The 140617-nt window shown below is 37.7% G+C and overlaps 12 protein-coding genes across 22 annotated transcripts; 5 read left to right on the top strand and 7 right to left on the bottom strand.

Moving 5' to 3' along the window:
• Positions 1-1735: 1735 nt before the first annotated feature.
• Positions 1736-10488, bottom strand: fam161b (FAM161 centrosomal protein B). 3 transcript variants are annotated; one of them, XM_053510005.1, is made up of 9 exons: positions 10384-10488; positions 6382-6704; positions 5428-5900; positions 4843-5180; positions 4400-4521; positions 4030-4197; positions 2843-2942; positions 2541-2716; positions 1736-2179 (listed from the first exon to the last, which is right to left on the bottom strand). In XM_053510005.1, the coding sequence occupies exons 2-9, from the start codon at positions 6645-6647 to the stop codon at positions 2095-2097; spliced, it is 1728 nt and encodes a 575-aa protein (XP_053365980.1). In that variant the 5' UTR covers positions 6648-6704; positions 10384-10488; the 3' UTR covers positions 1736-2094. The 3 variants fall into 3 exon arrangements, with proteins under 3 accessions (XP_053365980.1, XP_053365979.1, XP_053365978.1); XM_053510004.1 differs by lacking the exon at positions 10384-10488 and adding an exon at positions 8901-9104; XM_053510003.1 differs by lacking the exon at positions 10384-10488 and adding an exon at positions 7100-7540.
• coq6 (coenzyme Q6 monooxygenase) lies at positions 9099-23329 on the top strand. The gene is made up of 12 exons (XM_053510006.1): positions 9099-9614; positions 11061-11195; positions 14191-14249; positions 16858-16984; positions 18517-18647; positions 18734-18841; positions 18979-19041; positions 19187-19294; positions 19982-20184; positions 20436-20551; positions 22350-22516; positions 23200-23329. The coding sequence occupies exons 1-12, from the start codon at positions 9419-9421 to the stop codon at positions 23227-23229; spliced, it is 1443 nt and encodes a 480-aa protein (XP_053365981.1). The 5' UTR covers positions 9099-9418; the 3' UTR covers positions 23230-23329.
• A 2842-nt stretch (positions 23330-26171) lies between these two features.
• Positions 26172-34305, bottom strand: entpd5a (ectonucleoside triphosphate diphosphohydrolase 5a). The gene is made up of 13 exons (XM_053509913.1): positions 33795-34305; positions 32904-32983; positions 32332-32475; positions 31798-31873; positions 30988-31023; positions 30550-30638; positions 30284-30363; positions 30132-30193; positions 29925-30026; positions 29030-29173; positions 28889-28945; positions 27858-27973; positions 26172-27646 (listed from the first exon to the last, which is right to left on the bottom strand). Exons 1-13 carry the CDS (start codon positions 34048-34050, stop codon positions 27563-27565), a joined length of 1326 nt encoding a protein of 441 aa, XP_053365888.1. The 5' UTR covers positions 34051-34305; the 3' UTR covers positions 26172-27562.
• A 5802-nt stretch (positions 34306-40107) lies between these two features.
• On the top strand, positions 40108-57164 carry si:ch211-163l21.10 (basal body-orientation factor 1). The gene is made up of 12 exons (XM_053509809.1): positions 40108-40151; positions 40275-40524; positions 44722-44787; positions 47259-47402; positions 48357-48437; positions 48563-48633; positions 49472-49616; positions 53525-53877; positions 54231-54371; positions 55237-55341; positions 56369-56434; positions 56886-57164. The coding sequence occupies exons 1-12, from the start codon at positions 40108-40110 to the stop codon at positions 56965-56967; spliced, it is 1548 nt and encodes a 515-aa protein (XP_053365784.1). The 3' UTR covers positions 56968-57164.
• A 94-nt stretch (positions 57165-57258) lies between these two features.
• Positions 57259-68570, bottom strand: aldh6a1 (aldehyde dehydrogenase 6 family, member A1). The gene is made up of 12 exons (XM_053510524.1): positions 68434-68570; positions 67600-67641; positions 66655-66729; positions 64910-65071; positions 64081-64159; positions 63561-63863; positions 63051-63172; positions 61725-61914; positions 60631-60812; positions 60353-60532; positions 58266-58364; positions 57259-57763 (listed from the first exon to the last, which is right to left on the bottom strand). The coding sequence occupies exons 1-12, from the start codon at positions 68470-68472 to the stop codon at positions 57659-57661; spliced, it is 1578 nt and encodes a 525-aa protein (XP_053366499.1). The 5' UTR covers positions 68473-68570; the 3' UTR covers positions 57259-57658.
• Positions 68571-68802: 232 nt separating this feature from the next.
• Positions 68803-75551, top strand: gstz1 (glutathione S-transferase zeta 1). 3 transcript variants are annotated; one of them, XM_053510534.1, is made up of 10 exons: positions 68803-68992; positions 69084-69205; positions 69568-69619; positions 69737-69804; positions 69917-69997; positions 70435-70560; positions 73099-73174; positions 73320-73372; positions 75192-75241; positions 75352-75551. In XM_053510534.1, the coding sequence occupies exons 2-10, from the start codon at positions 69176-69178 to the stop codon at positions 75476-75478; spliced, it is 663 nt and encodes a 220-aa protein (XP_053366509.1). In that variant the 5' UTR covers positions 68803-68992; positions 69084-69175; the 3' UTR covers positions 75479-75551. The 3 variants fall into 3 exon arrangements, with proteins under 3 accessions (XP_053366509.1, XP_053366508.1, XP_053366510.1); XM_053510533.1 differs by having other exon boundaries at positions 68803-69205; XM_053510535.1 differs by lacking the exons at positions 68803-68992; positions 69084-69205 and adding an exon at positions 69370-69470.
• A 196-nt stretch (positions 75552-75747) lies between these two features.
• Positions 75748-82370, bottom strand: zgc:163014 (uncharacterized protein LOC100038766 homolog). Of its 2 annotated transcripts, XM_053510531.1 has the most exons (13): positions 82258-82370; positions 81998-82174; positions 80971-81076; positions 80056-80169; positions 79745-79861; positions 78991-79165; positions 77589-77711; positions 77305-77492; positions 76998-77194; positions 76784-76875; positions 76645-76699; positions 76422-76519; positions 75748-76293 (listed from the first exon to the last, which is right to left on the bottom strand). In XM_053510531.1, exons 1-13 carry the CDS (start codon positions 82317-82319, stop codon positions 76007-76009), a joined length of 1791 nt encoding a protein of 596 aa, XP_053366506.1. In that variant the 5' UTR covers positions 82320-82370; the 3' UTR covers positions 75748-76006. The 2 variants fall into 2 exon arrangements, with proteins under 2 accessions (XP_053366506.1, XP_053366507.1); XM_053510532.1 differs by lacking the exon at positions 80056-80169.
• A 1203-nt stretch (positions 82371-83573) lies between these two features.
• tmed8 (transmembrane p24 trafficking protein 8) lies at positions 83574-94482 on the bottom strand. Its single transcript, XM_053510613.1, has 6 exons — positions 94384-94482; positions 93834-93943; positions 89331-89430; positions 89177-89246; positions 87939-88229; positions 83574-85182 (listed from the first exon to the last, which is right to left on the bottom strand). The coding sequence occupies exons 2-6, from the start codon at positions 93941-93943 to the stop codon at positions 84962-84964; spliced, it is 792 nt and encodes a 263-aa protein (XP_053366588.1). The 5' UTR covers positions 94384-94482; the 3' UTR covers positions 83574-84961.
• Positions 94483-96298: 1816 nt separating this feature from the next.
• Positions 96299-100564, bottom strand: noxred1 (NADP-dependent oxidoreductase domain containing 1). The gene is made up of 6 exons (XM_053510297.1): positions 100404-100564; positions 98840-99003; positions 98443-98623; positions 97403-97557; positions 96733-96925; positions 96299-96592 (listed from the first exon to the last, which is right to left on the bottom strand). Exons 1-6 carry the CDS (start codon positions 100556-100558, stop codon positions 96466-96468), a joined length of 975 nt encoding a protein of 324 aa, XP_053366272.1. The 5' UTR covers positions 100559-100564; the 3' UTR covers positions 96299-96465.
• Positions 100565-101483: 919 nt separating this feature from the next.
• On the bottom strand, positions 101484-121331 carry ttbk2a (tau tubulin kinase 2a). 2 transcript variants are annotated; one of them, XM_053510482.1, is made up of 16 exons: positions 121114-121331; positions 118218-118371; positions 116748-116895; positions 115584-115657; positions 113933-114073; positions 113619-113723; positions 113392-113457; positions 113188-113280; positions 112981-113106; positions 111384-111541; positions 111022-111229; positions 110718-110929; positions 110131-110635; positions 108102-108389; positions 105671-106533; positions 101484-105322 (listed from the first exon to the last, which is right to left on the bottom strand). In XM_053510482.1, exons 2-16 carry the CDS (start codon positions 118284-118286, stop codon positions 104899-104901), a joined length of 3480 nt encoding a protein of 1159 aa, XP_053366457.1. In that variant the 5' UTR covers positions 118287-118371; positions 121114-121331; the 3' UTR covers positions 101484-104898. The 2 variants fall into 2 exon arrangements, with proteins under 2 accessions (XP_053366457.1, XP_053366458.1); XM_053510483.1 differs by lacking the exon at positions 108102-108389.
• A 1671-nt stretch (positions 121332-123002) lies between these two features.
• si:ch73-130a3.4 (uncharacterized protein LOC664763 homolog) lies at positions 123003-129082 on the top strand. Of its 2 annotated transcripts, none has more exons than XM_053509428.1 (4): positions 123003-123094; positions 127220-127412; positions 127552-127671; positions 127767-129082. In XM_053509428.1, the coding sequence occupies exons 1-4, from the start codon at positions 123015-123017 to the stop codon at positions 127983-127985; spliced, it is 612 nt and encodes a 203-aa protein (XP_053365403.1). In that variant the 5' UTR covers positions 123003-123014; the 3' UTR covers positions 127986-129082. The 2 variants fall into 2 exon arrangements, with proteins under 2 accessions (XP_053365403.1, XP_053365402.1); XM_053509427.1 differs by lacking the exon at positions 123003-123094 and adding an exon at positions 125573-125733 and having other exon boundaries at positions 127767-129079.
• Positions 129083-130554: 1472 nt separating this feature from the next.
• ganc (glucosidase, alpha; neutral C) lies at positions 130555-139938 on the top strand. 4 transcript variants are annotated; one of them, XM_053509423.1, is made up of 24 exons: positions 130555-130744; positions 132052-132114; positions 132202-132304; positions 132529-132656; positions 132803-132979; positions 133077-133098; positions 133186-133252; positions 133344-133440; positions 133613-133796; positions 134134-134281; positions 134823-135058; positions 135151-135277; positions 135428-135507; positions 135649-135792; positions 135868-135964; positions 137249-137350; positions 137480-137723; positions 138100-138164; positions 138272-138348; positions 138449-138523; positions 138662-138775; positions 139198-139310; positions 139422-139522; positions 139705-139938. In XM_053509423.1, the coding sequence occupies exons 1-24, from the start codon at positions 130695-130697 to the stop codon at positions 139809-139811; spliced, it is 2721 nt and encodes a 906-aa protein (XP_053365398.1). In that variant the 5' UTR covers positions 130555-130694; the 3' UTR covers positions 139812-139938. The 4 variants fall into 4 exon arrangements, with proteins under 4 accessions (XP_053365398.1, XP_053365399.1, XP_053365400.1 ...); XM_053509425.1 differs by lacking the exon at positions 130555-130744 and having other exon boundaries at positions 132071-132114; positions 132898-132979; XM_053509424.1 differs by lacking the exon at positions 132529-132656 and having other exon boundaries at positions 132898-132979; positions 133186-133440.
• The last annotated feature ends 679 nt before the right edge of the window (positions 139939-140617 follow it).

The following is a 140617-nucleotide window of genomic DNA, read 5'->3' as shown; positions in this document are numbered from 1 at the left end:
TATAAAAGGAAAAACTTATTGAAAATACATTGAAGCACAATGACTTAATTTATTATCTAATATTAATGCAAGGTCAAAGGTATACAGAGCATTCAGCGTACTTATTATTGCCAAATAACATTTTTGAGCCTAGAACTGACCAACGGGAGCAGTTGGGGCTGCTTCAGTTGGTCAGTTGTGGTTCCGACTGCTACTGTTGGTCAGTTGTGGGACAGAGGCTTTTATATGGGGCTGCCTTTGGTCAGTTGGGCTGCTTCAGTTGGCCTAGAACTGACCACCTGAAGCAGCTCCATATCCAAGTAAAAGGCCTCTGCTCCACAACTGACAACTTCAACCTTCACTAAAGTTTGTAGGTGGCCCTACAGACAAAAAAAGTTTTGAAAATAAAAAAATACACTTCCTGTTTAAAGTAGATTATTACATTCTGCACATGACTGTTCATTACGACGGAGTATAAAGGCCAATATTGAATGAAAAAAAAAGAAGAGAGGGGGACACGCAGAAAGTTAAAAACTTGAAATTTTCAAGAAAAAAAAAATCAAGAAAAAAATGGAAATTTCTTAGAAAAAAGCTAAAAAAATTCAATAAAAGTTTTTTTAAAGTTTAAGTCAAATATCTGTAGGGTTTTTCTATCAATGAAAGTATCTGCATATATACTTTGCAAGGTTGAGCAGACATCAATTGCTTTGCATTATGCCTGGAGTGGAAGATCTAATCAAACTTTACTTTTCATTTGGATTAGGTAAAAAGGAAATACCTGTTATTTTAGCCCAGAAAGAGCAAGTTCTGGCCAATGTACAGGCGAAACCTTGTCAGTTGAATTTTGGTAAATTTGAACTTTTGAGGAAATTAATATACTTTTAGAAAAATAAACCGCTCTAAAAATGTTTTCCCATAAATTCCTTAAATTCCTTAAGATTCTTAGCTCCCAAAAGGGGGTTTTACTTGGTCCCCTTCTAAAAAGAGAATGCTCTATTTTAACACTCTAAAATACCATATTTGAATGTTCTGAGCAAAAAGGAAACATTTAGTTTGATAGATGGAACTTTTTTTAAATTATATGGAAAATATATGCTACAAAAGATTTATAAGACTTGTTGAAATGGGCTAGACCTTTTATGCTTTTAATTCTTGAAACATATATCATCATGGCATTCAGAAATAAGTTAAAAGGAGTGTCACTGTAAATCTGGACAAAATATAAGCTCTTGATGTGGCAAGCAGCTGGGGCAGCACAGTGACATGAGGTTTTTTTTTTTTTTTTTTACTATGATAAATAAATATCCAACATTGACTTTAGTGGTGCTGTGGGTCTCAAAATAGCCAGATCTCATCCCCTAGATTTATATCCAAGTGATGTGAATTTCAGATGTGCCTTGTCCTAAAGGGAACTTTTGTGTCATATTGTGTCTTTTTCCTGTATATTTAAATTAAGCTCAGAGAAGAATGCTTTCCTCTGTAACATTTATAGTTAATAATTACAGTATAGTCATACAGTGTTATACTTGTCCATCATCATCACCTTAACTTTGCAGATGTCAGAAGGAAAGCGTGAAAATGTGTTTACTGAATCCCCAGGTAAACTTTCCCTTGTTTACTGTTTGTTAATATTCCACAGTTCAAACCCTCCAGCCCCATTACCACAGGTTGTAAAACATGTCCTGGCATCTGTGTGGCCTCAAATATTATTTAATGTTCAATAAGCAGAAGACAAGTAAATGCAAAACCTTTATTATTCATTTTCTTTTTGCGAAGATTTTTCCACTTGAAAGAGTCTCTCTGTAGCACCCAACAAATTTAGATCCACAAGTCCCAAATTGCCTTTGACATTTTCATCTTAATAAGCATGTTGCACAGCCAGAATCCATCTTGTCAAAGTAGAATCATATTCATCCCCTAAACATCACTTACAAACACGACATGTAAACATTTAAACAGAAGCCATGAAAAAGTAAAATTACATCTCTGAGCTCTACATGGCTTACCACATTTTCAACAAGACTTGAAAGCTCAACTGATTTTAGAATTGTGCCAGGGTTCTTATATATGACTATGGCACTCTGTGTTAACCAAATACCAACTGCTTGCTCACTGTCAGCTAATTCCTTTCCCTTTGGGTTTCGCACTTTCATCTTCTGTTCCATTCTCACTTCGGACGCTGTTGTCCATGCTTCCATCCCTGCAGCAGGAGCAGTTAATCAAACTCTATTTTCATACAGGATTAATATAGTTATAAATATTGTGTGTATGCTTACAGTCACTAAAAGTAAAACATAAATCAAGATACAAGTACAGCATATATATTGCATATACTGTATATAGACATACATATTGCTATGTTCCCAGACAAAGATTTAATGGTAAACTTGAAATATATTTATCAAGAAAAGAACTAAAATTTAAGAATTTACATATACAGTACAGTACACATACACCGTAAGCAATTGAAATACAAGTCTCCCGGTCAGCAGCATTCCAATTATGGCTATGGACTAGGAGACCTGATTATACTCCAAACATGTAATATTTAGTGTGTATACCTGTGCTGGATGTCATCTTCAAAGTCATCAGCACAATTACTGTTGCCATCAGCTTCTGTAGTTTCTGATGACTGACTTTCATTATTTTCTCCAGTTGTTCTTATAAAATTTTCATCCAGGCCCTCGTGCTCTAAAGTATTCCTGTATCTGCGCTCAGCATCACTTTTAGCCTTTCTCTACAAAAAAATGGATTGAAAAATCACCAACGTAAATACAATCTATTTTAGCATGACTGCAGGTGTTTGGTTGACTGCACGCACAAAGATTAAACATGCATTATTTAGTTATGGCTTTTAGCGTACCTGTGACACCTGTTCAAAGAGGTAAGGACGTGCCAAGACCCGAGATTTCATCTCCCTCAGTTCTTTTTTATAATCTTTCACCCTTTCTTGATCAGCTTGTCTGGTGTTAGAAGGCAAAATAGGTATTGTGATGTAATTTGTTAATTGTACCATTAAAGAAGATATTAAAAAACTGTGTTTGATTTCTACTGGAACCAGTGTTCAGACAATGTCAGACCAAAATCAATGTTACATGTATACTACAGTGAGACTGCTTTTAACTACACTACATAAGTCCAATTCCAGTTGTCTTCTGATTGTTGTAAGTTGGCCAGGTTTGTTTAACATATTTCAATTTCCCTTTTTAAATTTTTTTTGTTTTGCTTATCAAAGCTGTATGGATTAATGGGTTTGTGATGTAAAAGTGATGTAGGCTGTTATTTCTCATCAGGTGGAATTAGTTTTACAATTAATAGCAGTATATACAGACTCAAACTGGGAACTAAGGTACAATGCAACCTCAGATTGCGAGTTTCCCACAAAACGAGCAAAGATTTTTAATAAATTTTGACTTAAAAAATGAGCAAGTCTTGGTTTACGAGTACCGAGTATCATTTATCACGCATGCGTTTCTTGTTTTGATGCAGAGTGTCAGGTGATCGATCACAACTGAGCCAATGGTTTTTCTCTTTCTTGCGCTGCGGAATTGTGGATAATCGTCTCCCCTGCTGGGTCTTAGTGCTTGTCTCTCACTGGTATAATCAATATCCATGCATGCGTGTACTGTTTACTATAACACACGTGTGCGCACACGTTATTTGACCCTTACTTCACACACATACACAAACACATACACACACACATACACACACACAGCGCCTGCGCGCATAAACGGTAACACTTATCTGTCTGGATTTATTTTTACGTTTTTTAAAAGGTAAAGTGCAGGTTAATTTGTTTTATTTTTACTTTATATTTTGTATTAATTATATTCATGTATTTATTTTTTTGGGCTGTGGAACGAATAATTAGAGTTTCCATTATTTCTTATGACTTCTTTGATTTACGAGTGTTTTGGAATACAAGCCCACTTTCGGAATGAATTATGCTTGTAATCCAAGGTTCCACTGTATGGAATGGACACGTACGAAAGCCATCTTCTGTATGACCATCCTGATAAAAAAGAAGTGCACAAAGAACACACTTGCCTGTGCTGCTTAAGTTTCTCCTGAAAGACCTCTTTGAGACTTTGGTGGGGGTCCATGGCCTTGGCACGTGCTGCAACACCTTTGCACATGGCTTGAGAGTTCAATCTGTGTTGTCTCATCCATCCTGCATTTTGTTGCTCCATACTTTCTCTCAGCTCCAAAGACTTTCTGCATTGTTTGATAAAAAAAAATAATGCTAAGTAAAGTAATCAGATAGTAAATCCGATAGTTCAAACAGTAAAAACAAAAGAGACTACAGATGCATTTATACTGTGCACAAGGTATGGTCTACAATAAAAAAAAATAAAAAAATTTAGGGCTGCTGTAAAGTTATTTTATAACTTTCCAACCACACCCATATTCTGCTCACCGTATGGCCATAGACCTTTTCCTGGCAGCATCAGTTATGTAAGTTGGAAGAGTATCTCTGGATAATGATGTTAAGCCGCTAAAGGAATTGCTCCTCTTCAAAATGTTCATATCAGTATTTTTCTAATAGGAAATGAAAAACATTTCTCCATAAAAATAATACAACATTTTTAAATTTGTGACATGTAACTTCACACCATTAAAAAAAAAAAATCTATGTAGACTAATATTTTACCTGCAAGAAACAACAACTGTCCTAGTAGCATCTCAAGCTAGTTAGCTAACTGCCTGTACATTAGCTCAAATTTATTACAGGTACAGTGAAGTTCTCTTTGGGGTCTTGATTAGCACTGTCAATTTCATAAAGATTTATTTCATAGTAGCCAACCTATTGAAATATAAAATTAAATGCTAAATAATAAATAAAAAAAAGATTAAACCAACTGGTGATTCTTCTGCGCTGCTTCTGCTAAGACGTGGTTGAAGAGCTGATGTTCGTAGATGGAATGGCTGGCAGTGGGTGACCTCTCTTCTTTCTGTTCTCTCCATTGCCTTTTTCTGGAAGGCCTGGTGCAACTTATTAAAGTCTGGCACCTTAGCATTAGTCTTTGGTCGGAAAGACGGACTTTGCTCTAAAAATCCAAGCGCTTTGGTCTTGGTTCTCTGTGCGCTGCGAGTCTGGTTCTCGGCTGCGCTACTTAGGCTCTGGATGGGAGCAGATGACGCCCTAAGAGTCTCCTGGGCTCTGGCCTGGATGCGAATTGTCCTCTGTTGTTCCTTCTCTAAAGCGACATTAGTAGAATTTACAATAAAGACCTGAATATTTATATCACATTATGCAATCAGGCTTTTAACCCAATCATTTAAAGTAAGATATATAATGATTAGTAATTCCATCATTATACAATTAGGCATGTGGCCAAGAGTTATGGAAATTCCTATAAATTATAAGCTAAGCATATCTAAAGTGATGTCTCACTATACCTACTGTATACTGTATATATATGGCAGGACAAAAAGAAAAATTACCTTTCAACTGTTCAGAGATTGCTGGGTCTGTGGCAGGTTTGGGTACGCGTTTCCTACTTCTATCATCCTTTTTGGTTTCACTCAGTTTTTCAGCGCTGGTCTCTGACTTTAGTCTGTCCCTTCTTCTCTCCTCTCTATGTTGAAACGTAAAAGGTCTCTGAATAGATAAAAGGAACTCTTTTCTCCTCTGCCGTCCCACCTCCCTCACACGTTCCTGTTCCTTTACAATGTCGTCATAAAGGAGCTTACAGACATGACCCGGTACAGGCGATACGTGAAACTGCTTGTGACATTCAGCCCAGTCCAGTTCTTCTCTGTCAGTTGTGACTTGTTTGAACCCTTTGGCACGGAGATGTGTTTTATTTCGAAGATCTTCTGAATGGGTCATTGTAGATCTCTGGGTTCCAAAGTTAAGAAGCTTGTGCATGGAGCTCAGGTCAGGTGTGGAGGATGATCTCTGTGGTCTATTATACCTGAGCATGAAGTATTTTTTTTAACTATCTCACGAAATCTTAATTATAATAAGTTCAGAGGTTATTTTCAGATATTATGTTCATTTCTACTAGATAGTAACAAGGAAAAATATGTGTTTCAAGCATGTGAACAAGTATTGTTGGTCTATTTTAAAAAGCACTGTGTGGTTACACTTATAATAATTGGAATTAAGGTGCAACGTACTTGTAACATCAGCATGTTATACAGGTGTCTTCCATTAAAATCAAGAGATGATCTGGCATAGGGGATATTACTGGGTTAACTAATGAACAGATTGTGAGTAATCTCTTGGCTGTGGTGAAACCCTGACACTGAGTGGAATAACTGCTAAGGTCTGCTGTTGATTAGAGCATGTAAATGTGACTGTTGATGGGTATAAACAAAGAAATGATCCAGCACTGATACTGTCTGACTAGCTAGCAATAAGCTAGTTGTATATTCAGAAGAGCATTAACTTACCAGTTAAAACTTCCTTTGTTTTTGGTGTTGCTTTCATCACAATGGGGATCTCTCTGTTTACTGTTGGTTTTTTGTTGAGTGTTAAAGCCTTTCGAGAGCAAGTAGTTCTGTAGGGTCCGGCTCTCTAGACCAGCCTGGTGTTGCAGCTTGATTTTCTCAAGCTGTTTTCGATGTGAAGCTTTCAGGGCCTCTAATCGGAGATCCAGAAGGATGTCAGGCTTCGGCCTGTCCTTTAGAAAGGGCTCCAGGTTCTCTGAAGTTCTCATCCTGACTTTCTCATCAACTATCTCTTCACATTCAAAATTCTCTAAAGGGGGAAACGTCTGAGAAGAGAAAGAGGATAGCTACAGCAGCTTTTTATAACTGAAAGCCTTTTCTAACTATGACTGAAAAACTATATGCAGGTGCATATATAAAGATGTATATACTGTAAATAAATGTATGAGCTGTCACTGTATTCACTGTTACAGTCTGATTCAGGGTTTTAGTAGCTACAGTATGAGCTTGGGCTGACGCACCCGTTTTTACTAGTTACAAATCCCGTGACATGATCATAGATTGACATGGAAGTTGATGACGATGCTGCCTCCTGCTACATCAAAGAATGGCATAAGTGCTGATAATGATGCTGCTTATCTATTACAGTCAGTGAGGAACACATAAATGATATGCCTTTGATGGAACCATCTGTGCAAACACACAATCAACGCCTACCTACCTTCTTCTTTTTCTTTCGGCTGTTCCCTTTCAGAGGTCGCCACAGCGAATCATCTGCCTCCATCTAATCCTTTCCTCTGCATCCTCTTCTCTCACACCAACTAACGTCAAGTCCTCTCTCACTGCATCCATAAATCTCCTCTTTGGCCTTCCTCTAGACCTCCTGCCTGCCAGTTTGAACCTTATCCTTTGAGCATCCTCCTACTGATATATTCAACATCTCTCCTCTGAACATGTCCAAACCACCTCAATCTGGCCTCTCTGACTTTATCTCCAAAACATGTAACGTGGGTTGTCCCCCTGATGAACTCATTCTTGATCCTATCCATCCTTATCACTCCAAAAGAGAACCTCAACATCTTCATCTATGCTACCTTTAGCTCTGCCTCCTGTCTTTTCCTCAGTGCCACTGTCTCTAAGCCGTAGAGATCAACGTTTAACAATCAAAGCCTCCCACCGCAAAATTCAAGTTTTTTCAATAAACAACAGTGCCTACTATTGCCTACAAAACACCCGTGACATGCTCACATTATGACATAAGTTTTTAAGTTAAGCTTTTATTTGTCAAATATATATTACAGCAGAGTGAAATTCCTTCTTCGCATATGCCAGCATAACTGGTCAGCCATTATACAGCACCCCTGGAGCAGGGGCCTTGCTAAAGGACCCAACAGTGGCAACCTGGTGGAGCTGGGGATCGAAACACAGATCTTCCGATTGGTAACTCTGTGCCTTAGCCCTTGGGGCTACCCAAATTATTGTAATCAAATTACAATCAAATTGGATTACAATCAAGTTGGATCAAATTACCAACCACCCAAATGAAACAAGACAGAAAGATGACGTAGAGTGTATCAACAGTCAGGAGAGCTGGTTCGGTGGTTGGTCTGGAGCTGGCCTCTCTTGGGGAAGTGGTAAAGAAGAGGACACTTAACAAAATGCTGTCCATCATGGCCAACACCGACCACCCACTTCACTTAGTTTTCTGCAGCCAGAAGAGTGTCGCAAAAGACTTCTGTAGCAAAGCTGCTCAACGGACAGATCATACATACAGATTTACATACAGACTAAATTCCCTAAATTCACTTTCATGCTGCTCTTTGCACAATTAGGTTTTTGCACAGTTAATACTGTTTGCACTGTTGTCACTTATAAAATTGCACATCATGACTGAACTGCAATTAACCTTTTGATTTTTGATTTATATGCTTCATTATATACTCCTTATAAATCTTGCAGTGTCTCTTCTTAGATCTTTATTGGACTAGTAACTTCAGTTCTCACATTACGCTGTGTGTACTGACTATATGTAAGATAGACAGTGTTTAATCTAAAACCTGTCTTTGTGTTACTGTCTCTATGGCTGCTGAATAGCTGGAATATCCTTAGGGATCAATCTATCTATCTATCTATCTATCTATTTAACAGATGGAAATATGGTAGGTAGTATCTTATATATAGTATCTAATTTTATAAGATAACATTATCTGAATTATTGGGTAAGAGGCTAAATTGTAAGATTTCACCAGATAATATAAGACGCTGATACTTCCTGAATTACAAGTGAGCGACACCGCGCGCGCTGCAAGGTTACTATGGCAACCGCAACGCTAAAACACAACACACCATTATTTTTTGGCGGAAATCTTGTAGAAACAAGCAATACACGCATCCATCCATAGGACGTGTATTCTAAACAGCTATCCTTACAAACACATTACATAACAAACATTAATTTTATTAAAGCTGTAGAGAGATTTTATAACCGCTTAAGTCAACGCAGTTTATTTCATTCTTCTTACCGGCGACATCTTAGTCGAATCGGTGGACGCAGTTACAGACTGCGCACACAAAACAAGTGATCTTATATTTCACATCTCATTTCTTCGAAAATACCCCTCGCTGCTTGCGATGACTCTGGAATCTCCTCCACGTTCTGAGCTGCAATTTTCCTCCAGACCGCATGATGGCGCTAAACATAATAAGTACTTTAGCGCACATGGAGAATATTTCCCACCAGCACAAGCGTTGATATTATATTCTAATACGTTTGATTGTTCACACAATAGCCGTTTATAATTTTTAATCTGTCGGCTGAAAATACTTTTAAATTTTCTTTGGCTTTTAAAATGATAGGCTGGTTAAACAGGAAGTGCTAGACTGTTACGTGAGCGGTCATATCAACATGGCTCTTTGAATAGGAAAAGTTATTGCGTTGTCAATAACAGGACAAACTGAAGGAGATTTGTTTTGTTTTTTTAGGGTTGCGCTTTAAACCGACCAGGCAGAGTGGTTTAACACGCCCTCTCCGCTCCTCGAAATGTTTGCTTTGGCGAAAGTGAAGCAGGCTGCAGTTGGAGTGATACGCCAGTGTTTCAGGGTGAAGAGTCTGAACAGATTGAGGGCGTTTAGCACAGGAGACTTGTCCTCTGAACATGGAGAGGAGGGAAACGACGTGTACGACATCATCATATCGGGTGGAGGAATGGTGGGGACTGCTATGGCATGCTCACTAGGTGAGTTACTTAAAACGACAAAACAGACCGTTTACGCTCCTGTAAAGTTTACGCTGTGTGAAGGATCCCTACACTCAGTGTGGCCAGAACGCATCACTTTTTTTTTTTTCTTACCCCAGCCTGTCTCACCTTCAAGTGCTCATTCAGCAGGATGGAAGTTTTTAGTTTAGGCAGCGAATGAGTGCCCTCGCATCTTAAAGCTGCAATTGCGGTTGCAGTGAAACCACACGCCGGGGTCCCGGGTTCCAACGTGGCCAAGGGGCCACTTACCCTCCAGATCTGATGAAAAGCCCAGTCCTCTCCTGCAAAATGTCCCTCTTCTGGATAAACTCGTTCACCAGAAGCATCCTTCTCTTTCCAACCCCGCATAAATCTCTGCACATTTTGGTATTTTAATAAAAGTGCTGATTTTGTTTTTCATCCAAATATAGGCAAGTAAAAATATAGGCAAACAAATTCTTGCTTTTTACAGTATATAACCTAAGCACGGTTTCATCCCCATGTGTATCACCTTGATAGCTCACAGTGGAACAAGGCTATGCCTTGTGGCTCTAAGTGTCCTAAGCCATGCCTCAGTGGCTCTGCTTCTTCTTGTGCATCTTCACTCAGTTTCAGAGAATATCAATTAATCCCTGATTGGACACTCCAATCAGTAGTCCAATGTAATAACCACTGTGTGGCCTTTTATTCTTTTAACCTTGCGGTTAATATTAATTTCCTCAATTTGCAAGAATTAACCCAGAATTAAATATTGATGATTAGAGGGTACCTGCGGCTTCACCCTCGTGCAGATCCTGATGCTTGCATGCTAGGACATTGCTGCTCCAATGTTTCGGCAGCCCTTCTGCCTGTTGTATGCGCTATCGTTGTAGTCTGATCAGAGGTTCATTCATTCGTCATATGCACAGTCGCTGTAGACACTCTGCAGTCTGATCTGGGCTTTCAGTAGGTCTGTGACATGTTCACAGTATGACCTAAAAGTCTATGACATTGACACCTGCAGGTACATTTAGTGAGTAACGCCTGTGACACGTCTGGTTTCCAGTCAACCCGCTGCCACTCCACATGCTGCGCCAATGTTTCAGCAGCCCCTACTTTTGCTGGTCGTATGTGCTGCCGCTGTAGGTGCTCTGAAGTTTGATCCAGGGTTTCAGTAGCTATTGGGTGATAGTATGTAAACGATAATTACAACGACACCTACTTCCTATCTGCACAAACCCTGCCTTTCCATACCAACAAACAGTTTCGGTTTTATATATAGATAGAGAGATAGTTGGGCTTCCATCTGTTATACCTTTCGCTAATTCACTTCTTTAGTTAATCCTTCAAAAGCACAGAGATGGGTGGAAAGTGTTTAAATTAGTTAGTAAATCTATGAATAATAGAATCTAAGTGGGGAAATTATTAGTTTAGAGATGATCTTCATTGATTTTATTCTTTCCTCAGGTTTTGAGCCGAATTTGCAAGGCAGAAAGATTCTTTTGCTGGAAGCAGGTCACAAGAAAGAGCTGGACAAGGTGCCAGAGGTTTACAGCACACGGGTCAGCTCCATCAGCCCGGGCTCAGCAACACTCCTTAGTGGTATATTGTGCAATAATACACCTGGTTTTAAATTGTTGCAAAATCTCACCTGTTTTATACCTTAGCCTTATTCCAGAGCTTCACACTTGAATTGAACATGAGTAATTATAGCCCATTGCTTATAACATTAGTTTTATCACTTAAAAACCAAAGCCAGCATTTAAACAATACAAAATAACTTAAAATATTTAACAATTAGTTAAATTTTATAGAGCAGCACATTTCTGCCATTTGTTATAATCATTATTGCAACAATTTTGTCAAGTAATTCGCTTCTACCACACAGGTGACATTTTAAATGCCTCCAAAATTTTGAACGAGTGTTAGGCAGTTGTGAGCATGCGGGTGCTTGCAGCTTTTAACACATGCGTTTCGAGGATAATTAGCACTTGCGGTGTTTTGAGACTGGTGTAAGTGTGTGTAATGAGCGGGTTTGAGACTAATTTGCTCGCAAAGTTTGGAGAAAAAAGGCTGATCGGAGGCTTTAATGCACACAACTTTTCAAAATGTGACGGCAAAAAAAAAATTTTTCTTGCACCTACTCGGAAGCTGGTGCCCTCGGTACAGAATTGGTTATGTCCAACATGATCGGTCATAGCTGATAAAGTCACTGGTTGATCGACTGATGCATCTAAATGTGATAAATCATTTAAAAACTAATTTTACATTTAAATCACATTTAAACATTTAAATGTTATTCTACAATATTGTCTACAATAGCTAAAAAACTACTTTAACGTCCACTCCTTAGCAAAGAGCAGGAACCTGAGCCTACAGCCAGCGAAGGTTTACAAAAAACGCATAGTGGATGATTGAAGGTGGTCTCCTGATGTTTTTTTTTTTTTCTTTTTTATTCAGCAATCCAGCTTCAATCAAACTTACTGTATCATAGACATAATATTGTTGTGGTGTGTGTATTAGTACGCTTAAGAGTTGTTCTGTTCCTGGCAGTGTACTGGAACTTGCAGTATGTCAAGTGTGGATCAGATTTCTCTGAATAAATCTCACTCGGGGTGAGTGTGTGTGACAGGGAGAACAAGAGTGAGAGGGAGACAGACAACAGATTGGAGTCAAGCACAAATCTGTCTTTGAGAGTCTTGTGAACTCTCATACCAAGGTACAAGGAGTTTAATTTTACATTGCTTAATTACTGATTTCTTTAAATGAAGTGCTAATTGAGGTATGTGAGAGTAAAACTAGAGTGCTAAATAAACCTTTATCATAATATAATCGGCATAGCCAAAATTATTCGGACACATGCATTTCCGGTATTGCTTAAAATCAAGCTCATAACAATCAGCCTCTATACAAACTTTGGATCTTTAGCATGGCACTGTCAAAAAATGACACCTTTTCCTTGAGTCTAGTTAAGGAGATTTATGCCCATCTAGATCTGCCTTGGTCAACTGTGACTGCTCTTATTGAGAAATACTGTAGCAAAGCAACAACAGTTCAGCCATAAAGCAGTAGGCTGCACACTCTGAGTGAGCCCATGGAGTAATGAAGTGTATAGTGTTGTGTCTATTGTTAAAAGTCAGTGCAGCTTGTATGGCTTTTTTTTTTTTTTTTAAAGAGTTAACAGATGCTATAGGAGATGACCCCTTGATGGCGCTAAACAAGGCCTCTTGACCAAATCATGCGTCCAGCTTAAGACAAACAATACTGGATGCTGATCACTACATTAAAGGAGATTAAATTTATAGTAACCAAGACTATCAGCTAATTAAATTTTATACAGTCAGTAGATAGGGATAAATAATTTAAGAAATGGATTGGCATTAAGCAAGTTGTCAGAAAAGTTTTACCCACTACTGTTTTACAGCTGTAACTGTACGCATAATGGCTTGCTCAACCGAGTGACATACTGTAGCAGATGGAGACAGAATAACTCAAATTTGTACGCAACTCATAAGTGTCTAAGCATCATAGTTATATATATAAAATAAACATCCAGACGAATCGCCATAAAATGATGGAAAGTGCAACTTAAGACTAGTCTTCTGCTGTGTTTCAGATTTGAATGATGTAATCCTTGTTAATTTTTTTTTGTTTGCAGAAAATGAACTCATGTTTTCCGTTGGTGTTTTTGAGCTGTTTTGTTGCTGTGCTGTGTAGGTTTTAGCTTGTTAGCAAACCTCAGAAAAACTAACTACCTAATGTTTGTTGTCTTTACGTATCCTGACATTATGTATACCTTTTATTTATTTACTCTTAAAAAAATATATATATATATATATATATATATATTTTTTTTTAATTATTATTTTTATTTTTTTTTGCCATAGCGGCAACCCATAAATTAAATTGTTCCTTACCACAACATAACTAGCCGTGTGTATTTTTTAGCGCATGATGAGCCATGTAAGGGTTCATTTAGAGGCAGAGCTCTGGTTAATTGAGGGGCATTATACAGTGAAAGGGCTCCCAGCAGGAAGAAATTACGTCTGCTCCAATCATAGCAAAGCTCATAGAGAGGACGCTGTCATTAAGCCTATTTGCAGCAATGCTTCTGGATAGAAGATTCAATAGAAAGTAGGTCAAAGGATGAAGGAGGCTTGCACACGGCTCATGCAGAAATTTGGTTATCCGTTAATGTGGCTTGTTTGGGGCAATTTGAGAGAAGGTGTGGTACTGCATATATGCGAACAATAATGTTTGGCTGTTTTAGTCAGAGGCATTTTAAAACTATGAACATGGCATATTACAAATGCAAGTACAGATTAAATTTGTTGAGACAAGTAATGAGTGCTTTTCTGCTTTACATTTTGACCAAAAAAAAAACAGGCTCATTGTGTTTAATCCTTCTTGCTTGCTACAACTCAGATTTGTCATCTCATTTTAAAGTTGTGGCTTAACTGCAATGCATGGAAAAGTCATTTACCAGATTAAGTCACATGTGTAGGTGTGATCGAGTACCTTTTTTTTGTTTTTTTTTGCTAATCCACGTGAATTCCAACTCACGCAGTGACTCATCTTATGTCTTTTTATATAACAGGTCTTGGAGCTTGGGATCATATAGTCAATCTGAGATGCAAACCCTATCAAAAAATGCAGGTGTGTATAATATTTGATCGAATTATTGTGAACCAAATGAGTGAGTTTATAAAGTGTTAATAAAAATGTAATGTGATTTTTTTTAATTATTATTATTTTTTTTAAATACACGTACAGACAGACAGTACCAGTCAGAAGTTTGGACACACCTTTGTATTCATTTTCTACATTTTAGACCAATTATTTCTATTAATTTGTTTATATATTTATTTTTAAATTTCAAAGTATTTTCTTCAAAGCTGTGGAATATGGCATTAGGTAATTAAGTAGCAAAAACATGTTATTTTAAGACAGAGGCCACCTGTTCTGGAATAGTCAATGCAAGAGTAATTTTGTCAAGTGCATTAGCAAAACCCATCAATCATCATGATGAAACTGGCTCTCGTGTAGTCCATCCCAGAAAAGCAAGATCAAAACTTACCTGTGCTGCAGAGAAGTTGTTTATTTAGCAGCCTTAAAAATATCACCAATTTACAACACTTTAGATTACAGTCGTTATGAAGGCTTTATAAAGCATAAGTAAAAGACACTCAAAGAGATCTCGGTATCATAATCAAGGGAAATACAGACACGCACATACACAGGAGCCCAAAAATTGTATACACACAGGTTTATATCATCAATGTTTAGTATTATGTCAGGAGTTGCAGCATTGTTGGTGCCATCATGTGACTGTCAAGAAAAGAGCCAATGTAAATGGCAGAGGCACGCTGTGATTTCGAGTAATGCAAAATACTTTTGAAGTGCTATTAAAAATCTGTGTGAAGTTCAACAACGGTGACGTGTGTATGAAACACAACCACCAACACGGCTAACAGTCGCACAAATTCATGATGAGTACTAAAACGATGGCAAAAAATTAAAGCATTATGAGGGGCATTCCCTGCGAACAGTCTTGTCTGTGCTGTTCATACAGTATAGTAGGTTTTGGAAATTAAAAGTTTCTGGCAGGTAAACGTATAATGTATAATGTGTATCTGTGTGTGTCTGTATAAAACTATCTGGGTTCTGTAAGCAGTTCATACAGTTATAAGAAACCCTTTTCTTTGGGTGGAGTGTTTTTTCCTGTCCAACTTTGAAATGAGCCGCTTGAGAAAGTAGTGAACCAGCATTATGTGACTAACTATAAATATGCTTTTACTGTACTTATAACAATAAGAGTTATAATTGAAAGGGCATGACATATTTCCAGGAGATGTAATTAAAATAATGGGAGAAACTTAAATAAGCATAATTATTTTGCATTTATGCTTTTCACATGAAATTATGGTACAAGTATTTGATAAATTCGACAACGTTTGTATTGCCATAATGCCGCAGGCCTTATACCTTATTTAGTGCTGTCACAATAAATCATGGATGATTAAACTAGTGGCTAGTTCCATATCTACTAATTAGGGAACTTCATTGGGAAAACAGGGCCTGGAGGGGGAAAAATGGCACTAGACAGCCCAGAGGTCAATGGCAAAGCACCCTTGGTTTCTGCACTTCTTTAGAAATGCGGGTCCAACTCGTAAGATGTGGCCATACTCCAGGCAAAAAGAAATTCTATGGTTTCTGGGCAAGTGGAAGGATGTCATAAGAGGCCACTTTATGGTATCCTTCATTTGCTGTACCTTTTCTGCACCCTGCAACCTCTCTCGTTTTTGTCTTGTGTATGTGTTTATGTTCAAACAAGAGAATGGATCGCAATGGACTGAGGTCAACCTAACAAGATTCCCTTTCCCTCCAATTCACCCTCCAATTAAGACTAAGTGGTTAGAGGAAAAAGACCAAAATGGGTTTGGGAAATGCCAGCTACCAAAAAGTTTCTTTTAAAGCTTTGGAGGATCCCTACAGAGTTATCAGAAAACTGGAATGGCTTGTACCTTTTCTAGTATCTCTGAAGTAAAAATAGCTGTATGAAAATTCTCTTTGTGAATGATGGGAGAGACTAAATGTACATAGCAACACACATCAGCATGAGAGTTATCAACAGCAGTGTTTTTCCAATGTGTAAAATCTGTGTAATTCTGGGTTTGGTCACGTTTTAAATCATCCACCCAACTGTGTTTGAAAAAGTGCAAACCCAACACTGTTAGCGGTTTTAGTATGGGCATATCCCTAGTGCTTTATGACTAAAAAGACAATCCTTTTTTTTTTTTTTTTTTTTGCATTCTGTTTCTTGTCACCGTAGTAACAAGTTAGTTAAAGTCTTAAAAGAGCAACTGTTTCAACACCTAAATTGTTTGTGTGTGTAAAAGCAAAAAAATATTTTACAACCTAAAAAGCACAGAATCTTAAAACACTGCAGCAAATGGAAAAGTCAGCCTAAACGCTGTGTTTATATATTTATTATGTACTATTTGCTTTACTATAAATGCAGGTGTAAACACATAAAAGATGTTTGATATTTCTTTGCCCTGGAGTGCGTCCTAGGTTAACCAAGTAACTCTGGGTGTTGATAGTTTTAACTTGGATTCCCATTTGCGTGGTGTTTTTGGTCAGATTTTAGGCTGAAATTGAACAAATTTGATGTGCTTTAGTTTAGTGTAGCTTATGCTTTTGGAATTCCAGAAATAAAACCTGAGTGATATTTAGGATAACAGTTATTCGCCCTTTGTTTTAGGTTTGGGATGCTTGTTCTGATGCCCTGATCACATTTGATAAGGAGAATCTTCAGGACGAGATGGCATATGTTATAGAAAATGATGTCATTGTGGCCGCTTTAACCAAGCAGCTTCAGACACTCTCTGGTAACCAATTACATTTTTAAGCTTTGATTCATTTGGACAAAACACAGTACAGGTGCTGATTTTACATATTTATTATGTTTTATTTGTATTTGGCAAGTTTATCCAAAATATAAGTGCTTTATTCTGTCTCACTTCAAACAATAATTAATATTAAATGCTTATTATTCATATTTCTTTGAGTATTGATACTAGAATTGGCGTAAGCTTCTAGAAGCATATAACCTGTAAAAATTGTTGCTTAAATTAAAGCATCCTATGCAAAAAAATAAAAAAATAAATAAATATTTGAATTTTAAAAAAGTTATGGACACTACACCTAGGTGAGATACTTTTTATCACCAATATTTTGGTCAATTGTGTTGGTTTTGTGAATTTTGTTGATGTGTTGATTGAGTGCAGCTTCAGGTTATTAAAAATAAGCTTGTGCATTTTCTGCAATTCTGCACACATTTGTGAATTTTGAATTTTATTAGGCATGTAAAATGCTCTGGATTGATATTGGTGTCCTGTCAACAGCAGTTACAAATTAATGGTGTAAATATTGTTTTTGATTTGTTGCTGCTGTTACTGTGTAGCCTTCAGTTTTCCACTGACTGCATGGTGGAGCTTGCTGTTTATTGCCGTTTTTTCTTCTGCTCTTTGGAGCTTCCAGTGGTGCTTAACTTAACAGGGCCTGTGAACTACAGCCTGGAGTGCAACCAGTTGGTTCTACAGCTACTCTGGCACATGGCGTCACCACAAACTGTTCCTTCCTGCCCGGTGCTTTTGTTTATTTGTACTTTTTCCTTTTGGATTTTTTTTTTAAAGACTCCAAGCTCTTTGATGGGCTCATGTTTTCTCTGCTATTGCAATCATGTAGCACATGATTGGAGTTATAGTTTCCATGAGAAATAGCGTTTCCACGAGACATGCAGACACGTGCAGTAGTCGACTGACCCATTCACAAACCACATTTCACACTGGAGCATCTCACCAGCTTAGAGTGCAGAGAATATTCAGTTGCAACAAATTGTTACAATTAGTCAAGCTGCTCTCAGCCTCTGCAAATAAAATTTTCTCCCTGTTTTTTACCCTTAATATAGTATGTAGTACTCATTAGATGGGGCATCACGTGTCTGGTCATGTGCAAGTGGATCTTTCTTTCTCTTTTTCAGTGTTTTGACCTCTTTTTTGAGTTTTAAGCTGCCTCTGTTGGCTACCACAGGCTTTGGATAACTTTTCTCTGTAATCACTATAAGCAACCAATATTTGCCTCTTTAGTTAAATTAAGCGGACAGGATAGTCTCCAAATGCAACTAGTCATCAGCTCTTCTTTTCTCTGCTTTAGTTTTCCTGTGTTTGCCTTGTATTTTGCATGATGCTGTATGTTTTGGTGAATGCATTCTCGTTTTTATTTTATTTTTTACTTTTTACACAGACTATAATTTATACAAGTAAATCATCATTTACAATCTTTGATCTTAGAAATGGTTTATTAATTCCAATATATTTATTTAATATTTTATGTGTGTAATATCCTTTTTCTTGCCTAGATCAAGTTGAAGTACAGTACAGAACAAAGGTGGTGAAGTACACTTGGCCCAGGCCTTTCCAGGTTGCTGATTCTATCCCCTGGGTCCAGGTGACATTAGCCAATGGACGCACCTTGCAGACCAAGTTGCTTGTGAGGAGAATGTAGTGATCTTCTCAGTGTTAGTCTTATAAGAGAGGTCTTATGAAGATAATATCTTTTTTTCCTATCTCTGACAGATTGGGGCAGATGGACCCAACTCCATGGTACGGAGAGAGGCTGGGATTCCCACCGTCAAGTGGAATTATGACCAGTCTGCCGTAGTGGCCGTTTTACATTTGGCCGAGGTATGTGGAGAGCAGGAATGTAAACTCCATTGTATGTGCGTGGTTCTTCATTTGTAATCAGAGTGCCTTAGTTTGTTTTAAAATATTTCAGTTCACCCGAGTTGACTCTATCATCTTGTGTTTTCCCATATGTGCAGCCTACTGAAAACAATGTGGCATGGCAGAGGTTCCTCCCAACCGGGCCAATTGCAATGTTGCCGGTAAGCTGCTACTGACTGAGATGAATTGATATTCACGGTCAGGCAGTTGGAGCTGGATTATAGTTCTAGCTGCATTATATGCTTGCTAAATAGAAAATTATGTATTTATTTAAGGGATTTCTTTGTTTGTGTGTGTGATATGTAGTTGTCAGACACACAGAGCTCTCTGGTTTGGTCCACCAGTCATCAACATGCAATGGAGCTCCTTCAGATGGATGAAGAGAGTTTTGTGGATGCCATTAACAACGCATTTGTGAGTTCATAATCACTCATCCCAAAGTTCATCTGAGAATACCGTGGACCCTTTGCTGAGGAGATTTTTTACGTGTTATAGCAAACAAAGTTGTTTCATTATACTGTTGTCTTGCCTACAGTACGAGTCAATTTTTATATGGATATAGAATGTCCCCTCAAAAAAAATATTAAAGAGAACTCATGTCTTCATGATTTCTAATGGCTGGATGTCTTCATCCCGGCCCTCATGCATATGCGCACCTTATAGTTTAAATTCAGAAACACATCCCTGTTCCCAAGCTGGCTATTTTTGCTGAGCCTGCTGGTTACAGGACTGTGAGCTTGAGCCATGCCTGCTCTTATGACTGGTTTTGCTAATTAAACCTGTAGCTTGCCAGTGTTGTTTATTATTGTGTTTCTTCAGACCAAATGTACAAAAATTTGTGGTCTGCTTAGCGTCCTTCCTTTAATTACGTTGCTCGAGTGTTGGCTCACAAAAAGGCTGATGAATTGTTATGCAAAAGAATACATTCTTACATTCATACATTCCGTTTTCCATCCAAGTTTTTACAGTATGAAGAACTGGGAGGGTTTGAAAGTAAATATACCACCTTTGTGTTGCTGTCCTTGCTTAAGTTTAAACCTTTGTCATACAGTACTTCTTGTTTTTTTTTGTTTTGTTTTTCTTCTCTTCCACTGTCTACAGTGGAGTAATGACAACCAGTCTGACCTGGTGGAGGCTGCCGGCTCTTTGTTCCGCCATGCCCTGTCCATTCTCATGCCCAATGGCGCCTCAACCCGCCAGCTTCCACCCAGCGTGGCGGCTATTGGCCCTAAAAGCCGGGTCAGGTTCCCTTTGGGAATGGGACATGCCTCAGAGTACATCCGCCACAGAGTAGCCTTAATTGGGTACGTGCATCCGAGACCTTTGTAAAAACCTAGTTAGTGGGTTTTTTTGCAGACCACATGGATTTGTCTCATTCCTTTTACTGAGCTCTGTGTACAAATATATTTATTTTTCTATTGTAGCCCTTTAGAGATATGTACATGTCAAAATGAGTTTATGATTTATGTGTTTGTTTGTTTAGATTTAGATGTTAGAAGGTTCCATTACTGAGTCTTGGATTTACGCAATGGTTTATTTATTTCACATCCCTTAGAGATGCTGCACATAGAGTACATCCTCTGGCAGGCCAAGGTGCCAATCTAGGATTTGGGGATGTGGTCTGTTTGACACAGGTGCTAAGCCAAGCAGCATTCAATGGCAACGACCTTGGTAAGTGATCCAAAATAAATAGCTGGAATAGATGTCAGTTTGTGTACCTTAATTTTTAAGATGCCACATATTCATAGGTTCAAATATATAGTGTTTTCATTTAATAAGCATAAACAAATAATACCATGTCTCAGGCTAAAAATGTGCTTGTGAATTGAAAGCACATAAGGCAAAATCCAAGAATACTATTCCCGATCTTGCGTTCACATGGCATAAGGAATAACCATTTAAATTCATAGGAAAGTATTAAGACATTTGATGGTTTGTGGTTGGAAATTCTACCCCTATCATAGTGGATAGCCTTGATATTAAACTTCATACCTTAGACCTCAGACTTGAGATCAGCATGTCTGTAGACATAATTCTCAATGCATGGTTTCCAAAACAATCCAAATGCATGGTCTCTTTTCCATTTCTCAATCAAGGAAAAACGCATCATAGTTTTATTATATATTTAACCAGTTGATTTTATGTTATTTCCCATTGCTGCCAGGAAATCTTAAGGAAATAGCCACAAATTGTAGAGAAGCTTTGTTTTGTTAGCTATCTTTCTTTGGGATTCACTACCTTATTCAGGTAGTGAGGTACCTTATTCATTAAAAGGGTTATTTAACTCCAAATGTGAAACTCGTATTCTAGACTCATACGTGTAAAGTCATCTTTTCTTTTCTTTTTTATGATTATGGCTTATAGCTCATGCAAAAATCCAGTATCTCAATGTTTGAATATTATGTTATATAATGTTGGAAAAGCCCCAGAAGGTCATTTCTGAAAGTGCTGGCTGTTTGCAGAGTGGAGAGCATATTAATGGAATGTTGACTGGAAAGTGTGGTAGGAAAATGTACACAAGCAAAAGAGATGACTGTAGCCTGAAGAAGTTTGTTGAGTCAAGGCGATTTAAGAACTTGCGAGAGCTTCACAGGGAGTGGAGTGGAAGTAAGAGCCACCATGCACAGATGCTTTCAGGAAATGGGTTACAATCACTGTGTTCCTATTCTCAAGCCACTCCTGAACCAGAGACACCAGCAGAAGATCCATACCTGGACTTAAGAGAAAAATAACTGGACTGATGTTCTTTTCCCTTTTTAGATGAAAGTAAATTTTACATTTCACTTGGAAATCAAGGCCCCAGAATCTGGGAGTAGAGTGAAGAGGCACAGAATCCAAGTTGCTTCAAATCCAGTTTTAAAGTTTTCAGTAAATAATGATTTGTTCATGATAATTGCTACTACCTCATCTGCTTGTGTCTAAAGTCAACTCGGTCGTCTACCAGGAGATTTTAGAACATAAAATCTTTCTCATGCTTCCATCTTATGACCACCTTTATGTAGATACCGGTTTCCTTTTCCAGAAGGACTCCGCACCTGTCCAAAACTACCACTGACAGATTTGCTGACCTATCCAGCCAACTCACCTGACCTAAAGCCTAAAAAGAATCTATGTGAGATTGTCAAGAGGAAGATAAACAACCAAACGAATAACACAGACAAGCTGAATGCTGCTATCAAAGCAGCCTGGTCTTTTTTAAGGCCTTCAGCAGTGCCACAGGCTGATCACCTCTATTTCTAGATTTTAAATCCTTTTTTTCTTGATCTTAAAAAATATTTTAATATTTTTAGTTGCAAGCCATTTTCATTAAAATTAAAACAAAAAAAGGCTTTAAATATTTCATTTGATATACATGTTTCGCTTTTTAAATTAAAATACAGAAAAGAAATTCCCAATATTTAAATTTTTTGAGATGCACTGTATATGTAAAAAAGACTAGCTCATAAGAATTTTGTGCTCTGGCTTCCAGGTGACATGCAGCACCTGCTTAAGTATGAAACTGAGCGCCAGCGGCACAATTTGCCCATGATGGCAGCTGTTGACATCATGAAGAGACTTTACTCTACTAACGCTGCCCCACTGGTGCTGCTAAGAACCTTTGGCCTCCAGGCAACTAACTCGTTGCCACCTCTCAAAGTAAGAACCCAGTGCACAGCTGTTTGTGTTCTTCCATTCACCTTATTTTCTACTGCACTTGTTACTTGCTTTTAAAATGAATATTTTTAGGGTTTTTGTCCTCATTTACCATCTATGACTTCTGTCACACTCTAACTACAGTACATTCTACTTCATATCACTTTAGCTTTGCCTTCTTTGAGATCTCTTTCTCTTCTAACCCTATCCCATCCTGTCCTCTGATTACATGCTTTTATACACTGAACTCTGTCTGTAATTTACATGGTCAGAAGCTGCTACTACTACAGCTAAGTTTAGCATCAAATTTACTGTTCCTCAAAGTGTGGGTGTGGTTGCAAGCCTGTGCACAAGCGGCATTGGCTTGTGATTTCACACTATTTATTACAGGCCGGTCATATGAAACAGCCTAATTCCTTGAATCTACAAGAATCTACCAACAGTATATTTTTGTAAAGGCTTATGCTGTGATTCTTTGTGGTGATCAGACACATTGTAGGAGAAGCTTAAGGTTTTTTTTCTACCTATGATTTTCTGTCAGGAAAAACAGGAAACAAAAGCATATTTTTGTAAATCGTGGAACTGTACTGACTAACTATACTAACCAACTGTGACTGACCAGTGATTTATTTTTATAATGACTGTATATTCTTATTAATATATTCTTTTTTTTTTTCTGTTTACAGGAGCAGATTATTGCATATGCAAGCAAGTAAATGACCATTTGCTCACAAAGGCTTGTGAGTCAAGATGGCATGGACTGTTTGTCAAAGAATTTATGTAAAAGTATAAATTAATAAATCATATGCATCTTTATGTCAGAGGTTCACTTTTTCCTTAAGTCTGGAAGTGCTATTAATTTTAGGACAATTCATATTTTAGCCTTTATACCTATATTACAAAACAAGTGGTGCTTTTGTTTCACCATAACAGCAAGCCAAACTACAAATGTACAGCTTGGGCTGATGAAGCAGTTTATCCTGTAAAATTAGACACTATTTGACAAATAACTTAAAAAAAAAAAAAAAAAACTTTCACAAACATTTAGCCGCACAATACCAAAAGTGGTATTGAATAATTTCCTTTCCACACTAGGTTAAATGAAGGCATAAAACTTGGATCCCAATCTAAAATCCTTAAGAAAACTGGTTTCATCAAGCCTATATAATATTTTAACAGAATATTTTTTAATTAACGTATTTGTCAAATATTATTTTATATATTTCATTTATGTATTTATATAATCATGGTTTCATATTTGGCTGCCATGACCTGCAACTTACACAACAGAGGGGGACGTAGAAGATTTGCTGCCAAGGACCCCAAAGTCTTGCACCTTACTTTTAAATATGAAGCAAAAAAAATACTTTTTAAATAAAAAAGACAGACAGGCAGGAGAGTAGATAGTTATACAGTGAACATTAAGCAGAATTGTAACATAAAACAAGCCTGGAAGTTAAGTCCAACATCCAACGAACTAGCTTATTTACTATCATATTTTCATATACTCACATTACTATCATACTTTAGATAACTTCATATCTAAAGTTATTGCAGGAAAAGCATGACACCCTACTCTTCGACTGTATTATATTAATTTTAAGTTCCTGTTGTGTGCAGAAGACTTAGTACCGCTCCATCCCACAGCACAGCTTAATTACTGTACATCCTACATAAACACTACCAGACATGGTTTTCAGAATAGAAGTAAAAAAAAGAAAAAGAATCACTTTGCCCTGTGTAGCCGAATTGATCTAAAAACACAAACTCCATTGGATACCATTAAGGTAGAAAGTTTTCGTAGGCTTGAGGTCAGGACTGTATGAAGATACCGCAATAACTCCTAGCCAAATTTCTTTAATGTGCAAGTGATGATGGTCAACGATTGTGTGTACAGTTCCCACAGACAGATTTGTATCTTCTACAGGATGGCAACACGATATCTATACATTTTTTTTAAACTCGGGCAATATACACACTTAATGTTTGCCGGAGCAACTGCAGTGGCACTTGAATGCCCCTTATACAATGTTAAGCAAAATTTCACTACCATGATTTAACAAATATTGGTTTGTTCTGGTTACCTGAGAAATCTTTCAGGGCTCTGTACTTGCTCCCTTCTTTTTCTCAATTTAAATCACTTCTCCAGTATGTTTTATCATATTGTTTTAAGGTAGTCCTACATTTTAAACATCTGAGCATTCATACCCATGTCTTCACTGGGTTATTGTCTTCTTAAGCTTGACCTTTAAATACTTGATCTTACGCTAAGATTTTTGCAGTACTGCAAGAATAAAGCTTACAAATTTACAACCCCTAAATTTTTATGATTGCAGTAATTTATTTAATTATAGGTCTTCATGCCAAAATATAACTGATATATATCCCAAATTCAGCTCCTGGATATAATTGTCCCATATTTCAGCCAGCATTGGCCCATCTGTGGCCAGTTTTAGCTACCTTGCTTTGCTCTGTGGGACTGTCATTTGTTTACCCATCTCTCAATGTATTAAATATACAGTAACATCACCTTTCACACCTCCATATTCCTAAATGCATACGCTCCAGATTGACTTCAGTACTGGCATTATGTCCATTAACCTGTTAGTAAGGATCATCTGATGCAAGTGAATGTTTACTAGATATGATGTTCTTTTATTTGTGGCCAATCCTCCAGTGCAGGGATGACAAATCTAAGATATGAAATGTATCTTATAGTGGTAAGTGACTACCTGCTCTCATCTTTATTTACCAATCCATTTCGTTTCAACCACTTCTAGATCCATTCTCTCATCACACTGCTTTTAAGACTCTTAGGTCTACTTGTGAAAGGTGATTGCATGAACATTTTTCTTTGTTGCAACTGACCATGAGGTTGAGATTTTGCGCTGTATAGAACACCTTATAAATAAATGTTTAATTAATTATACAGTAAGTAAGAATGAAATACTTTCTTGTAATGTTTCCTAAATTACATCTTACAAAAATTTTGAAATGTTCAAAAGAAATGTATTTTGAGACTAAGCAGAAAATTTTCTAAATTATAATTCTGAGAATATTAAGGTGGTTCATAATTGCCAGCATAGTTTGTAAAAATTAACCATGGTTTTATTATTATTTAGTTTAAGAATCTTTTCACCTTTGCTCTGTGCTTTTTCAAAATGTTAATTTCATAGTTGCTGATAAGACACACAAGCCCTTGCAAATCTCTGTTGTTTTATAGTTGTAAATAAACTTAAAACCCAGTGATTTCATCTAAATTACAAACCATGTATCTATGTATATTGTATGTATAAACAGAAATTAGTTTGAGCTGCTGCTGATGTTTTTTTTTAGTTATAAATTGTTTGTGTGGCTCAAAAAAAAACATACATTTTATAGACAAAGCTTACTTAGCTCATTATGAGCTCTTAAATGAAAATATTTGTAGAATCCCTGCACAATACAAGTGGACCGAGAATAAAACCTTGGGGCACTCCTTATGGACCATAGCTAGTATAAAGATGTTTTTGACTGTGGTGATGTTTTGATTTACTAGATGATGCCCCAGAAAACTATTAAATATGGATCAAATATGATCTTTTCAGAACAATCCACAAGTATATCATGCCTTGTAACTTAAAGGTCCAAAGTTTAGAAGTCTTATACAATTAGTGTTTATTTTTTTAATTCACAGGGTACATAATCAACAGTGACTGAAACAGGTTGAAGCATATTAATAGCATTTGCTGTGTTTGTCAGTAAGCATAAAGCTAATCATTAACCTTTTTTAATATAATCACACTTATTTCTGCCACATAAAACATGAATAATAATACTATTGATGATTAGTTGATCTTTACAGTCTTGAGTAATGTGTATATACATATAGGCATAATAAAATATTAATGTAATACATACAAATAAAGTAACAATGTTGAATATGCACGGTTATGCATTCAGGTAACCACACATAATAAATATTTATACAATAATTCACAAATGACACGTTGCATATTAAGTGCATTAAGCCAAACACCTTTTGTCTTTAACACATTCCAACAAAAGTGTTCAACTCATATGCCAGGGTATCTGTAATGTGGCAAATGCAAACAGTGTACTAACATCACTAGATGATTGGGTAATTTAGGTAGAAACCTGAGTTCATATGAATAGACAAATCAGTAATGCTTTCACAATTTGGCTCTCTCAATTTTGTAGTTACATGTCCAAAATATCTAAAAGATTTCTGTTGTAGCACTAGACGGTCCAGTCCAACATGAAGGTAAAGCTTCTCAACATACAAGCAGACATACATAAATACACTCGTACATAAATTCATACAACAGCATTCATGCACTTGACCAAAATCAGTGATGTTTTTCATCTATACCCATCTGGACCTGTTTTCCACCAATAATTACAAGCACGACCAACAGTAAACTGCTACAAATATATTGTATAATGAGAGAGTTTAGTATTTTTAGTTGTTGTTTTTTAGAACTGCAATATAATTTTAAGAAGTTTTACAATTTAAATAAATTTATGTTTAATAATGTATGATAGTTACCGCACAGAAACTGATCTGAAGCAATTCTTGCTAGGAGTTCCAATTTATCTCCAAAATGTGTCCATCCCACACACCCACCCCTTCCCATTGCATAAAGTTTTTGCACACAGCATAAGGCAAGGTCCTTAAAAAGCTGTGAATGGTTGTATTAAATCTCACTACCCATCACAAACTCAAAGACTGCCAAAGTAGACAGGCAACGCCTCAAGTGAAACGAAAGCAGGAAAAAAAAGTAAACCCCCAAGTTACAAAAATAAACTAATCCTTAATTAAGCATACAGTAGGAACATGAGGAGTCTGAGGTTGGCCTGGCCATTTTTACAGAAATACAGGTCATTTTGTTGCAGAAAGAACTCCAGGTGTTTGAATGGTAGGGAGTTAGAAGAGTGTGACTACAGTGCAGGGCCGCTTAAACTCAGTGAGGAGTGTGAGGCGTAGGCGAGGTTCCTCACTCTGACCCTGTGTTTACCCACCCAGTGGCACCAAGAAGTCTGCAGGCTTTAGTGAATGTTCAGGTTGTGAAAGTAATCGAAAGTGGCCCCTAAGGCCCAGCTGGTTTCAAAATTGTTCACCTTTTTAGCAAGCTGTAGGAGATATGCACACACAAAACACAGGATTATCATTTTTTTTAATTGCTTAACTGCCTTATTTTACTGCCATTCACGAACCATAAATAGAAATATACTGTATTCATTTCTGCCAACTCACAAATTCACATTAATTTACTTGTGTTTTTTTTTTCATGTAATAATACATTTGCTGTGTCACATAAACACCCAACGTTGAAAAACCCACCTGTAAAACAGTGTTGTCCTTAAAGCCAAATCCCTCTTTTAGAAGGACGGTGATGTAGGTCATGTCCATGCATAAGAAAGGGTTGATAGGACGGTATTTAGTCATCTTGTTGCAAACTTAAAAAAAGAAGGAAAAGGATAGGTTTTATTGTAATCTACAGTTTATTAATTAAAATATTAATAGATTAATTATAAGAAACAAAACCAGCAGGATGTTTTTTTTTTTCATTACAATCAGAAAACAGCCTCCAATCAGCTTAACTTATTGGTAAGAATTACACAACCCACCAAAATATTAATGTAAGTCATGTTTGCCTGTCTGTCACAATACTGCGAAATAGAGACACATTACAGCGTTGACCATTTTTTCTCGAGTCGAGGTGTAAAATAGATTGTTTCATGGCTTAGGTTGCGCAAGCAACAAGGTGTAAGCTGTGACAGTGTTCTTGTATGTGATTAAGTCACAGTTCTCTTGTTAGACATCTGGCAACGAGTGCGCAACTGTCAAAGAGGTAAAGGAGAAGGAGGAGGTCCACCACGTGCCAAAAGTGTCTCATCGAGACAATGTAGCAGTGTGCGCACTACATAAATAAAAGCCTTATATATAATAGACAACTCATTTGCACTCAGGATAAATCTGGCACTTGAGTAATATTTATTATCTGACAGAATCTGGGTAATAAGCCAAAGGCTATAAATCAATGTCAGTCGTCAAGCGCTTATTTGGAAGACTGACCTTCATGCAATAGTCAACATGCCAGACCATTATTCAGATGGCACTAAAAAGTTTCAAGGTAGTAGACTGGGCAGATACAGAGGTAACAGAACACACAGGGTCAGGTATTTGTGTGGGAGAGGGACAGAGTGTGTTTATGTGGTAGCGAAGCTGTCATTTTGTGAAGGTTGTGCGATTGTCGGAAGTCTCGAATGCAAATAAGCACTGAGAGTTTATATTTGTACAGTGTGTACGGTAGGGCTTTGACCTGAATGTGCCTGGGAGAGAAGAAAAACTTCCAAAGGCTGGTGTCTTACCTTCTTTGGCTCTCTTTTTGAAATCTCTGACCTCCACAGAACCACCTCTGGAGCCATCTAAGAAAATTAATACAGTAAGTCAGCCTCAGAATTTTTTCTAAATTAGCAGAAAAAAGAAGAACAAAAGCAACAATCTATTACCAATAAGACCAGACTCCACAGCTCTGTCAAAGTAATAGGAGAAGGCATAGAAGACACTGTTTCCCTTGACTTCATATGGCTGGTGTATGATCCCTTTCACCACACGCAACACTTCATGATAGCACAATTTATATCCAGCATAACCTGTGGATGCAAGATTTAATAAAAAGTGATGCACTTGTAAACTTACCCATTTTTCTCATGCAGACTGTTGAGTGGGAAAAGTTTATGTTATTAAATGTAAAAAGAAAGTACAGAACATAAGGCAAATACAATCATCAAGTATGACCTTGGATTTAAGAGGTCCTACCTCAGAAGCTTAAAATAGACTTGCTACATACTTAGTTAAGCTAGGTGTAAAGGCATATTGAGCGGGAATGCTGACACAGGCTACACTTAGAGCAGATGCCAAGTTTGTTAACGATTTCAAATTATGAAATGGGAGTGGTCATGATAAAGCTGCAAGCTATGTGAAATGGAAAATGCCAAGCATGTGACCCAACCAGTATCTCTTGGCACCATGACTGCGGTAAGGGAGTGTTATATCATTTGAGGACTCAACTAACAATTTTCTCTTCACTTAAATACAATGTTTGCAGAATTATTATTGTTCAAATGCCTGAGAGGTGGACAATTACATGGAACTGGCAAAACCCTGAATGTGCTGTTTGGCTCCACAGTTTCCCAATTACACCCTCACTAAAGTACCGTAAAATTAATGTCTTGAACTCAATTTTGCTCAACCTTGTGTAATGGGTTACTCATATCAAGGATATTTTGGAACTGAGTAATAACTCTTAGAATCATTGTCTCCTGTGAGACCTGGGATTAACGTTGATCCTTTTTTCTGTTGTGGAAAGGGGAGGGGTGGGATGGTTGCTTGTTAAGCTCTTACCATCTGGAATTCCACTGACTTTGTAGGTGATTCCACCAAAGGTCCAATCTTCTCTGAACTTCTTAGGTAGGCAAGAACTTGTGAAAACCTTGTAGTCAAGACCTAGAGGATGCACAAGTTGGTACAGTCTTTTAATCACCAATGGACCCTATAAAGATAATTGGTTAAATGCGTATAACTGTGCTGATTATTTAAAGGAACACCTACCATCTGCCCCAAGTGCACCAAGAGTGGCCAGTCGGGCTGCAAAAACTCCATTTCCAAGGTAACTACAAAAGAAAAAAGGTTGGTATACAGATCAATTTTGAAATACATTTGTATGAGAGCAATATAGAAAAAGTTTTTCTACAAAAAAATACCTGTGGGTGTAAAGCTTGTAAGTGGTGTTGAAGATGTCAAATTGTGCAATGTAATCATGAGGAGCACTCTCCACTGTTTTCTGCAGAAAATACCGATATGACATTATATATCTTTGCCACAGTCAGATTGTTTTGAACCATTTTAATTATTTCATTAAGGATGTCCTGATTTATTGGCCATCAGGGTTCATGTCTGTCATGTCTGACATGTCTGTCACCCAGGGAGTGTAGAGATCTCTTTCATAATCTGTTAATCAAAGACAAACCTTGGATTTTGGGAGAAATGTGATCTGGGTTGAACCTCCACCTAGATCCAGGATTCCTACAGTTCTCCTGGTATTGGCATACAAATGACCTATAACACAGGAATATGGCAAATTATATATAGGATAAAATTTTAATTGAGTTGTGTATAGAGATTCATCATGACTTTTAATACTGTTTAGTTATATCAATATTTTTTTTTATAAAAGAACACCAGAGCTTATTCTGTCTAAGCTAGACCATTAGGAATGTCATACGGGAGTTTCCCCAAAGTGAAAACTGGATGTCAGGGGCAGATGGATGGAGCTGAGTCATGGCCAGTGAGGAGACACAATTATTTTATCACTCTAAAAACTTCAGTGAGACTCCAGACCAACCACAGGCCACCATCCACCATCTACCGCTGACACCACTTTAGCAAAACATGAGCATTACTTTACCTGTCAGGAAATTCACTGTAACCCAGGCCAGCACTCCTGTAGATAATTAGAGACAATAAATAAGATCATAATATTTTTCCACATTTAATACACTTAACCATATGCATCTGTTCCTTTTATCATGACTTTCATGCTGGAATAGGTTTTTAAGTATAAACTGCATTGAACAATCTTTATAAGTATCAATTTCAAAACAACAGTACCAGTTTCTTACATGAATTTGAAGTTACCAAGGTGTGATTTCTTTTTTCTGGCAGCCTACGCCCTACTTTGGGATACCGGCCCACCATTGAGTCATTGCCATAACTTTGCCACCTGCTATTAGTGGTTTTAAGCTCTGCCAGATAGCTTTGAAGGATTTTAAGTATACATGCACTGCATGTTTCTTCATTAAGAACAACTCTTATTTCATAAAGTGTGTCCTGATTTCTTGGCCACCAGGGTTCAGCCCAGGTAATTAGACATGTCTGAAATTGTGATATTACTCACAACTCATAAAAGCAGGTAATGACTTGTACATCTGAGCTTGCATTAACAAAGAAAAATGTGTAAAGCTAAATTCTTTTAAAATGTATAATAAATATAAATATATTTAACAATACACGTGGTATTATGAAATACTGTATAACATACTAATGTTTTATAGTGTGTTATACAGTATTTCATGTTTTATGTACACCATATTTCTATAATGTGCTTTTCATATTATAGTATAATTGCATCATGGTATGTAGATAACTATAAAAGGCAGCATTATTTCCAAGAAATTACAGTAGTGCCTAAATGGTGTGCGCACACTCAAAGACATACCTTCATTTGTGCCATTCATGAGGGTCACACTGTTGCTTGGCACATAGAAAGGAGATTCATCAAATACTTGTTTAACCTGCAAACACAATAATTAGTTTTTTTGTGCTTTGTGTTTTTTTGAACCAATATGCAATGTCTATCTTAAATGGTTTAAAATGTATTAAGCTACACAATGAAAGAAGAACCTAAACCTAATGCAAAATCTTTTTATCTGCAGGAAATGCACTGAATCAGTTGAAATTGTCTGGAACCAAGGCCATTTGAAACCATGTCTGTGGTTGCTGTGTTGGTAGAAAAATTCAAAAGCCAGTTTAGCCCAATGTTCCAGACAGCCTCAAAACAGCTGTTTTTATGCCATAGCAGCCTCTAGACCTTTTTTCCTTGCCTTTTCTCTCAATCACACACACAGTGTGGTTAACATCTCCCTGTCTTTGGCGGAATAGTTGGTTTCTCCACCAAACTGTCTAAAGAGAGGACAGATGTGGGGGGGAGGGGGGGGGGGATCAGGGCAGTGAAAATGAGAGCTTGCCTCACCTCGTCCAGCAGAGCCCGGGCTTTCTCCTCGGGCATCATCCGCAGGCCAGCAGTAGCTTTCAGTAACACAGGGGTCTGCCACCATTCCTCTTTTGGGATGGTCTTTTTAGCCACCTTCAGAAGCTGTCTGATGGTCTCTCCGCCCTGAAATAAGCCATTTTTACAAAGTTGAATCAACTGTACGTGAAGCAAATAATAAAAATTCTAACAATTTTTTTAATGAGATATTTTATGGACAGTATGCTAATAGGAAATCTTGTGAACAACCCTTTACAGATCTAGTTAAAAATAGAGGAAAATTTAATTGGTAACATAATGCAAATCAGCCTGTCCCATGTGTGGTTGACACCAAATAAAAAAATCACAAATGTCACTATGACAACAGCTACACTGTCAAAGAGTTAAGTGATCCTTTGGTGAACTGTCTAGAAGCCATATTCCACTATTAACATTACTAACAAAATTTTATTGTCAAATGATCCATCAGTGAAAAAACAAAAATGTGGTATGTCATCTGGATTTTGAGTTAACTATGGTGAAAAAAAACGTTTATAGTAATGTGATGGGCTTACCTCTTCAGGATTATCTCTATATGCTGACAATCCAGGCTTCACAGCATTATACATTTCATTGTCAAGTACCGGGAGCCCAGCTGTCAAAGATACACAGAGACAGATGAATGATGAAACAGTTGGCTTAGAAGACACACATCAGGAATGAACTGTAGTGAACCTCTACAACTCATATATACCAATGGTGCTTGTGCTTAGACTTTTGGCTATTGTGTACTTGGTAAAAGGCTATTGTAACCATAAAATTGTGACCACGACATATTTTCCAGACAGACAAATTACCAGTTCCTACGGACTCAAAGTTTACATCATCGTGGGTGATGCTATGTCTCAACACGAAGAACTTTTTTAAAAATGACTACTAATGCAGACTTTCTAAATTTGATTATTGAAACTGCCTCAGTGGCAAAATTGCAAACTCTTACACTTCCTACACTTATGCTCTCTCTCTCTCTCTCTTTCTCTCTCACACACACACACGTTTTCTCCGCCCGCACATCTCTTTCTTCCCACACAAATGTTTCTGTTTGCCTTAGCACCTCACAGCGAATAATCTTGCAGTACACTCAGACTGCAGGGAGACAGCACTCGGTTCGCAGGTGCAGAACAGAGAACTCAAGAAAGAAACAGTGAGAGAGGCAAAAGGAAAAAGAGAGAGAGAGACAGACAGAAGTCAACTGAGTTTACAAGGCAGGACTACACAGGATCATTTGGAGTTCATATTGAAATGTTTTGCCCTGAAAATAGAGGTAACTATGGACTGGAGCAATGATTTAGAAAATACTGAGACACCTACAAGACTGACAAAGGCACTTACCTGCTGCTAGGTTTAGATGTTCTGTCTGGAATTATTAATAGAGATGAAAGGGAATAGAGAGAGTTAAAACTCACTTCTGTCCTTCTGAATGAACTTGTAGATGTGGATGCGGGTGCCGGAGCTGCCGGCATCAAACATGATCCCATGAAAGATGCGGGGCTTTGGTGGTACCTCTGGAGGCAGAAGATTGTCCATGTTGAATATGCGGTTGCGGTAATTGTAAAAATGGCGATTGTACGAGGGGTGGTTGTAGTATGTTGCTTCAGCTAGGAAGTACCCAGACAAAAGCCACATGGAGACCACCGGCAGAAGAAACAGCTGCTGTGGCATGGTTTTGCTCTCAAGTTGCAGTGCTATCAACAAACGGAGATGTGTAATTTTGCTCTAATATTTTTTGCACTGCTTTTTAAAGAGGGAAATGTTTTGAAAATGTGACTTGCTCTTGTGGAGAAGAAGGCTGAGAAGCATGCAAATGCAGATGGAGGTCAGCAGATGAGGTGAGGAGCTGGAGAGATGAGGAGAGCAGTAGCAGAGTTAAAGAAAAGGAGGGAGGTGAAGACAGAGACACACTCAGGACTGGATGGTCTTCTGTTAACAGTATATAAAGACATAAGGGCCTGGCAGGGGGCCATGCCAAGCAAATCCATCCACCAATCCTGAGGCTCGCCATCTCAAGTCCTCTAGGAGCCATCCCCCACCATCCTCTTCCCCTCCCTAAAAAAAAAAAAAACTCTTGTGGAATACCTGCTACACAGCACAATTTCTTTGTAACCCATAGCATCCTCTACTGAAGTGGCTTAAATACAGATAGAAGTGTTCCTATAAAGCTAAAAGGAGTATATATTAGGACTTTAAAACTGGGTAGACTATTAAGAGGAGGAGTGGTCTTAAAATACACTTTTATGAGTTTACTTAATTAAGACCTATGGTCTTTCTTACTACTTGTGTCAGCTTTGTTACTTAACTGCTATCTCTGTTGACAACAATTTTACCCTTTACTTGCAAACTTCCAAAGTCAGTTTACTTCTTTTAAATTTAACTTTACTTTTTTTTATTATTATTATTATTATAAGAGATATCATACATCTGCTAGTAAAGAATAACAGATGACTAGGCCATTTTTAGGAGGGCTTTAGCCTCCCTAACATTTGTACTCAGCCCCCCTAAAAATTCTCCATAAACTTCACACACACGTCCCCTTTAAATTTCATATAAAAAAAGGCGGCAGACTTCGGCTCCTTCGGCTCCTCCCCGTCTTTTAGCGCGGTCTTCAATTCGCTATCACAGAGTGGGTGATAAGGCAAGGTGTGTGTTTTTCGATAAATTGTTATATCTGCATCAGTGCAGTGCTTTCTCATAAATACAGATTACAAAATGTCATGAGGGATTAATCAGTTAAATCTTCGCTGAGTTCACCCTCATCACACCAGCTGTTTCCTCTAGTGAAAAGCCCTTAACACATCCTCTATGAACCTATAGTCTACTTTATAAAACTATCATGCTGTTGCTGTTTTAATTGGAAAACCTAACTGTCCATATAAAACATTGCACAGTGCATATGGCATTAACTACCAGAGTTATGCAGATAAATCATTAAAAATAGCGACAGCATTTAGTGCACTCCTTTTAGAAAAATATAGATAAAAGGATAGAAAAATCCTTTTTTTGTAATAAATATTATATTGTATTAAATAATGTCCCAAATCGTTAAATACATTTATTAGCGGTAGAGTAGGGTTTTTGTCACTTTGATTTAGAAAAAGTTTCTATTTTAATGAATAGAAACAAACAAAAAAAAGAATGATATTAAAAAAATATGCTTTTTTAAATTAAATTAAAACAATGATGGTCTATATTAATGAATTTGAATAAATAGCCTAGTAGCTATGAAATTTTAAGGGGTTGAATAGAGAACCTACTGTACTGTCTTATTTATGTAACTAAAACACTAAATTAAAATAGATAACATGATGATCAAAGTTTAAATATTTATATTTAACTGTAGATGGAAGGTTTCTCAAGTCACCTTAAAAAAAAAGATGTTCTATTCTTACCTGCTGCTCCCATGTGACTTGAAAAACCTTCCATCTACAGTTCTCTGTTCAGTTCTACAGTTCAGTTCTCTGAAAGGGCAGCCTCTCAGGCACATTAACACTGTGTTCCCAACATTGATTGAAGTCATTGCATCAGAAACTATTTTTCACATTTTTATGTCTGCCATTTTCCAACAAAGGAGCAGTATTGAGGAGCAGTCTGCAGTTACTGCAACAAAACAGCAGTATTGTCAAAGAATTAACAGATACATGTTTGACATTATTGGCACCCACACAGTTTATTCCATTGTCCAGCCTCATAGGTGTGTTGTTTATATTGCTAATCAATGTAAGTTTAAAGTTGTATGCTGTTTTTTGGTTATATTTTTCTGATTGTACCTGTACATAGAAAAAGGTTTATACGGTAAACAGCGTGTGTGATCAAGAAGACTCATTTGAGTACTGATTCTGAACAACTCAAATATGTGTTAAACATCTATAGGGGCTAAACCCCCCTTATCTGAAAATACTATCTCCTGATATTTTGCAGACTGTGCCATTTGGTTCACTTCTAAACTGAAGATGAAGTGTAAAAAGTTAAAAAGTAAAAAAAAAAAAAAAACTTAAAAACTTAATTCTTAACTAAAATGCATAAAGTGAATTTCACAAAGAGGATCAGTGTGTGAACATAACCTAAGCAATAAAATGTTATAAGCAGTAACAAGCATGTGAAAAATCATTTAACTCCCACTCATTGCTTCAATGACCACAGGATTTTCAGCAAGAGGAGAAAATATCTAAAGGCTTGCTTAAAAAGAAGTATGAGAACTATGAGTGGTTAGAATCTCCTCTTTAGGTGGGTGTTTTGCTGGAAAAACAGTTTTAACCATCCTTGCAGTTCTCATAAGATTTTTCTTAATTTGCACTGAACATGTGAGGGAAAGAGACATTTGCAGGCGATTGTTGCTTTGCAGTGAAGGCAGAAGCAGCTATGGATGAGAACTCATTTGAACCGTGTTTTTTTTCCCCACCCTGTTAACATGAAATTTCACTGCCGGGGCAGGAGCCGCATGCACTGCGAAAGGAATTGTTTTGTGGATCTTGTACATAATTTAGCTCTAAAGAAGCTGGGCCACCGCGAGCTTCCTCTTTTCTTCCTTGCTACAAATGAACGTGGTTCACCGCACAGTGCGGCTTCTGATCGGTTCTCATCACTACTGTGATGTGAGCACCGACTGAGGAGAGGCAAAGGAACTGGAATGGACTGCGGAGAATCCCATGCTGGTGTTTTAACATTTTGAGGTGGGAGGAGGGCCATGAAAAGGGCAGAAATGGGAGAGAAAGAGGGGGGAGCAAAGGTGGAGTTTGGCACTGTTTGCACTCCCATCATGCCATTCCTGTCCTGAGCCACTCAGCTTGAGCATGGCAACTGTTCCAACGCTGTAATTTGGAACTAAAAATATAACATTTTCTTTCCTCTTTCAGTTCTTTTTTCAAATTCTGTGGTACCCCATTATGGTTTTTTCTCCTTTGCCAAGCATGCATGTGCTGGACCTCTCATTGACTTCTGACAATTTAAAAGGACACTCCTGGTTATGCCATAGTAACAACGCTGTGTCCTATGAGCTAATTTCATAAGTGGCTGACTAACACTTGAGTGTCATGAAAATGTACTTGGACTTAAACAAAGCCATTATGTCCTGTCCATACTGCCTGATCCAAAAAGAATCCAGTGCAGTCCTCAGGGGTATGAGAATTATGTAAGCATTAAACTTTACAATGGGATACTAGACTGTATGCTCAGCTTGTTTTCTGACACAGACTTACTAAGAAGCATAGTCGTAATTATGTGTACACATAACTGCAGACAATTACTGACAAAGCATTTTGTGGATTCTCACATTTTAAAATTGTGTTTACAGAGTGAAGCAAGGGAATTACTACATATTATCTAACTGATGTGATGAAAAACAAGCTAGAATGATATGGACAAAGCTTGACAAGTTTAACAACTCATTTGGGCATTACAGACTGACAAATATTTTGCTATGAAGAATGAATGATAATTTAAAAACAAAACATTGTTGCTCTGACAGAAGCATCCTGTAATCTACACTTCAGTAAAAAAGTGGAACACTTTTGATACTGAAAATATTTAACAGAAGTATGATGCTTGGGGGGAAAAATCCGCAAACCAGTGTGCAAAACCTGCAAAGCCGCTGGCTTGAAAATGCATTTGTCATGTTTCAGTGTGACTGAACTGAAGATGTGCTGGAACTATTGTAGTTGGTAAATCATAACCTTAATGTTTTATTATCTACACAAATTACAGATTGTGTATATTACTCAGCCACATCACTGCTGTCACAAAAGAATTATAGGGGACTGTAACCTTTAAAGAATCAAATTACAAACTCAATGTTCGTTTAACCTCACAAGAGAAAAAATTTAAGTCTATGTAATTGCTCACATCGTCATAAAGCTCTGCTACATTATGGGTCACATTGTATGGGTCACATTACTGTACATCCCTGATTTAAATCGAGCAAAATCCTTAAAACATAAAGTAAATCCTCCCTTCATCCTTCGTAAACCAGAATCTACAGTATTATAAATATACTACAGTACGTAGGCGGCCACAGAAATGCCAAGTTTGTGGGTGTCCTGCCCAAGAACTCTTACTATAAAGACTAAAACCTTGCAATTACAATTTTGGTGATAATGACAGATTGAAAATGTTCACAGATATTTCTAAAGGGAGAAGGGTCTGGGGATGGAGGGATTTTTTGCTACTGTATCATAGTAATTAGCATTGCATTTAGTTGCCTACCGGCATGCATGTTGCTAAGGCTACTGCTCCAATACAAGTGTTCCTCCTGAACACTTTGCCACATGATCATTTAGCTTTTTCTGTTTGTGGAATGTTGTATGGACACCTTCCAGTTACGTCAGAAATGAACATAAGCACAGACTATCGAGTAGTCTGGAGGCTGGACAGTCTGAATGTAGGCATGTGAGGCCTGGCAGGTACTGCTGGATGGATTCAAATAAATGTTCAGCCCTAAATATATATTGTATGTTAGATGGCTTGGCTTTCAGAGAATGCTAAATCAACTGCAATGTTGTTTTAACTTCTGCGGCTAGTCGCCTCAATCACTCGCCTGAGCAGAGTTCCTCTCAGGACATAGATGGGAGACCCAACTTGCTTGTATAACCTTCTTATCTACCAATCTGTTTTGAATAAAACTTTAGTTTTTACTGTCCTTTTACTTTTAAAGTTCTTTTTTAGTTTTAAAATCATGCCTGAAGAAGAATTAAATAAATATTTTAGTAAGACATGCTGAGTATTTATTCATTCTTCTATTTCGTCTACTAAAATGTTCTTAATAAGCACATGCCATAAACTTCCTGTACAGTGTACCTTAGTTAACTGACTGATGTAGCGGTCATAACCTACCAAATGTGGCACACAGAATAAAAATAAAAAAAAACAGTCAACCGGCAACACGGTCATGGGCTGCCAAGGCTCACTGATTCACATGGGGAGTTAAGGCTGGCTTGTACAGTCCGATCCAATAGAAGACTTACCGTAGCTCAAATTGCTGAACAAATTAAAATGCTGGACTGGTCAGAGTGACAATGCTGACCAGTGGCCACCTTCAATAATGTGTTTGAGGTATTAATCTCCAAATTCTCCACGTCTCAATCCAATGAAGTATTTGTAAGATGTGCTGGAAAAACAAGTCTGGTCCATGGAGGCCCCACCTTGCAACTTATCAGACTAAGGATCTACCATATGATATCTTCTGAGGTGTGGTGGAATTCATGGCTCGATAGGTAACAGCAAAAGAGGATCTACTTAATATTGATATTATAAGGGTATCCATACAATATTTGCAGGTGGTCATAATGTTATAGCTGACCAGTGACTAAGCTTAAAAAAATAGTCTAACCAAAACCAAACACACACAGATCTGGGGAGGCATTTCAATTGATATTTTTCCTCCTGAGTAATTCTCCATGACATTTCATGTGGTTTTAATTATAAGTTTATAGAATGTAGATATTTATTTCTTTAACGTCAGTAACAGCTTTATCCTGGTCAGGGTCACGGTGCATCTAAAGTCTGTTCTAGGAAGACTGGGGTGACATGGGAAGAAACCCTAGATGAGACACTAACCCATCTCAAAACCATAGTAGCTGATCATGAAACCTGCAGGAGGAAGAGAGATCAGGTTAATGGCACTAGCCCTGACCGTCTCTATGGTAACAGTTTTAAACAAGGCACGGGGGCTGAGTGTTGTGTAGCCTGCAGTGTGTACTGTTAGAACTAACGCTGCAATTTAGAAGAAGTATGCCGAAGAAAAAAGCCAAGAAGGGAGGGAAAAAGGGGAAGGGGTGAGAAGCGATGCAAAGTCCATTAAAAAATATGTAGTTACAAATGATGTAAACAGCTAATTTGAATATTAATTTCTTTTTCATGAGCTTACATTTTCTAGTATGACTATCTTATTTGTTTAGAAAGGTAAAGGAGAACAAATCGAATTCCAACACGGATAAGGAATGTGACACGGAGAGGGCAAAGGCTAACGCGGCTCTGTGGGAGGCCCGGCTGGAGGTGACGGAGAACTCGCGTGTGGAATATCGCGAAGCTGCTCGCAGACTGGCCCGGGCAAATGAAGAGCTCACAAACCAGCAGTACAGAGCCGAAAAAGACACTACGGACATTATTGCTTTTCTGAAAAAGAAAGAACTCGAGAAAGAAACGCAGGTTAGTTTCTGAAAGCTGCTCGCGACACAAACACCGCGTGCTATATTGTGTACAGGTGTATGAGTAGGCCGTGCTCCATGCTGAAGTGATTCTCACTGTGCCCTACTCCCTCTGTAGTGTCCTGAGGACGCTCCCCTCTGTAGAGGTCGAAATGAAAAGAAATGTCAGACACGAATTTGAACATAAATATATATAATATAATGCATTCACACACCCATTAATCCGTTAATTCGATTCAGAATGAAATTTTTGGTTCATTTGTTTTCGTTTAAGACTGTGTGAATACATCACAGAGTAAAATCTTGGCCAAAGTCTATAACAGACTGAGTGATAGCGTGTGTTCTTCATGTCAGATTATACGATGAAGGTCCTCTAACCTGCCATTAAAGTGCAATCTTGGCTCATGCATGAAATGGGGTTACAGTCCTTAAAGTAAACTTGAGGCAATAAAGAGTGTGCGTATATATATATATATATATATATATATATATATATATATATAGCCTATATATATATATATATATATAAAAAAAAAAAAAATTTCCACCCGGGGCCTGGAGCCTATCGCCTTACGGCGATGTAGGGCGTAAGGCGGGGTACACAGGGATTGGCATACACATTAGGGCTGTGCGATTAATCGAAATCGTATCGAAATCGCGATGTAAATATGCACGATTTCTAAATCGCCTTATAGCACGATTTTTTGCGCGCTCCCGACTTTTCCCCGCAGTATGCTATTTGAACCAATCACAATGTAGCGCGCCTAAACAGAGAGCGAGAACAGGAGACTGAGCTTAACGACAAACAGGCTGCAGAAACAGGGACACACACACACGAGGGCTGAAACGATTCCTCGAGTAACTCGATTACAAAAAATGATGTAGGCAAAATCTTCTGCCTCGAAGCTTCTTTTAATTAATTTTAAAAGCTTGCATTATGTTTTTTGCACAATTTTTTGCTTGGCTTGACACAAGCGTGTTTCCGGATGTAAGCCGCTACTAAACACCGACGAAGAAGCGCTTACGTCATCCACAAAGCAGAAGGAGACGCAAACAGTTAGCTGTGTATCGATTTGATGGAGCGTTTTGTTGTAGGCTGCAAAATGGAATGGAGCGATAAAATTAACAGCGAGCCAATAGAAGAAATTGTCAGTAAAGGCTTTTGTAAATTGTAAAACTTTTAGTCCTGAATGTTAAATTGCACAACATAGTGTTTTTGCATAATTATTTATTTTAATGTGTGTGTTATGCAATAAAATGCCCCCCCCCGCCACGGATTGCCCATCCTCCATAATCTTTTCCAAACATATTAGGACACCACAATCAAAAATTCATATTATTATTAGCAAATATATTATTACTATTATAATTAACCCTAGGCACGTGACAAATTAATACAAAATTAATTAATAGAAAATTAAGACACGTAATACAAATTCTCATATAATGTTTATTTTGTGGCACAAATTTTGTTTTTACTCTAAATAAATATTATTTATGATGAAAAATTACACAAAACTATTTTATTATAAAATAAGCAATATAAAAATATACATGTATATGAAAAAGATATATAATTTATATATTTTTTCCCTATACAACACATCTTTTTTATATTGTTTATTTGATACTTTTTTATATTGTTTATTTTGTGTCAAAATCGTGATTAAAATCGGAATCGCAATATTGCTCAAGAAAATCGTGATAGGTTTCTTTTGTACATATCGCACAGCCCACATATACGCTCACACGCTCGTTCACACACTGCATATCTGCATATATTTGGACTGTGGGAGGAAACTGGAATACCCGGGGAGGAGACCCATCAAGCACCAGGGGGAACATACAAATTACATGCACATAGACCTGAGGTGAGAATCAAACCTAGACGCTGGATTTTTACAAAAAAATTGTGTCCAAGTGTAGTCACTGTTCTGTAATAACTGCACTGCAACAATGCCCCCTGTGTTTTTTTTTAAAGGCTGTAGTGTGGAAGATGCATCTGTTTAAGACAATGCAAAGGCACATTTCCCCGCAAAATTCTCAAAGGAAGGCAAAAGCAAGTGTCATTGAAAAGGTTCCTTGTAAAAGATTTGTGTTTGTCAACAGAGACTCTCTCTAAATGTGGTTACACTTACTATTTTGAAAGTAAAAATACTGTCACTGCCAACACTTTGTCATTGAATGACTTTGGTTGCTGTCTTTGGTTTTGTTTTTTTGTCGACTGTAAACTAAACTACAAATAATAATAATAATAATAATAATAATAATAATAATGTACACTTTTTATTACCTAGTAAAAATAGTGACAAAATGTAGGCAAACCTTTCACAAAACAAACATTAAAAAAGCAGTGCATTGAATAATTATTAGAAACTACTTATAAACACTTTGTTTATCACATCCAGTTTTAATTTTCTCGTCTTTAATGGCTGGTCTAACTTTCCACATGGCCTTTAATTACACATTGCATTTCTACAGCTCTGTCCTTTGGCTCAGTTTACCTCACAGGTCAGTAGAAGAGGTCAACTTGCAATTGCTTTCTTGACAAAAATGAACTTCATCACTACTCAGACATTTTTTTAATAGCTTTGGCCTGCATTTGACTGCAGTTGCCTTTTTCTTCCTAAATTAACTTCACTGAGAGGAAAATGCACCAAGTTGTGATGCAATAACAGTAAACAACGCATATAGCATCTTGGCAGCTGCAAATCACTGTTTGATTTTTTAGATTTTTATCCAATAAAATAAAATATAGATTAAACCACCATAAAAAACATAATTTGCAACAGTTTGCGAAATACCTTTAAATGTGGTATAATGCAGTTCAATAATTACTTACATAATGAACACTTAGTTAGCTTATCGGTTAGTATTTGGGTCCTAGTTAGCTAGCTAATATGGCTAACCAAAGCTATTTTAGCTTGTGGTTAATATTATTTATTAATTGTTTATCAATTATTATAGTTTATTAATTATTACATTGACTTCAGTTTTGTGTGTTTTTTCTTTTCAATTCATAAAATGTAACGTTTTGTTTGCACTGTAAGGACTTCTCTAACTTTGCTGTACTTAGTATAGTGACAATAAAGAATCTTGAATTTTGAATCTTGAAATTAATAGCCGGGTTAAGCAGTGGTTGATGTAAGTTATACTAAGATTGCTAATTGTATCCCTTAAGCAAATTATTCATGTTTTACCCTGGATAATAAGGATTAGAACCATTATTTCCAAAACATGATCATTTCTTAGCAACTCTGATTTAAAAACCACTTTTTCCCCAACTCCAGAAACTATGGAAACAATGTTTACTATAATAGCTTTTAAGATTTTAAACCCTTTATTTCAAAACCACGGTTACAACACAGTTACCATGTTAATTTGATTGACCATAAATTTTTACCTTCTGGCTTATTTGCTTTTTGTTTTTGACTGTGTGAATACATTAGTCATTTACATTGTGTCATGTGATCTGGCACAACCAAGACCTACTCCTCTATCCTGCAAAATCAGTAACAATACATACCTCAGCCAGCTTTCTGATTCTAGTGAACTTCTATTAACTTGCTTAACAGAATCTCTTTCACACCTTTTAAAAAACTGCAATTATACCAGCTTACACTGAATACACAAACTACCACACAGCACTTTAACAAAAAAGGTACAAACAGAGCGTGTCTGCACTTGCACAATGCCAATATGTTTTTAAGCAAGAAAATCACATTAAACACATTAACTGTTTAAATATGGAAATTTACTCACAACATTTCATAGTACCAGTGCATATGTGCCATATTAAAACCATAGTATTGTCACAGTTGATGTGACGTACTATTGGAAAACCTATAATCGTGCCATTATTTACCATAAAGTGCTATAGCAAACCCATGCCAAACCATAAAAAATATACCTAAAGTTATGATAAATGGCTGGGGCTTAATGTTAACTAAATACATAAAATAGCTAATTAAGCTGTTGGCTATTGTTAGTTGGAAATTTAATTATGGATGCAGCTAAGTACTACTGGTCTATAACTAAAGTCCAAAAGTGTATACTGCCTTGCAAAATATTAGGTTATTGATTCCAAACTGACATACATACTACTTTTTATATAATAAAAGGTTGTGAATGCAGATACATTTACAAAATGTTTTACCAGATGTCACATTACTTATCTCTAACCTGTTTTTTCCTACAGATTGCTTTTTTGGAAGAACAGCTAAAAGATGAGAAATCAAAAGCCCTCCAAGACAAAGAGTTTTTAGTAAGTATCTACTGGTTGAACAACAACACCAAGCTTTTATTCCCACAAAGAATAGAGGTTTGTTTAAGCCTTTAGATGTAGAAAAAATCCCCAGTATAAGAACAAGAAGCAACAAGCATTTTTACCTGACCAGCAATTCCAGCTCCAGGAAGTTTAAGTGGACAGGGTCATGCCAGTCATAATATATAATTTATCATAACCTATTAATTACATAGCCTGTGGAGGGGCTGCCCTGTGCCCACAGAAAAACAAAGACTGTGAGAAAATGTGTTGCTCCCAACAAATATTTTTCATTTCTAAATATAAATGCTTACTTGGTCATTTGTAGTAGAAAAAACATTGCAAGCATAAAACTTTATAACTGAGTCCCAACATTTGCAGTCATGTAATCCCTATTCTATGGTATCATGGAGCTTGTAATTAAAATGTGCACTGGAATGCATCAGCCAATTTAAGACATATGCCAAGCTAGTTATCCCTCATATGTCTTATGGCTTGTTGGAAGCAAATTACAAATGTCAATTTCAACATTATTATTATGTTGATGAAAGCTTTTTTTATAAGCCCAATCCCAGAATGTGAATACATTGCAAGGATTTTTTTTTCACATAATTTCAAGTAGTAGCTAACCACTTACACCAGCGTTTAGAGTTAGAAATGCACTACTTTGGTCAACAGCTGTTTTCCATTTAACATCTTTTACTTCATGCGTGTAAAAATGGGTCCCAATATGTGTTAGGCAAAAAAATCTTGGTCTGGAAGAACTTAAAACATGCTCCTTTTTAGACAGTTATGGTAATGTCACATTTGCCTGTGCAGTATTGTTCTGGGAAACACATTGTTGTGGTGGAGTTAGATGTGCTTTCAGTGTCAAACAACTGGGACTCTGGAATATGATAAAACACTTCAGGCTGAAAATGGACTTAGCTAATGGAAACTTTCTAAATCAGTCACAGCGATTAAAAAATTTGGCCAATTGCTTTTTCATGTCACTGAGCTCAGGAGAAAAAGCCTATTTTTTGTTTCATCAATGCAGGTTTTAGCTTTGTGCTTCTGCTACCTGATAACAAAAATAAACTAAAAACTGTGTAAGTAAGGGTACTTTGCTTTTCATTCATTATTTGTAACAAGTTTATCCATGTCAGGGTCATTGTGGATTTGGAGCCTATCCCAGGAACAGTGGGTGTGAGGTGGGAATACACTCTGAATGGGATGCCAGTCCATCATTCACACATTCACATGCTCATTCACACATAAGGGCAATTTAATATAGCCAATCAACGTATTGTTATGTTTTTGGGATGTAGGGGAAAAACAGAAAAAACTAAGGAAACCCACAAAGACACAGGGTGAACACTGACAGAAACAATAACCCAACCTCAAGATTGAACCAGAGACCCTGGAGTTGTACCAGCATTGTTTGTTGAACTAACCTTCTATTTAAATGAATATTCTAAATCTTTAAAATTCTGTGATTCTGATTAATGTTTTCAACATAAAGTAGATGCTTCAGTATATGAATAGTCTGTCACACCTTTCCTGTTCTTGCATGGAGCAAATAATATTAACAAAGCTGGCATACTGGTAGAGGAAATAGGGTTATACTAAAGCACGTTATTTGCCATACAGTACAGGTTCCAAGAAATTAAGCTGTTTTTATTCAGGCACTCACTAGTCAAATCATAAACCACACTTGCTCTGGACTATTGTGTGCATTTTTAAGTTTTCGAGGCATAAAAACTAGCTTATATACGGCTTATCAGGACTGAGAAGTTGTAAGAACAAGTTTCAAGAACAAAACTGCATCTATATTATGAAACCAAAATACTCCAAAAATAAGTAAGGAATCCCTTTGATTGAATTGGACCTTAGATAGTAAATAAGTCACTATTGTCCATGAGTCTTTAATATCATGGACAATAGTGGTGTATACTATTTTTGGCAAAGTCCAAGTTTTTATGATCAGTAAAAGGTAACATTGTTGCCATAACACCTGTCCATTTTAGTTTTCCCACACTGTCATTGTCCCTGCAGTAAGTTATAAATGCTTAACTACACATGTCTGGCGGGGTTATTGTTGAGCAATGCTGAAATCGAAGCCGTTTTTTAACCAGCGTGCGGTCAATCCAAGACAAAAGGCAAAAGGTCAGACTGCTGATTTGAAACCATTGGCTCTGCCCGGAAGCAGTGGTTCCTAAATAGCTCCAGTTGCTGCCTTTTTTCCAGTGGGCAGGTTAGAATGTTCTTCTCTGGTCTACATGGGATGGCCATAGGCCATCCAAACATTCTAATTCTTACTCCAGTGGTTGTAGGCCCTCCCAGAGTGATACTGTTCATACAGTGTTTCTCAGAAAACCGACCATCCCTCTATTCCTAGCTCTGCAACTGCCTTTTTTAAGACAAGAAGGCCATTCCTGTTATCATGATCACTAGGTTGTTAACCACTTGTTCATTTTGATTGGCTGTTGCAGGTTGCAGAGTATACAGCAAAGATTAATGAGCTGGAAGAGAGGTTTAAGAAGAGATCCAGAGATTTTTCCATGATTCAAGGGGAACTCAAGACCATCAAGGAGTTCCACAAAAAAAAAGCCCATATGGAACAAGAGTTAATCGATGTACTGTAATACAATGTATAGGAACTACATACTGTATATACATTTCTGTCCAAGTATAGTATTAAACTAAAGGTTAACCAAATACATGAATACACAATATTAGGAATATCTCTAGAGAAGGAAGAATGTCAAATACACTGTGTGTCATTCACACAGTGTGTCATTCACACTGAACATATAGAGATTACACTTAGAGATTCTGGTGCTATTTTGTACATTGATGCTGTTTATTTACTTTTTGTATGAGAAGTTATCTGATTTGTTAGCTTCTAAAAACAGAAGCACTCTTTTTCTCACCTAATATTTGTCAGAATCATTCTATGTCATGTAAATAATATCCAGAGTAGAAATAGTAGGGATGAGAAAAAAAAAGAGCATACACAACCCTGAGTTATGGCAGAAACTTTATTTGCCAAGTGTCGATTAAAGGACAAGTGAAATGACATTGCCAGTGTTATTAGTGTAAAAGTTTAAGCAGAGCTTACAGATGTTCAGTAGGTGAGGGCCACTGGCCAGACTAAAGAAATAAATCACTGCTTCATTATGCAAAGATAAAGCAGTGATTAATTTTCATTGATGGCCTTTTAATGGGTAGTCAGTTTGCATTGTGGGTACTGCAGGAAACCATTAACCCAAGAGAAAATAGACCAACATGTACATGAAAGAAGTTTACACTATGAAAAGTCAACCAAGAATTTAATTAGAAAAGAAATCTTGGATGTTATTGAAGATCACATGTTAAATATAAAGATTAATATTGGTTCAGGGTGGATTTTTCCTTTAAGTGGTTTTGTCAAAAATAAAAACATGCTCATGTCTGTTTTCTTGCTTTAGACCGACCCCATTTTGAAATCTTTCTAGCTTCTGGTTTTGAAAACATTAGCGTTAAAAGGAGTTTATGCCAATATTTGTAAGACTCATTTAATAGCTTAATACATCATTAATATTTTCCAGATGAAAGAAAGCATGTTCATTGCTGACCGTGAACACAAGGAGAATATTGCAAGAATGGAGCATAAATTTTTCATTGAAAAGGTATGCATTCAAGAAATTTTGAAAAAGTCATTGTCTATTTTTAAAAAATTCGACAAGGAAAAACTAAGCATTTAGGAATAGAACAAAGAATTAGAACAATCACTTCTTTATCTTTTTTCATCTAGGTCTGTTTAGAAAAGGAAGCGGAGAAGAGAATTTCCCAGCTTGCAGAAAAAGCCCACAATGAAGCAATTGTGTGAGTGTTTTCGCTCTTCATCTTCCCCTTGTCCAATTACTGGAAAGTTTACTCTTCAGACAGCAGCATAATACAGCGAGAGAAAATAAATAGCTTTTGTAGAAAAACAAGGTTATTATCATGACCACACCAAACTTCTTCTTCTAGAGATAGTATATATCACCTAAGCCAGTGATTATATCCTTTGTTCTGCAAACTGTATGAATAAATGTGTTCATGTCAGAACATGTGTGTATATGTACAAGTGCAATTCTTTTGGCCGCAGCAAAAGCTATGTGTTAGTTTTGTTTGATTAGTTTACTATGGTCATGGCTGCAAACCTTCTAATATCTTCTAGATGTGGCATTGTGGGCATGAATCTTCCTGCCAAGGAGCTTCCTTTTTAGGCCAATTTCAGACCAAAGCACAATCCTGCACCTGCTTCCCTCCACCAGGCATTTGAGGTCAACCAACTCAAATTAGAAGAGTCATGGCTAAGTTAAAAGAGAACAAGCACAATTTCTTAGTGGTTTAGCCATACTATACGCCATCTGGTCTCTCCTTTGACACCTTTTTGGATCAGCGTACACTGCCTGCTCAAAAAATAAAATAGCACACTAAGAGTTGATTTGACCACTTTTAGCTTTGATTACATCACAATGTGGAAAATGTGGAAAGGGGGCAGAAACATACGGTCAAGTGTCTACAAACTTTTTTCCATAAACTGTACTGTGAAGAATTTCACAGATAATTTTGTAATAGATTTATCTACACTGCAAGCTGATAAAGCATTTTTATTTTCTCTGTACTGTCATGGAGGTAAACCTCTGCTCTTTTCTTTCCTGATTAATTCCAACAGACAACTGGACAATGTGTCCCGCTCAGTGTTTAAGGAAAATGTACGTTTAAATGAGGCACTAGGATATCATTTAAAAGAGGTGGAAGAGTTGAAAAGGAGCAATAAAGCCTTGACAGAGGAAAATGCTTCTCTCATCTTGGATAAGGTACGGAAATCACAGAGGTCTGCTTCTGGCACTACACCTTTGTACAAACCAGCACTGTTTTCTACTGTCTTACTAAAGCATGCAATATTAAACTCTAATATTTAGCCCCTCAACCTATGTTTCCAGTGAGTAATAAATCTAGAAAAAGCAAAAGACATGCACTTTCCTATGTGGGGGATCCCATGTCCAACCACTCAATGACAGCTCTGTGTGCATGTTTTAATGCCAGACCACCATCTTCTTATTTTAGATAATGGTGTTATTTGACAGCTTGTGAGGACTGGGGCCTCTCCAGTGTCATCAGAGACATTTATGACCTTGTCTGTGAAAAGCCAGCTAGTCATTTTTTTGTGAATCTCCATTTTCGCATAAAATTATTCAATGCTTTTATGTAGAAAAAACACTTACCTTAGCTAGTAACCAAAAAATTACTAGCTGGGTTTTGCCAATAAAAAAAAAACGATGTCTTTGTTTGCACAGACAGGGTCACATTTATGATATTCAAACGTAATTAAGTTATTAACTATATAGATATAGGAAGTCACAAGACATTTGTTTAGTAGGGATTGTTTACCGTAAAAAGGACACCAATAAAGTATTACATTCAAAAGCCAAAAATTACATTCATCAGCACAGGCCTACTTTCAGAAATAATGAGTAGCTAAATTGAACTTTTATTCACATTCTTATTGTGGTACTTCCTGATCTCTGGTGGCTATGCCTGCACATAGTATTTCCCCCCTCCGTTTATTTGCACTGGACTGTATATTTGACTTTGCTTGTGGTAGCTCTTTCTCTTCACCTCCACTCGAGGAGCCAGTCTCCTGTCTCGCTGTGGCCTGGCACTCTGCACACTTTCCATGACCCCAGTCCAATTGTGCAGGCACACACGCACACACATATACACCAACTGGACATACTACAGTTATGTGTAAAGGTTAGTGCTCCCTCTTTTAATTCTCTTTTAATAAATAATGTTTCTGTGAAAAAATTAAAAATAAAAAGCATCTGATTGTAGTGGGTCTTAGTATTGGGCAAATTCAACCTCAGACAAACTATGCTATATATCTTTTTCATTATTTATTAAACAAAAAAAGCCCTTATTGCTTCCACATGATTTTAAAATGGTAAGTTGCTGTCAGGTTCTGCTAGTTATCAGCCCTTGATTAATAGATCCTTAGCAGGTGCGCTGACCTCTATAAAACCAAAGTTTTGGCAGGTTGCTGGTCTGGAGCATTCAGGTGTGTGTTAACACCATGCCAAGAGGGAAAGTCATAAGCGGTGGTCCTAGAGAAGAAATTGTTACTGCAATCAATCTGGAAAGGGTTATGATTCTATTTCCAAATAATTTGAAGTTCATTGTTCGAAAGTAAGGAAAATTATTCACAAGTGGAAAGCATTAAAGATACTTGCCACTCTTCTCAGGAATGGACATTACTAACAACTTACACATGACTGTGTGTGTGTATATATATATATATATATATATATATATATAGTGGAGATCAAAATCAGAGAACAACATACAATTTCCTAACTTTTACGGTCACTGTTTTATTTGAAATTGTCTTAACATAAGTAAAAAAGCATTTTTAAAGCATATTTCATGAGTTACATATATTGTGAAGCACAGAAAAAAAAAATTATGTTTTTTAGGCACTTGGTGCTAATTTCTGACAAATCTTATTTAACTGGCAGCCTAACGTCTTAGTTTTTACTGACTTTGCAAGGTGGTAAGCTGTTCTAAAGTGACTAAAACTCTCCGGCAGCTAGTTGTCCTGATGAAGGCCAAAGGGATGGCCCTTTCAGCCATAGCAAGAAAAGTTGGTCATTCCAGATCTGTGAATTCTAGAATATTGCATCTTTACAAGGTCACAAACTCATTCCCCAAGAAAGCTGGTCGTCATGAAAGATAAATGCAAGAGAGAACAGAATAAAGCAGAGAATCTCAATAGGCAATCGGTTCAACACTGAAGCTGGGATTGCTCGCCAGTCCATCGCTGAAAAACAAGCAGACATTCGAGAGTCTGTCTCGTCATACAATGTCTTGAGAATTTGGACTGAAAGCCCACTCTGCAGTTACCAAACCTCTTAATAGCAAAAAACATTTGCTGTGAAGCATGTTGTGTTTACAAAGCAGAAAAGGTCCAAAGTTCATTTTAGTGATGAAAGCAAGTTTAAATCATTTGGGTCTGATGGGAAATACTATGTTCGTCATCAAACTGGAGAATGACTGGACCCAAAGTGTGTAAAGAAGGGAAGCATCGTGGTTTTGGGGATGTTTTTTTGCAGCAAGGGTTGGTCCTCTTATACAGCTACTTGACAGAGTAAATGCAAATGTTTATCATACCCTTCTTAAACAACATGTGGTTACTTTCCTGCGTTCATTACCCAATTAGCCAACAATTTTCACATATGACAGTGCCCCGTCACACAGCAAAACAGATAAAGCCGTTCCTTGAGGCCGAAAACATTGAAATAATGCAATGGTCGCCCAGAGTCCTGATATAAACCCAATAGAAAACTTCTGTAAAATCCTTGGCGACAAAGTTATGGCCAAAAAACTCACTACAGTCACCAACTGTGGAAGAGACTGGAAGAAGAGTGGACCAAAATCACACCAGAGCAGTGTGGGAGACTAGTGATGTCTTGTGGTCGCAGATGTGCTGAAGTCATTCAGAGCAAGGGTTTGTACACTTCCCACTAATTGTTGACTGTTGTAACCTTCAGAAATTTTTGTTGTAATCTTTCTCCTTGCTATGGTCATTGCTGTTCTCTAATTATGCTTATTGTGTTTTCTACAAAATAAAGATTTTTTTGTTTAAGTGCCTTGGTTCTTTTGTAAAACACTGTTCAATCAGCATGGTATAACCACAACAAAAGTTTCTTTAAATGTTGAGAAATGAAGAATAAAATCTGGCTATAATAATTAAAATATAGGCCATAAACTTTTGGGAATGCTTACATCCTCTATCGAAATGGGGGGATTGTAATCTTTGTGATTTTGACCATCATATGATTGTTGGTACCAGAGGGGCTAGTTTCAGTATTTCTATAACTGTTAATATCCTTGAATCTTTGTACACACACAACAGGCTGTATAGTTTACTCCGAATGGTACAAAAAAAAAAAACATCCAGTGAGTGGCAGCTATGCAGACAGAAAACCTTGTGATAGTTCAAAAGTGTATGGGCAAATTGATTCAAGCTGAAAAGTACAATTGTGTCGAGCAAAGCATCTCACAATAAACAACATGTGGAAGATGTATGGTTACAACAGCAGAGTAAAGTTTGACTTCTGTCAGCCAAAAGCACAGGACTGGAGTCCAGTGGGCAGAGGCTTACCAAAATGACAGGTGAAGACTGGAAACATGTAGCCTGAACTGTTAAATCTTAATTTCTGCTGTTATGAAAGAATCCATGGACCCAAGCTGCCTTGTGTCAACAGTCCAGGCTGCTGGAGGTGGTATGTTGGTGTGGGAAATATTTTGTTGGCAAACATTGGACCCTTTAATTACAATCGCTTAAATCCCACAGCTTATTTGAGTATTGCTCCCCACTATGTGCATGCCTTCATGGCCACAATTTACCATCTTCTAACAGCTATTTGAGTAGCATTTTAAATGCTCTAGTCAAATAGATACACCAACTGGGCTTATGTTTCTTAAAAATTGAATTCAGTTTTTGAGTCCCTACTGATGAAAATCATTCCCATAACAACATAATTCCACTATCGTATCCAGATTAATGATGAATGTAGGGTTTTCACCAAACATAGCACTCTTTGCCATTGCCAGAATGGTTAGTTTTGTAAATATTAAAATCAGAGAAAATTTTTCATAAGTTAATCAGTCTTGTCCATACCTTTCAAAAAACTCAACACGTGATTTAAACATACTGTTCCCACAGGAAACCAGCAACTTGATGATGAATGACAATGTGGCTCAGCTTGCAGCTCAGCGAAGTGAGATCTCTGAGCTAAGGACCAAAGTAGCCACTCTGGAGCAAAAGCTGTCCCTTATAACAACCGAGTGTAAGCAGGACAAGGTTGCCATGAAGGAAAGAGCTGTAGTTAATGCTCAGGCTGGCAAGGTAGAGCTGGAGAAGCTGCAAAAACTGCTTGCCATGCGTGAACGCGAGATGAGCCGAGTGAAACAACTTGCACGTAGCATTGTGGAACAGCGCACCCAGCTTGAGCTCTTCTTCCATGAGGCTCTGGCTCAAGTTAAGCAGGAGATCATAACCAGCCAGATCCAATACAGGTACATGAAACACATGCAGATGCCTTAAACTAATTACATCCATGTAACTAAATACATGTAATTCCAAAGACATCATGGTGAATCATCAATTTATTAAGACTTGATTAGAACGATAACAGTAAGGGTGCAAAAAGATGAAAATAGCACTTGAGTTAATTGCACTGTAAAAGGGAGCCCAATATCCCATTGCAAATTGCAAACAAACATTGATCAGATGATCATTAATTGATTAGAAAGTAATCATACTGCCACAAAAACTAATTACAAATCAAATTTAGATTAATGCTTATACCTAGATGGTATTCGATACAAATGTGTTCAAGACCTTTAATAAACTTATGTACTGTATAAAGACAGGAAGCGAAGGAGGCTTATCGTAAACGGATGAGTGAAGCTCGGTCAGGGAGGAAGGAGTATCCCCACATACGCACCTTTAATAAAGCTTCACACAGCACCAACAATGTTTACACTGATCTGGAAGAGGCTGAAAGGTGGTGAGTTGGAACAGCACTGCATAATATTGGCTTTGAATCACTTTATCGCTCAGTGGTTGTTTTTTTCTTTTTTGACCCAACCCAAAGTATTTTCCCCGTATTAAACCCTTCAGGGTGCTGTGATAGTGAGCAGTGCAAACATTCTAACTTTAAAATGTTGAACCTAATTGGACTGCATCAGGACATGGTATTGTACCAACCAAATAGTTTAGCAGGTTGTCAACTTAATGTTAGTGCATAGTAATCTTCTTTGGATGCTATTTGGATGGTTGTGACTTGTATGTTTGCTTGCAAAATTTGAGTCATTCTAATCTAGATTTGGTTGTGGTCCACAAGATCAGCAATACCTGGTTGTTCTGTTACACAATTCCCAGTAAACCTCTGAAATGGTTGCGTGTGAAAAGCCCAAAATGCAAGCTGTTTAAGAAATACCAAATTGCCACACCTAGCATGAGCAATTAAGCCATTTGGAGTCTTTAAAAATCACTTTAAGAACACTCAGCTAAATACTACAAGTAACTGCTGTTACAAAAGATGATCTGTCACATCATGTGACATACATACACAGACATTCAGCCCCCACTGTAAATTTCCTATTCAGCCTGACGTTGGGCAGGAAGGTCTGGGAGGCAAGTGGCATTCCTGTTCTCCACAAAGGTGTTCACTGGTGTTGAGGTCAAAACTCTGTTCAGACAAATCAAAATGATCTACTTGGATGCCCCTCTTAGTTCCAGCGAAGGGAAATTGTAATGCTACAATATAGAAATACATTCTAGACAATGATGTGCCTAACTATTGGCAACAGTTGACCAACAACCATAGGCCATGTAATATATACAGATATATTAACAATTTTCATTTTTAGGAACAACCTTCAGAGGGCAAAAGTGGATATTTCTGATCTGACCTGGGAGCAGAAGGAGCGGGTGCTGCGGCTGCTTTTTGCTAAAATGAATAGTCTGAAAACAAGGTAAAGATTTTTTTAAAAATATATATATTTTAAATATTGTAAATTATTTAAATCCAAGCATGTTAAGTCATAGAGATGTGTAAATTTGTGTCTCTAATATTTTATTTTTAAGTAGCCAATGGCTACAGTATGAAAATGAACCTTTATTCTTTATAGGACCATCTTCCCAAAGTAATACAGCTCATATTCCAACTTGAACTGCTAAAAGCACGAACACTATATAGCATTCCTTGTATTTTGTGTGTGTTAGCAGAGCAATTAAACCAGCAGTAATTAACCACAAGCCATCTCGTCATCATAGTACTACTCAACTGTCTGCACTACAGCAGAAAAACCCCAAGGCACGCTCAAGTTACCCTTCACAATCACTGCAAAAAGTTTGTCTTTTAAATGTAGCCATTTGTGTCCAATTTCCTCATTTACACTTTTCCCATTTCAATTCATGACCCATAACCACTGCTCTGGAATTACTGTTAAAATGCTCCCAAAATGAAAACAGTGTCATCAAGCCTGTTATTTCAGTTTCACATTAAATACTGAACAGTATAGAGCTTACTTGTTCAGCAGAGAGAGGATGAGTAAAGTCTGTTGGGTAAAAATAAGGATGTAGTGGCCACAGAAGCATGTCTCTGGTAAAAGGCATCTGGATCCAGAGCTCTTAATGCTTGTTTAGCAAATTTAAAGTACTTGTGGTTCTCTGGAGACAGCTGAAAACAGCTTTTTAAAGAGAAGATACATAATATACTGTAGGCAGAAATGGGTTGACAAATATGATCTAGCTATTAGATGATTTGATGGCTAATTGAATGGATGGAATTAGGACTGGCATGTTTTCTCATTTGTCTACTGTACTCTGTGAAAGGAATGTGTTTATTGTGTGCTCTTGATGTATCCACATTAGCCCAGTGGTTTGACCTAAGTAAAGTAACCCTTGGTGTAATGTTACATGACTCAAGTGCAACAGCTGACTTGTTGCAACAATGCTTTTTGTTTCCTGTCATTTAATTAAAAATCTTTGCTCCTGTAGGAGAACAGTGCAGCTTCCAGCTCTGTCCCCACCCTCTGAGACAGACCAGAATAACAGCAAACCCAAGTATTTATTTATTATTATTTTTTTACTTGTTTTGGGAGAAACATGAAGACTTTGAGTTACTTAAAATACAGTCTTAAAATACAGAGGCTACATGCTTACCAGAGAAATTATGCTTTTGTTTCTTAAAATTAAAGTAATAATTTCTCCAGTATATCTTAAAGTAAACATATAAAAATAAAGACACATAAAACTATAATGTAAAGTAAAAATTCAACTTGCAATGTTGAAATGAAAAACAGTTAATAGGCTGATTGGGCTTGCACACACAAAACTCAGGTCTTACCCCAGACATCTACAGTGTCCTACTGTACTGTATATGATCTGGTTAGGTGAATCAATTATGTGATACTTTTATATTTTAATAATTTATAGTTCTAATTCTTTTAAATAATTATTCTTTAGAGAAATATATTATACAAAAACTTTTCCTTTCTCTTGGTGTTTCACACAGAGCTGAAGAAGAATCTCCCATGACCTTTTTAACCCAGGGATCCATGTCCGACAGGATGTCTAACCCCAGTGGCCTGTCGTAACCTCCAAGCACCTAAACCTGGTTTACTTTATCAGATGATACCACATAACCATATGACCAAATCAACCTTCATGTACACTCATTAGCTTGTCTGTTTACTGAGAAATATCTTCGCTATAGAAAGAGTCAGTATTTCTAAATAACATGACTTTCTGTATAAATTAAAGTGGTACTGCTTTCTTGCATGTACAAAATACCATGTTTATGGTTACTTATTGATTAAAATACATTAAAAGTAGTCCAAAATCTGGTATAGGGTCTTGTAAAGCCATGAAACAAATCTCAACAAAAGTTGATCATTGAGCCTTTATTGTACAGTATGTAACAGAACATCTGTGCTTCATTATGAGGTAATGTGGGAGAACTGATATGATAAAATTGAAAATAATTAATGCTTTTTTTGTAATCTGTCTGTAGTCTTTAGTGTAAAAGCTGTTGTAGATGAAATTATAGTGGATAAATACTATTAATATTTGTGGTCATTAACAGGGGGAAAGCAAACAGGGCCATGGAAAAAAATGCTGCAGTTTTGGACATGCTGTAGTATAGTCAATTATAAGTGGAACATCGTCACTGGTTACCATATTTTATCGTCACTGGTTATATTTCTATATTAGCAAATTATTTTATATCCATCTATACAGTATGTTCTATACTTTAGCGACTTCAACATCTAGTTGGATTATTGCAATTTAGCGTCCCATGGTTGGCATGGTAACTGCTGGAGTTTTAACTGTAGCATCCTCTGCCTTCCACTGTGAAGTAACTGTCTTGATCTGTGTGTAGAACTGGATGCCCTGCAATGGCAAGACAAAATGCTCATACATAGTTTTTAAAACAGAGTTTAAAAACAAAAAAAAAAAAAAAAAAAAAAACAATCTAAATCTAATTGAGATGGTTTTGGATGACTTGGACTGGAGAGTAAAAGAAAATAGGGCAATAAATACTCAAAACCTCTGGGAACTCCTGCAAGATTGTTGGAAAACCATTCCGAATGACTAACTCATACAGGCAATTGAGAGAATGGCAAGAGTGTACTTAGCTGTCATCAAAGCAAAAAGGTAGCTACTTTGAAAAATCTAAAATAGTAAACATATTGTGGGATATTTATCACATTTTTGATTACATTATTTCATATTTGTTCTGTAATATTTTTTACATCATTTACATACAAATGCTGAAAACAATACAAAACAAAGAAAAAACATTCACTAAAAATACTACTAGATACTGTATACCATGATCCCCCCACCCCAAAAGTGAGGCATTATCTGGATTTAGCTTTTAAAATGGACTTACTTGTTTGCCATAAAAGTTGGTATCACCCCTGAAAGAGGCCCTAGAGCCAGTGAAGGAGAACATGGGTAGTGGAACAGGAATTGGTACATTGACTCCAATCTAGAATAGGAAAACACATATAAAAAACAGCAGTAAGAATCAGAAATTATATTAACCATTAACCCCCCTACCCCGATGCCCTGAGGCTGCCCCTGCTCCCTTGCCGTCTGAGTTGCCCCAGACACTCACACACCAATGCCAGTTAAGCGAACAACTCAATGCAATGCAAATATGACTCCCTCCCACTTCCACAGCTGGATGTTGCACAGAACACAAAATTGTCCCAGTCCCCAAGTGGGGAAAAAAAAAAGAATGGCTGCTAAAACCAAAGATTAGCACCTGAACAGCTGGGCAATCATCATGTTCACACCACCAACCTACCTTAGATCAGAGCATCTGTCAAAATCAATAAAATAGCAACAACACCCAGATGTATGGCAGCTTTTTCAGTTGTTTTTCCTTTTACCACTTGTTTGTTTGAAAACTGGTGTAGTCAGTACTTAGAGTTAAACCTCAATTTACTTAAAGTGGAAACTGTTTTAACGTTCAGGACATAAAACTATATATTGCTGCTGAGCCTTGACTGCTGTGTATGGAAAGTGCTGAACAACCAGCTCATTCAGCAACACGACAACACAAAGCCGAAAGCCACGATCATTTTTTTGTGTACCCGCTGAGAAAAAAAGCAACGTATGTAGAGGGTAACTAAACATAACATTTTGTTGGGGCGGGTAAATACTGGAAATTGGCACGGCTTCTTGAAATGTCAAAAAAGGCAGTGGGAGCTGTCAAGGTTCGGGAGTGATGAAAGCGAGAAATAGAGACTACAGTACAGATTATGTATTGAGGTTTTATACAAGGCCAGCTCATCACCTTGCCTTGTCCACCATGCGAATCCCAAACACACGACACACCCGTGAGCCACAAACAAACAGGGAGAAGGTGTGCCATTTTTACATAGCCACCAGATCAACAGGTTGCACGGAATCCCTTCTGCATACTGTTTCAGAATCTCCACCTGCATAATATTTCCGAGTAGCACTTTGTTTTGATTAAACAGCACTTATTTGCTGTGAGCTATTTGGAGCCTGAAATGTTGTGAGGTGGCAGTGAGAGTTTTTCCTCTTTGGGTTGTTAGTGAAGGCAAACAAGGTAATCCCTGCTTTGGACAACTTTGTATTTTTTAAGAACATTTGTGTGGCAGATATGGCAGCTGAGGACAGAACGTGGACAGCATGACACTGCCTGCCTTTCTGTGGGTTAGAGGAGAGGCGCCAAAGGGCTTTTACACATTACATTTACATCATGTTCTAATATTGACTCTTGGACAGAGCCTGAAGCGCTGCACCCGAAATGGCTTTCCAAGGAAGTGGTATCACGTACAACACATTTCAATGAATTTTTATATAGTTATTTTTGGTTTTTGGTAAAACCGCACATAATTAATCAAAACGTCTATCTTATGACACTTACACACGCATAAACCATTTTTGATTAAACATGAATCCTACAAGTTTCAGGCTGAAAGGGGAAAAAAAAACAACAAACAATAAGAACCTGTTACCATGTCTTGTCTACTCTTTACTCTAACTAATTAATTACATAATTAATTACTAATTACTAATAATTAACTCTTTGCAGTGTCTAATCCAAATTAAACCTTCTTCATTTCCCCCCCTTCATTTGTTTTGAAAAGTTTTATTCCCTATTTATTTTTATTTTTTTTACTCTTCTTGTTTATTTAAATTTTGTAGGTTATGGGGGAGGGGGGGGTGAGAGGTACTTAGTGCTCCCACATTAATCGGGGAAAAAAAAAAAAAAAGATCTAACCTACAAGCAGATATGGCTTCAGACAGCTGTTGACAACCTACAGCCTTATTTAGATCATATGTTAAATTTATAATCACCTTATTCACGAATGGTTTAGGTAACAAGGATCTCAAAGGATTTGGCATGCTTAATCTTATCCCCTTCCTTATTTTACTAGAATAATATTTTATCCAGGTTTTCACTTTTCTGTGCACTTCTTCCACTACTGTATTCCTCACCTGGCCAACATCCACCTCATGGGTGTACTTGCGAGCTACAGCACCATTGGTGGTAAAAATGGCTGTTCCATTTCCGTATGGGTTCTTATTGATGATGCTGATGGCTTCATCCAAGGTGTCAACTTCTAAGACCACTAGGACAGGTCCAAAGATCTCTTCCTTGTAGCACTGCATATCCGGCTGGACATCAAAGAGAGGGAAACCAGCAAGTTGTTGAAAACCAGTCACAGTTTAACTGTTAGTTCAGATTTTTATAATAAAATTAATGAGTAACTCACTGTGACATTACTGATGATGGTGGGCCCCACAAAGTTGCCATTCTCGAAGCCCTTAACTTTCACATTCCTGCCATCGAGAAGCAGTGACGCACCCTCATCCACTCCACTTTGGATGAGTCTGTTCACACGGGCTTTGGCCTGAGGGGTTATCAGGGGTCCGATATCTGCACCCGGTTGGTCACCTAGCACCAAAAAAAACAGCATGAATAGATGAATGAACAAATAAATGAATAGAGTGTTGCAGTGTTCAAATACCCTCGAGAGATGGATAGGCCCTGAAATGTAACTTTGCAAAGTTAAAGTAAAGGATTAAGGTGTGTCTATAACTGTCCCCAACATATGATTTACTGCACCAAGGCGCTTACTCTAAAGGCTGTTTCTGGGGTTTAGCTGGGTTACCGCAGTGCAGTACAGGGTTTCTGGCTACAGTGAATTTCATTTTTTATATTTCATCTTTTAATTTGGCCTGCTTGTGTTGCTTTCATGTGCCCATACCGCAAAAAAAGCGTTTCAAGTTTGTGGCATGAGCAAAAAACATGTGCTTCTCTGCTTTGGCTGTCGTGAAAGTGCAGCTGGCAAAGGTGCGGTCATGAAGGCTTGGGTGGTCTACTGGAATGCAACAAGACGGATAAAACTCATGGCATGAAGAGATGATGACACAGAGAGCAGCGTAATGAAGGACTGAGAGCAGATAAACGAAATGCTAGTTACAGAGAAAAGCAGAAAACTGACGATCAGTGTCAATCATCCGTCCTTTAGCCCCCATAGTGTCTTTCCTTTTTACTGCATCATTTATGAATGAATAAATGAAAGTCCTATAATTACACAGAAATGGACAAAGACCATGGAGACACACAAGAAGACAATAGCAAATACCAAAAGTATAACTTGATTAAGATAGCCAATTAAGCATTAGTTGGCAAACCAGCACCTCTATCTGTATAGTCCACTAAATAGCCATATCTATAACTGGATTTAAATTCAAAGTGGATGTTTAGACCACATTATCTATTCATTCTGAAAAACTGACCCATGTTCAGTTAAATATCTGAATACTATCACTTTCTGTCTAAACAGAACCAACATTTGCATACCAGCACTGACATGCAGGTTCTTGGCGCGCTCTACCAGTTCAGGCAGCCAGCTGCGAGCTTCTCCCACCAGGATGGCAGTAGAAAGAGCCATGCACCTTTGGCCAGCTGCTCCAAATGCAGCACCCACCAGCTGGTTCAGAGTGTTCTCTTTATTAGCATCGGGCATTATCACACCATGGTTCTTCGCTCCCTGGACATAAGTACAGGACATAAAGAATATCAGTTCTGCAATGAGTCTTAGCACAGGAATCTATAAGAAATAAATGACATACAATGACATGTAATAATCTTGTATTTTTAAGCCAGGTTTAGCTTAATTTGTCTTTGATCCTTACCCTTCTCTTGTATGTACATACACATTTTGTATATAGGCTACATAAAACACACAGTATATATAGAAAAGAAATACAAGAGAAATGTTGGTGTGTGTATACATCACACACACCCTTTTTTCATATGTAACAGACATTTAGTGACTTCTGCGATTTCTGTTCATCAGTTTCTTGCAGTATTAAAATTACTTACATTAACCTTCACTCCATTCATTCCACTGGCTAAAGGCATTTTAAGTTTGAGTACAAGCTTGAAGATTCATTTCATATCTAATTCTGCCATCTACTGGCTAGAAACTATACATTTACAGTAGATTACCATAATTCATATGGCTCCTTTATATTAGAAATACTATATTATTGTATTTTTCATGCAGAGTAGCCATGTTTTACAAATTTTGGGTCATCTCAGCTCACCTGATTCAAATTATTAGCGAACTCTCAAACCTGAGTAAGGTTGCACACAAGGGAGAAACACTGATTTATGCAGTGGGGGCATGTGTGTTTGTATTAATCTTAAACTGCATGTAATGAAAAAAAATATTTTGCCACAAAAGTGTGATGCGACAGTTAATCACTAATGAACAGCTCCTCAAATTGTATCAGCTTAGTAGTCTACCGTCATACACTTTTTATTTTTTGCTGGCTTAGAATTGTGAGCTCAAAGTTCATAAAGTTTACACAGCTCATGCCTCAACACTTTGGCGTTTCCGCCAGATGAATTTTATTCATATTTGGCCCGACCACTGCTTTAGCTGTAAAAGCAAAAATGCTTTATTTTTGCCTTCCATTATATCAACCTACTGAAAGAAATGCAAAAAAAAAATCAAAACTACAAATGTTGAAAATAGATCCAAGACAAACTGACTAAATTCAGGTAATTGGCTATAATCGTGCCAGATCAACCAAAGCTAAATAGGCAAAGGAGTTTCTGCTTCATTTCAGGACTTTAATAACGTGACTTCCTCTGAAACAAACGTTACGCAACACTTACCATGTTGGACTGAACTCTCTTGCCATTTTTAGATCCTCTCTCGTAGATGTATTCTCCTGCCTGGTTGGAGCCCACAAAACTGATAGCTTTTATAGCAGGATGATCACAGATGAAGTTCACAGCTGTGACAAAAAATAAATAAAGAGAGACCAAGCAAACAAGGTAAAACTATTTGTCACATGGACTCAAATTCTACAATAGAACACAGTCTATCTGCTCATACACCTTTAATTAGTGCATGAGGTTTAATTACTTTTCCATTACTCCACAGATTTTTAGTAACTGGGCAAGCAGGATTTTAAAGGGTTATAAGTGCAAGTGGATAATATAATTTAATATTATAAAAATGTATTAATTATAAAAAAATATTAATTAATTATAAAATTATATACACTAAACTATCCTAACACCAAGAAATCGAAAGCTATTCTAAACACTAGCATAGTTTACTGTTTTTAAGTCAGAACAATTACATAAGAAACAAGCAAATTGCCCCAATGCATTTTATACCATCATGCTGGCCATGGATAACATTGAGGGTTCCATCTGGAGCTCCAGCATCCTGCAGCAGTTTAGCTAGCATCATAGCACACCCAGGCACACGTTCTGAGGGCTTCATTAGGTACGTGTTCCCGCACACCATGCCCATAGGGAACATCCAGAGTGGGATCATGGCAGGAAAGTTGAAGGGTGCAATGCCAGCACAGACGCCAAGGGGCAGGCGATATGTGTAGGTATCCATGTCTTTGGTGATGGAGGGCAGAGTCTCTCCCAACATAAGGGAAGTGACGCTACATGCGTGTTCTACCACCTCTGGAAAGTGAAATATAGAGGAAAAATTTGTAACAGCATTGGTTAACATGTTGATGCCTGAAAGGACCACATTTTGTTTGGGTTTCAAAAATATTCAAAGGCCAAAATTGAAACCCAGGTTCCCCTACAGTATAATACACATGAAGGAAGAATTATACAGTAAATGCATCTTCTATTTAATTGACTTGCATTTGGAAAGATGATCCTCAATACTTACGTAAACCCCTAAACACATCTCCCTCAGCATCTGCCAGTGTTTTCCCCTGCTCCAGAGTAATTAGTTTAGCCAGCTCTTTCTGCAACATGACACAGCAGCACAAATGTGTAAAACACTACTATTTAAGCTAGCATACAATAACTGTCCAAGATTAGAAACCCTCAGGTAGTTCTGTAATAAGGAAAAGAAATCGCGATTCTTTTGTGTGGCGAGTCACGCATCACCACATGGACTACACATTTTTTTTTTTTTTTTTTTTTTTTTACAATTTTATATTTATCATACAGACAAATCGGTCGATCACCCAGTGACCAAAATGGGCTGGTTTTCAGGTTGATTAGCCATGATCAGTGATACAAACGATTCTATACCAAGCACAGAACCTTCTAAGTTGTGCAACAGAAAAGAATTTTTATTAGTTTGAACTATTTATATATTTTCATCCTGTGTGGCTGGAGTGAATTATATGTTCAGAAATTAAGTTTGTTTAAAATAATTATTGAGAATGACATAACAGAGATATGTGCTACTCGAGAAAAAAATGCATTTTTGCTTAATTTTTTTAAGTGACATGTTAAACTCTTGTAAGTTAATTTGTGTTGTTTAATTGCTACCCCTGGTTTTTAAATGAGAAAAAGAATGTTATGGTATGGAATGGGCTACATTTAATTAAACATTTTAATTTAGATTTAAATTTGATGACAAAATTGGGGGAAATCGAATCGGACATTTATAAACTCGCGATACTTATAGAATGACAATTTTAATTGGATCAGCACCTAATCGGAAGTACTGTTAAGGTCTGTAGCATTACACAAAGATAACTTACAATGTTGTCTTTAATGAGCTGCTGGTAGCGGAGGAAAACCTGCTGACGGGTTAAAATGGAAGTCTCAGACCAAGAGCGATAGGTCCGCGAGCATGAGTTCACAGCAGCCAACATCTCCTCCTGTGTGGCTTTAGGGACCCGGCCGATCACTTCGTTGGTGGCCTGAGCAGAGGTAAGAAATAGAACTTGTAAAATTACAGAAGAGAATCCTTAAAAATCTACTCTTTAAAAGTCAGTCCCAAAAGATCTAGCCAGCTAATTTTCATTTAGAACTGATGAACAATGATACTTTATTCTCCAGAAACAAATCTGTCCAGCATTAACAAACTTAAATATACAGACAGCCTAACAAACAAAAAAAAAATACCCAGCATTACAACACCAGGTATATCAGGACAAGCATTTCAACTCTCTCACAACTACACTACTTGGAAAAAAGTAAGTACGCCCCTGACCATCAGAACAAAAAGTGCATTTTGAACATCCTGTCCCGGGTTTAGTCCCCCTTTCTATGTTATGATGTTATAATAACCTTCATTTTTCTGTGAAGGCTTTCCGCTAGATTCAGGAATGGTAGCTTTGGGAATTTACCCAGTCAACCACAAGAGAACTAGCTAGGTCTGGCACTGATGTCAAGGAATAAGGCCTGGTGTGCTGTCAAGAAACCATTGTGCATTGTCTTAAACTTAGTTTTAACCTTAACTATAATTTATTTACCACCAATGTGGATATGAACATACTGTATTACTACCATAAAAGACACTGTCTAGCAAAAAAATAAAATTAAATAAAAAAAATTAATGATAATAAAAATGAAAACACCCAAACTGAGATTTCTTTTGTTCATTCACCTTTATGTTTGAAAATACAGCATCCATGTCTTTGGTGATGGAGGGCAGATTCATGTGTGAAAAAATATTCCTCATGCTCCCAGAACCACTGGAACATGCCTTTGCCATCAGGGAAGACCAACTCCAAGGACTCGCATTCTCTTCACATTGTGTGCATATGGAAATTATCTTACTTTTACTATTAAACATACCAATGGTTTTTACTGTTGATTTTTTTTTTACCATGCAACCAGTTTTAAGACTGATCTCCAGCCATGTTTTTCCCCAACCACATTTCTACCACAAAGTTGATGGTTTAGCTTTTTTAATTCTTTTTTTTTTTTTTTTTGATGATTTGATTTAAGCTTTTTTTTTTTTTGATCCCTCCAGGTTTTGATAATGTGTTAAAGGGTTCTTAACCCAGTTCCAGTGATCAAATCTCCTTAGTGGTTATCTTTGCTTGATTCAGCTTATAAGCCCTTCTAAAATGAAGATCTTTTTTGGCCAGAAAGTATATGTATTTAAAATATGTGGGGACCTGAAAATGTCCACGATTAAGTATTCAGGATAGCGATAAACACTTTAGTAACACTAAACCAAACATATTACACTTTACTAATGCCTGTTAAACAGTACTTCAGACCTTATCAAGAAAGTGTAAAGTATGTGCACAGAGCAAAGACCTTGTTACTGGTTAACCAGGCAAAGTACACCTTGAGAATTAAATTTATATAGGATTTACACCAAACTCCTCTTCTATAAATTTTAAGTGTATTATGATTTTATTAGCTATACAGACAATTGTATTACAGGACATAGACATATCACGTATTGTTTATTATTGGGCTTCCTCGTATGTATCTGCAAATGTAGAACTATAAGTCTGATGTGTTTTACGATGTATACTGTACTTACAGGATTGTGAATGTCTAGCCATTCTGAACTCTTGGATTCAACAAACTTCCCATCGATGAACAACTTCGTGGTAGGCTGTGTAAAAAAAGAAGAAAGCAGTGACTGTTACTTTACAAGTCAAACTAGTCCAAGACACAAGTTGACTTTTGACACAAAAAAAGCCTACAGGTGTCTTAGGTTAGATAAGTGATTGGAATACTGGAATGACACACCAGCACCTCAGGAAACACAAGCGGCTATGCACAAACTGAAGAAGGTACAATTTCAGATAAAGTCAAGAAATATCATTGTGTGTAACCATACAGTTATTAGTAAAAAAATTAATCAAGGTTTACATGCTACATTACTTTAGGGAGGATAACAAAGCCTGATGTGTATCCACTTCACTCGATAAATTAGAGCAGCAGAAGTAATAATAATATTAATATTAATAATGGTCACAAGTCATAATTCAGCATGGAGCAATGGCAGACTTTATCTTAAAACATACACAATGGAAACATGTTAGAGTGATAGGAAATCAGAGAGGATTTGCTGTTTGGGGGAAAAAACATCACTAAAGCAGGGATGCATTCTGTTTGTGGCAAAGTACATTTTATGTGACTCACTGATTTACATTAGATTTAGATTAGATTAACTGATTTGCAATGAATAATGCAAGGTCATGTTATTTTGTTAATTAGATGCTATAATAAGATGTCTTGGAACAATCTTTAAATAATAGTTATAATAATAAGAATAAAGCACAGTTAAGCTAAAAAAAATAAATAAAATAAATCACTGGTGAAACACCAAGTTTACTTTGGTCAATGAAAAAGCTCATTGAGCCATTGGAAGCCGAGAACAAAGGCTTTGAATATTGAGCCAAGTCAAATGATTTAATATCCACATTAAAAAAAAATCTTATAGTTATGCAGTCCTACTGTACGTGTGTTAATAACTCACCACCGAAGAGGAGTAACACCTGTGTCCCAGCTGAAGAAGTACCTGTGTTAATGTAATAACATTTTGAGGAATTAATCGCAGACAGGGAGTACAGAGTCAAATAAAACACTGAACATTTAAGTAAACAATCTTTTATATTGTACTGTAGAAATCTTGTTTTGGTCTAAAATGTATTCCTTATTTGTTTGCGCTGGGAAAACTTTATTTTGTATTTCTCGCTTCATTAGTTTCGTAGTTAAAGTCAAGGATAAAACAAGAAAGGGGAATTTAAATGGACCTGAATGTGACACCTGGGCAGCACGGTGACGTAAAGGGTTAGCATTGTGCCCTCGCACCAGCAGGGTTGAGGGTTCGATTCCTGCCTCAGGTCTGCATGGTGGGTTTCCTCCCACAGTCCAAAGACATTCAGATTAGGCTAACTGGAGTTCCCAAATTGCCCGTAGTGTGTGTGTGTGTGTGTGTGTGTGCGCGCGCGCGCGCTTGTGTCCGGGGTGTACCCCGCCTCATGCACAAACTCCCCTGATACAGACTCCAGACACCACGCGACCTGTAACAGGATAAGCCTTATAGAAGATGAAAGATGTGATGTGATGTGATAGAAATGCAGGGTTTTATCCTGAAACCATCTCAGACATGAGTGTGTGTCATTGGTCAGGTCATGTAAATCATCAGCAGGTGCCGCTCAGGTGCAGCAGGCGGAGCGGGTACACGCGCTACAAACCAAGAAAGTACTGAAACAGTAATCCACCTCTATAAATTGCGGTGAAGGAGGTCACTTTGCGTTGCAAATCTTTGCCCTTTGTCTCTATGTTTTACTCGGTTTGGTTTTCTTACCCTCTTCTTTAGGAGAGAACGCGCTGTAGCCGCTGCCATGACAGAACTCAGAGAATCGAGGCCGTAACTCTGCCTGAAGCAATAATTTAAGTCAAGGTGGTCAGCCTGAGTGTGCACCCTGTTAAACTTCTAACCAACAGCAGTGTCGGAATGAGGCGGGGTCACAAGGGGTACGACGACTAATGATTGGTCAAGAACCATCTACACCCACAAAGTACGAGAAATGATTGGCGAAGCCGCTGGAAACTTGAACCAATAGCAACGCGAGTCGTTGCGAGATTCTGGACAGAGTAAGAACACTGGCAATGATTGGTCTTAGTAAAGGGGTCCTAGGACGCGAGTGAATAAAGGGGTGATTGGGTTCATTTGAATACAGAAGGCGAAATGATTGGAATCGACTGTATCCCGACTCCAAGGACTAGGAACTGAAAGAGTCGATTTTACTCAAAGGAGTCGGTACATGCTTTCTAACGCAGTGATCAAAGAATCGACACTTTTCAGGAGCGAGTGAAAGCTTTCCATCACGTGGAGCAAATGGTGCGCTGCAACACAGCCGATTGTAAAAAAATAATAATAAACTGTATTTGTAAGACGTTGATAAGTGTGCACTGTATGTGCACAGGTGGTTTAAATAACATTTTGTGATCTAGTATCCTGGTCAGCCACGGAGTATTGCGTGGTGGTTAATGAGTGAAGTTATTTTGGATTGAAGCTTGAATCAGTCGCACCTCAGCTCACAGAAATGCGAACATCCTTTGCATGTTTGATGAAGGTAATTTCATAATGTACAGTACTGTGCAACAGTTGCTTAGCTTTTGTTCAGTTGCAAAAAAAATCAAAAAAAAAAATCCTCGAAAGTCTTGATCATCTGAAATAAATAAATAAATAATCCGAAACCTGCTTAGTCATGACGTTGAAGTGAGAGGAGGATGTTTTAGGAGTTCTCTCATTGGCTCTTTGGCGAGAGGATTTTACTCCCTAAAAACTTTGATCACAACGTTACGTGTCTGTATAATACCATGGCGACTCGAGGAAAGGTTTGACTGTTTGCCCCACGAATGCATGTCGATCTTTAACTCTTTTCACTATGTAAAAAGTTTATTTACTTGAATTACCGCGTTTCTTCTGTTCCAGCCCGTGCTCCATGGCTATTTCAGAAGTTCTTGCTCTTATAGAGTGCGGATTGGTAAGATGTCATAAGTGTTCTGACCACTAAATACTGAACTTCTCAATATGCGCATGCTCACATGCTTCTAAACGAAACCTTCTCCTGTTTAACATCCGTGTATTACAATCTCACTAGCTTTTGCCCTGAAGGGTATTGAATATGATCAAGTGCCAGTCAATCTCGTCAAGGATGGAGGCCAACAGGTAAACCCACAGGTTACTGTGTTTGTACTGTGCAGTTCTTAAAAATTTCTAAGATTAAATAGTTTGTAGGTGAAAAGTCTTTGATGTAATTTATAGTTTGTATGTATTTCAGCTGACAGATCAGTATAAAACAGTCAACCCAATGCAGCAAGTCCCTGCAGTCACCATTGATGACATCACCTTGTCTCAGTCAGTAAGTAATAATATTAATAATAAGAATACTTTTCATGGATGTCATGCGTAGTGTATAGTACCTTTTATTAACTCATGCAGGTTAATATATATGATCATACAAATAAAATATATTAAAGAGTAACTAAGGATATGTGAAACAAAACAAACAAAAAAAAAAGTAGAAATAACCAAAAATGCAATATAAAAAAAGAAAGAAATCATTTAGATGAAATGGTGACCTGCATCAAAGCTTTATACTGTAATTCTTTAGAAGGCTTTATCTTGGCTGCAGATCTGCCACCCTGAGAGGAACACCAGTCTGTTTCACACTCATTTGCAAACATCGTAAATTGTCAAACAGCAGCCAAGCTTTATGAACTGTAGAGCAAGGAAAAGCAGACAGTTTTATGTTTATCTAAGTTCCAGTCAAACACGCTGTCGTGCCTCTGCCTCTAGCTCGCCATCATCCAGTACCTTGATGAAACTCGTCCCAAGCCACGTCTTCTCCCTGCTGACATAAAGCAGCGAGCCCAAGTGCGTATGATCTCTGATCTCATCGCCTCTGGGATACAGCCTCTACAGGTACGTGTATTTAAATATGTAAATAAAATACTTGCGGGTTTCAATGGAGCGACACAAAGTATTGTACTATATTGCAGCTCAGACTAAAAGGGTAAAAAGTTTGATTCAGACTATACGTTTTTTTTCATCATATCAACAGATTTGTACATGGATTACATTTAACACTGAGTAATAAAAATTTTATACTTTAGGTAATAATAAATAATATGCAGATTGATAATAACCGAAGTGCGGATATTTTTTTTTAAAACCTCTGTTGGTCTGAATGTCTAATCAGCGCTTTCCGTTCAAGACTATTGTCTCCCCAGTCACTGTTGTGCTGGTGTGAATGTGTTACATCAGTTAATTTGTAACTGCGGTGTAAGAAAAAATTGATGCCTCACTTGTGATTTGCATGAAAGAAGTGCAGCATGTAATGATTTTTTCTTTTGTGTTCTGCGGGTGTACCTGGTGCTGGAACAACTTACAGAAGAGCATAAACAGTAGCGTTAGAATATCTGCAAATAAAATTTTGACAATACTTTAAAGATACTCTAAAGAATGTAAAGAATTCTAAAGAATGTAAAGTTTCTTAAAGAGAATCTGTACTTATTACAGCGAGATGCTTATTAAAGAGCTAAGTCTAAACTTTTGATTAAATGCAATCTTACATGACAATACACGTTCACACACTTCTGTCCACACTGTCGACGCTCTGCAAAAATGTCATTTTAAGGTGTTAAAGCATCCACCATACAGCATAGTCCTGATCTGGCTCCATCGGACTCTTACCTGTTTGGTCCCTTGAAAGAAGCGCTACAAGGACGAAGATTCACCTCTGATGAAGAAGTGAAAAAAGCTGTGTCTGAAGACAAGCGGCTCGCAGATAAGCCTAAAACATTTTTGATGAAGGAATGCGAAAACTTTCTTACAGATGGTCTAAGTGTATTGAAGAGGAAGGATATTGTGTTGAAAAATTATGTATTTTCCCTTTCTAAAAGTTAATTAAAATGAATTCTACAGCAAGGATGCGGATCCTTTTTGACCCTCATACCTGTAGTTCAGGAGGCTAGAAAAGAGCATAGTACTGACAGAACAAAATAATAGAAAGAAGGAAAGAAAATTAGAACCAGTGTACAGTGTAATTATTGCATTAAGGATTAAATAGATTAATTTATATATAGCTTGGTGTGTCTATGCTGCAGTGAGACCAGTCACAGACGTTTAAAGCAGCCTGGCATAAGCAAAGTTGTAGGCCATTTGCAGTGTACGTACGTGTTTTAATGAATGGCTGCACAACACGTAACCCAACATGTGCAAATGTTGTGGATATGCAAACGAAAAGATTCTCACATATTTGTTTGACAAACGCCACTCTTTCTCCTGTGTTATTAGGTATGTCTTACTTGCTGGACAAAAAAAATGCTGATATAAGCATATATTCAATTCAATATACAGTTTATCAGTGACACACTTATTTTATGATTTATGCTGTGAATCAATTTTAATACAATTTTCACATTCGTTAAAAAGAACAGAAGAAAAAATTATTTTGATTATAAAAAATTTGGGGAAAAAAACACTTTAACCTATTAGTTAAAGTAGTTTACAGTATTATTATTATACAGTATTATTATACAGTATTATTATTACAGTAGTAATATCATAACCATAAACTCAGTCAATATCAATCCTTGATTTACTTAATAAGCACTTTTTCTTAGTGTGTACATATACAATTTCTTTCTGTAGTCCAGCTGTTGCGATACACTACATGACAGCCCCTCTACCCTAACCATTGTATAATCACCCTGCATAAATATTATTTAAAGGTGAGAGGCCTCATTAACACTGACAGGTGTGTGTGTCTAGTGATGGAATTACCAGACACACACACACACTCATGGACAGTGAATTACTATATAGACCTATAAAATGACCCATATGTAAAGTTGATCTGATAATATCAGAAAATGGCAGAGTTTAGGGTTCTCCTGAGCAGTACAACAGAAATGGTTTTACCCTATTTCTGAAAAATCACAGGTTGATATCCTATGCCAAAAATATTTGAGCCATGGGAGTGAAATGGAATGCTTTTTGCTTTTTTCAACATATGAGATCACAGACACCCAAGATTGGTCAATCACACTGACCAATCATGGGTGTCTGTGATCTCGTATGTTGAAAAGAGCAAAAAGTGTATTCCTCTGAGTCTTTGATGCAGGATTAACACCATTCGGGAATGATGTGGTTGGCCAGTTTCAAATGTCGTGGCAAAAGTATGCCAGTCCTCACCCTTACCAGGTCAAAGCAGTTGCTGATATTTATTTGGCTATACCTAATAAACTGGCGAATCATTGTATATTGCATATTCTACTGCATCACACTTTTATTTGTAACATTTTATTGTTTGTGTCTGGTGCTTAATTTCATTTTGTTCAAAGTCTTATATTAATCAGGTCTGACATTAATTTTCATTGATTTATTATACGAAATAATTACTAATCATTATATTATATACATTATAATCTAAATAATTATATGATAAATTATTTTCAGAACGTTTATGTGATACAGAAAGTTGGTGCAGAAAAGGTACAGTGGGCTCAGCATTTCATCAACAAGGGATTCAAAGGTGAGATTTGACTGTCCTACTACTTATTTCTCCCCTTTTTTTATTTTTAATGTAGACTAAAAAGGTTTGGGGTTAAAGCAATTGAATGTTAATTTCTTAGAGTAACCTGCTCGATTTTAATTACTAGCATGATTTATCTTGGCAGCCCTTGAAACCATTCTAAAGGAGACATCTGGAACGTACTGTGTTGGGGATGAGGTATGAAACATCTCCGTTTAGTGTGCTGGAGTTGAAATGCATCAATGATTATGTAGTGCGAGTCTTCTTTAACTCACGGGCATTTACACTCACTGAGCACACACCCCTTCATCTCCTGTATGCATTCATGCATTGATACAACCATGTAAAATCAGCCAATCGTGGCAGCAGTGCATAAAATCATGCAGGCCAGCAATGTCAGGTAACATTTACATCAACCATCAGAATGTGAGAAATGTAATATCAGTAATATCTGCAGAAACTGACTGATGCAGTCTTGAAAACATTAACCAGCATCTTAATGGAATATTTGCAACATCTTGTGCAATGCATGCGGCAAGGAACTGAGACTGTTTTGAGAGCAAGGGGAGGCTCTATCATCCACTATTAATACAGCATTTTTAAGTTCTTATTATGCCTCATTCTCTCCTATTATGGAAGCAAAGTAATTGAACAGCAGTCAACTTTAGTGACTCACAGCTTGATGATGTTGCATGTATGAAATTTTATATGGTGTATAATTTTCATATGGCCATATAAGAGTTTTAAATTGAAGAAATGGAAAATATTTCTTCAATTTGAAACTCTTAATTTTAAATTCAGTTAAAAGGATGTAAAAATAAAGGGAATATACCACAGAAGTTATGTCATAACGTACTCCAGCACTAAAGCACATCACTGCATCTGTGTAACATGGCCACATGGTTCTCTATGGCCACCATTGAACATTTCATTACTGAAGACTCTAGATGGCAGCAGCAGGATAAAATAACATAGAATGAACAAAAGCATCTTACATGGTAAGATAAATCAAAACCTACCAAGGCTACCTTGCTTTTGCTTCACATTACAGCAAGTTAATAACCACTAACACACACTTATCTGTCTAGAATAAACAAATTTGAAATAATTCTGACAGGCTGAAACAGTTAATTTAAATTTTATTTGTATAGCACTTTTAACAATGGCCATTATCACAAATCAGCTGTACAAAATAAAATAAAAAAATAATGAAAATGTGTATGAATCAAAATGATCAGATTGTCCCTGACGAGCAAGCCGAGGGCAATGGTGGGGATTTGTGCTCACTCAACTACAAGAGCCATCCGCCAGCCAAAGAAAAACTCCCTAATATGGCAATAGGAAGAAACCTTGAGAGAAACCAGAATCAACAGGGAAAACATCCCAATTTAAACAGTCTGCCTGCTTGAATATTAGTTAGCATAAGCATTAGTAGTAAAGCCAGACTATACAACTGGCTGGTAAAACTGGTCTTGCTGAGCAATGCCATAAATAAATGCTGAGATTATGAGAAAAATAAGTCCTACCAGGCCCCATGAACAAAGCAATCATTCAAACATGAACCTCATGAGACAAAGGGTCTGTTCATTAATACAGGAGTGTAGTGGGTGCATGTCTGATGCTCTGTCAATGTGTTTATAGCATTCATTCATTCATTCTTAATTGTTTTATCCTGGTTAGCATCATTGTCACTTAGACTACTACTTGGTTTTATATATACATATATATATATATTTTTTTTTTCTGATTAGAACCAGTTTCTTTAAAATGTTGTGGATAAAAAAGTTGTAGCTGGCAGAATATAAAATCTATCTAAAAAAAAAAATCTGATGCATAGTCATAATGCACTTTAACTTCACACATTTTTATTTAAAATTCAAAGAACTATAGAATGGGGCGAAGTTATACAGACTGCACTGCATACCAAATGTGCTGTATTAAAGGCAAAGTGAGTTAAGCGACAAGATCTGCATTTCTATATGCTTTAAATTCTTCTGCTGTGAAACTTCTGTTTTAGATATCCATGGCAGACATCTGTCTTGTACCCCAGGTCTACAATGCCGAAAGGTATATGGCTTTTAACATAAATCAAATCAGATTAAAATCTAATCCTGCATCAATCCTTATATTAAAAAAAAAAAAAGTGCAGAGCAATGTTAACACCTTTGTTTTTTAAGGTTTAAAGTGGATCTTGACCAGTATCCTACAATCAAGAGGATAAACCAGACACTAATGGAGCTTGAAGCCTTCAAAGTCAGTCATCCATCCTGTCAGCCTGATACACCTGATGACCTGAAAGCATAAACAATTTAAAGCTCCCTGTTAAGTCAGAAGTAGAAAAATGAGATTAAAGCTTTATTAAAGGAGTTTACACCAATCAAGTATCCAGTTTGCTTTTGTCTGTTGCTTTTATTTGCTTCAGAAAAAGTAAAGATTTCATTTAGGTTTTTTTCTCTTTCTTTTTTTGAGAATATTTGTCCAAAATATATGTGCAGATACCAAAAATGACAAACTACACAAACACCTGTTAAATAAAAGGTTAAAAAAAAAAAAAAAATCAAAATGAGTTAGAGGAAAAAAAAAGGTGCCAATATTTATTGGACAAAAAGAACAACCAGTGTTGTTAATTTCTAGACTTGCAAAAAAATAATGGTACTGAAAGTAAAAATCTTAATTTGTATTAGGCAAATTAAACAGTAGCTGCCAAGCAGCTGTTTAAATCTGTAAAATCAACTTTAAAATAAATGTAAAAAAAAAAAAAGTTCCATTTCCTTTTATAAGTGCTGTAAAGGGGGAAAAATACATTTTAGAATAACATCAGTCTCAAGTATCTCAGCCATGCATTGTGATCTTGTGAGTTGCTTTTACATCTAGTCCCTCCTCTTCAGCAGGGATCTTCATGACGCATTTAAATGCATCATCATAAAATGTGCCAGTGCAATCCGAACCCCCAAACACCAAGATGGTGTACTCTATGGAAGGACAGGTATAAAGGCCATCTTCCTGGTCCATTTCATCAGTGTGTGATGGTGCCGTGCCGGTCAGACTGATTAGACTGTGTCCAGCACGAGGCTTTGAGCAGAGCAGCGGACACACCAATGATGTCCAGCAGTTTGTCTCTGTAACAATTTATTCATTTATTTTTACAAAAATCACTTTATTGGCAAACAACCAATTTTAGTATACCACACTATATTCTTTAATAATTATAATAAAAATAATCAATTAATTAATTAATTTAAAAAACCTATATTGAAGAGATGGAGATCTTGTAGTGCTCCTAAAGCACCGCAGCCTCCGCTGATCATCACCCTGTTGTCAGACACGGGCAGAGCAGCATGAAACCTGGCCATGGAAATGGAGGAAAAAGAATTTATAATCACAGTCACATTTTAATTTTACATTCATTTGAATAGGTTTGACAATGTTATATACAGTATAAGTTAATTGAAATCACAGCACACTCTTACCCACGGGCAAGGGGTGGCAAGTTTTCATATTTCACTGCAGTGTATTCCATAAATCCTTTAGCGATAATTTAAACAGTTAGTGCCATTTTTATAATAATTTTTATGTATTTCATTCTTTGAAATAGTGATTTTCCATTACCAAGGTCTAAAATGTGGAGGTCGTTGAGGTAGGCAGCTGTTTTTCTGCCTCCGTATATCACCAGTTTGTCAGCCAGTAGGGTGCTGGAGTGCCTGTTGATAAATATCAAAAGTATGGAGAGGCATGAAAAGCATAATTATGCATATGAACCATTTATTTTTGCCAAAAAGGCAAAAAGCTTGTATTAGATTATAATACGAAATGTCACACTAACCCAAACCTAGGCAGAGGACGCTGCCCTTCAACGATTGGTTTGTACCAGAGCCCATGTTCAGGGTTGAAGATGTAAAGGGCATTACTACAAACTTTGGCTCCATTAGCTCGTCTTTGCTGCAACCCTCCAAATACATACAGCTCACTCTTATAAATACTGCAGCTATGATATGCTAATGATGGGACACTGCCTTTTGCCTGGTTTAAAAAAAAAAAAAATTATATATATAATTAATAAACTACATACATTCACCACTGGTTACTCTACTGAAAACTACACTTAGCTAAATATGTTAACTCAAACTCACTTCGATAAGTTTCCACTTCCATGTCTGTGTGTCCAGGATATATATATTACTATAGCGTTGACCTTCTTTATGCCCACCATATACATAAACAACCTTATTGTCAGGGTCAAAAGCTGCCGATTGGCCTTGAGAGCTGGGAGGGAGTGGCCCAACTGTAGAAGAGTTCATGGGGAACCAAAAATCACCATCTATAGAGACAGACAGAAGGTTAATATTCAATGTCTTAATTGTCTTATGCAAACTTAATAGGAGGTACCTACAGTATACACAACCAGATAACACACCTATCTCCAGCTTCCATATGGAGTCTGTACAGTAGTTTTGGTCTGCAGTCTCACCACCAATCAAAACAGCGGTGTCAGGATCACATAAACACATGGTATGGTTCCAGCGCATTGACGGATGCTCTGGCAAGTTAAAAACAGTACTTCTAAGCACGTCATTAATGTACACACAAAGAACGATCCATCCATCAATTTATTTAATACATCTGGAGGGGCCCAAAAAAATCTTTTGATGAAACATACTACTACACATTGCTGTCATAATTCAATTAGGAGTTTTCAAAAGGTTAAAAATAACTGTAAATGTGTATACATTTTTTGGGCCCCTCTATATATATTGATAACATCTTATCAGTTGGTTCCTGGTGACCAACTGACCGGCCAACCAACCAAATGGGTATATAATCTTAACATTATGCCCAGTCTTTTGTAGGCAGCAAATCCTTTGGGTGTTGTGGGGATGGGGCCTCCATAGATCAGTCTTGTTTGTCCGGCGCAAGCCATGGGTGCAGATTGGGATCTGGGGAATGTGGAAGCTGGGGTGGTGGCCTTGCACCCTTTGTCTGGGATCCATTGTGTAGTGGACTCTGGTGCACTTGGTGTTCTGGTTTCCATCATGGCCAACATTTACTTTTTTGGCAGTTTTTGCTGTTGATCAGCCTGTGGCACAGGTTGTGATGCTGTGACACTTCTGAGATGCTATTGAAGACCAGGTTGCTGTGATAGTCAAGTTTTTCTTATCTCCCCCTTGTCAATACCCCATAGATTCTCTAAGGGGTTCAGGTCAGTAAGACAAATCACAAAGCTGACAAATCACAAGGCACAGTAATATCATGATCAGCAAAACAGTAAGTGATAGTGTTGGAACTGTGTACCACTTTATAGCCACAATTTACCCAACTTATAATGGATACTTTAAGCATAATTATCCACCATGTTATAAAGCACAAATTGTCTCAAAACTAATTGAATAAACACAGCAAAGAGTTGTGTACTTCAGCAGCCTCTCCAGTCACCTGAATCTAGGAAAGGACCCTTGAGATGGTGATGTATGAGAGACTGGGAGAGTGAATGTTCAGGTGACATTTTGCAGCAATTAGCTGATGCAATCATGTCATTATGGGTTATAATCTCAAGGGTATATTTTCACCTTGTAGAATCCATGCCAGGAGGAACTGAAGCTGTTGTGATATTACCCAGCATTAATCTGGTGGTGTAATAACCTAGCCAATAAGGGTATGCTAAAAAATATTTTTTTAACTTTTATTTAAACCATTTTAGTATTTGTCAAAGATTTAAAAAGATTTCAAAATGGACACACCAGACCAGGAGGCTAATAAAGTTTCTTTAGACTAGGGATCAAAAAATGTGTGTTTAAAAAAAAAAAGTAAAAAGTGTTTACCTGCCCGAGAATTCCTTGCCCTTTCAATTTCCGTCCTCTCGTTTTGTGATGTATATATGGTCTGTTTGCACTTCTTGGGGCTTGAATCTTGGCTTGACATCTGCTTTGTTTCTGATCCCTCAGAACTCAAACTATATCCTCTTTTTTGTATCACAGTCTTTTTGGGAGATTTATCCTCCAGACAGTACAGAGAAACATGAAATTAGATATTGGAATAGGTGGCGAGTTTTATTATGAAGGTAATAATTCAAATCCTTGCAATTTATTATGTTGGATCTGGGAACATGGCGTCTGAGTCATAGCCAGAGAATCCAAAATTTTAATTTTGTTACAGTGGCGATCATTATAAACTGTTGCTTAGCCTAATGGATAGGTCATCTGAAGCAAAATGGTAACTTTTTTTTTTTTTTTTTTTTTTTTAATGGATCATACTTTATTTTAAAAGGATAGCCTTTTGTTAGTATGATACAAAATGTTATTAATCTACATCTTACCTCCTGGGCTCTGTAAGCAATCCAAAAAGACAATGCATTTATGGTAATATATTTGCAAAATGTGTTTGTTAAAGTTATATAATATAAATAATTTAATCAATTAAAATTCTTAGATTTCATATATACTAATCCTTTATTACCTCCATGTCAAAACCTTATGGGTTATTTTTTTCTGGTTAATTCTTTAATCTTTACACTAAGAGTTACCAACTGCTTACTTTCTAATTCATAAACAACGAATGTCATTGTGTAGTCCTTACCAAAGCCCAAACTCCTGATGTTCTGAGGCTGATATTTTGAATCTCCCCTTTGCTTGTTTTGAGCTCCACATAACTGTCCTCTGGTGATGTTCTCTGAGATGTTTCTGAGGTGATGATCTTAAGAAGGATATGATCACCATTAAGTAGTTAAATGCATCGTATTATAAGTTAAGTGTTATTAACTTGCCTAAACAATCAAAAAAAATAATTCATATAATAAAACAGTTTTAGCTGCATTTTTATGTATCTAGGAAACAAAATAGGGTAAATTTTTGTTAAACTAGATTTAAATTGAACACGGAGTTCCTCACATTGTTGTTGCTGCTAGCACTGCTCAGAAGGGTCTGGGAAAAATTGGTGGACTGATTGGGGGCTCGTCGTCGCCTTTTCACGAGCGGTGTACTACTAAAAAAGCTGGCTCGCACCTATATTATAAAAGAGATGAGTAGCAACATACTTATGTCATAATGTGAATACTATATAAAGCAATAAATAAAAATGTCTTTCATGCTAAGTGCTATATATAAAAATATAGTGATATGATCGATAGATACCACCAGATCTACATTTTGTGTTTTTTTTTTTTTTTTTTTGCCAAAACACTTGGCTGTTAAATGCGGTTCAGTTTTTCCTGTTTAGGACTTAGCTGCCAGTTTATTAGGTACTACAGATTCTGTAGTGTTAGTTATTTTTTGATGGATGGCTGATAGTGGTTTTTAACTACTAACCAGATGAAATACAGCAGAGGTCACCGACTACTGTTTCACTGCTGAGTGAAAATGGTCCACAATTCAAATAACACCTGGTATAGATCTGGAGTATCACTGACAGGTGTGTAACTAATAAAATAGTCAATGGCAGCAAGTACCAGGCAGTAAGATGTAACAAACAACAACAACAACGTGTATTGTCTATGCATATGGGGCTCAAAACCAGGTCTTTTTTAGACCTTAAATTAAAAGCATGGCAGTATGGTGGCCTAGCGGTTGGCAGTGTTGCCTTGCAACTACCGGGTTCAATTTCCACCTCTGGGTCTGTGTGCATGGATTTTACATGTTCTCTTCATGCTAATTGGGGTTTCCAAATTGCCTATAGGTCCTACCACAGTTGTAAGATGAGAATATGATGGTAATCCATTGGCCTCCACAGTCCCTAGTAGCATTAATTTACAGAGGTGGGAGGCGGGATAAATAAAAAAATAAAAAAATAAATAAAGATGAAAATACCTCTCCACAGACAGTGAGCAACACTTTGGCATATCCACCTCTTCTTGCCTTCGTTGTAGATTCATTTAAAAGACTCCCTGACCAGTCTCCTTGCCACACCAAACAACTTTCAATGTAAAAATAGAAGAAATAAAGATACAGGTAGACATTTGTAAGTTTATCTATAATAAGTGCATTTTGTTCATTATTTACTCAGGGGTGGTAAGGATGTAGGACTACAGATCGGAAGGTCCCAGGTTTAAACCCCACCACCACTGTAGGGCCCTTGAGCAAGGCCCTTAACTCTCAACTGCTTAATGTAATGAGATAAATGGAAGTCGCTCTGGATAAGGCTGTCTGCCAAATGCCATAAATGTACATAGGCCATTCTACAGAAAAGGTGGAATCTGTGTCATAAAAAAAAAAAAAAAATATATATATATCTTATATATTATATAGATATTTATAAATATCTTTCTTTCACACCTAGAATTTTATACTTTGTATATATACACACAAAGTAATCTATATCATACACTCGCAAATATACAGTACACACACAAAGTATGTATATATACACACACAATTATTTTTTAAATACATTTTATAATTTACAGACACTTACAGTAATTATAATCAAATACTATTTTATGATTTCCCTGTTCCTCTTATTTGATAAGATATTGATTTTATTGTGAATCAGATTTGTTTCATGGAAAAATATCTTTAGATGAAAAGTATATGGTTCCACTTCCATGTGTGATCATATTGACAAAAAAAAATTCTGCAGACTTGACCTTTTACAACAACAAAAAAGAAATGCTACAATTAAATATTAAACATTACCGTAAGAAAATTGATTTTATGATTAAAAGTACATACTATATTTATTAAACATACAAGTAATGTGTTATGTTCATTTAAATAATTTTAGCAACAGGAAAAATTAAGGGACAGGACTTTCCACTCTATTTTCTGTAGAATGACCCGTATGTAAATTCACTTGAACAGGTGGGCGTTAGGTGCTTTAATAGGTCCATGTTCATACCTTGAATGAGATGAAAGAATCCCAATTTTCTGTGGTTTCACATCCGGGCTAACAAACACCTCAATTAACACTGTTGTGTCGCAAGAAAATGAGGTCCAGTCTCCCAGACTGAACACGACGAGCTGCCTGGGAAGCGGCAGTGGGATCTGGAGCTGGTAGCTGCTGCGGTTCACGTTACTGAACAAACAGCGGGGAAGAAAGGTCAATGATTCATGAGGTACTTTCAATTAAATCTTTCAAAACTTAAAAGACAATGTCACCTGATAAATTGACGAGGTGCTTCGTGTAAGGACCACAACGCATAAAAGTGTGTTTTCCCCATGCTTCTCCTAAAAAAATAAAATAAAGCTAACAAATTAAAACACGTCACCCCCGCGCAGGCTCGCTTCTCCCGCGCTTAAATTGAGTTCATTCAGAATCGCTGGCAGCAATTAAGGTCCCGCCCCTTTTGCACCACGTGATGCAGGGTACCCATTCATGCATCTTGGGTAAATATATTAATTTGAGTGTGGAAATGCTGTAGTTAGTAAATACAAAACTGTTGAAATGGCAGTAGGAATAAGATGAGGCTTCATTACGTTAAAACCTGAATTAAATTCCAATGTAGAAAAAAACTGCTTTTTTTTCTTCCTATCTGAAAAACACCCCAAAATGAGGCAATATTTGATATTTTTAATCTATTTCATTAGCGTTGCCTAAAGTATAACTTAAAAACTTTACAATACATCAATACAGAATGTTTTTTTATTACTCTAGATTTTATAATAAACAAATAAATTATAAATTATGTATGACAACTTTTGAAGTGGCTCATATGTGGCTTCATTGTGGTATGTCCTATGTATTATTAATCTTTTTATATTTGGGTTATTCTACAAAAATGGTGAAAAGTGCTGTCACTTAGTTTTGCTGGTGCTGCTCATAAAGTTTAAAACTAAGTTGTTGTTATTAAAGAAGTTCTAGGTGTGAAAGAAGAAATATATTTCAGGAGATTTTTATAACCCAAATTCCACCCTTTCTATAGAATAATCAATTTGTCCTGATAAGACTATATTTGCAGTGGAAAGTTATTAAATTAAAAACTATACACATTAACACAAGTAAAATTGAAGGGGAAAAAAATCCCCAAACAAACAGGTGTGAATATATCCCTTCAGTTAGCCAGCATTCCATCCAAAGAGTATTTCTGTGACATTGATCAGGTCCCCAACCTAAACCGTTACTCACTCACTCATCTTCTATACCGCTTTGTCCTGTATTCAGGGTCGCGGGGACCTGGAGCCTATCCCAGGAGGCTTAGGGCACGAGGCAGGGTACACCATGGACAGGGTCCTAAACTGTTACAGTAGATAAATGAATTTATGAAGTTACTAAAATTACCCCATATCGAGTATTTGTTGAGTTTTTGTAATACTTTAATAAGTGATATGAAACTGTTTGGTTGCATTGGTATTAAAAATCTATTTTGGTGAACATCTTAAATGGTTTTTATATGTTGAGTAGTAAAGTAGAGTTAAAAGGTTAAAGAGATTAACATACCTAAATAAATAAATAAAATTAATACAAATTTACAAGCTTACAGTGTACAAATATTTATTGAATAAAAAGCAGAAGCAGTGGAGTGAAAGCAGAAGACGAATGATAGACTAATACATCACAAACAATAACATGGCACACACAAAAAAAGCACAACGTCAGTATTGAATATTTCAGCAGCACAATTGAAAGATCCCTTTGGAAACATGCAAATAACCAGAACGTTAAAAAAAAAAAGTGTGCAAATAGACTGTGTGCAGGTGTATAAGCAGAACTCTCTTTTAAGCTGCTGATTTGCTCACATTATTGAAATTATCTCCGTCAAGTCAACACTTGTGTTTTGGTACTCATGGACATGTAGTTTAAAAAACACACACACACAAAACACACACTGCACACTACTAAGATTGTCAATAGAGCTTTGTGTAAAACATTGTTCATTTAAAGCAGCACATATGATGTTTCTAAACTAGATTAATAGCATGTCAACCTTTATTATGAAAGAACAACTCAGAAAGGAAGATACCCTGACCCCCCCCCACCAAATGGTACCTGGTGGGCCATGTAAATATTGAATTAGTTATTTTGCAACTTGGCTTCTCGTGACAGGAAACAGTTTGCACTCAAGTCATAAAAAGGCAGCCTGTGGCCAGTATCCCTAGTGACGGAGTTAATGGATGCTGCATATGCAGTAAAAAAAAAAAAGGGGGGGGGGGGGGGGGAGAAAGAGAACGAAAGAACAAACAAGAGAATGTGTGAATGTGTATCTGAGGGCCTGCATCATTGCCAATAGATAGGTTATGCTGGATAGTGTACAAAAAAAAATGAACCTCAAAGCTACAACAATAAACATGTTGATACACCTCAGATAAATCAATGCAGGATCAGCGCTGGCTGTGTTTTGTCTGTAATTGAATATAAATTTCAATTAGTATTCATCACCTGAGTCAGTAGTGGCCAGACCCACATCACACAACCACTCTTTCATCATTTCCTTATTTATTTACCATATTGTGCTGAGCAATCCATTCATTTTCTTAAGGATCTTTTCCTTAAGCAATCTTTTACCTGATTACCAGGGACACAGTTGTGTGTTGAGGTGCGACAAGACAACATAAATACCAAACATGTATATGGGCACTTCACAAACTGTTTACACAATTGAAAAACACACACACATACACAACATATTTTCACATTAAACCAAGCTATATCATACTCAGATTAAAAAACTTGTATATAGACTAGGAGAAATCTGATTGGCTGCGTTTCGCTTAGCATCTATACAATAAAGTCTGCATCAAAATAAGAATCAGTGTTTGAATTAATAGCGGAATGATATGTGTACAGTGTTGTAAATATATATCTATGTATTGATCAAAAATATATAATATCAAAACATTTATCTGCAGATGTGTGCTTGGTTCCTCATTCACTATAGTACACTCTGTAGTACAGAGTCTTATTCCGCCATAAGGAGTAGGAATTGTCGAACTTTAGGAGGTATGTGCCCTCTCCTGGGAAACTGTGACTACCCCCTTGAACAGCCAGGTGACTGTCCTGACGGTACACAGGAAGGATTTCTCCCAAATTAGATTTGGCTGCCGTTTTGGACCCTTTCTCCACATCTCCAGGAACAACAGGTGCAGCTATAAGACAACAAATATAGTCTTCAGCAGCAGTATATAATCAAAGCTTACGAGTTAAATAACTTGTTTATTTAATATTAAATACCTTACCCAAAATACAAAATCACAAGTACCCTATAAAATCAATACAATGTCAAACAACAATTTTGTTAAATGATTTAGACAGCCACCCATATTTACATTTACAATAACTCCATTTTACATCCCATTCAGAGTCTCACAGCCTAAAGAAACAGTGGACACTATATAAAAGCCAGTCCTATTCAAAAGGATAGTGTCACTGCGGCAGGTGGTCCACAATAATAACACAGTCAGCTAACTACCTCCCGTTACAAAAAAAAAAAAAAAAAAAAAAAAAGCAGTATAAGCTATATGGCCAAAGAAATGTGGACCTTCCCCAAAATAAAATAAAGCACATAACTGCATAGAATATCTTAGATCATAGATTGGGAACACTGCTCTCCAAACCTCCTCACCCAACATCACACTAATTCTCTTGTGGCTAAACGAGCAAATCCACAGTCTACAAACGTGTAAAAGGTCTTAACTTAAGTGTGAAGGTTATTATAACAGCAAAAGGGACCAACTCTAAAAATGTCCATGGTTAAGTAATGAAAACACATGTTCTGATATCATGACGGTCAGGTGTGCACATTAGTGATGCGTGGGTCGTCTGATAACCCGCGGACCCCGCAGGTAACCCGCAGGACGGGTTGGGGCAGGTAAAGAAATCGTCACTTTATTTGCGGGGCGGGTTGGGGCAGGTCATTAAAAACAAATGTAAATAAATAATCCATGTGTGTTAAGTTTATTAAGGTCTTTGATAAGGTTACGTCACGTGACAAGTCACGGAAGCACCAAGTAGCTACCGCTGCCAATCGAAACAAAAACAAATAAATAAAAGTGAAGATGGAAGACAAGGTGCGGGAGACACTGAGGTCGGGAATTTACATCATTAAAAGAAAAAAAGGTCAGCCTGCTAAATCTAATGTTTTAGCATTCTTTTTTTGCACAGCGAACATAAAAACGCTAAATAAACATTTCCGTGTGATAAATGGGAAAAAAAAGTCAGTGGCTATTTAGCGTAGGCTGTAAACTGTAAGCCTGCCCTATACAAATCTAAAATAAAAAAAATGTTTAGCCCAGATTAAAACGCTGCTTTGTAAATGTTTAAAATGTGTATCATTATTATCAATGATCTGATTTATCGTTCATATTCATAATCATATGTTGTTGCCACACAGTTTACAGTTGCCACTGTTTACAGGACGATGTTTCCAAGCACTTTCAGGCTGAAATAAAGGCTGTTTTCATTTGAATTACAATGCCTAGTATGTCTATTTAATGGTCGCGGGTGCGGGGCGGGCTGTAAAAATAGATACAGTGGTGCGAGGCGGGCTGGGGCGGGCCGAATAATTTCATAAAAGCGGGACCCGCGGGTTGGAAAAATACCCGACCCGCGCATTACTAGTGCACATGCTTTTAGGCTTCTAGGTTTCTGTTTTATACTTAAATATTTCACATTTATTGATACATTTATTAGACAACATTTATACTTGATGTAACCGAGTTAAAATAATTAAGTAGGTCTAGCTTACTAAATAAAAACGTGGCATGAAAACAGAGCAGTTAGTTATTAACTGCAGTACCGGGGACTGCATTCTTGGTCATTGGTGGCTCAGTGGTAGGTTTCATGCCTGCCTTGTGGAAGGCCCATGTTTAATTTTCACTCATTGGCCAAACCCAGTCAGTGGATGCAGTGCTGTTCCCAAGCCTGGATAAAATGTGAGGGTTGCATCAGAAAGGGCATCCGGCGTAAAAACCTGTGCCAAGATGTGCGGATCGGATGGTCCCCTCAAAGACTAATATCAGGCATTACGCAAAGGTTCAGCGATAACATAACGAGTTGAATCCATAGGAGGTCCTTGATGCCATGAATTTTAAATTTAGTTAATTTCTTCTTCTTTTTTGTGAGAATACCTGGATACTATAGACTGTACTGGATTGAAGAATCATTAGTACTGTATTCCAAAGCAAGGAAATAAGCAGTTGCTGGGTTTGTAATAATCTCAGTATGTCACATAATAAATTAATTAGCCAGCAATTCACTGCTTTGCCAGGGAGTGGTAGCTCAGGCATGACTGTTAATCTCGGGATCTAAGGATCACCACCATTCTTGGTTACTACACCACACCCCATGCTACCCAGGCACTGCATACATACCCAAGCCTGGTTAGAAAAATGGGAGGATTGTATCAGGAAGGGCATCCAACCTAAAACCTGTGCCAAGTTGTGTGTTTGATGACATGTGTTTGATCAGATGGTCCGCTATGGCGACGGAAGCAGCTGAAAGATAGTTCAGTTTATTGCTTTACCAAAGCATGTCCCTTCAAACCACCAGATTTTATCACAGGTCTATAGTATAAGGGTAGACAATTTTTTCTAAATTAGCATCAAACACATGCATCTCAACAAACGCAAGTCCCCAAACCCCATTTCATTACCGAACTACCACTATCCCTCAGCGCACAGATTATGATAATGTCCACAGTGTGCTAAACAAATAGATAGGCTGAAGATAGCACTGACTGTGTTGCCAACTGCTAGCTTCATAATATTGTAAATCATGAAACTTTTAGTCAATTAGCAACATTTGAAGGTTATCACAGATGCACATCCTGTTTTATAATGGACCGGAACGATCTAAATGTCTTTCCACTAGCAATTCTAAACAAAGGCATGAGATATTTCCTGACCTTCAAGCTCATCATCTTCATCCTCATCATCGCTGGATTCGCTGATGTGCACCGTTATGGCTTTGTTGGTAACAGGTGACCAGTCAAAGTATACCCCAAACCCGATGTCGTAGCCATCTGTAGCAAACTCCCAGCACACGCGCTTGGCCTCAGGGATGGTGGGTACATTGACCGTCATGATGTCTCCACGATAAATAGTGACCATGCAGTCCTTCTCTTGTCGCAGCTTAGCCTTAAGCTCTTTTAGAGACGCAGCGGTCCATGTGTTGGCTGGCTGCATAGGCGGTAAGGCTGCAACAGGGTTGTTTTTCATTTAAATTTCATTTAAAAGTTTCAAGAAAAGAAGGCCTGTTAACAGGCAAGGAAAAACAGAAGGTTCTCAAATGTAAAGTAATGATTGCATAACATCCTCAATGCATACAAGGTGGGTTGTGTTTGATTCCAAAGGTTATGACCACATATTTATGCAGTCAATAAAAAGAAATGTTATTTTGCTTAGACACAATAATTTGTAGAGAATTAAACTTCCAGTGAAATCTAGTAAAATAACAAATACTTTACTTTTTTTTTCAATCAAGCTACAATTTATCAAATTGTACAGTGATCAAAAATATATCTTGCGTCCTTTGAAAGCTTTCAGCTTGCTCTTAGATCCACAATACTCATTATGGATAGTCAGAGTTTTCTGAACTGTGTAAACCTTAAAACAACAATTTTAAAATAATATACCGGCAACACACACACAAAAAAATACATTTACAAATAATTTTAATAGGAACATATTTACATATGCTTATTTAGGCAGCTATACAATCAGCCAATCATGTGGCAGCAGCACAACACAAAGCTTCTGTTTATTTAATGATATTGATATGATTATCAATATTTGATTATTATATGAACACGATTAATGATATTTATATAATAATTTTTAACAAATTATTATAAGTGTTTATTAAACAAAATGCTTAGCCTATATCTAGAGCTTTTTACGCATTGCACTGCTGCCACATGATTAGCCAACTGGAAAATGGCATGAACCATCAAATGTACAGTACAGACATTCATATTTAAGCTCTTAAAAAGCGTCTGCTAAAGTTTGTTTTATCTGCTGTAATTCCTGAGAGGGAACATGCCTAAGATATCTTTTTAAGATAGCCTCTCAGGAGACCATGATGAAAGATGATGACAAGGTTTCTAGCAGTTGGCGAAGGCTGTTTAGGAGGAGGTGTGCTAACCTTTTCTCTCTCCAGCGGATTTTTCAGCTGTGCTGCTTTCCACAGAGTCTCCTTCTGCAGCTGGCTCATCCTTATGAAATCATACAGAAGCACAATAAATCCTCAGAAATAAGCACAAAACATTATATAAAGTGCTCAGACTGGGATACTACACCTTGGTGGGTTGCTGTAATTCTCTGGTGTTGCTGTTGTCATCCATTTGGCTCTGGTTGTCAGGGTGTGTTACGGGTTGAGAAAGATCTGTGCTTTGAAGTCTTGATAAAGCAAAACATTTCATTAAAATCGAGAATATTTTTTCCTTGTACACATTTGTCTAGGTGTTGACACCGACATCATGGTTTAACACTACGTACAATACACATGCACACACGTATAAACAAATCAGCCATAACGTTAGGAACACCCCCCTAATATTGAGTGGATCCCCTTTTGCCACAGAAACAGTAATGCACTGTGTGTTCTGACACCTTTCTATCCAAACAACCATTACTCTTTACCTCAATTTGAGCTACTGAAGCTATTCCATCTACACGGGCCAGCCTTCGCTACCCATGTGGATCAGTAAGCCTTTGCCACCCATGACCCTGCTGCCGGTTTTCCGGTTTTCCTTCTTTGGACCACAATATGGCCCTTGTCGTAGCAGCTACAGTTACAATATATCATTACAATTGCTGCACCTGGAAGTGGGTGGGATCTATTACGAAGTAAGTAAACCTTTATTTTCTTTGGTGAAAGTGTTTGAAGCAGAAAAAAACAGGCAAGCGTAAGGATTTGCATGACAAGGGCCAAATTGTGATGGCTAAACGACTAGATCAGAGTAACTGCAAAACTGAAGCACTTGTGGGATGTTCCCAGTCTGCAGTGGTTAGGACCTACAAAAAGTGGTCCAAAGAAGGAAAACCAACAACAGGGACATGGGGAGCCAATGCTCAGTAATGCGCGTGGTTAGTGAAGGCTGACCTTCAGCTAGTCCAATCCAACAGAAGAGCTACTGTAACTCAAATTGCTCAAAAGAGTAATGCTGCTTCCAAAAGAAATGTGTCAGAACACACCCTAAATGCCTGTTTTGGTGGCTAAAGGTGGAGCTACTATTAGGAGAGTGGTCAAAGTTATTGCTGATTGGTGTGCTTGATGACAAATTAAACGTAATTTCAGAGTACAACACCAAAATGACATTATAAACCAATATTCACAGGCGGTGCTTGCCAAAAGCTAATTATAAAGCCCATTTGATTCACATGGTGTAATTTAGAAGATACAAGCAACCCAGGGATCTGTGCAGAAGGAACCATTACGGACGTCTTTCAGTGTTCTCTATTCCAGAACAGTGTCAGCTCACAACTCAAACGCTATGGCAAAAACCATTTCCATGTCAGATGTGACAGGGTTAGGGTGTCCTGAATTTCTCAGCAGTATCAACATGGCTTTTGAAAGTAATGATGGTACAAGCGAATTAGAATACGGTTTAGAGGCAGAAATCCAAAAGCCTTTTAATTATCAATGCAAGTTGCTTTAACATCAAGACGAGCCCAGACATCAGCATTTCAGTAAACTCTAGTTTCTTTGAAGACACAATGGCTGCTTTGTGATTGCCATGTCGTCACTGGGCAGTGTCTACACCAAAAACCAGAAGAACTTTGGCAGAAGCAACAGGTGAGGTGGAGTGAGCTAGTTAAACACTAGATACCGGAGGTGAAAAAAAAAAAAAGATTCAGTGATGCATCGCAAATCTTTTGTGCTGCAATTCAGGTATCGCAACACTCCAAAATCATTTTTTTAAATAATCTTTTATTTATGTATGTTGCCATTCCTCTAAAATCTTAAAAGTGGCACAGTCTAAACTATTCACACTTTGACAGGCAGCACAGCATCCTGTGGTAGAAGTTAAATAAAGTTCATTTAGAATCAAAAAGAAAATCAAAAAAATATGTTAATATCGAAATAAGATATTTATAAAATTGTGATAATAACATATTGACAATACAAACTAAATACTAACTACCTAGGTATCGTAATAATACTGTGTTGGCTGGTCCCCAGCTAAACACATTATCTTGTGGACCTTTTCTATAAAATTGCTGTGGGTTAAATAAACCACACCAAAAAATAAACAGACATCAGTGATCCAGTCTATTGCGCAAATTAATTTACATTTTAATTTACATTAATTTACTGAATGAAGCTAGCAGGCAAAAAAATTTAATTTCAGCCAAATATGGAAATACGGTGCACGCCAAAATATACAGAAAATTGGTCTCTGGAACAGAAAAAAAGTATTAATAGTTGAGTATTATTTCTGCTTATATAGTAGTGGTCGTAAATGGGGACCAAGTTTAAAAAAGGTGGCAGAACAATTCCTCCCGTACCTGTCCTGTTCCCCTGAGCTTACACCACCTGATACCTGATACTTGTGGGGAATGTTAAATGAGAGTGTGTTCAGCTGTAAGGATCCACCAAGAACTATGTCTGCATTATGTGAGCAAGTCTCCTTATGCAGGAGTTTGCAGCAAGCTTAGTTCCGGGAATCTGGGTTGAGAATCTGCGTAAACGATATGAACACTGTCTACAGTGAGGCAGTGCACAAACACATTACTCATACAGTAGTACAGTGTTCATCTTTTCATTTTAGCATTGTATATTTTGGCGCATAATGTAAATGCAATCGCATTCTAAACAAAAATGTAGAGGCAGCCTAATAGGTATTTACCTACTGTAAAGGTGCTGAAATGCCCGACAACGACTGTAAAATTATTTTACTCCTTTGGCATTATTATTCTAATGCCACTCGGATAGATGTGTCCCATGGAGCCCACACACATGAGAACATTGCTGCCGTGGACATAAACATTCACTTCATGACCGGCCCATGACCTTTTTTGGTATCGAAAGTTTGCGTCAACTGCTGACTCCGCCCACACTGTACAGAATTCGGAGATCAGATCAGAGGGTCATGTTTGTGGCTTTGAAGTGGCCGTTCAAGAGGCCTTGTCCTTCCCTGCTGCTTTCACTAGTGGATGGAACACACTGACATGAAGATTCTAAAAAAGCTTAAAAGGTTCCAACCATGTACCAGGGGAGAAGTTAACAAAATAGCTATAAGTTCTAAAACTTAACGAGGGAGCTTAAAAACAGTTTGATAAATACTAGCAATTTATTATGAGTAGTGAACCTTGCAAACTCCTTTTCATTACAATGCCAGTGCTGTTTCCCAGGTTGAGAGAAATCAGCATTGTGGTGGTTTAACTGATTAATTTAACAATTTAAAGCTCTCACGCTTTTTAAATCAGCAAGCACCTAATATTTCCTGACAGAAAGTGAGCGATGATATACTATACAAGCACAAACGCACACAAAGAAAAGTGACTATATTCAAGACAAAGACCACACCTGATCCTGTTAACCATCTACATAAGTAACTTCCTATCAATTCCCATCTTTCTCTGTTCCTTCACTTATGTCTTTTCTGCACCCGCCAGCTCACAGTCGCTTCCCTACCCCAGGAGGTGCTTGTGGTGGATGTTTCCATGGAAAACATCTGTTTTAGGGAAGTCCCAGATTAGCCTGAGCTTTTTATACATACGCAGCAGGTATTGTTATTCATTTGACATCAAGATTTCATAGAATAAATGCTGACAGTCGCTTTTCTCTTTCTGTTGATTCAAGTCACTGTTGCACGCAGTACATGTGGCATATGTACTGTAATAAATCATTCATAATGCAAAAACAACTGTGAAAACACCAACCTAGGCAAACTAGCCAATTCATCGCTTCAGTCAAACCTTCATACCAGGCAAAACAGTGAATCCATCATCCTGATGCAAACCAGGGAATAATTCCAGTTAAACCCTCATTTCAGAGAGAAGTAATGCAGTGACGGTGTTCTACAAATTCATCCTACACATCACTCTCCTACCCACAGCTAAGTCACATACACAAACCAGTGATACATCACATTTTGCAGTTTTAATGTAGCTTATGTATAGTAATGCTTTTCCCCCCATTTGTGTGTTTTATTGCCTTTTTTTGCATGGTTAATTTAACAATTGATTAGTGGCTTGACAGATCACGTTAAATTAGCCTGTCAAATATTGCTACCATTGTTAAAGCAATAGGGATTAATTAAATGTTACCTGTGATGAAACTACTATATTTATGCAGCGCTTTAACTATTTCAAAATCGTAAACAGGCACGGGGGGGGTGGGAGGGAGGATCGAGGAAGACTTGGGGCACTAAGCAGGGTACATCATGGACAGGGTGACAATGCATCGCCAAGCACACACTCATACACACAGTACGGGCAATTTAGGAATGCCAGTTTGCCTTATCTGCATGTCTTTGGACTGTGGGAGGAAACTGGTGGACCCAAGCAAATCCCACCAAGCAAGAACCAAGGAGAACTCCATGCACACAGACCCCGAGGACGGAATCAAACCCGGACACTGGAGGTGCTAGGCGACAGTGATCATTTATGACACAATGGGGGGGAAATGACAGAACAGGGGAACTAAAGGGTTTTGGATGTTCAAGACTAAAAGGACCTACATTAAAAAGTGAGCGCTGTACTCAAGGTAATATCCATCTCTTTGTAATTGTTCCTTCTCTACACTACAGTATAAATGAAGCCCATAAACAGAATAAACTGAGAATAATCTGTACCTGTCCAGAGGGTTGGAGTCACAGGTTTTGGACGCGATGCCGGAGAAAGACGAAACAGACAGTGACGACAGTCTGGACTGGAGCTCGGATGTGGCGTCTGCTTTCTCCATCTGAATAAACATGACAATCAAATCACACACACACACACACACACTCAGCGATGCACAGACCGCATTAACCTCTCCTGCGCTCAGAAGCCTCTCTGTCCCATCAGCTGATGCTTCATTTCCTCTGACACTCTGCAGGAAAAGACAAAAGCAGCAGCACTGCTGTCTCTCACACACACTCAACACGTGTCCAAATGAACACGACCAGAGTGTGTAAGACCTCACTGCGCACCTTCCAGCTATATTTTACACAAACATCATTGTTTAAAAAAAGAAAAAATCATTTCATGCCGCCCGTCACTGCATCAGCTAAAGGCAGCTAGTTATTAGCTTCTAAGTGAAAAGCCACCAAAACACTGCGAATCCACCGGCTGCTTTCACTTCCGTGTCATGTAAAAGACGAAAGCAGGCTGCGGAGACGGAGTTAATGAGGACAGCTTTACCTGGATTGATCCCACGGTGTAATGAAAGGAAAATGAGCTCGACAGCAGCTAGACCTGGACTGACGTCAAACCTAACGCGCAGGCGAGAAGAGGCGTGTGAAGCCGGCAGGCGGGGGCGGCGCAGCACGCAAAACGCTTTACACGATAAAAGTATTGTAATGACTTATTATTACAGTATTTGTTTAAATTAACCCCCCAACCAATTAACTTTGAATAAATTGTTGTAATAAAAAAAAACTGTAAAGCCCTTTGTGTGTGTATGAGGTGTCAAAAGTTCGGACACACCTACAGTAATTCTATGGGCTTTCTTGATTTTGCTTTCTTTCTACATTGCCAACGCTGAAAATGCAATAATCTTCTTAGAACTCTTAACATTAAGATGTTTCTGCTACTTATGCTCTGAGCGTAAATCCTTTACAACGGCTCTAATCTGATGTGCTGTTAATTGGTAATTTCTGAGGCTTGGACATTCATTTCACTGCAAAAGATTTAAGTTTTGGTCTTGTTTTCCTTCCAGAGATGGTCTTCCAATTTCAACCAGTTTCATCTTGGTGCTTGATGGGCTTTGCAAATGCATTTGACAATACTGTCTTAAAATGCCAATTGACTGTTGCTGTTGTTTCTTAATTACCTAATTCCATATAAGGTATTTTAGAGTTTTGAAGGAAAAATCAGTATTGCTCTAGAAAATAAATCCAAACATGTGCCTAGACAGTTGACTGGTACTGTATATCTATCTACAAGTCAGCCATAAGATAAACACCACAAAACATTAACTAATTAACAATGATTATCAATTATAGGTATACCTGTAAACTGGAGGCATGCATGCAAAAGCTTCACCCAGGAACCAAAGGCCAGCCTACCTAGTCCAATCTCACAGTAAAAGCCAACTCACCAAACAAAAAAAGTCATGGCTGGACACAATAGAAAGGCACCGCAGCATTGTTTTTGAAAAAAAAAAAAAACAGCCTCCATGTTCTCTGTGTCATTAAGAGGAAAAGGACAATCCAAACTTATTTATCACCATTAGGTTCAAAAGCCAGCATCAGTTATGGTAAGCGGATGTGCCAGTGCACATGGCTATGATATGGGTAATTGACATATTATTAATGCAGAAAAATATGTTCTCTTTGGAGTGACATATGCAGTCATTCAAACACCATAATTTTCAGAGACATCCCTGTATTTTCCAGCAGGACAAAGTCAAACCATGTAAAATCATATCTGTTTAGAAATCGTTTAGGTTCAGTAAACACTATTTAGGGTTATGATTGATACAAAATCTATCTGGGGAACATGAGGTGCATGGGTGTGTTTTTGAACAGTGAAAAGGAATCAGAAATCCCACAAAACTGAAACGGGGAAGATTATATGAAACTCCATGTAGACTGTAGCCTGAATTTAGAATTGAAACACAATGGAGCTATGAGAAGACAATCCTTAAACTAAATAAATTTAGTGCTTGATGTTGGTCTCTCCTTGGATCAGAAGTGGGTGTCTGCTGTGCTCTATACCCTCCACAAATACGCTCTATACTCTCCTTAAATTTAAACTAAATACATTTAGTTTAAGATAAAATTATCACAAAGTAATTAATGTTAAATTGAGATTTGATATATTCTACATGATATATAGGTTATTTTGGATCCCTTGATTATGTCTCAAGTGGGATTATTTCTAGTGTAATCTAAACCCTGTCTAGGGAAGTGTCCATAAATGGCATTCTGTATGTCTCAGAAGCAAAACAAAATCATGTTGAATCATGTATTTTCAGTTTTTTTAGCATGTAACATTTGCAAAGAAACAAATGAATTGTGCAGATGCACAGTCAGTGTAATTAGGCCCCAAATGGTAATACATATCTAGAGAGCTACAGAACTATTTTAAGGCTGCTGAGAGACTCTCACTATTCTCATGAGCCTAATTATCCTAACCTTATTTTAACACTATGATTTATATATGATCTACTGTGGCACTTGCATATATATAGCAAATTTTAACTGTAATTATAAAACTGTTGTTAATAAATTGGTCCTTACACTTTATTCTTTCCATTATTCTTTGATTCTCCCATTAAATTCAGGTAGAAAATGTTTTTTGATACATCAGAGAAATGCAGTCAAGTAAACTTTTACATCTCGACAGACAAAAAGTCAAAGGAGACTGCTTTGTCTGTACATCAATCACGTTAATCCAGGGGAAAGGCCTGCAAAACATAAAGCAGTAAATAAAATGTATATACACAGTTTATTATATAATGAGCACAATAAAGAATTATATAGCAATTTTAGTATTTTTTTAATGTATAATGTATTTTCAGAAGAAACCAGCTAATAAAGCACCCACTTGTCAGAGTTATTAAGTGATGATGCCCAGGATGAGTTGACAAAGCTTTGCATGGTGAGAACTGAGACTGTGGTCGGAAACAGCTCATTGAGCAGTTGGAGGGTTTGAGTGGCCTTTAGTCCCTCACCAGTGCAGATATTGAGGAGAGTATAGAGCACAGCAGACACCCACTTCTGATCCAAGGACAGACCACCTGTCAGAGACAATGCAAACAAAAGCACTGCAAGTGAATACAAAATTAATTAAATCAGGTAGAGTTGGGGGAAAATCGATTCAGCTATGTATCAATGTATTTTTGTATTGCCACACTGACTCCAAAATCAAAAAATATTTTTTTAATTAATTTTTGCATTTGCATTTGAGGTGGTAAGATGTTGCAGTCCATCTATAATCCTTGGCAGGCGACATAACATCCTATGTTTATTTACTGAATTTGTTTATGACAGTAACAAAATCTGAAATAATAATAATAATAATAATAATAATAACACTGAATCATTTATAAAATTGTGATACTTACAGAATCACAATACAAAGTGTAAAGCAAATCAAACTAGCACCTAGGTAACATGATAATATCGTATTGGGTGGCCCCCTGGTGATTCCTAGTAACAGGTGTGATATGAAAAGCAGCCATGTTTATTAGGATGTTCCTGAGTTTTTAACTCACCAGTCACTGAAAGTGGGCATGATGCACCCAAAATCTCTTCATCCTTTAGAGCTGCTGACACCTTATTGTGGCGGAGCCACAAGTGACTCTGATCACAGGTCATAAAGCCATACTGAGGCTTGACAACAAACGTGTGATCAAGAAGTTTCGTCAACCTGTAAAATGACCACTTTCCAAAGTATTGTGCTTATAGAACACATCTTACATTATCTTACATAATCTTAAGATCATCAAAAGTATTTTCAAACAATATATAGGACTTGATTTATATTCTGTGTTAAATATCCATGCCTACTTCTGATTTAGGGTAAACACACTATCTGGAAAAGTGCACCTTGATGTTAGAACCAGAAACATAACTTTTTGCATTTTATACATTTTGACACTGTAATAGTAAGACATGTAAAAAGGCTCTATATGTTAATGACAGTAAGGACATATATTAGAATAAGAGCAGAAATATGTGCATCCCTGGCACTTGAAAAAAACAAAAATAATAATTTAATTAATAATAATAATAATAATAATAATAATAATAATAATAATAATAATAAATTAATTAATTAATATTATTTGGGAAAGAAATGATGACCAAGATGTTTAGAATGATTGGAAGTTGCTCAAAAATTGCCTGCTTGATTGCTTTCTGTACAGAAATTTGCCACAGAAGTTAAATTAAATTGCGAAACGTCTCTAGTTTTACCAATAAATCAGTCAAGTTTGTTTTTTGCAGAGGTGGATTCTAAATAGCACAAATCTTCATCCAGATGGGCGAGAACTAATTAGTGACATCACCTGTTTTGTGCCCAGGGAGAGCTGTTGGCGTCCACTGTATGTGACCCAATAAATAACATTATGTCCAGTTTCTTTAAAGCACCAGCAACAACTTTTCAATCATTTTTCAATCAATGTGCTCATGATCCCTATACAAAACCTACTCAGTTTTTGCTCATTTAACTCTGATGTACTATTGAACATGAACAGAAGTGAACAGTGGTGTAAATTAATCTCAAAACTATGTGGTATATGTGAGGGCATACCTCTGTAATTGCACTGCTGAGGTAAAACTGTACACTAAGCAGTGTGCAGGCAGCTGAGAGTGAAGCTCAGCACACACATGACGAAGATGAGAGGGAAGGACACAGAGAAAAATCACGTCTGCCCAAGTGGCCAGTCTGCGGTTATCAAAATAACACTTCACACCTCTATCTGAGAATTCACCTACAATGCAAACAGATGACCGTGTCTCATTCACTCATTATTACTCACTGCAGTACAGGGTGGTGTGGGACTGATAATTCTGTACATCTACAGATAGTCTACAGTTCCCAAATTCAGAATTAGTGTTACTTCTTTTCTTATTACCCATAATTATTTAGGGTTTCAAAGATAAAGATTTTAATGTTTGTTGAAAACATGACTAATTTTAATACTTACCCAGTGTGTCTGGTCTTTTGGTTGACATGTTAATGTTAGATGGTTTAAAGCCTGGCATAGTCAATAAAAGCAGTGCCAGCTGTTTGCCCATGTGCCCAGCCCCAATAATGCCAACCTTTACTGGCTGAAGGACTGATTTATTGGTAAACTGGTTTAATTTTTCCCTACAGAGAAAAAAGTAACATAAATGTTATATTATTAAGACGATTAAAAAACTATAAAAACAATATTTTATTCGTTGTTTTTGTCTACTCAAAAGCACTGCATCATCTGAAACAACTGTCAAAAATAAAGCTTTAAGCCCCACCCACAATTATGTCACTAATAAATTCCTAGGCTTGTTTCCTGATACAGTAGTTGGACAAAAGTATATCATGGCTTAGTGAAACCCATGATTGGGGGTCTTCCCCAAGCTTTTGCCGCAAAATTGGAGGCATGTGATTGTGTAGATGCTTTTTCTTGCCACTGTATCTTTGTGTGCTCTAACATTAACATTCTCCCTTACTGGAAAAGAGGCACAAACATATTTTCATAGAATACCATTTAGACATGGCTTGCTAAAGCTGGTGAGGAAAAACTTGAGAACTTGATTTTAAATTTTGGAGATTTGTAATTCATGGGTATGTTTAAAAAAAACTGCTAAAATAAAACTAAAATTACTTGTCAGTTTTTAATCTCCATAAACTGCTGATCTCCTAGAGCTGGAGTTTACACAAGGTTGTGTGAAAAATCCAAAAAACCATTCAGCGAGTGAAAGCGGGGTGAATGGAGGATTGCCAGATTGACCAAGGTAACTTGAATAGTAACTCTGTGTAGCTGTGGTGAGCGGTAAAGCATCTCAGAACATGAGATGAAAGTTGAGGTGGATGGGCTAAACCAGCAGAAGGGCCTGCATTTAGTTTAGTGAGCGTCTGTGCTCACTGTATGTTTATTTTTTCCTAGACATTAGATTGGCTGATTTTGCTGATGTTCAGTAGAACTAAGCAGCTAAAACTGCACAAACTGTACCTGCGATTATATTTTAAGCAAGTCACACCAGTTACTATGTTTCTTTCATTAATTATTAATTAATGTTTTTAATTTTTCTTTGAATGGAGAAATCTTTTTTGAAGACATCCTTGCTTTTCAGTAGTTATTTGTATGTATCTAAAACTTTTGCACAGTACTGTATGGTGAATATTAGTCTGTCTGTATAAACAAATTCCAAGGAACTTTTCTTAACAGCATCTCTTTGAAGAGCATCTAAATAAAACAAATTTTCACAGCACTTAGTATAAATAAAGATATTATGATATATATTATAAAAATTCTATGTTACTTTAGGTTTTCTTTTACTCTTATATTAAACCCATAATACTGTTTAAAAGACTCGAGCGGAGTTATTCTAGAAGCGGATTTCGTAGACGCGCAAATGGAAACAGTTCGGGAAACAGATTTGAAATCTCAGAATTGGTTCAATCCAACAATTTTAACTGTTCTCAGAACTGTTTCCGTTTGTGCATCACGATGCCCTGTCGTAAAAGTTCTCCAAGCGCATGCGCAGTGTGCAGCTGAGGAACTCGACCTGGCTGAAGACACGAGCCTGCAGAGAAACACCGCGTGCGCGCAACCACACACTGCTAACGCTGAAGAACGACTGCGCAGAAACACACACTCTTTCTCCTCTTCACTGAGTCCATTTTCAAACTGAAGAGATTTTAAATTAACCGTTAAATCCATTTAGGTGTTATTACGCGCTCGCGCGACCACACGGTTTCTGAGGACGCTCGAGCAGAGTTGACTTGACAACGCTTTCTGGTCTCTATGGTAACGCATTGGGTGTGGCTTATTTGCGAAGCAAGACAAGAAACTACGCGTTTTCAAAACAAAAGTCATTGTCCTGTAGACTGTGTTTGTGGATCTGCGTGTCTGGTTTAAGTGACTAATTTTCCAAAGGTTTTTAAAGAATATTTTCAGTCCTCAAAAAACAGACAATCAATCAATAAACAGACATGAGTAATACCTTTTAATATCCCTCTAAACCTAAGTATTCTCTTTACAGAATTAGAATATTTTAGTTCATGAACAGCAGAAGGTTCAACATTTTACAAATGTCCTACTAATATTCTGGAAATGTTGTTAGTCATCTCTCGTTCTTTTTTTCTTTCTTTCTTATGAGGCGTGTTCAAGTCAAACTAGAACTTTTGATTGTTCAGAATGACAGAATAGATTTCTAAGAGTAAAAACGACCTTGATTTCTCTATATAATCCTCTTCTACACTAACACACGTATCCCAGTATGTGACTAGTGCTTAGATCCCACCAAGATAAAAAGATTTCTCAGTATGCCGGAACTATAATCAAACTGCCTGCTTCACATCTGAAACATTAGCCAGAAACTCCTTTAATGAACCTAACATATAAATGGCTTCGAGCGAAGTCAGGACTGTACAGGGAATTTCCTGTAATGTGCAAGTGATGTTGCCATTTAAATGATTTACTCTGGATAAGACTTTTAACACTGTATTGTGCTGTAAATAACAATCAGTTTTACACCTTCATTCATTAGAAATTTCATCACAAGTCCTGGTTTGACTTGAGCACCCCTCGTACCAAGAGCTGAGAAACTGCACATGACCCGAGGAGTAGAGGTTCTGCCAGCATGCTGAATAAATATTTTATTCATAACCAGTTTATAAAAATAAAATACAAAACAATTTTAAATGAAAAAACAACACTGTACAAGGCATTGATATGATACAAATTAAAAATAACACAAATATTGCAATAATGTACAATGTGGTCTCTCCCTTTAACATTCCTTTTTTTTTTTTTAATGCTGTACAGTGTTTCAAATCAGCAACATTGTGACTCAATGCATATTATAAAATAAACAGTGAAACTGTAAAATAATAGGAAAAGATCCAATAAAATATGCTAAACTAGAATAAGCAGATGTTACACATTTTGAAAGTGGGATTTTAACTGTTAGTAATGAAGCATATGGCACCCAGGAACCTTTATTTAACACTCTTCAGTTCTGTGGCTAGGGGAGGAGGAGATATGGGGGGATATCAAAATTTCAAATGAAACATAAATAGAGCAAATGCAGAGGGAGCTACCATATGCAAAGTGTCCTATTATTTACAATATTAAAATTTCATAGATGATGACATTGGTACTGGTATTGACAGTAGAAAAAGAGTAAAGATCCGTTTCATACAGAGAGACATAAAAGGGCTACAACATTATCTGTTACAGCAAATATGGTATATGTAGGGGTTTTATAATAAGGTCCACCACTTCAATACATGGGCAACTATGATTATTTCTATTTAAAGTACCTATTACAATGATCGTTGGGTTGGAATCCTGTTTGGCTTATAGTTTTGAATCTTGATCCAACATGTCTACACATGATCATGCCCTTGAACAGAGCTGCATAAAGATTTTTTTAGAAGATGGATGGAAAAGGCAGACCAACACTGTTAATCTCATGTTGTAATTTCATGTAGATTCTATCTGAGAGTGCCAGGAACTCTCTGCGGCTGGTAAGTGTAATCTAACACTGGTGTAATGAAGATCTGGGCTACCAAATGTCTTGATACAAACTAAAACATTAAATCTTTAACAATAGTAATAAAACATGATACATGCAGTAGCTCTGGCTCTAATATACTTAACACAATCATCTCTTGATTCAAAACAAAAAATAAACGTACTCTGATACACAATGTTAAATAGTAACATCAGATATAGATATGGCCAACCAGCACTTGTATCAATATCTATATTAAAGTTCAAGCAAAGTCAGATGGGTGAAATGCTGTGGAGGAGACAGTCTGAGGCTAAACATTTTAAAAATTACATAATGAAATCATTCATAGGTGTATCTTAATAAAAAATATGAATTCTACTCAGAATGTGACTCCATGTTTTAATCATATGGGAAATAACACGTTTATGTGACGCTTAGTATATTTATATGAATGCTGTGCGTAGTGTTTTATCTAGAGCGCATGCAGATAGCTGTAACTGAAGTGGAATTTCAGCATATTGTATTACAGGACAGCAAAGGACAATACTGAGGAAGCATAAAGAGGAACAAATTATTCACATGAATTTCTCAGCATGACTAAAGAAAGATTTCATTCTCAACAACTATGTAATTCTTAATATCTCCAATGGCACCAGACTACAATAAAAAAAAAGAAAAAAGGACGTTCATAATGTATATCTGGGAAAATAGTGACGTTTAGATTTTTTTCCTGTTAAACTCTTTCCCTTGTGCATGAATCTCAGGTATTTAAGTTTTATAAAGTATGTGAGACTCAGCTATCAAACAGTTTAATCAAATCGTACACTTAAACAGGTAGGTTTAGACTCATTAACCGACATTTGAGGAAGAATATTCTAGACAAAATTAATTCATTAGTTCATTTTCTGTACCGCTTTTCCTGTGTAGGGACGCAGGAAGGTGAGGCCTATATGAGAGTGCTCAGGGCAGTAGGCACCATGGATGGGGTGCCAACACCACCAATTGACACAACCAATCACTTCAGGCAATTTGGAAACACCAATCACCCTACAACACAGGTCTTTGGACTGTGGGGGGAAACCGGAGTATTGAGAGTAAACCCACAAAGCACAGGGAAATATATGCAAAGTCCCTGACACAGACAGAAGGCCAGATTTAAAGTCTCAACCCTGGATGTGTGAGGCAAGAGTGCTAACCAAAGTAAAATGTCTCGTGAAACACATTTATGATTACTTAAAACTGAGGTGTGATTTTTTATCTCTTTTTGTGGCCAAAATGCAGCCAAAGTGACAAACAATAGGTTATACCAAACTGACAAATTTTCAGAACCCTGCTATCCTTTGGATTTTAATGCCGCCAAATTAATAAAAATCCACCCGACAATCATCGGTTTCATTTTCAATTTGGATAATTCTAGCAATCCGACTAGAATACTGTATGTTCATCACACCACAGAACTATGTGCTAACCTCTTCTTTCTCAAACTGCCTTAAACATGAATAAATGATGTTTTTTTTTTTATTTATTACTCTGTACAGGATAAAATATAAAACATTCCCTTTGAATGCTGTTTGAAGCTTATTCCGCCTGTGGAGCTGATACCCCTTTGGACAGAGTGATCAATCACACAAAGGTAAGATGAATTTTAGGAGTTTTAATATCGATACGACTTCCCCATACGCACGTGTGTACTGTATATCTGCTGTATATTTGTGTGTATGATGCAAGAATGTGCCTTTAAACGAGCAGCATGATCTCTGTAGCTCAAAAGAAAGGACGAAAACAGCTGATTGTGAAAGCTTGTATCTTGCTCTTCCATAATTAAAAGCAAAATTTCCTTAGGTACATAGCAAAGTGCTTATAAGAAATCTCAGTGATTGCTTCAGTGGATCTTGGGAAAGGAAACACTAGTCCTCACATTAACACTCTGCAAATGTTTCTGCAGTTTAAAAAAAAAACAAGCTGCCTTAGCTAGAATGAGAGCTAAAAATAGCGAAGAACGAAATGAGAAAAACAATGGCATCGATCTGTCAGTGTACCTGCCACTGCATGGATTAGAAGGGCGCAATATGCATCCGACCCCAAGTACATATTTCAATAAATATTATATTACAGGTTTACAGAGCTCGATGCAAATACACAAACCCATGCAAGAAGGGTTCGACTAACTAGATCAGTGCTCTAGCTACATGATTTCTCCTCGAGTTAAAACAAGGCAAAATACTAATCCTACAACTCATCTGAAAAAAAATAATAAATCCTAACGGCATTACACTCACGGCTTTTGAAAAAAAATTGATAAATAAAAAGAGAACGTGGGTTAGAGAGCTGACAGACGTGATACTCTCTTATCGTCCGATTCAAACAGGAAGTGGGTGCAAAACTAACAAGCAGAATACTGTTTAGTTGCAGAATTAAGACTGGATACTACATTGGTACTAGTCAGGCATAAAAACAAGCATCTTGCAAGCTTTTTCATCCCCTGCTGGTATGCTTGTGATTTATGTGAACGTACTAGAGTGCGTACATACGTATTGTTTAACTATCTGCTCAGCTTGCTGGAGCATTTGGGCTCCCGACTGCAAGCTTTGGGCCGGGCCTTGTGGCCACAGCTGCCCTCCTGCAAATGAGGATGTGCACGGCGCAAGGGCGGGGACCCCGAGAAGCTGGGAGGAGAGTGGCTACGCATGCATCCAACACGGTGCTCATGACGGGAGGGTGAGGAGCTGATGGAGCGCTGTAAGGAGGAGGAGCTACGGGGGGAAGCACTGGAACTGCGCTGGTGATGATGGTGATGTGAGATACCAGACTGGCTGATACACACAAGCCTGGTGCCACCGTGCTGCGGCGAGTTGCGGGAATGCAAAGATGACGAGCGGCTGGTTCCTCCTCGCATCAGCTGAGCCAGACACGTCATCAGTTCGGAGTCGCCTGCACTGCCTGCTCGGATCCGATAACGCCGCAGCCTGAAGAGCAAATACATGTGGATGGGAAGATGATCCAACTGGTGTTAAGCCATAATATTATAAACCCAAGAATACACACATAAAAGAAATACACAATACCTCTGTATTCAAATCCTTATTTTTGACCTCAGCTGGATTCATTTTTAGAATATAAAATGTTAACATTTGGTTTTGTTAAATAATATAAATGGCGAGTGGTTATAAAATGGCTTTTAATACGTGATATCAGGGATGTCTGGTATTGTTTATTAACATTGAAATGAAAATCAAGTCAACCCCACACCCAATGAGGCATCACTGTATGATTTATAAGCTTTATACTAGTTCCTCTGTTTGGTTAAAGCTTACCTGCCATCTGCAGAAGTGCGACTGGGAGGTTTGCCGGGAGGTGGCCGAGGCACAAACTGGGCTGTGAGATCCCCTTTTACAGAAGAGTGGCTTACAGGTCTGGGGATTTTGCTTTTGTGTGAATGTGGGCTAGAGGAGGAGGACAGCGATGGGGCATCATCACCTTGTCTCAATCCATGTATGGACTCCTCATCCTGCGAGCGCTCAGAGGCTGAAGTGGAGGAAAGGCGGTCACGCTGGACTGAGGAAAGTGAGGGTGAAGCACAGGGTGAGGCACAGGGCGATGTGGGAAGGCGCTGGCCTCGTTTCTGCAGCAGTTTCTCCTTAGCTGAGCCTGGAGCAGCATCCTGCAGCAAACTGGATGGCTCGAGGACAGGGATGCGGCTAAGCCGGCGACTGGGATCTCGGCACAGGACAGCAGTTGAAGAGGATGTAGTGTGATTGGTACACTCAACAGAGGATGTTATATTGTTCTTCGGTGCAGGGTGTTGCTCAGGCTCTGTAAATGAGTCTCTCCTGGTGTCCTTCAGCTCAGAATGTAGCGCCTTCTGAGCACTTGATGCAGACTCATCATGGCCGTTTATCAGAACTGGATTGCAGGCATTTTGGGGTAAGTTTTCTGGGCTTGGCACTGGGCTGGGCGTTTTTGGATTTTCTTTCTTATTTATGGGAATTTCTGCATCAGCACTGGAGGGAGCGGAGTGTAGGGACTGAGGCTGCTCCTGAGGTGAGTGGATGCTTACTGTAAAATCCTGTGGCAGCATGTCTTTCTCACCAGTGTCCTGATTCTCCAGCAGGGGGTACTGTGGCACGCTATCAGAGGGTGACTGGGGGGAGAGCGCAGAGGGATGCTGAGCTGTCAACTGAGAAAGAGAAAGTTGTTAGCTTGCCATGTACAGGAGCAGCTTGCTAACTAAGTTCTTTTTAAACGGTTATTTAAAGAAAATTTAAAGCACAAGGAAGTAGTTTTTCATAAGATAATAATCTTATATAAAAGCACAGAGACATAGTTATTTTCATACTATTTTTCATAGTAAGTTTTCAGTGCATCTGAAAAGTATTCACAGCGCTTCACTTTTTGCACATTTTGCTATGTTACAGCCTTATTCCTAAATGGATTGTATTCATTATTTCACCCAATATTCTACAAACTATACCTCATAATGACAATGTAAAAGAAGTTTGAGCTCAGATGCTTCCTCTTTCCACTGATCATCCCTGAAAAGTTTCTACAACTTGATTGGAGTCCACCTGTGGTAAATTGGGTTGATAGACACACGTCTATATAAGGTTCCCACAGTGTCCCAGTGGTTCCTAACTTCTTTCATTTACGGATGACGGAGGCCACTGTGCTCATCTGGGCCCTCAATGCTGCCTCGATACAATCCTGTCTCGGAGGTCTAAAGACAATTCCATGGACTTCAAGGCATGGTTTGTGCTCTGACATGAACTGGTAACTGTGGGACCTTATATAGACAGATGTGTACCTTTCCAAATCAAGTCCAATCAACTGACTTTACCACAAGTTGTAAAAGCATCTCAAGGATGATGAGTGGAAATAGTAACAGGCTGTGAATACTTATGTACATGTGATTTTTTTTTCTTCTTTTTTTTTATACATTTGCAAAGATTTCCAACTACTTTCACATTGTCATTATGGGGTATAGTTTGTAGAATTTTGACGAAAATAATTAGGGATGCACCGAAATGAAAATTCTGGGCCGAAAACGAAACCGAAATTTTTGGATGCACTTGGCCGAAAACCGATACCGAAACCGAAAATGGCTTCATTAAAAAACATGTTTAAAATATTTTCTTTTTGTTTGTATTAAAAAAATGTTGCATATTGCAACATTGCTGTCCTCATCTGAAACTTTGAAGTGCTTCTAAACCGCCGACATACTCCGTGTTTGATGCGTAATGACAGCGCGAACGAGACGGGAGGATGGGAGAGGCGTGGCGACAATTTCGGCTTTTATTTTCGGCGCTTTCTTACGTTTCGGCCGAAACCGATAATGCTATTTCGGCCGAAAATTTTCGGCGGCCGAAATTTCGGTGCATCCCTAAAAATAATAAATTTTATCCATTTTGGAATAAGGCTGTAACATAGCAAAATGTGCAAAAAGTGAAGTGCTTTTCACTTGAAGTGAAGTGTGAATTCTTTCCAGATGTACTGAAAAATTAAGGGTAAAATTACATAAATTTTCCCAGAACATCACAAGATGGTTGGTGAAAAAGATATAGTTCTGATGTGCAGGTAGTTCTGATGTGACTCTAATGAACCATCTTGGCCATTACCACTGCTAATCCCAATCTCTTACATTTTAAATTATTCAAAGTTAACACACCAAGCCAGTACTCAAGTAGAAGAAAAAAGGGCGAGGTAAGCGTAGGAGCCCTAGAAGCACGGGTGGTTGGAAACTCTGTTCACCTGCTGCAGCTGAGCGCGTGTGATGCGTATTACTGAAGGAATCTTGGTGCTGGAGGCGCCTGGTGGAATGGCTGGCAGCTTTCTGTGAGTGATGCGGGGCTGGGAGCTAGAGGAGCAGGGAGAGCGGTGCTGGTTATGGTGTTCTGCGGACTGGCTACGGCGGATAGTGGGTGGGGAGCGTTGGTGCAGGGGATCTGACAATGTGCTCAGGAATGCATGAGGACTAGGGGACCGCAGGAGCTTCCGGGCCACCATCTCCTCCGGTAGAGATGCAGGAGAGGTTGGGAGCTAAAAAGTTGGAAGTGGAAATAGGAGGAGGACAGACATGAGGCAGGGGAGTGGAAACGGTGGAGGACAGAGATGAAAAGGTGATAAGACAAGAATAGATGATGGCAAATGTGGATATAGAAAATAGCATGTGTGAGAAAGCCGCTTATAAAAACACACACATACACACACTCTGCCCACACATATACTAAAAATAACTCAAGCATGCAAATGGGTATGTACACGGCAAAAATAGCTCCTCACTTGAACGGTGCCTTGACCTGTACCATAAGAAACGTGGTTCAGGTAACATGCTGAATCTGGTGTCAAGTGAGCTCAATAACATTAGACCTGACATAACAGAGGCTGAGGAGAAACCCAGCAGCTATCATTAGCACAGATGAGAAAGAAGCAGCCCTCAGAAAGCCAGATGTGTTAATGTGTGTGAAGCGAAATGTCAGCCTTTTAGCACAGTTTAGCACTTTAGAGAGCAGAAGTGAAGCAGCAGTTAATAATCACACAAGTGGCCAACTCAAGTGAGGAGTAAAATGTTTCACATCCAACTCAAAAGTTTTGAGTACACAAACAATCTTTTGAAACAACTGTCCAAATTTACCAAACAAATATTTGGGACCAAACGTGATGTTTTGCAACACAGTCTTAAGGACAGCGGATTGGTTTATTCCAAGACCGTTCAAATGTACTGTATTATGTATAATGTATATGCATCTCAGACTTTCTTACAGAATTTCTTATAGAAAGCCATTTGGTGCAAACAGTGCCAGTATATTTAACACATTAACAATAAGCCTCAAGCTTAGATAATAAGCTAATATTTACTGTTTACTTGTCTGACCACAACTTTCAGATACATGGAGGTGCCAGCTGATCGGCTATCAAGGCATCTTTTAATTCCTGTAAGAGTTTTGGTTAAAGGTGAGTAATCCCCCCCTTGGTCTTTGTCACTTTCTAGGGGTCACCATACATGTTTTATGCCGAATGCCCTTCCTGCCACAACCCACTCATTTCTCCAGGCTTGGGACTGGGACTGGGATGCCCTACATCTCAGTGCTTGTGTATTATATATTGGCATCGGTAAAGGGCCTTGCCCAAGGGCACTACAGTGGCTACTCAGTGGTGGCGGCGTTCAAACACCGATCCTCCAATCAGCAACCCAGAGCCTCAAACGCCTGAGCCACCACTTCCCCTAGTGAGTAATTATTTTACTTTCACAATTTTGAAAACATGTTCTGGTAAAAATAAAAGTGGTTGATCAGTGGTTAAGGCTTCGGGCTACAGACAGAACGGTCATGAGTTCAAATCGCAGCATGATCAATTTCCTACCATCGGGTACTTATCTAAGGCCTCTTATCCTCCACAGCTCAGTTGTATTGTATCTCAAACATAAGTAGCTTTAAACAAAAGCATCAAACAAATGAGCAAATGCAAATCTATAAAAGCTCTGTGGTTAGCTGCCCTTAGTGATAATCAAATTGCTGCTTCTTGTGAAAATAGGCATCTCTTGACTACATACAGGTCATACAAGTCTGTTTTATGAAACTAGAGCATAGTTAATTATTTTTAAAAAGAGACCAGGCATTTTTTTTTTTTGCTCAAGTACTTTCTCTTTAAATGTGAAAATGCCATTTATTAATGATAGAAACTTAACCTAAATAAATAACAGGCGAACAGAAGATTTATGCTAAAATAGTGTATTGTGCATCTACACTGTGGAGTTATTGCATTAGTGATGAACCACTACCTGTGAGAGAACTCCTTCTGCCAGTGCTTCAGCAGGACTCGTGGGTGTAATGGGGAGCAGATCTGTTGTTGGCATCATACTCAGTTCAAGTCTCTCTACTTTAAGTGTAGTCATATTGTGCCCATGGGAGGAGCTTGGGGTGGCCCTTTCCTTATCAGGAGACTCGTCCATTGGCTGCAGCACCTCTGGTTCATATGAAGGGCTGCTTGTCAGCTTGGCCTCGGGTCCTGGACTGCTACTGGCTGCGCCTTGAATGTCTTGTTGGTCAGAAACACGTTCCACCATCACCCAGTCGTGTAAGTCTGCGTCCTGCTGGTCTGTGCTCAGGTTTACTGCTACAAAGCCACTACTGGCAGCTCCAGAGGCTGGGGAGCCCAGTTTAGGCGATGCATCTCCTGAGAGGTACTCTTCATCAAAGTGCCACACTCGAACAGACGCAGCTGCTGGGACTGCAGCAACATTACCTTCCTGGTCCAGTCCTAAACCGGGCGTCTGCTTCCCTGCACTGTTACCAAACACAAGTAGGTTTTAGTTTAACACTTTCTGAAGTACAATGAGTGAGATTACTGTGATTACAGGAAACTAACCATGCTTCTACAAATCGCTCGGTATTGGGTTTGGGCTCCAAAGTTAGTCGCTTGTCTAGCTCAAAGCTGTGGATGTTGCGTAGTTTCCTCAGAAGAGGAGCTTCTCTGTCTGAAGGCATCACCTCGGAGCGTAAACAGACAGGAGAGCCGAGACTGGGACAAGCCTGAGGGCTTGGGTTGCCCTTGTTACTGTGTTCCTCTTCTTTGTGGCCCTGAAGGTGCACATCAATGAAGTATAGATTACTTAATTCAAACTCGTTACTTGAGAGTAAAATACTTATCAGATATGTTTTAAATAGTGTACCTTCCGACCAGGGAAGCGGATAAGGTTGCTGTTGCGATCAAGGTCTTCCCAACCATCAGCTCCTGGGGTTCTTATGTGGTGGGCAGGAGAGTCAGACTGGCGTTCTGGCTCAGCATTGTTGTCACCATCACTGAGCTGCTCGTCCTTCAGGACTTCATCTGTGTTTTCCTTCAAGAGGTCTCCTTGCACCACAGAGGCATTGGCCATCCTGGAGCAGAGCAAAGCATCGAACATTTGGCACAACACACCTAACTGTTCAACCACATTTATTAAAGATATATTTCCAAAACAAACTGCCCACACCAGCTCTAATTTTTTGCTAACTCCACAAATGTGGTACTAGCCGCAATAACATTGCTTACCCCATGCAGGCTGGCGTGAAGCGGGTGTGTTGCTGAGGCACGTTGGCAGCTGTAGGCGTATTAAGAGCACCATCTGTGCCCGTTCTCTCCCAATCGTATGGGTCGTTTTCCATTACGTTATAAGTTTTCATACTGTTCTCAAATACCGTCATTAAAAGCTACAGGGAATACACATATGATACTTCAGCTAATCATAATTGATCAAGATATGGCAAAAACATTAGTAAAAACCACAGATTAATGCACAGATGAATGCACTTTCCCATATGGATTATGCTATGCAATTAAATTTGTTTATTTTTATTGCTTTTACAGCATTTAGCAGACCCCCTTATCCAGAGCAATTTATGAAGTCTCCATCTTAAGACGTATCTGTTTCTTCAATAATTGGACTAATCCACCTGTAACACCCACTCACCCACCCCCTTCCAAAAAAAAATCTTCCCAATTGTGTTTGACTGATGGCACTTAGTTAATAACTTAGTAAACCAGTGTAAGTATCTATCCAATGACGAAAACCTTTAAACTTAATCATTCTGGATAAGAGCGTCTGCCAAATGCCTAAATGTAAATATAAATGTCCAGTATCTTCATGCCAGTTCCTTAAGACAAGGACGAGAGTCACATCAAGTCATTATATTATTGACATTCATTTCAATACATCCACCAATTTGGGGGGTGGGGCTGTAGACTATGCGTAGGGAACTCAGAGCTCACCCTGGATGGGCTGCCAACCAATTGTAGGGCACAAGCAAACACACATACCCAATCACACACTATAGGCAATTTGGAAACATCAATCAGTCTACAAGGTACACAGACCGGAGGTGAGATTCGAACCATTAACCCTGAAGATGCAAGGCGACAGTGCTAAACACCAAGCCACAGACACTGGTCTTACCTTAAAAATATAAAAAATAAAGTAAGTGAATTAACATAAACCTTAAAACATAATAAAGCAGTTAATTATTCAATTATGACAAAAGAAATGGCACCCTATATTACAGAGGATGGGCTGGTCTGTCTGCACACTGCTAAGGGAAGTTGAAAGAAAATTCAGTGCACACTTCCTATTATTAATATTATACTTTAGCAAATATTTTCATTGTCATAGGTGTGAGTCAAAATAACTTCCACTTTTGCCTCTACCCTGATCATCCAATTTGAGTTAAAATAACTTCCACTTCTGTTTTAGAGGATCAAACATTTTATGCTCTGTTCATACACTTGCAAGTTGGAGTTTTGTGTGCATCACTGGATGCAAATGAGCTAAGCCTGAAACATGCTTTGCATGTTACAGGTGTTAAATAGACACACACACACAACCACCAGTACAAAAATCTGAATTCACAACACTTTTGTAAGTCCTGCATAAAACATTTTTCAGTTTGGGTTACACAAACACTTAAAGATTGATCAATAGGGCCCAATGATTTTCTTGCCAGTTATGTTTCTATTGCCTTAATAAAGAATAAATGGGCATATATTGTATGACCAATTAAATCATTTTCGAACATACACTCACTCACTCATCGTCTATACCGCTTTATCCTGTTGTTAGAACATACAGTACATATGCCTCATAATTCTCCATCACCTGATAGTCGGGTTTGGTGTAGTAGTCCAAGTTACTAATGTGGTCCAAGAAGATGCTGAACTCTGAGGGCAAATGTTTCAACATGATGCGATGATCATACGCCTCCTTCAGCTTCCCCACTTGCTCCTAATGAGCAAACAAGTGTTAAATTCAACTGACTTTAGAATCGGCCTAAAAGATTTGCTCTCTCGTATGTGTAGCCCCCACCTTGTCTTTGATTTTCCTCCAAGGCAGCTGACCAACCAAGAACTCCACCAGCATGTAGAACAGAGACCACAGGTCATCGTGCCTGCCCATTTCCTTTCATTTTAACAACCAAATTAAACAAAATTAAAAGTGAACACACAGAAAAGGCACCAGTGGAAAGGTGAGACCAAAGGAGAAATAACGGAGCAAAAGCTAGGTATGAACCTTGTTCTTGTGGGCGTTGACTGATGCATATCGCACTGTGCCCCTGAACCCTGCCACACGTCGAGGCTAACAGAACGAACAAGAACAGCCCAGTATGAACTATGTACATACAAAATTACACCAACTTATTTATACTGAATACAAATGATTCATTGTGCAGCACATAAACAGCATATACTACCCGGCACAAAAAATACAATATTTGCATATATTTAAAAAAGACTGACTGGTCTGACTTCCTGGGTCGAGTTTGTGAACTGGCGTGCCAAACCAAAGTCCAGCATGTAGCAGATCCGACTAGTGCAGGTGACGCGTCCCATGGCAAAATTGGACTGAAATACATACAGCGAGACTCTTAAAACAGCATAGTAAAAAAAAAATAATGCTTTAACAATATTTCACTATTTGGTAAATGATTACTAATGAACTAAAATTCATTAAAGCATTTGTGCTATTAGAAATGTTTCTAAGATTGATCTCAAGAATCAAAAAAACCTTCAGAATTGTCCCTCCGAGGCTGTGAGAAGCTGGACTGACTCACCGGTTTAATGTCGCGGTGCAGGAAGCCAACCGAGTGGATGCTCTCAATGGCCTTCAGTATCTGCCGGCCTAGTCTGAGCGTCGTGCTGACAGTGAACGTCCCACGGTTTGTACTCCTCCTTAAATCCGCCAAATTACAACCCTGAAGTGACATAGCATCATCACAAGCTCCAATTTATAAATATTAAAGATTAAAGTTTTCAAGTTTTTCAACATTTCAAGTTTTCGTCATCATCACTCACTCATCATCTGCACTGACTTATGCTGTATATATTGTCCCGGGGGGCCTGGGGCCTATCTCCGCAGACTTAGGGCACGAGGCAAGTAGGGTACATCCTGGATGGGGTGCCACTCCATCGCAGGGCACACACAGACACACACTTTGTATTGGGAATTTGGGAACGCCAGTTAGCTTAAACTGCATGTTTTTTGGCTGTGGGAGGAAACTGGAGTACCTGGAGAAAACCCAACAAGGACAGGGAGAACATGCAAACTCCATGCACACAGATCCGAGGTGTCACCGAACCTGGCAAGGTGATAGTTCTAACCACTATGCCATCGTGCTGCCAGCATGTACGTACTGTGTGCTTGTTAAATAAATTATAATTAATTCATTGGAAGTATTTGCCTGAGATGAAGCTGTGCCATAAATGAAATAATAATGTTAAGTAGAAGTGAAGTTATGAGCAGTTATGTACCAGGTTACGCCACAGCATCTAGCGTTGTGGTTTTTTTTTTTGGTTTTTTTTTTAATTTAGCGCTTTTTTCCTTGAGGTTGGTGTGACTATACCACATTACTCAAAGGAGTCAATCAGTGTATATAGACATAGACATATAGATAGTTCGGTTAATATGGAGAAGACAATTAATTAATATGGACAACCGCAGTGCACTTACAAGCCGTCAAAATCTTCAAGAAACAGAAACAAAAGTGTGACATAGCAAGGCTTACTTAAAAAAAAAAAGAAAAAATGAAATTAACCATGAAAATTGAACCTTTGAAGATGAATGGTCAGATCAATATATGTTTGTTTCACATGTTCTGAAATTGAGGTGCTAATAATAAGCAGTAATGTGAAGCACCACTATGAGATAAAAAAATAGGGTTGTTAACGCAAACATATCCGCAGCAGTCCGAGGTAAGGGCATGCAAAATACCCAAACTGAGAGCCCAGTGTTATGCGCTAAAATACCCCACTGGCACGGATTGAACCACCCATACCCCATAGATTCCCCATCCTGTATTCAGGGACGCAGGGACATGGAACCTATCCCAGGAGACTTAGGAGGCATACTAAGGCAATTTGGGAACGACAATTAGCGTAATCTGCAGGTCTTGGGACTGTGGGAGGATACCAGAGTAGCCTGAGGAGACCCACCAGCACTGGGAGAACATGCAAACTCCACACACACAGAGATGGAAATCAAGCCTGGCCGGGAACTGAACCCGGACTCTGGGGGTGCAAGGCAACAGTGCTAAACACTACACCACCATGTCGCCAGCATCAGATACTCAATTTTAAAAATTTCTTTAGACAGGCAGACACTGATTACATTAAGGCCGATCAGCTTATTTTTAGCTTTAACTGTTTAAAAACTCTTTTCCCCGTCCATGACAAGTACTAAACCGCGTAAATGTATAAAAAACTCACCTGTAACTCCATGACAACATAGTTGAAACGGTCATTGCGACCACATCCCACAAAGTGGCACACATGGTCCTTACCTGACAAAGGACAAGAGGATTTTTAGATCATGTCATCTTTCAAACACGTTTGCCAATTTCAAAATATAAAATATTAATTCCTCACCATGGAGATTCATAAATACAAAGCAAGCTGAATACTTTTTCTATCTTATGTTACCATCGTTTTAAGGTGGTACATAAAGTTTAGATGTATTATGAGTGTATGAACTGTCCTGCATGGGACAGTGCAAGAAGGCTGAATGTCACCAATATTTTTTCAGGAACTGCCACACCCTGTTCACAGACATGCTTAAGTCTGCTTTACCTCAGTTCAGCACCAGCGCCTACTTCCTAATTTATTCACCCCTCATATCTATTTTAGACAGATATTTGTACACAAAATATTTACTCATGAATCACTACATGTCTACATACTGCATAAGCCTTGGGTGTTTTCAAGGCTCTGTTGGTTGTTAATGTCTTTTTTGCTTAGATGGGGGTTGGAAAGGGGAAAGATCTCTGGTTACACTTCTTTTCCCCGGGGAAGAAAAAAAAGAAAAAGACAATATCCGAAGACTAGGCCATTTAAAAGCAAACATGATCCATATCCATAAATATTCCACTAAAGGCAGAGGGGAACAGATAGAAGAAAAAAAGGTTGAAGACCTTTTTATCTTGTCAAGAGCCCAAATACAGATGTATATATTTGAATACTCTCACAAACACACATACACATACAGATATATATTAAACACCAATATGTATACCAATCCAACTGGAATACTGGATGTTATTTACTATATATTATTTACTGTATATATTACAGGCATAAATCCACTTATTAGCGTTTCCCCTCCTGAGTCAATCAAATGATTAGTACTCCCGCCATAATTATGCTATGTTGCTGAAAGATAAAACACATAATACACAGTAAGAAATTGTAGTCACTGTGGGAATATCAGGAGCAGATCAGTATTGTTATATGGAGAGAGATAGGATCCTTAGAGTTTAGATATCAGTATAGAAAATGTAAAGAGTTAAATTTTTTGTTCCCTTTTAATAATCCTGGCCAAGTTAACAAATCTTAATAAAGACACCAGAAGAAAAAGCACGCGCTTCGTGTAATTACCCTGTAATTTCTTCAGCACAGCCACCTCCATCTTGAGCACCTGCTTTGGCTGCTGAGCCGACTCCACCTTAAGAGCCACATTTTGCCTGGTATGCAGGTCCTGTGCCTCGTAGATCTCCCCGAAGCCCCCGCCACCGATTTTCTTGATCTAAAAAGTGAAGGATGGCAAAATATTTGTTTGTTTCTTCATGGCGTTTGGAGTATTTTCGGTCATTTGAGTTGTAAGCTTTAGCATTATCCAAATAGGAAAAGATTTCTGAATGAATATGTCTGTTTACAGGACTCCAAAAAAACAAACGTACAACGTATTTTAACTAAAATGTTTTGATAGCTGCTTTATACATGAATTTAGGCAGTGTTTGAGCATTAATTGGTCACATGACGATGATAAGTACATAATGGTGACTCCCGTGGACTAGTGCTTAGCATATGGTGCTTTCTTTCACCCCATGGTTTGATTTCCAGTCAAAGGACCAACTCTAGCCACTGGGGTTTACAGCTGTGCAAGAAACTCATTAACTTACCCAAAACCTCCACTGTTTTTCTGACAGTTTTTTTAAATGTCATCTACTGTACTTTTTATCATTATGTGTTTTAAATCTGCCTGTACTTGTTTTTACTTAGTTAAAAAAGAGAAGTGAAGAGAAGAAAAGAAAAGAGAAAAGGCTTCTCCCTGAAATGTCTTTAAAAATGTCACCTAGGGTTGTTTTTTTAGATCTAATAAAATTAAGGCTAACGTTTACACACTCACTCTGTAGTAATTAGTGACATGATGAGTTCTAACAGGATTAAAATCCCAGAGAAGCTCTGAAAGAAAAGTGATCTACCTCCTCATGGAAACCTTATCCAGAACTATCAGGACTTTTATCTTGTTTTCGTATTTCTTCTTGTCTGAGTGTTGTTATGTACAGAACTGAATTCCGACTGTTTCTCATTGTCCCAGTTTTCTGATACCACAGTCAGGACTTCATGTAATGTCCTAGCAAACCTTCGCCTCCAGGCACAGTGGCAGCTCTGCTCTTGGGATTAGCATGCAGTACTTTTACCCATGTGAGCAGGAAATCTAACAGTACTGACCTTACACCACACACTGGCTGCAGCCACTGTACACAATTCACACATAGAGACATACTCTCTCTCTCACACACACACACACACACACACACACACACACACACACATGGGTAGGCATGGAGCAGGGCGGTACCTGTCACTGGGAGAGCACACATGCATGCAGTCACTCACTTTACACACAACTGTGTCTCTAGTGTTTAAGTCAGCAACCAGGGACAATAGATAGACCTATAACAGATGGAGTTACAAAGCCCATCGAACTACCATGTGCAAGTAAAAAGTCTAGGACCTCTGAATTTAAATAAACAGACATTATAAAATCATTAGCTTCTGCACAATACAAGCTTTAATGTGTATTTGAAGAAAAGTAAACTGTGATTGGGCAAGGACACTCACCACTTTCCATCTCTCCCTGACCAGCGCAGCGACAGACAGGATGTCAGCTTGCTCCTGTCCTCCACTCATCCTGGTTCCGTTCTCTCTTCTCCCCGAACTCTTCCTCTAAATCCAGCAGCACGAATCTGCGTTTGGCATCAGGGCCCTGTGCTGCCTGCTCACAAACACCACAAACACAACGGGAGGCTAAGATCAGCACACAGACACAAACAGTTGCAATACAGAGCAATTCCTTTCACACAAGCTTCATTCAAATACTGGCTGTGCAAAGCTGAGCAGAATTTAAACACACACACACACACACACACACACACATACACACCGATAAGTCAGCAGTAGAGCAATCCTAGCTGCAAAAGAAACAGAAGGCGTCTGAGCCAGAGCAGTGCAGTCTGGTCAGTTAGTGTTGTCTTCGTTCCGAGTCCGCCATACTCGCCGCTTTTACTTGCTCATTGTTAAGTGTGTTTCACTGCTGTGCACCAGAGCACATGAAATGCTCAAGAAATCTGCTAATTATTGAAAACTAAACAGACAAAGTTCTGTGGGTTGTGACACACAAACACACCCCCACACACAAACAAGTGAAGGAAAAGCTGACGCTATGAAATGCCTACAGAGCACTATCTTAAGTGTACCACTGGAAACAGAGTCCAAGAGATATGGAGGGGCTTCGCTGGCCTGTGCAGCTTCACCTTCTTTGATGTCACACAGCCCTGAATCATTTCAAGACATTGATTATGCTTTGCTGGACTCTGTCTGCTTTTGTCCCCACCCGACTTTTAACGTTAGCTTGGAACTGGCAGTGCAGCCTGAGGAACATTAGGAAGAGAACACTAGTATCCATTTTATGTGCTGCTGGGACCGCTGTGATCCTCAGTCTACAGCGCTGAGCAATTCACTACTAATGCTGTGGCAAATGCAAAGAAAGTAGTTTAAAAACATCTAAACTTCAAACAAGCATCTATAAACACGTACATAAAATACTTAAATAGGCAAAACAAAACCCAAGCATTCTGTATAAGAGACCCCTTTACAGAGTTTATTAATCATTCATTACAATACTTTATAGATTTATAGATTTATACACCACTTCAGACTTGTAAGAGCAGATGTTAAAATGTGGATTAGGAACATTTTCACTTTTCCTCATTTAGTCATATATTTCGCAACCCCAAATGGGGTTGTACTATCACTGAAATGGAAATCTCGAACATATTTGGACATCAGATAATCCACTATGGTCACCACTAATGGGAGCAGTCAAAACAAGAAGATCAACAATACTGTATTTGGAAACCATTTTTAATAAATACAAATGCAAATAAATACTTTATCACTTTTGAGAAAAAGAAATGATGATCTGTAACTAGTCAAAAACCTATGAAGGCAGGCCTCATTTTTTGTTAGTGCAAGCTCGCTGTTATTTAATCAGCACGTCATGGACTTGGAGCTGTTCAATGCTGGAATACGTCACTTACACAGACTAAGCAAGAAATGCAAGTATTTTTTTGCATTTGTATTTGTTAATACATTGTTTGAACTCACCCAGCAGTATTAAAAGGGTCTTGTTAATCTCATCATTGCTTATTTAGGTACTGTCAGTTTTTTTCATAGTTTATACGTTAGTGGCTGCTGTGTATGATGAGCAGTTTAACTTCTTGTTTCAGAATACATCAATAAATGAAATCAAGTCACAATCAAGGCTATTTCATGGGAATTATTTCAAATTTAAATTTTGTTGAGTTAAAAAAAAAAACACAGACCAATGGAATAACACTCTTGGGTGTGGTGGTGCACTGAAAAGCATTGTTGCCACACAGCTCCAGGGCCGCTGGTTCAATCCTAAACTCAAGCTACTGTAGTGTCTGTGTGGCGTTTTGCATTTTCTTCCTGAAGCTGCATGGAGGTTTCTGGTTCCCTTCTATATCATAAAAGGTTAGTTGAATATGCTACACTAAATTATCCCTAAATGCAAACTTGGCCCAATATTGCAATGTGACTGCATGAAAACTAATGAATAAATGAATTTGTGAATGAATGAGTTGATTAGCACTCTATTTAACTTTTATTTATAAAGTTGTGGTTGTTTTTATTTCAGATTATTTTAGTTTAGATTATAACTTTTATCATATATTATAGCTAAAAATTATAACTGTTATATAATTACAAATGTCCTCCATTACTGTAAAGAAAAATCCTTCACTAAATATCATGGGCTAAGGGAAGACCCTGGACCCTACTTTAGGAAATTATCATTTTGGACTATAGAGCCATGATTTTAACATTCTAACATCAAGAACAAGATTTTACTGTGTGGAAAAAGGTTTAGCTGTCACTGATGGTTTGTAGTCCAAAATCTACCTAATTGGGAACCTCATCAGGTTTGTAATACCGCCTGTGTATGTTTGCAGACAAAACAGCTTACATCCTAGACAGTTCAGCCCTGCTGTCATTTGTTTTCTTGGTTGTCTAATTGTTAGGGGTTTAAGGGAGATGTTGCAAGGTTCTAACTCTGATATACACTCTATTATCCCTTTAGTAAGTTGCATAGGTGGCTATTTATGTCTATATGATGATTATAGGAACATAAAGTCTAACATGTCCAGTGCAGTTAGTGTACTTGGTTGAAGTGGCAGGCTAATGCCTGGCCCACTAGCGAAATGTGATCTGCAATACAAAGGCAATCCGCTTGTTGCATAGCAATCCGCTACTGCTACACACATCACATATACAGCACACACACACACACACCGTACACACACCAGAACCTTTAAAGTCAGCTATATGCACAGAATAATGACATGCAAAAACGTCGTATTTTTTCGGTAAACTGTTTCAGTGTGCTGTCACACAGCAGCGCCTAATGTCACCGGCCATCCGAATCCATATTGGTTACCTTCAGCGATCCGACAATCCCGTGATCCAGAAAGCGCTTACAGCTTTAAAATGCGCTCGGAATCATGTCCACGCGCACGTGCAGGCGGCTGAGTCGTGTGCATCGTCGTTTGCGTTACTGGCATATATATAAATACAAAAGAGGGCTTATATGAAAAGAGATTAAATGACCCCCTTCTTCTAAGCGGCCTCTCAGCAGCATCTTTCAGTCGCTGCGGATTCGTGACGCGCGCGCGCCTCCTCCTCCTCCTCCTCCGGTAAAAGCCTGCCTGTGAGCGCGTGCGCGACTTCGCAACAGCGCACACACGTACGACGCGCATTCCGTTTGGCTCGTGCACGAGCACTATCCCGGAGTGCGCGAGCGCGTCGCCTCACTGTGTGTCAGTGTTCAGTCGAAACATGCCACCTATCGAAATGTGCCACTAAGTTGTTCTGCGCGTGCGCAAAATAAGTAACTGCTGTGTATAACTCCATAAAATAGCTAAAAGTGGGTTAATATTTGCATGAATGTTTACACTGGTTTTGGTACAAAACACAAAAAAATGGTTAATGCTTGCATGCTGATATTTTTCAGCAATTTTTTGACGATGTTACATTTAAAAAAACCATAGGTATGTCTAAATAAAGAACATTATGCAAAATAACATTAATAATGCACAAGACATATTTCTAAATCGACAGTTTGTTGTATCTAGTGACTTGTTGGTTTACTCGTCTATACCACTTTATCCTGTATTCAGGGTGGCAGAGGACATGGATTCTTTCCCAGGAGATTTGGGGCACAAAGCGGGGTACACCCTGGACAGCCAATCCATCGCACCCGACGTGCCAATCCATCGCAGGATACACACATATAATCGAGGGTTTAATTTCTGCCTCAGGTTCATGGAGTTTGCATGTTCTCCTTGTGCTTGGTGGGTTTTCTCTGATTCCAAAGACATGCATATTAGGTTATATGGAATTCCCAAATTGCCTGTTTTGTGTGTGTGTGTGTGTGTGTGTTTGTGTGTGTGTGTGTGTGTGTGTGTGTGTGTGTGTGTATTATCTTATCTTATGGTTATAGATATTATTTATTTAAATAATATCTTGTTTCTATTCTTATAGATTTGTCACATTCTTTATTCCACCAAGGAAGTGATTTCCTCTCCCCTCATTTAGATTGCTTAGCAACAGCAGCTGTGGCTGTGGTAGATATTAGAGCTATTAGAGATCCATTCCATTTTGTCTAATGAATCGTCTTTAATATCTCATATAAAAAACTTCTCCCAATCAGCCTTATAAACGTTAACTTAGCTTCTCTCTAAGACATTAAATTTAAACTTTAATATCTATAATATACCCACAGGTAAGAGTTATACCTTACATTAACTCTTACGAGACACCATCATTAAATTGAGACATGATTGAGTGTTTGTATTTATTTGATCACTTATATACTCTAACTTCACTATGAGGATTGTAATTACTTCATAATGTATCTAGATTTAATTATAAACATGGATTGCAAAATTTGACCACTGTGATTTTTCTCCTATCTTACTAATCTTATCTTACTCCAAATCTCTATAACCACACACTCTATATTAGTGTATGTTTAGATTAGCCTCTTCTTTTTCTTTTACAATATAAAGATATTTAAAATAAATCTAATAAATAAGTAAAATGTAGTTAGTATAATCATGTATACTTTATTTAGATTTTTTTTTTCTTTTCTGCTCATCAGGCGATTCACATTTCAGTCTAGTAGGTGGCGGTAATGAACCTGAAGCACCATGAAGAAGGAGAAGACGAAGTCTTGAAGAAGAGGAAGAAAAAGAAGAAGCTTTAATGAACTTAATTAATTCTGTGCTTGAAAATAATAATTGTGATAAAAAACTCTTAAAAGTCTGAACGGGAAAAACGATGCCAGTGTCATGTTCTGCTTGGGACTGTAAAAACCGGTGCACAATCCAAACCAGATCTCAGGGAATTACCTTTCACAGGTACGACTTAATAACTGTGTTCTTGTTGTATTTGGCTGTTATCGGGTTATTTGTTTACATTAAAAACAAACAAACTAGTGTTGATTCCTCCTCCTGAAGTGCCTCCAGGGAAGGAGGTCAGATTAGCTGAGCGCTTTATTCGCTAGTCATCACCGGGGCGAGCTGTCGGAGTGTTCCTGATTAAACACTTTGTCTCTATAGTGCTTTAGAGTTAAATTATTTCTTTTATCAAGAAAATATTGCATTGGATTGGATTACTTGGATTTGTTTACAGGCCCATCTTGCCATCGCCAATATGGCGGCACGGTGATGTATCGCAGCAACGCGATGTTTACGTGCATAATGCATGTGTCTGAACGGCAGGGGGCGCTCTTTTGATGTTCAGAGCCATTCTGTACAATTAAAGATTCCTATTGACTCTAGCAGAGACAAACAAGGCTAAACGGGGCTTAGGCAAATAAACCAAAATCAAGTTAACAAATTACATTTATTAACATTTTATATAATTGCAAAATATTAGGATAATAGTTTTCCAAGTTAATCTAAAGAGCACAAGTCATAACTTTTATAATCGGGTAAAATGATCATCCATGGGGTACATTCTGGATGGCGTGCCAATTCATCACACAGTACACACATATATATTTACACACTATGGGACATTTTGGGAACGCCAGTTAGTCTAATCTGCATGTCTTTGGACTGTGGGAGAAACTGAAGTACCCAGAGGAAACTCACCAAGCATGGGGCAAAATCCATACACACAGACGAGTGGGAATCAAGCACAGAACCTGGAGGTGCAAGGAGACAGTGCTAACTACTAAGCCACCATGCTGTCCTGTCGAGCTCTCATGCAGGAAGTACATGCAAGAAAAGTTAGATATTGTGGCACACCTCCCAAGAACTAGGGAGAGTAGAAACCAGTGTTAAAAGTTTTTTAGAACTGGGAGTCACTGAGGGACTGAGGGAACGCACTTAATGAAAGTCAGCTTTAAATGTGCCCTATAAAGCAGATGAAGATTTGAAGACCAAGAACAAGTCAAGACAAGATCAGGGAAGGATGAATTAGACGTTTTAAGAAGGATTTGTGTGGAAAATCAGCTTCAAGAGGCTAAGAAGATGAAGAAGAATTAGACATACAGTTGGCAGTAATGTAACCAACCTACTGCATTCCAACTGCCATTAAACAACAAAGAAGAAGAACTAGAGTAATGCTTAGTGGAAGGATTATGTAAATATAACCAAATATTTATATTTAAAATTTATTTTTCTTAAAAATAATTTATATATAAAAATGGGGTGGGTTATGGGCTAATGCATTTGAAAAAAATCAAGACAAAAATTGCATATCCTAAAATTATTTTCTTTATCAAGACATTCGGGTCAGATCAAATATAATTTTTTTTATATCAAAGTCATCTTTTTTATTGGTCCCATTTACATTACAGTACAGTGAAATTATTTTCTTTGGATATCCCAGGTGAGCAGCTGGGGTCAAAGCATAGGCTTGACTATAATACAGCGCACTGGATCAGACACGGTTAAGGGCTTTGCTTTAGAGGGGGACAGTGGCAACTTGGGGCGGCTAGGGCTTGAACCACTGGCCTTCTGATCAGCCAGTGAGCCCTGAGCTACCACTGCCACAAAAATTAAAATCAAATAAATGTCAAAAACGGGGTGTAATATGATAAATATAGGTAATAATCTGTGAACCCAAAAGGAACCCCAGATCAGTGTTAGGTGTAACACGTTACATAGTACTTATTTGATGCAAGGAGTAATCTAATGCATTATTCACGCCATTTAAGTCCTCAGTTATTTTGTTACTTTTTCAAAAATGTAATCCGTTATTTAGACAATTTATGTAATCCGTGTGCCAGACATCAGTCATTCCCAATCCGTTATTGTGTGTGTGTGAAAGTCGTCCTACACGCCCCGCCCCGATAACCCCTCCCCCTCTGTTATTCATGCTCTTATACCCCTATTTCAACTATGCGGTATGATCGTGTTAATTGGGAGACTTCAGACATTAAACTGTGCATTAGGTTGAAAGAAAGTTATGATTGACTTTTATAACATGTAAAGTTTACCCCTACCAGAGTATAAACACAAAATCGCAAAAATGTAGAACTCATATTACGCATATTGGTCATATTTTGGTCATAGAAACAACAGAAAACAACCTTAAAAACACATGATCATGTTTATCTGTCACTCAAAAATACTGTCTGCCTCTGGCAGTCACATGTTAGCATCAAGGATGGTGCGCATACTGAGTACTCTCTTTAGAAGAAGAAGAAAAAGAATTCATAAGTTGCCATAACTCAATTCGAGTTTTAAAAAAAGTGTACAGATAACTAATGTTGCAGTGTGTATACATTTTTGAACTCCTCTGTATATAACCGAGCAGGAGCTTTTAATGTGATACAGTCGCGCGCCTCCACTTCCTTGTACTTCCTGCTGGTTATGCAGCGTTATCCGGCTAAAGACACGTCAAAAGCGCCTCCATCTTAGAGAGGTCCATCTTATTGTTTTTATTTGCATTAAATATTGTTGGAAATGCCAGTTCAATGCGCAGCATATGGATGTAAGAACCGTCGGAACGCAAATCTAAGGAAACAAGGCGTCACTTTCCACAGGTGAAATGTCAGATCATGTGTATATGTTTTTACACCCAGAGAGACAGAGATTAGCCATCTAGCCTGTTATTTGGGTTAGCTGGCTAACGACAGCCGTTTAGTGCGCCGTTTGTTTACTTCGTAAATGCGATGACGCTTTGCAATCACGATTGCTTAACGTTTGGCAGTAATCAGTTGGCCGTTTAAGGTTTAGTAAGATTTATTTGTAGATGTGCTACATTAACGTTAGGAGCCGTGTTTGTGTTCAGGTGAGTGCAGGGATGTGGGTGTGTGAGCAGTAGTAACACAGCCTGCAGGAAACCTGTAACACGTACACTTTAACCATATACTGAGGAGTTGCAGCCGGATATATTGTTCATATACACTTCCGTTTGAAACTCCTCCCACTAATCTCGTTCAAAATATATACAAGCTTCTGAAGTTGTCATTAAACCACCTGTTGTGAAGGGAAACGTAGTATCGCGTCAAACTTTGCCATTTTTTTTGAATTCCATATTCAGGACAATTCTCACGACTTGCGTCGTAGGAAATTAAAAGGGGCGGGGCTACGGTGACATACTTTATATACAAAATCAAAGGATACAGCCACAGCGCCCTCCTGCGTCCATTTTGGATCCCTTCCTCAGAACTACAAGCTCAGTTAAATGTACAGTAGGTTTATTTTAATTGTGTTGTAATACCACTTTTGTCTATAGGCTTTCTATAATTTTCTATATGCGACCGCCTAACTAATTTCATGAGCCTTTAGGTATATTTTATATTAAAATAAAATTTTCCTAGCCAAATGAAAAATTATGAAGGATAATTGAAAACATTAAGTTAAACAATTTCATCATAAACTTTCTCCAGTGTTACAGATGTGTGTGTGTGTGTATAATTAATATGCAAATATTGTGTCAGATATAATAACATTTATTTTGTGTTGACTTTCCAGTTCCAGTGAAATTTCCATTTTATTTCTTTTGTAGATAAGTAAATGAACTAATTTGTAGTTTATTTATAGCTATAATTAATTTATTTTAAATATATTTTTAGGTTGATATCAGTTGCGATTACATTATCATTAAAAATGTTAGAATGTATATTTCTTCCTCCTCTAAGCTTAGTGAAACTTTTAAAGATAAAATTTTGTTAGATAATACAACTTTCTGTCAGTAAATGTTTTTGGGTAACAGTACTGATAGCTACAACATCTAATTAAAAAGATGTTTCTAGCATAAAATGTTTAATATCTCTTGCTTACATTAATTTAAATGGATGCTGTATAGATGTTTAAATATCTGAACCATACTTGTAGGTTATTCTGAAGGACTGATTAACTATGTTTAAAATGTATTTTACTTTACATACAGTAAATGTCTGTAAATATAAAATCAGCTGTACACAAATGGCACCCCAGTCGTGTTTTAATATAACTGGGGTCTGTTGTTAGTCAGTGTTTCTTGAAGCACTAATGGCAAGTATTTGTGTGTACATGTACTTTAAGGTTCCCCACTGATGCTAAACTGAGAAAAATTTGGGAGACTGCTCTCAGAAAAGAAGACTTTTCAGCCAGTGCTTATTCAGTTCTGTGCAGCCAGCATTTCACAGAAGATGCCATTGACAGAACGGGGCAGATTGTTCGTCTGCGTGAAGGAGCTGTCCCATCAATTTTTAATTTCCCGGCACACCTTCAGAAAGTATGTTAAAATTGTACAGATCATGTATTATGTTTGATAATACTTTTTTGTTTGTTTTTATTTATTTATTTTTTTTAAGTTTCACAGTGACAGCTTACAGAATTGCTCCATTTCCTAAACCAACATCATGTTATTTTAGAAACCTGTTAAACCAAGGAAGACTGTAACATCACAGAAGGCTGCTGCTCCTTATGAAGTTGTGGTGGTGAAAGCAGTCAGCAAAGCCAACAAAGAAAAAACAGAAACTCTGGTTTGTGATGTAAGTAGTTGAGATATTTGTTTAAAAGTCCCAAAAACTTGTGAACAAAGAAATGACTAGTATGAACACGCATGACTTTCTCTCTGTCCAAACAGGAGCATTCATATGCACTGGATCCTTCACCGAACAGAGTAAAAGACAGATTGGCACAGGCTTTGGCAAACATGGAGCGTCTCCAGCGTCAACTCCGCAATGCCAAGGACAGAGAAAGGAGGTGCAGGACAACACTAAAGAGTGCCTTGGATGACCTAAAACAGAGAAATCTTATCAGTGATGAACTTCATCAAAGGCTGGACATGTATTCAAGTCTTTAGAAGTGACTATCTCTTGCTAACTTTGCAAAAATTACACAGTGCAGCTTTAAAAGTGTATCGAATAATTCAAAGAAGGGTGTAAAGCAGTAAGTGTATTTGTTTAAATGCTCCATGCACGCCATTCTCTTTGGATTTTCTCATGCTGGCCCTCCGTGTCTAACTATTACCCCAGTATGTGTACTGGGACCGGACATTATCTTGGATTCTTCACAAGCTTTGCAAAAGGTTTTTTTTTTTTTTTTTGCCACAATATAAAAAAAAACTTTGTGTGGTCTTGTAAAATAGCTTTAGTCTGTAAATATTGCCAAATAAATGTAGAATATTTTGTAGCTTTGTTTACTTGCACCCATGCTGCAGCTGACCGGCTACTGAGGATCTGATCAGCTACCAGGGATTAAGCAAAGCAGAGTTTGTTTAAGGATATGTGGCTTTATCAAATACAGGGTGGGTGAAAATTAGTTAGGGAATATTAAATGGCTCTAGAACTTGTAGTATCACTGGATGGTGCACCGCCCCATTTTTCTATTACTGTGCATGAATGGTTAGACCAGCATTTTCCAGGACTTTGACTGGGACGACGCTGATCTCATGAATGGTCCCTGAGAAGGCCAGATCACACTCAATGTGATTTATTTTTTTATTTTTTCTCTTGTGGGGCTTCGCAAAGGAGGTGGTGTACAGGACAAAGCCTCGCACTCTGAAAGACTTAAAGGCACGGATTCAGGAGGTTCTCCGCAATAACCCAAACGGCTTCCTTCAGAAAACCGTGCATTCCATCTTCAGCGATTTGAGAAAACTGGTTGACACCACTGGTGCCTACATTGAAATTTAAAGATTTTCTTTCATTTTTCTGGGAAATAAAGTACATACACAATTTGTTTCAATAAACTTGTATTAGAAATATGGATTTTACCAATTTTTAAAGTTTCGTTACTTTTCACCCACCCTGTTCTATACAATTAAGAAGAAGGTGTAAATATAACTTGTATAACATGCAAAAACTGCCTGGCCAAAATGTTTTTGTGTGGATTTAAATAAGCAAAGTCTTTGATGACTACTGCAGTGATTGTTTTAAGTGGCAACAATTCTTCTAAATCTAATAGATGTTGTGAGTATCTTCTTATTTCTTAAACAGTCATGTAGGAAGAAGGAATCCTGTGGTCTTGGAGAAGTTTAAGAACTGTCTAACACATAATTAAAATATAGTAGGATAGTGCTGACCTATCAACTTTGCAGAGGAAATGGGATCAGAAAAAAACTCACTGTCTGTGATGGCATATCGTTTAATGGTAGGTGAAGTTGACAGTAATAATCACAGCTATGTTTAATAGTGACAATAAGACCATTTCCAGTGCTATGTATACTGATTGCTGGCAGGTACAGTATATGGCCATAAGAAGCCATTTGCTAGGGAGCATAAAGATTAGACTTTGGAGCAATGGGAAAAGGTATTGTGGTCTAGCGAGTTCCGATTTACCGTATTCCAGAATATTTTGGGGTAAGAAAAGAAGTGCATGAAGCAATGCATAATTCAAGGCTAATGTTTTTATTTTCTCAGTTTAAAAAAAAAAACATTTTGCTTTGGTTTCAGGAAAGTTATATAATGAAAAGAATTATAGTGAAAGAAAAGAAATATAGTGTTTGCAACATGCGTTTTATATATTTTAAAAAACTGAACTTTGGCAAAAAAAAAAAATCCTTGTCAGTTGTCATATAACCATATAGGAAAACACTTTAAAGTTTACAGGACATTTCAGGATCAGAACTGTCTTCATTAAAATAAACCGTAACAATGTTCTCATGACATTATAAAATGGTTTCTAAAAATACCTATACAGTAGTGCCCAAGTGCTAACGTTAGGAAAATGGTTTGTATTTGCTGTACTTTGACAGTTGGCTGATCAGTACAAAAACAAATAAAGATTTGCAGGACAGAAATGAGAAATCTACTAAATAATCTAAACATTTGAGAGCACAAATATGAATCAATATTTATTACAATTTTATGTTGTATTTGTCATACAGTAACTTAACATGCACACAGACCCAGGAATCGAACCCTGGAGGTGGGTCAAGTGCTGCAGTGTGCTACAAAAATGGTAAGTTTTGCTTTGTTAAATCAATAGATAAATAAATAAATAAATAAATAATACTAAAGACAGTAAACACCTTTAGGAATTGATAAATATGTATATATGTTATTATCATCAGTTAGATTGTTTGACCTCCCTTCTCACTTCTACCTCACTGCTTTATACTCTGTGTGTAGGGCAGATTTAAATTTTAAATATTTTTATTTATTAGTTTTTTCGTATATATTTTGGTATATGTCGCATTTTCCGTAAAAAGAATGAAACAACACACACACACACACACACACTGCTTCGTTAGAATCTCGTCACTGCGCGTCGCGAGTCTGACTCTTCCGTGTGACTCACTACTGCCGCACTGTGGCCTTAAGGCGAAAGGCGGAAGGAAAAGTAGTTCCTATGACAAACAGCACTTTAAAAATAATAACCGATACAGTTATTTTCATAACACCACTACTTAAAGACAGTGCCTGATATGGATTTGTTTTACATATAGGAAAAAATCTATCAGGATTGGGAGTATAGTTTGGTATCGACCCGCCCCTTCGTGTTCCACGGACTGACTGTGTGTACAGTACTGTAGCGGGGACACGGACACGGACAGGCGGACACTCTCAGCATGGCGGAGTTTACCGAGGACAAGAATGCTTCTACAGATGAGCTACAGAGGTAATGTTAGACATGTCAAACTCAGTTTAGTGCAAAGAACATTCCAGTGTCCTTACTTGTGTCTTTACACTCACGCGCGCTGTTGTCTTCTTGGTCTCTTGTAGTGTCCTAGGTCTCTTCTAGTGTTTAGTTTCTGGTCTCTTCTAGTGTTATCGAGTGTCCTAGGTCTCTTCTAGTGTCTTCTAGTACCCTAGGTCTCCTCTAGTGTCCACGTTTACACGTAGACTGAAATATTCAGATTAAAGATTCCAGTTTAACTGTTTACATGGACGCTGATCCGATCAGATGTCCGTTTACATGCACAAAGCAATTAATCGCAATATAACTTTAATCAACATGTATCATTTTTATCTGGTTCTGAACGCTTTAAGTGCTGGAGATATAACAGAAGAAGGAGACAGATGTCTCTTTCTCCACCTGTGCGGTTAGGTTACGCTTCCCATCTTTCCTGAAGAATACTTTCTAAGCCAGAGACCCAGTGGATGAAGGTCTGAAGCAAAGACAAGAGGCAGAGAGAGATGCTTCCACAGAGTTGATCGATCAGGAATAGAAGCTATACTTTTTTGGCAAAAACTCTTCATGTCATATAATGTTTCTCCCATAAGGAAATGTATACGAACACACACATCAATCAGCCATGCCATTATGACCACTGAGAGGTAAAGTGAATAACATTATCTCATCACAGTGGCACTGGGAAATGGTGGGATATACTAGGCAGAGAAAAATGGGCAAGAATAAGGCAACTTTGACATGGGCCAAGTTGTAATGGCTAGACAACTGGGTCAGAGCAACTCCAAAACTGCAGTTAGTGTGCAGTGTACAGTAGAAAGTGCAGTGGTCAGGACCTGCCAAAACTGTCCAAGCATGGAAAACTAGTAAACATGTCCATGGGGGGACAGCTCTCACGGTTGCAATAGGCGATAAACCCCGTAAATGGCTCAAACATGAAAAACGCTCGGCAGGAGGTCAAGACTGTATAGGGGATGTGGCCATAACCCGCAGCTGAGTTACTGTAATGTGCAAGTGTCAATATATTACATTGTAATATACATAATATTACATATTTATTTCACCAAGAGAGAAATGATTGAAAGTGTTTTGCTAAAATGTACATATTGGATAGATTGCCAAAGGTATCCAAACCTCTCTTATTCTGAATTAAAATTCATTCTTATTATGTCAGGCTGTGTTAAGTAATATGTTTACATAATGTATTTTTATTCTATATTTTATTAATAATGTTTTGATTTGGTAATGCAAATATTTAAAAAAAAATGTATGCATGGGCTTTTGTTACTTTCCAGCGTCGTGCCAGATGATGAGGGTAAAGAAAAATTCAAGCGTGCCGACAACATCTTGTTTTACAAGTAAGTTTTCTAAACAATGCAAAAATTTTAGAAACATATGTACTGTTGTTTTTCTTGTTTGTTTAATGGGTTCAATAACAAACACAGGAGACTGAAAGCCAAACCTGCATCTCAGTACTGCGCCTTACTGGACACTTTAGTCGTGCAAGAGAGAGCAGCTGCAGTGGAGTTGTCCGAATTCCACTCTCAGGTAAACACCTTCAGCATCGCTCCACATCTGTGGGGTGTTTGATCGTTGATGATAGCACATGCACTGGTATTAGCTGCAAAACACAGAGCATATGGCATTACATCCCGGCATGCAAATATATTACACATTCATATGAAAATTCATGTAAATAAACGAATCCTATTAAATTTGTTTTAAAATAATACAGACCAAAATATAAAAGTGCCACTGTCTACATTGCATAGGAACACTTGCTTCTCCGGATCCACCGAATTCCTAATGGAACTATGAGATTTATAATTGATGAACTGCAGCCTTTTAGGGCCAGCTATAAAGCTGCAGATGTCTTGCTTGGAGAACCAAAATATGAGCAGTGAGTCTTAAACTTAAGAGTTTTATATATATATATATATATATATATATATATATATATATATATATATATATAATTTAGAAAAAAACAACAACATGTGTGGACAGTTTTGAGCTATCACTGAATTCATAAATTGTGTCACACAGGTTGAGGATTGAGTGGAGGAGAGCTGATTGTGTTTCTCTGACATGGGGTTCAGGGCAGTATCATGTCCAGGTCTTTGCTTTCCCCTTCCATCTAGAGATTCTCTATGAGGATGAGACGATGGTCACATTTAATCCAGAAGGCAGACTCTGCTTTGAGACGCTGTCTAATTCAGCCAGGTGACTGGATAACATGTTTTTTTTTTGTAGCTTGGTATAAAAACCTATCCTAAATTAAATTGTCTATCATCAACACTTAGTTTTTTTATTTTTTTAGCTCATCCTCAAGCTCACATCAGGCAAGAATCTAACATAAAATACTGCTTTATTATCAATAATAACAGTATGACTGCATGTGGTTAAACTTTAATTTTCTTATTTATCAGGGTGAAAAAAATCCTTCAGGACTGTGTACGGAGACCTTCAGACAGTTTCAAGACATCAAAGCACATGGTGTGTCTGCCAAGTGTCTTAAGATTAAAATTTATTGTCATTTATGTCATAAAGCCAAGCCATAAAAATAATGTCATTATTTTTAATACAGGCCATAGTTCAGTAGGTATTGACCTTAGGCTCCATGGTTTCAGTCATGCTTATGGTATACCTGAGCATGCTGATTCTCTCAAGTTGAAGGACACCAGGTACAGTAGAGTGAGGCCTTAATGTGTCAGTCCTTTTTATGTTTGTTAATTATAACTGGATTCTCGTTTTAAATAAAAAAATAATTAAAGTGAATGCAAATAATTAATTTGCAATAATAGCTTCATATACTTCATATATTTAACTACCATAACTTGGTCATGTGTTTTGCAGTGGCAGTGAGCCATATCGGTTGTACAATCTGGATGTGTTTGCCTATGAGATCAACAGCAGACTGGGGCTTTATGGTTCTGTTCCTCTCCTGTTAGCTCACAAACCAGAAAGGACACTGGGAGTGTTCTGGCTCAATACCTCTGAAACTCTGGTAGATCTGCAGTATGGCTCAGGCTATCAGGAGGTATCATTTCATCTATTTATACCCTGTTGTCAAGGGTACTGTAGCCAGACAACTTTTATATGTTATACGACTTCTCTTTTTTCTCAATAATATTTTATAATCATTAATATTATTATTATACAATCAATAGGCCAAAATGCAATATGCCGTAGATTGAAAACTACTATGGATATGTTTGGCCATTTTAACAACTATTTCAGTAACTGATGACATTATTACTTTGGCACAAAAGAGTATGATCCAATCAACAGAGGTCAAAATTTGGTCAGTTAAAATGAGGTTGACAAATTCAAAATTACTAATGTGCAGTGGTGTGTTTTTATGGTGTGTTTTTCAGCAAGGCGAGGATGGCCCACCAGTAAAGAAGAGCAGGATAAATCCTCAAATTGATGTGAGCTGGGTGTCAGAGAGTGGACAAATTGATTGTTTTGTACTGCTTGGACCTTCACCTGCCCAAGTGTTTTTTCAGTATGCAAAACTCACAGGTACTGCCTGTCTTCAAATATTAGCAAATATGACCTGCAAGTACACTACACTAATCTTCCTGCTGAGGTTTCTTACACATTATTTAGTCACAAGGCTATTTTACTTGGAAGTGTTTCTGACTCATAGATAAGATAGGCTTCCGCTTTAACCAATGATTCATCATGCATCCCGCAATTTCCCTCTTGCTATTTTTTTATGTGCTGTGTGTACTTCTTTTGTACTTTCATGTTTGAATTAAAATGATAATGTACAACGATCTTGTGCCTGCGTAATCTGTGTCTTCTTAGTACAGGTACAAAATATTTCCACTATAATAATGATTAATGTAGCAATGTAGGTAACCAGGATAAACACAGATATGCTGTTTGACAAACCTGATAAGGATTTTTTTTTTTTTTTTGGGAATACAACTGAACTGTGTTACCAGTACTCATAGATTGTAAGTGGTTTGGATCTCGAACAGAGTGTCTTTTGATAATAGTAAAGCATTTTTGTAATATATAATAAAGGCTGTTCATGTCTTTCTTCCTCTGCTGACAGGATTCCAAGCCTTTCCACCTTTGTTTTCCCTGGGTTATCACCAGTGTCGCTGGAACTATGAAAATGAAGAGGACGTGAAAGCCGTGGATGCTGGATTTGACCTCCATGCCATCCCTTATGATGTAATCTGGCTGGACATAGAGCACACTGAAGGGAAACGCTACTTCACCTGGGACTCCAAATTATTTCCTAATCCATTGGACATGCAGCTTCATCTGCAAAAAAAGAAAAGGAAGGTGGGCAGGCTAAACATATGAGTAAAGTCTTTCCTTAAAAATATAATGCATTCATTTAGTGTCACAATGAGTTGCTTCTTTATCTGTTTTAGTTGGTGGTTATCAGTGATCCCCATATCAAGGCTGACCCTGATTGGCCTTTTTTCTGTGCAGCCAGAGAAGGAAGTCACTTTGTGAAGGACAGAAATGGTGATGTTTATCATGGAACATGCTGGCCAGGTATAGTCACGTTCATCTCTGCATTTCCTAATTTATGTCCCAAGACTTGTAGGTTTTATTAAACTGTAATGTTAATTTCTACAATTCTAGGACCTTAGTAATCGTTTACTGATTAAACTGAGCTGGTTTCTTGCTGTGGTCTATCTTTAGATGATTCCTGCTATTTGGACTTCAGTAGCTCAAGGACAAGGTCATGGTATGCAAGGCAGTTTTCACTTGACAACTATAAAGTAAGAATGAACAGAATAGTTGGAAATTTCTCAACTTTTTATATACTACTATATCTGGTTTAAAACTCGAACTAATCCAGTGCGTATTACTTACATGAACTATCCTTTCTCTACACTTTGTCTAATGTCTTCGTGTATTAGGGGTCGACTGAGTCCTTGTTTGTGTGGAATGACATGAACGAACCGTCTGTTTTTAATGGACCAGAGCAGACAATGCCTAAAGATGTGGTTCATTTTTCAGGCTGGGAACACAGAGAATTACACAACCTGTATGGCTTCTTCCAGGTTAGAGCAGCCATAAAATCCAGTACTATTTTATTTGTGAATATTTAGTAATCACAGTAAATATTGCCTCCATAGCACATGGCTACTGTTGAAGGTTTAATGACCCGGTCTGGTGGCATGGAGAGACCTTTTGTTCTGTCACGATCCTTTTTTGCAGGGTCTCAGAGAATGGGTAAGCAAAATTGTATGATTGTATAATTCATTATAACATTTTGCATAAGAAAACGAAAATTGTTTTCTTTTGTTGTTTCTGGCCATCAGTACAGAACTAAATGATATAAGTGTATGTATTTTTTTTAAAGGATTTTTTCCCCAGTTTTTTTCTCCAATTTAGTCGTATCCAATTCCTCCCCGCCACTAGGGGCTTTACATTAATGCTACTTTGACCTATTAGTCGAGAAGGCTGCAGACTATGACGTGTTTTCTCTGAACCATGTGACGTCTCTGACCGCATCTTTTTGCACTGGCATAACACACTCGAAGGACACCGCTATTTACATTTACATTTACATTTAGGCATTTGGCAGACGCTCTTATCCAGAGCGACTTACATTTTTTTTTATCTCATTACACATCTGAGCAATTGAGGGTTAAGGGCCTTGCTCAAGGGCCCAACAGTGGCAACTTGGTGGTTGTGGGGTTTGAACCTGGGATCTTCTGAACCGTAGTCCAATGCCTTAACCACTGAGCTACCCCTGGCCCCATCTGCTCCTTCCTCCTTGCGTAAGCTTACAGACACAGCAGACTGGCCGTAGAGCTGTAATGAATGTGAGAGCACTAAGTGCCTCCCATCCCACTCCGCTGAGAGAGCTCGGCCCATCAGCTCTCTTCAGCTCTCAGCTGTGAGAGGCTACAGCATTAACCGGGAATCGAGCACTTTACCACTTCGCCACTCGGGGGCATAAGTGGATGTTTTTTTGGTGGCACAACCACCAAAGGATAGGTCGCAGGACCTCCTTCTCTGGCTGCACATTGTTCTGTTGCTAGTTAATTATACATACTGTATCATGTCATACAGTGTGTACCTCTACAATGCGTTAAAAAAGCTCAACAAAATCCAAAAGGGAATAAAAGAAGGGAGTTTAGATTTCTAAACTATAGATTTCTAATAGATTTCTAATCTTATAATGTAACAAATTTACAGATTTTTTGGGGTACTTTATTAAGGATTAGTTAGTAGAATAATAAAGGGTTATGATTGATCAATGGCCAATAATGATAAGTTATGTATCATTTTTAGTTACATGCCACACACTTCCTGTGTTGAACCACACAGCAACATCATCACATACTGTAATGATTTTGTAGCTTCTTTTTACTTTGCAGTCACCCTGTCACTATTCTATGCAAATGGAGTATAGATATTTAAATAAGGCAGCAAGTTTTATTGCTTTCCATTTGGCTTGGTTAATATATTACAACAATGGTGTGTTCATTGTTTTTAATGTTTCCACAGGAGCTATATGGACAGGTGACAATGTTGCTACATGGGAGTATCTGAAGATCTCCATTCCTATGCTGTTGTCATTGAGTGTTACTGGAATGCAGTTTTGTGGGGGTCTGTTAAAACTTCTTTAACTAAGAAAGTCACAAACCAATATTTGACTTTATAAATTGTCATGATTTAAAAATTATACTCGTGGAAAACGTGTATCAAAAGGTCTATGTGTCATCTTTGTGTTTGTAGCTGATGTAGGAGGCTTTGTGCAGGATCCTGACCCTGAGCTGCTTGTGCGTTGGTACCAGGCGGGGGCACTGCAGCCTTTCTATAGAGGCCACTCAGCTAAACAGACCAAGCGGCGAGAGCCCTGGCTGTTTGGCAACTCGGTCACTTCAGCAGTGCGATCAGCAATCCAACAGAGATACTGCCTCCTGCCTTACTGGTACACTCTCTTTCATCTAGCACATACCTCAGCATTGCCCCCAATGAGGTATGCAAGTTTCAACATTTTACTTTATTTCTATTTATCTTGATTAAATGCGTTATCCTGGAGTACTTGGGAATCCCACCTAGATTCATGATTTAATTACGGCCAATGCTTAAATGAATACATGAATACTCACAAGGATTTATATCAATAAAAACATATGTAAAATTAGTCAGAAAATAAAATAATTTATAAATTATTTTATTATAATTTTGAATTTTGATGAATTAACAGAGAAGAAACCTTATTGGCGCCATCTTGGTGCTTGTGTGGCTGTGGGCTGATTTGGTGATGGACTGGGATTTTGTGGATTTTTGTGGGTTAGTTTTTTTTTTAAAAAACAGTGGCATTTTTTTTTTAAATTGTTTGTTTGTCTTAGACCGATGTGGGTGGAGTTCCCGAAGGAAACAGAAACATTCACTGTAGAAAACCAGTACATGATTGGTAAGTATGACAAATCCACATCACAAATTAGATTATTCTATATATACATTATTGTTTAGAGCAAATTAGAATGTATAAGCTTTAAGCATTACGTTTTATGATTTTAGGCAGTGCTCTACTAGCTTGTCCTGTGACTGACCCCGGAGTCACAGAGGTCCGGATTTTACTCCCAGGATCAGATGAGGTCAGTCTAATACTCCTCAGGCTCGTCTGTATCATTAGTGGTGCAGTGCATATACTGTGCATGTTGCATCTAAGTAGCAATGTGTGGTTTTATGTTGTAGCTTTGGTATGACGTTAACAGTGGTGAGGTGAACAGAGGAGGCAAGTCTCTGACACTTCCTGTGACGCTGGAGACAGTGAGTCAGTGCTCCATTACAGCACACACGCTAGCATAACCACACTCACGGGACAGTAAACACCTTGTTCTGGAAATCTGCCCTGACCTACCTGTACATGGTTTGTATTTTCCTTATCGTGCTGTGTGTGTTTTCCAGGTGCCCCTGCTCCAGCGTGGAGGAACAGTCGTGACCAGAAGAACAGCCTGTGGTTCCTGCACCGCTGATCTCCAGCAACATCCCTACACTCTAACTGTAGCCCTGGACTTGAAGGTGATGACCGGTCTTTCCAATATCTTAATATTGCTTTAGAATATTACATTTAGTCTGCAGAAAAAGGGAAATATGGTTGATTTTATTTCCTTTTATTTATTTTTTTGTAACCTATTTATCTGCTTAAACATTTTTTGACACATTCAGATATTTAACTTTATATTAAAACTAATATTACTTTTAAATTATTTTTTCTATCAATAACATATGGATAATTTCTAACAATTTTTGTTATTTTATTCATACTTGTGATTATCCACTTTTGTAAAATCTAACACGCTAAATGTTTCTTCATAAATTAAATTTCTTTATTTGACTTTGGCTATGAAAACCAATATTTAAACTTATACTTATATACAGTGTTGTATGTTTAAAAATTGAGTTAAGATTATTATTAGTGCTAATGAGTACCTGCATTACAGGGCAATGCTGAAGGGCTGCTGTATGAGGATGATGGACACTCCTTCGGCTATAGGGACAAAAGGCAGTTCTGCTTGCGTAAATTGTCTATGCAGTCTGGCAGACTCATCAGCAGGTAGCGTGTTTGTGTGTGTGTTTGTAGGTACAGTATACAGTATCCATGATCAGTGGTAATTACAGCAGTTTGGGGATAATCTTATGTACCTGGTGTATAAATATTATTCAGCTGTGCAGATAAGGAAGCACTCTACATCTCTGGTGGCAAACTGGAGTCCGTGGTGATTCTGGGTCTGAAGACTGTGAAAAGGAAACCTACTCTAAAGTCAGGTGAGACGTATTTATATGATTGTGCTTATTAAAAATACAGACTTAAAACATCTTTAAATATAATCTCCAGTATGTACAGTAAGTGTGATTTTAAGCTAGCAATCACTTACAAGCATGTAGCAGTATTTCGGACTGTATTACTTTCTTCATTCTGTACTAATTCAGTCTCTGTTTAAATGCAGCTGCAGGAAAGACCACAGTCATGTTTCAGTTTGAACCAAAGCAAGCTCTCTTGAGGATAACTGGTTTGGACCTGGAGATACACACAGATTGGGAAATCAGAATTTAATTACGTATTGGAAGATAATTTATGAACTTTAGCAGGAAAACAATTTACGGCCTTCTCTGTGCATGTTCAATTTTTCTGTAAATTAAAGTAGTCTATAATTGTTATAAAAACAATAAAATCTGTTTAATTAAAAAAAAATGTTTTTGTTTTATTTGATTCTTGTCAAATTGGAAAAGGAAAATAAGTATGAAATCAGAGCAGTTAAATTTATGAATTCCTGAACACAACCTGGGTGTCTCTGACATTTGGTATGTACTAGACATGTTTGTTACTGTTTTTTGTTTTAGTTTGTGCAAACACACTTACACATTTACATTCAAAGGAAAGCTGGTGGTTCTGTTATGTTGTGTGGACCTTTTTACTATTTACTATTAAGTCCCCTTGTTATTTTGTCTGATCATTTTCATCCTATGATATCACATTTTAATCTTAATCGGATGGGAATGTCCCCAGGCACAGTGCACTTGGCATTGATGAGTATGAACATTATATATATTAAAACATATAACCTGGCTTTCACCATCACCACAAATCAACTTTAGAGGTTAATGACACCTGTACGATTTTGTACTGACATGTTACACAACACTCTTCACTATAATCATCATCAATCATCAAAAGACCAATTCTTGGAACAAGTAATGGAAGAATGCTGTTCATACAATTATGGAGATATATAAATAATATTTAGTGTTTATTTGTTTTTTTTTTTATTCAAAATGTAAAAAGCCGTTAGACAATTGAAAGACTTGAATTTGAGTACAGCTTATGGATGCATGGCAAATGCTCTTCTAAAAGGTATCCAT

This window comes from Clarias gariepinus, chromosome 13, assembly GCF_024256425.1.
Source record: "Clarias gariepinus isolate MV-2021 ecotype Netherlands chromosome 13, CGAR_prim_01v2, whole genome shotgun sequence".
Classification (NCBI taxonomy): domain Eukaryota; kingdom Metazoa; phylum Chordata; class Actinopteri; order Siluriformes; family Clariidae; genus Clarias; species Clarias gariepinus.
The sequence above is the reverse complement of the archived record's forward strand: the minus strand, read 5'-3'. Positions and strand labels throughout refer to the sequence as shown.

What these genes read in the sequence shown, in the direction of transcription:
- tmed8 (XM_053510613.1), bottom strand. Translation starts at nt 93,943, where the DNA reads ATGGAGAAAGCAGACGCCACATCCGAGCTCCAGTCCAGACTGTCGTCA. An exon ending in AATTACAGCAACCCACCAAG is followed by an intron (nt 89,247 to 89,330) that starts GTGTAGTATCCC and finishes TGATTTCATAAG; the next exon opens with GATGAGCCAGCTGCAGAAGG. An exon ending in TGAAGATGATGAGCTTGAAG is followed by an intron (nt 85,183 to 87,938) that starts GTCAGGAAATAT and finishes GTTGTCTTATAG; the next exon opens with CTGCACCTGTTGTTCCTGGA.
- entpd5a (XM_053509913.1), bottom strand. Translation starts at nt 34,050, where the DNA reads ATGCCACAGCAGCTGTTTCTTCTGCCGGTGGTCTCCATGTGGCTTTTG. An exon ending in CCCGGGCTCTGCTGGACGAG is followed by an intron (nt 31,874 to 32,331) that starts GTGAGGCAAGCT and finishes TTGTGTTTGCAG; the next exon opens with GTTAAACAAGTATTTGATGA. An exon ending in TACAAGCTTTACACCCACAG is followed by an intron (nt 30,194 to 30,283) that starts GTATTTTTTTGT and finishes TTTCTTTTGTAG; the next exon opens with TTACCTTGGAAATGGAGTTT.
- gstz1 (XM_053510534.1), top strand. Translation starts at nt 69,176, where the DNA reads ATGCGAACATCCTTTGCATGTTTGATGAAG. An exon ending in CCTTTGCATGTTTGATGAAG is followed by an intron (nt 69,206 to 69,567) that starts GTAATTTCATAA and finishes CTTCTGTTCCAG; the next exon opens with CCCGTGCTCCATGGCTATTT. An exon ending in CATCAACAAGGGATTCAAAG is followed by an intron (nt 73,175 to 73,319) that starts GTGAGATTTGAC and finishes TTATCTTGGCAG; the next exon opens with CCCTTGAAACCATTCTAAAG.
- noxred1 (XM_053510297.1), bottom strand. Translation starts at nt 100,558, where the DNA reads ATGGATTTAACGGTTAATTTAAAATCTCTTCAGTTTGAAAATGGACTC. An exon ending in AGGCTCGTGTCTTCAGCCAG is followed by an intron (nt 99,004 to 100,403) that starts GTCGAGTTCCTC and finishes TTTTCTCTGTAG; the next exon opens with GGAAAAATTAAACCAGTTTA. An exon ending in CAAAAGACCAGACACACTGG is followed by an intron (nt 98,624 to 98,839) that starts GTAAGTATTAAA and finishes TTTGCATTGTAG; the next exon opens with GTGAATTCTCAGATAGAGGT.
- ttbk2a (XM_053510482.1), bottom strand. Translation starts at nt 118,286, where the DNA reads ATGAGTGGAGGACAGGAGCAAGCTGACATCCTGTCTGTCGCTGCGCTG. An exon ending in TGCACCGCGACATTAAACCG is followed by an intron (nt 113,724 to 113,932) that starts GTGAGTCAGTCC and finishes TATGTATTTCAG; the next exon opens with TCCAATTTTGCCATGGGACG. An exon ending in CACGCGCTCAGCTGCAGCAG is followed by an intron (nt 106,534 to 108,101) that starts GTGAACAGAGTT and finishes TCTCTTTCTCAG; the next exon opens with TTGACAGCTCAGCATCCCTC.
- fam161b (XM_053510003.1), bottom strand. Translation starts at nt 7,162, where the DNA reads ATGGAGGCAGATGATTCGCTGTGGCGACCTCTGAAAGGGAACAGCCGA. An exon ending in GAGAAACTTAAGCAGCACAG is followed by an intron (nt 2,943 to 4,029) that starts GCAAGTGTGTTC and finishes TTCTAACACCAG; the next exon opens with ACAAGCTGATCAAGAAAGGG. An exon ending in TCTTTGAACAGGTGTCACAG is followed by an intron (nt 2,717 to 2,842) that starts GTACGCTAAAAG and finishes ATTTTTTTGTAG; the next exon opens with AGAAAGGCTAAAAGTGATGC.
- aldh6a1 (XM_053510524.1), bottom strand. Translation starts at nt 68,472, where the DNA reads ATGGCAGCGGCTACAGCGCGTTCTCTCCTAAAGAAGAGG. An exon ending in GTTCTCTCCTAAAGAAGAGG is followed by an intron (nt 67,642 to 68,433) that starts GTAAGAAAACCA and finishes ACATTAACACAG; the next exon opens with GTACTTCTTCAGCTGGGACA. An exon ending in AGATGTGTTTAGGGGTTTAC is followed by an intron (nt 63,864 to 64,080) that starts GTAAGTATTGAG and finishes TTCACTTTCCAG; the next exon opens with AGGTGGTAGAACACGCATGT.
- zgc:163014 (XM_053510531.1), bottom strand. Translation starts at nt 82,319, where the DNA reads ATGGGGAAAACACACTTTTATGCGTTGTGGTCCTTACACGAAGCACCT. An exon ending in CATCAGGAGTTTGGGCTTTG is followed by an intron (nt 79,166 to 79,744) that starts GTAAGGACTACA and finishes TACTGTCTGGAG; the next exon opens with GATAAATCTCCCAAAAAGAC. An exon ending in GGCAAGGAATTCTCGGGCAG is followed by an intron (nt 77,712 to 78,990) that starts GTAAACACTTTT and finishes TTAACTTGCCAG; the next exon opens with AGCATCCGTCAATGCGCTGG.
- ganc (XM_053509423.1), top strand. Translation starts at nt 130,695, where the DNA reads ATGGCGGAGTTTACCGAGGACAAGAATGCTTCTACAGATGAGCTACAG. An exon ending in TGGAATGCAGTTTTGTGGGG is followed by an intron (nt 137,351 to 137,479) that starts GTCTGTTAAAAC and finishes TTGTGTTTGTAG; the next exon opens with CTGATGTAGGAGGCTTTGTG. An exon ending in TACTCCCAGGATCAGATGAG is followed by an intron (nt 138,349 to 138,448) that starts GTCAGTCTAATA and finishes TTTATGTTGTAG; the next exon opens with CTTTGGTATGACGTTAACAG.
- si:ch73-130a3.4 (XM_053509428.1), top strand. Translation starts at nt 123,015, where the DNA reads ATGCCAGTGTCATGTTCTGCTTGGGACTGTAAAAACCGGTGCACAATC. An exon ending in CAGGGAATTACCTTTCACAG is followed by an intron (nt 123,095 to 127,219) that starts GTACGACTTAAT and finishes ATGTACTTTAAG; the next exon opens with GTTCCCCACTGATGCTAAAC. An exon ending in CAGAAACTCTGGTTTGTGAT is followed by an intron (nt 127,672 to 127,766) that starts GTAAGTAGTTGA and finishes CTGTCCAAACAG; the next exon opens with GAGCATTCATATGCACTGGA.
- coq6 (XM_053510006.1), top strand. Translation starts at nt 9,419, where the DNA reads ATGTTTGCTTTGGCGAAAGTGAAGCAGGCTGCAGTTGGAGTGATACGC. An exon ending in GCAGCTTCAGACACTCTCTG is followed by an intron (nt 16,985 to 18,516) that starts GTAACCAATTAC and finishes TTTCTTGCCTAG; the next exon opens with ATCAAGTTGAAGTACAGTAC. An exon ending in CCTTGCAGACCAAGTTGCTT is followed by an intron (nt 18,648 to 18,733) that starts GTGAGGAGAATG and finishes TATCTCTGACAG; the next exon opens with ATTGGGGCAGATGGACCCAA.
- si:ch211-163l21.10 (XM_053509809.1), top strand. Translation starts at nt 40,108, where the DNA reads ATGCCGAAGAAAAAAGCCAAGAAGGGAGGGAAAAAGGGGAAGGG. An exon ending in ATAAATTTTTCATTGAAAAG is followed by an intron (nt 48,438 to 48,562) that starts GTATGCATTCAA and finishes TTTTTCATCTAG; the next exon opens with GTCTGTTTAGAAAAGGAAGC. An exon ending in GCCCACAATGAAGCAATTGT is followed by an intron (nt 48,634 to 49,471) that starts GTGAGTGTTTTC and finishes TAATTCCAACAG; the next exon opens with ACAACTGGACAATGTGTCCC.